This window comes from Mytilus galloprovincialis, chromosome 14 (genome assembly GCF_965363235.1).
Source record: "Mytilus galloprovincialis chromosome 14, xbMytGall1.hap1.1, whole genome shotgun sequence".
In the NCBI taxonomy this organism is placed as follows: Eukaryota; Metazoa; Mollusca; class Bivalvia; order Mytilida; family Mytilidae; genus Mytilus; species Mytilus galloprovincialis.
Genome location: NC_134851.1, coordinates 36,966,162 through 37,096,135, shown reverse-complemented (window position 1 = coordinate 37,096,135; position 129,974 = coordinate 36,966,162). Strand labels below are relative to the sequence as shown.

Sequence of the window (129,974 nt, the reverse complement as noted above, 5' to 3'; positions counted from 1 at the left end):
GCAATTTGCTCTGTGACATGATCTTTGGAATTGTTACAACTAGCAAGGTCTTTCTTATTTGAAGAGAGCGCGACAATCCCCCTACAGAAGATATTGGACTGACCACATCCCCCAACCCATTTCGAGCAGATGTGGATATATACGAATAAAAATGATGTTCCAAAAAGGCATACAGACAGAAAAAAAATTGAAGTTGGTACTCCAGGAATTTATTCACATATTAGCATTTAAAACTAAATTTACGTTAAGCAGCTATAGCCTGCTGTACTCGAGGTTTGATACTAAAGGAGGAAAATGATCAGATTGGGTGGAGTTTGTATTTTATTTCAATGTATATCCATTTTTATTACCGTCCTTGCTAAAATGAGACAAACATTGAGAAGATCTAGTTTTCAGTGTTTACAGGGAAGGTAATATTTTCTCACTAGATTTTTTACTGTACATGTACTTTGTTGGGACTAGTATCAAATAACTGGTCAGCATCCATTGAACCAGTTATTTCAGCAGATTTTAAAAAAAAATATGTAATTATCTTTAAAGATTTACATTTGAAGTCCTTAAAATTATAAGCACTAATACAAATTTCTCTCACAGTATGCAAAATACTTTGAGTGGAATGTATAGCGAATGCCATTCAAGTGAGAGGTTTAGCTAGCTATCAAAATCAGGTTAAACCGTGGGAAAAGCCTGTACCAAGTCAGAAATATAATAGTTGTTATCCATTCGTTTAGTGTGTTTAGGCTTTGCTTTTGCCATTTGCCTGGGAACTTTTCGGTTAGAATTCTCCTTGGATTTTGGTATTTTGTTATTTTAATTTTGATAATGATTTTTGATTTCACTCGTAGTATTTTATACATACAAACAACATACAATTTCTGTACACACATTATCTGAATGAAAGAAGTCGAAAGTGCAAAAGTTATCTTAAATCCTTTACTTGTCGGGGAATGTTAGTTGACAATGTCGAACATTTGTCATGCACTTTGGATATAGTATTTTCTTATTTGGCAAAATAAGTATAAACAACCAATTATTAATTCAGAATGATATAATATATTGTATGTGGGTCTTATTCCGGCCATTGATATTTTTTTTAATTTAACATACATTTGGAACTTGCAAATAGTATAATCTTAATTTCTTATTGATATTATTTAGTTGACACAATCAATCTTCCGTGTTTAAAAGTTAAAGTCATAAGAAACGAGTGACCGATGAAAAATACTGTTCTTCCAATTCTTGAACTAATGCATACAAACATCATAAACTTAGTCTTCAGTGCACGAATTTATCATTTTGTTCGTGTAAATTTCGTATAATCGTTAATTTTTTTTTTCAATCGGTCAGTTTTGTTGTGAAAATATGGCAGGTAATTAAAGCTCGTGTTTTGAAGCCGAAGTTTAACGATTGTCACCTGTTTGTCAACAATCGACAAAAAATCAACAAAAAGCATGGAAATTGAGCACGTGTTTAACATGTAAATTCAGATAATAGTTTATTTTAAGGACATCCATGCGTATTGTGATCACCAGATTTTTACGAGATGGGTCACACTGAGATCACTTTGCATACGGAAAATTTGTCCGGGGAATTTTATCTTTTTTATCCCTATGATAACTTCCTTGTGCATCTAACTGCACTAAAAAGTGAATGTGGCCTTTTTAAATTTACAGCCTGAAGAAGATTTATAAAATACAATTAGAAGCAAATAGTTCGCTCTAGAATATACAAAGTAGGTAAATATCTTTATGCATGAACAGATTGTGCCATTTACTTTCCTTCTTTTACATTCACTTTCATATCAATTAATAACCACTTGGTCGATGCCATTGCTGGTTAATGTTTCGTCCACTTGTTATCAACAACTCAGTAGAATGCACATTGTTTTGACATGAAATATCATCGATATGGTAATTTTCTAAAACTCATCTTAAATACCAGTTTTATATATTTTGTTAATAAAATTTGAATTATTCGAAAAACTATGGTTTTCAATCACTAAGCATAGACGGCCTTATCCCTATTTTCATAACTTTTCAGAATTTTCAGCATCAAATGATCTATAACTTCTTGTTTGTTTGATAGGGCGTTCCAACTTTTTAATTAGAGTGGACGAAATGAACGTCTGGAGTAAAGAGGTTCTAGCCTTGTATCTATGATAATGTATTTGTTTCATATTGCCGTATCCAATCTTTATTTTATTTTCTATAGAACTATTGTCTTCCGTGTTAAACAGTTAGTGTTTTATTTCATTAATATAAAAAGAAATACAATTGAATTGATACTGTGTATCTTAACTTTGATATTTCATTAATTGTTTGATCTTTGTATTAAGGATATATTTTTTGGTCAAAATATTGAAATGAAACAAAAGTTTTTTTTATTGCTTTCAGGACTAAACTCTAGTATGATAATCCAAGATTAATATTATCAATCATGTGCTAGATGATATAAATAACCAGCAAACAATATATTTTAGTTTTAAATACACAATATATTGAGTTAGATAAGAAGTGAAACACCAGCCTGAGGGTACATTTTTTCTTTTCGATTTCGAAGAAAAATCCAACAATTTTTATAACAAAGAAATTTGATCAGTTTTTTGTAAGATTTTATCAACCTTGTAAGTATAATGCACATATATAGAAACATTTTGCGTAATTTTCACAGTTTTCAAATTTTAGAGTCGAGTGTTTAAAAAACCCTATATTGCAGTTCTCCAAAAAATATATATGTACATTGGAGTGTAAATTTATAAATAATGTGTTCATCTTGCAAAGGTTATTAAAAAGTGACACGAAACTGGAAAAAAATGTATAAAGACAAAACTGTTTGCGAAGCAACGCGTAGCCAAGTGTTTGAGGGACCATTATCTGTTACTATAATGATTTTGACACTTTTCGGTTCAGAGTGATATTATCTAGAAAGAAGACCATTTTTGGTTTCAAAAAACAATTAGTCATAAAATTGTATAATTCGGGATTTACACCTCACTTAATAGCTTATTTTTAAATGTTATTATCTTCTTAATACGTTTCTGACAAATATCAATGTTTCGCGATTTTTTTTATTTTTTTTTTTTTTCATTTGGGGGAGGGGGGTATGTTTAAGCTCTCAAGTATGTAGACTTAGGCCGTGTTCACACCAAACGCCGTGTACAGTAAACATGTTTACATTTGGTTTAATGTAATGTACACGTTTATCACATTAAATTTGTTCACATCGATACACCTTGTTTAGTTACCTGTACATAAGATGTGTTCACACTTGTAAACTATATGTCATTAAAATGTTCATTACGTAGAACCGAATTCAAATTTTCGGACAACTTTTCTAGCAGTTAGGGAACGACCATTTGATTTTTAAAAAAAAGGGGGGTGGGATTTTTCCACAATTGATAAAAAAAAAATCCGGTCATACAGATGTTTAGAATGAAAAAATATTCTGAATCCAATATTGATTGGTAACATCGAGAAAAAAAAACTAAATATTAACTTCCGCGCAAGAAAAAATCTGACTCAGAACCATACCACCCTTCCCCACTTTTAAAAGTAAAGTGGTTGCTCCTTTAAGAAAGTCATTTTGGATGATTTGCAGTAGTTTAAAGATGTCTCGATTACGGAATAACAACGTAGGCTGCATCAGCGTGCTTACAGACGAAGAAAAAGAATTGCAATGTTAAGGACCACTACATTTGTATCTTTTTGTTTGTTTCAAATGGTATTTTTTTCTCCAAGGAGTATTTGGCAAAGGGAGGGGGTATTTTTTTTTAAATTTCTATTTGTATTTTTACGGATCTGAGATACTACACAAACAAACAATTAACCTCACCCTTTTTCAGTAATGCATTTATGAGTGAATCGTTGTTTGAGTAAAGACCAGTAGCAAGTATTTCTGTCAGTGTGTACGTCCAGTCGATTCGGAAAGACTTTTTCAAATGAATTATGTGTTCGGCAATGATGATGGATGAGTCGTAATAAGGGGTTATAAGGCTACGTAAAGGGTTTTTATAACAAATAAATATATCAAGTTTAGACAAATATTTCTGTCAAGAACTTTATTAATAAGTGTTATGAGTATCAATTTTATATACAAATCGTTTCTTTATTAAATATACATGGAAAAAGTAAAGTTCAGAACGTCTAGTTTTGTGTATACTTAACCTTAACTTAAACAGGAAAAAGTTAATCGAATATTAAAAAGTAATGATATATTCTCAATGTATTGCAATTGGGGATCAAATTTACAATGTCGAAAACTTATCATGCACTTACGAAGAATAAATCTTATTTATTTGTCAACATGAGGATAAATTACAGATTATAAAATTCAGAACAATATTTTTTATCGCTATATAGGTCTCATTCCGTCAATTAATAGTTTTGATAGTATTATATAAACTTGAGCATGCTAATATAATCTCGCCGCATTTATTATTTATTTCATATAATCTTCCTGTCATGTTTAATTATGATGTTCTTATGGATTTTTAATCTTTAATCCGTAAGTCAACTTCCTTGAGCATGATTAAGTGTCTGATATACAATTAGTTAATGCGTACATTTGTACTTACTAGTCTACTAGACTAGCAGTAAATACCAATTTTCAATCTTTGGTTTGATTCGGTTGGGGAACGTCCAAACGACTTCCAGCAGTAGAAACAAACACGCCACCACGAGACCTCAAACGAGAGTAAAGTAATTAATATGATTAAAATGAATGGATAGAGCAATCTTCAGAAGTGAAGTGTTTAATATTGGATTTTCACCTTTTAGATACCCTAGCATAAGGGCCAGGTGTGCTTTTGTCATCATTAGGCGTCCAACATCGACGTCCGTCCATCCGTTGATCAATGTAGTTTCAAAACGTTATATGGTGTAAAAAAAATGTCCCAATAGACAGATGAATAGAAAAAACTCCGTTTTACTTTTCGACCTCATATGCACTAGCTGTATGTCAAAAGATTTCGCTCCGTGCACCTTTTTTTCCAATATATTTTGGAGCTCTTCGACACCTCTCCATACGGAATTTTGCGCATGAATGACGATTGGTTTTTTTTTTCATTCAATGCCTTTGTCCTGTTCCTTAAGGTTTAGAGTGGAAGGCAATTTTTTCCTCCGTTAAAACTCAACAATCAAGATATCAAAATTTCATGATTTTATTGTAAAGCATCGCCCAGACACATGAATTTGTAACATGGGGTAAATATACAATAATAAACACGAATTATAATACAATAAACAGTCAATAGAAAATATATACAAAACATTATATATATATCACAATAAATTATTTAAGTTTCTAATAAAAAAAAAAGCCACCTGTGTGTCTATATAAGATAAAATTATGACTGCTGACATCTGTTTACTTGGATCAATCAAAACATTCTTTTATTTCTTGTTTGCTTCAATAGCGTTCTAAATTGACATTTTGATTGTTTAGAATTTTCGAATTCACTTACTGACTATGCATTTTAAATCCTGAACACGTATTACAAACTTCAAACTGTAAGTAAAGAAGGTTCCGATAGCATCCGTACTAACGGCTTCTTTAGTGAATTGCAAACCTCAGTCATGTTGTGCTTATGATTTAAAATAAATCTTAAATCAGAAAATCCGTTGTGCAATGTCTGTATAAAAAGCACTATAGTAAAGTTTGATATTCACATCCTTTTTACAGGCTATCGGTATAGCTGATGCAATAGGAAATGTTTTCCTTATTACTATTTAACCAATTGTTTTTCTATCGTGTATAGCAGATTCTTATCTTCAATTCCGTTTGCCATTACAATACAATGGATAACGCAAATCTGCAGAGTATATGTTTATCGGTGTTAACTATTGAATTATACTTTACGATGGCCGATAGAAGAGTGTGTTGTGCGCTAATTATTTTTTCTTCTAAATTTTCATCATTCAGTTATATAAACAAGGTTATTTGAAGTAATGTATAATTATAAAGCAGATATCGTAAAAGTTATGATTTTTATAGGTAGTCATATATATTTAATATGGTGTGTGTCTTAAGCAATTATAGGTATTTTAGATTTATATGTATAGAAATTATGGTTTATTTGTATAAAAGACCAATAGACAACTTTCGAGTTCGTTGCATTTCGTCAAAAACTTTGATAAAGTGAACATCATTTGTGCGTTTAGGGGCGTTGTCACTTCCGTTCCTATGTTGAGCGATTAGTTGAAAAAATGATAATGCTATATTGCACGAATAATTCTGCAAATTAAAGTCTGATAATTGATAATCAGCACTGCTGTCATTAGGGAATTGTGATTAAGCACTTACGGAACAAACATTATTTCTAGTTTATCCTTCATAATGACGATCACAAAGACGCTTGATGAACTTTAAAAGAGCAGGGATACAGGCGATCCTCTCTATCCGGTATATGACGTCACACAAGCGCACAAAATTGACGAACTTTTCCGTTGAAAGACATAACTCAAAAGTGATCTATTGAGTTAAAAAATAGTTTAACAGTAAGTATATTCAAAACAACCGAGCGCATATGTGTTGATTCTCGCCTTGACTGATGCTTGAAAGCTGATTACAACTACCAAAGGGGCTATTAAGCAGTTTGAAATTACTGTACCCTATCCTTAACCGGCACTCAGTGATAGTCAGCACAATAATCATGTTTAAACAGAGTTTTGAATATTGAATACAGCAATTACAACATGAGTTCTTCAAAATAAATTTCTGAAATAGCACATCTCCTTCAATTGATAAAAATAATTTTGAAATAAAGACACCATACAACTTTCAGTAGACGACATAAAAGTAGTCAGTTATGGATGTTCTTTTCTTGAAATTATTAATCCAGGAATAAAATGAAAAATGTGAAAGTGAAAATATTCTTGACTGTCGAGAAAGCTTTAAAACTGTTATTCAATTGAATGCAATGAACATATATCTGGACACAGGGGAACACTTTATTGACGATACGAATTTTAAACTAATATATTTAAAAATTCAAACTTTGTAAGTTTGGATAACTATTTGGAATTTGAAAAGTCTGTTTTCGCCGATCCTGTTGAGTCAGTTTTCGACGATCCCGTTGAGTCTGTTTTCGCTGATCCTTTTGTGTCTGTTTTCTCTAATCCTGTGGAGTCTGTTTCCTTTGTTTTCCAACAACAGTATATTCTGTAAAGTTCCTTACGGAACGAACTTGACATGAAGATAAAAATAGCTGAGCTGATTCCATGCGTTATATCGCCTACATATTGTACAACGTTGAAAACGAATAGACCTAACACTGAACCTTCGTCATCTTTAGCAGTAAACGTGAATCCCTTACTCATCACAAATATTAGGCAGGGGTACGTTGTTATAAGTTTAATAGCAATGAGTACACTGAAAATCCTTGTCAGGCGTCGTGTTGTTCTTTCCTTTGACCTTTGTATTTTATCACTTACTGGAGCACGTTTACGAGATTTTACAAGTGCAGCAATGGTTAATAGATAGAAAACTGTTGTAAGAATGATCGGAATCATCGTTAGTAAAACTGTAGTGAAGAAGCCGTACAGATCAAATAGTTTTTTGTGTTGATTTCCGAGGTCAGTATAAACAGGTATATAATTAACCCCTGTAATTTCGTCTTGTGTAACCATGACTGTTTGCCTCGGAACGTTTAGAAGGCCAAACAGTAAACAGATGGTAAGCAAAACTATTGTTACTCTTTTAGGATTCTGCGCCAAAGGAAATCTTCTTACATGAAATGGAAACGCAGTTGAGACAAAGCTATTAATTGCAACCGTTGCATATTGAGAAAAAACCATCCAATTTATTACTTTTCCTAAATGATAATAGCTTATCAGTACTGTCCAACGACCAATATTTAACCAGACACTTGTCTGGAAAAAAACGGAAATGTTATAAACAATGTATTTTACCATGGATAATACAAGACTTACGCTGATCGTTAAAAGAAAATATGTCATGCTAAATGACGCTTTATTTTTCTTGTTTTCCTTTAGATATATACGCAGCCCTGTGATTCCTAATGTTAAACCAGGAATGTATATAAATGGTAAAATATACATAAAAACTTTGTTGGTAGCCGCTATCGTTTTCTTTAATGATGTTAATCTGTCTTTGGTATCATTGGAATCGAGTATGTTGCTATTCATTGAACAGTTTTCTGCTACCTCTATATACGAAGTATTACTCTGTTCGCAGGTCGTATTCTTTCTACCCGAAAGCATTCGCGTAGTATCATTATTTAATGAGAAGCTATTGTTTTGTAAGACACTCTTAAGTTGCATAACCTCTGATTCGTTGTATCTACTAGAGATAATCGCATTGTCATCATCATCACCACTCCGTTGTGGTATTTCCGGATATACAGTGACATTTGGAACATCAAAATCATTGTCGGATGTAAGTAAATCAGAGTTGTTGGTAGTAAAAAAGATACTTGTACTTGCATATGGAAGAAGCAAAAACCATACAAGGAATATATAACAACCACACATATTTGGTTCCTGGAAATATAATATATATGATTTATATTTGATAATTGTCTAAACAAATCCAAACTTTAATTACAGAAGCTTAACTGGCATATTCGACCTTGCAACTAGCATATTTGTTATATCCATAGTTTTTGATTTTCAAACTATCGTATTTTCTTCTATTTTAGTTTTTATGCATTTGTTATAAGCCAAAGGTATAACAAATCGAGAAGAAAATGTATAATTGATATCGGAAGTAGCATTCTATTTTTTTGAAACCATTGTTTGCCGAGGTAGCCAATTACAAGGAGAGATCAACCTTTCTAAAGCCTCGGTCACACCTTAACGGATAGCTCGAACGGATGCCTAACGGATAACTTTTTTTCAATCCGTTCATGTCCGTTAGACGTCCGTTCTTATCCGTTAGACGTCCGTCCATATCCGTTGCATGTCCGTTTAGCGTACGTTTTATCCGTCGACGTCCGTTCTGTCCGGTGGAACATTTTGATCATGTTCAAAACTTTGAACGGACGTCCAACGGATGAAATGTCCGTTGAACGTCCGGTAGACGTCCGTTTTGTAGGTACTCGTCTGTTTCGTTTCCGTTTTGTATCCGTTACGTGTCCGTTATACATCCGTTGGAGGTTTGGCAGATGAATTCACCAACGGACTTTTAACGGACGTCTAACGGATAAAACGGATGTTGAACGAATGTGAAACGGACTTCTACCGGACGTATAACGGATAAAATGGATGATGAACGGATCTGAAACGGATAAATGCCAATTGAAAATTTCGCGTTATAATTGCCAATTAGACTTCGTAAGGTTCATGAATTCTTATTAATTCAAAAAAACCAAAGACACTAAGAAACCTCTGCAATTTTGTAAGATGTTTACAATAGCAAGCTCACTCCTTCTTAACAACCATAATTTATTTACCATACTTATACTTATAGAAAGTATTTCGTTATACAATTTTAACTTTTATATTTGACTGTATAAGTATATATATATTCTTTTATACGTTATCTCATCCGAAATTTTGAATTTTATGCATTTTTAATTCATTTTTATTCTTATGTATATATTTTTTTACTTCTCTGTAACCTTTGTACTTGTATGGTTTAATGAGAATAAAATATCTATCATTATTATTCATAATCGACCATAGAGTAAGAGCACGTCTTCGCAATCTTGAAGCTCTTATTCAGGTAAGACACTGCCCTTTGGCGGCATTTTGAAGAACAAACCAAAACCAGTTACACAGAAACATTTTGAATATTTATGCGATTTACATGTATTATTATTGTCGCCTTTAATTTTTCTGTATATCTTGTTCATCCGTTTTATCCGGTACGCTTCCGTTAGGTGTCCGTTTTATGCGGTACTCGTCCGTTGGATGTACGTTCGACATCCGTTCTGTCCGTTACGTTTCCGTTTCTCGTACGTTGCATATCCGTTACGTGTCCGTTTTATTTGGTCAGAACATCAACGGACTCCCAACGGATAACAAATTTGTCAAAGGACAAATCCGTTAGACGTCCGTTGGTGCTATTCGGTAAGGTGTGGCCGAGGTTTAAGTATATAAATGTCGTTAAAGGTGGGTCAGTAGAAATCACAAACTGTAAGTTGAAAACGACTTAGACATTTCCATATTACTTATTGTACACGCTCTCCTTATCTTGGCCAGTCATGTTACAGCACATTATAAGTACAAACTATAAAAATCAGTTGGGAAAGGCTTGACTCATCTGATCGGTATTAAGTACACCAAAAACTCGTACAAAAATATAAAAAAACACGTTGCGCACGATGTTGGTACGAATTCCATTTTACTATAAATTATCATAAAATATATGCGTAGACTGGTCAGCTCGATAGAAAAAAATAGTGATTTTGGTTGAATTGAGTTAAATAGGCTTGAATATAAAGAAAGATAGGAATCGAAATTTAAAATGCCAAAAATTATAGCACTTAATGATCCCAAATTAACGAAAAAACGTAATGTCCAACGTTACATTGTGTGTGCAAAAGATCAGAGTTCCGTGTCTTTCATATCGTTTTTTTTTTCTTTGATCATCGTAAAACATGCCAAGAATGTTGCTTTTGTTATAGTTATGTGAATGTAAAAGCAAAATCAATATCACTGAAACTGTAAATCGGAAAATGTCAAATTTGAAAACGGTCTGAATTCTTTTTGTCTTCACACTCTTTAAGAGCCAATTTTCCCAGACTAAAATTTCAATCAGTACACGTGAAAAGACGTCATAAACTGCCAAATGAAAGAATGACCTTGTGACATTTAACGGCATTTATTTAAAATTTATTAAAAAAAATCAATGTGAGTTCGGATTAAATACTTGTGTTTATAATAATGGTCTGAATGTTTTTTTAATTGGCTTACATGACCTTCTACGTAGTAAAGGGACGAAACAAACTGTATATTTTATTAAGTTTTCAATATCAACGCTTACGCCAGTTGCACGAGCGAACGTCAGCGCATTTCATCTTTCTATTCCAACTTTACCATGTTTACAGACGCTCGAAATATTCCATTTATCTTAAACGCTGGTATTCATTCCAAACAAACAAACAAAAATATCCCGGAAATTTAATAAAACGGGAACAAAAAGTTTTATACAGAATTATAGATTTTATTTAATAAAAAAATTCACAAAGCATCAATGCATTCCTGTAGTTTGGCTTTCATAGCAACCACAAAGATGATTAAATGTATATCTATGTGATTTATAAGAAAAAATAAAAGCTTCAAAATCCAGCAGCCTTTTTCCGAAAAAGAACTTATATTCAAGCATTTAAAGTGAACGAAACTTTATTGAAAGCAAAACAACAGTCATGTTATTATTTTATTGAAGATCAAGCGCTAGTAAACCTTTAATAAATATTAAGACTCTTACAAAAAACATTCCCTGAAATTGTAGAAAAGCAGCAAAACCATTATATTTAGTGTTGAGGTCAACAAGCAATAGGGATGCGTGGATGATTTATCTCAATTATTAACGTGAAATTAAGGTAAATAACTAAAAATCTTAAATAAAAACTTACGTCGAAAATATCAATGTATTTGTTCAATTCTGTGGTAAAATAGAGTCCAAGCTAGTTAGATTTCAATTTATCCTCTTTTTCAGAGTATGTTAATTATCTGCTTCTCACGTGACCGAAAGCTAAGGATGGGCGTAAACATATGTAAGTTCCAGTACGACTATTCCCTGGGAAGATAAATATTACATTAATGCAGGATAATATATATTGTTAAATACACTGTTCCCAGATTAATGAAAACAATAGACATTAGTATGCATTGGGTGTTATTATATATTATATGGCGTCCAAAATTTGAATCCTGTTATCTATGACGAGTTTATTTATAAGCTTTGGCTGTTCCTTCTCAAAGTAATTCAAAAACACATTGCCGGGCTTAATACATTTTATTCACTTTTGTCTTGTTTCTATATAAATTGAATAACTGTTCAGAAAATAATAACATGGTAGACACCATTCTTTTTTAATTTGCCTGGGTTAAGTGAAGTCTGTGATAAGATGCACGGATAATTTGGGAGCAAATAGTTCACGAAAAAGTCATAATAATTTTATTTTCACTTTTATTTTCGGAATTTGTATAAGTTCCAAGAAATTTCGACACACACCAGTTTCATGCATTGTTTAAGAGGCGGATCCAAGGGGGACAAGGGGCACTTACCCCCCGAAATCTGGTGACATTCCAATTTGCGAAATCCTAAATTGTTGATTCCCAGGATGCCGCGTCTACTTAGCCAACTCCAATATTATCGAATTTTTTTTTCTAATTTTATTTGATTAATTTCGAATCTCGACTTACATCTAGAAATTGAAAAATGATGGTCCAAACAAACTTTTTACGATAAAAAAAGATGATTTTTGCTTCTCAATTGAGAACTTTCTATTTCTATGATGTAGCAACATTTCAGCAGCGCTTGCATACGGAGGTTATATCTCACAATTGGTACGATATTCCAGCGTTTGTATTTTCTATCATGATTTCTTTGATTGAGGGTTGCTGCTCACAAGAAAGATTTTAAACCAAGAGTTTCAAGTGGTGAATTTGAAACCATTACTTATAATTAGTAGATTTTTGCGGACGCAAACACGAGTTGGTTAACATTTATGGAGTATTCGTTTGACAGATGACAACAGATATGTTCCAATTGTCGTAACTACAATTTCGGCCCCTTTTCCCCGAATTTGACCTACCGAGATAGACTCACACCGGGTTTGTACTAACATGAGTAACATTACGGACGCTACACGTGGAGATTGATACATGTATGCTCTACCCTTCCGGAGCACCTGAGATTGCAAAGCAAAATTCTATCCGGATGAAATATCATCCGTCGGAAAAAAATAGCAGATAATGTTTTAAGATATTTTCCAGAGGAAATTATTTCACTGTAAGATATTTTCCATTACCATGAAATTTTGTTCAGGAAAGTTGTACAGATAGTAGAAGGTGTGAAGTTGTTGTTTTCAGTTTAAGTAGTCAGTTTTAGCGATTAAGATATTAAAAAGTTAAAATAAAAAGCTAAATCTTTGCAAATATTATGAACTAATAATGGAGTAATTAAATAAAACCTAAGTTAGAGATTAAAAACCCCAAATAATTGAATTGTACTCGGAAATAATATCACAGATGTCCTGAAATACTTTTTCAGTAAGGTATCGTTCGTTTGAAAGACATTTTTTTTTTATTTCATAATCACAATATAAAAATGAAAACAATAATTATGAAACATATGTAACAAAACCAGAAATAGTTTCACAGATCTTAATTGTGAAATAATATCCTGATCATTAAGAAAATAAAGCATTACTAATTGAAATACAGGTTCAAGAAGTTAAGACAATTGGATTGCAGTTCACAAGTTTATGTGAAATTTGGACCGGAAAGGATTTACTGTTAAATAATTTCTATATTAGATGGAAAGAATTCAATTTACCGAAATAAATTTACACGTGAAATTGGTACCATGTCTGTAAAAAAATATTTACTGTGTCAAATCTTCCACCGGAAAAATAATCGCAGAAGAATTAAACCCTTACAAGATCACCCAAGTTTTTATTTCGGTTAGTGTTGCTAAGTCATTGGTTTGCTATGTTATTTTTTGTGTACTGATGTTTGTTTGTTTGTCTTTTTCTCTTTTAGCCATGGCATTTTCAGTTTATTTTCGACTTATGAGTTTGAATGTCCCTTTTATAAAAAGTTTTATATTTTAGCGAGAGAAATTTATGTATTACTGAAAAATGATTACATCAGGGTTTTTTGATATCACAAACTAGTCAAAACATTTATTTAATTTCCTCATCGGTATAAGGACATCATTCGTAAATATAAATCAACATGCAGAAATCTTGTACGTTCAGGTATTTCACATTCATTTTTTTATGGTAATATTATTTACAAAGCACACAAATGTCGGCATTCACCTCAAAAGCTAACAAAACCTTTAAACAGACTTATAAAGAAGGGATATAGTTACGATACTGTTGTTAGGTCATGTCCTGTTGTCAAGATGGCATATTTTGGCTTTAATGTTGATTCACTTATAGGGTCTTTGCACTTATTTTGAATAATATTAAATTGTTAAAGTTAATGTATTAACATGGTTAAAGTCCAGGAATATTACAAAATTCTTGGATATGTTTTGACCATTTAATACCAGATAGATATATAGTTCTTTGAGAAAATATGAGCCCTTTTGTACAAACAAATATATTATAACTTATATTGATCCCTCATAAAACATGTAAAAGGGATATTTATAACATTTAGAGGTTGCCCCCAAACTGATTATGACTTGGATGGAGAATTGTCTCATTGGCAGTAACATATACATAGACCAGATTTATATATTTCTTGATGAATAGGGAAACAATACTTCAGAAATTAAAGAAATGTCAAAGTAAAAGTGATAAATCAAGTTTTAATATTGTCAAAACCTACTATTTTATGTTTTCAAAAAAAATATATAATCGCTCGCCTTTACTTTTCAAGCTTCTCCTCAAAAATTTGCAAATTGAATATTTTTTTATTAAAATTTTCAAATCGCTCGCTCGCCCCAAATTTTGGAGTCCAAAAATCCGTAGAACAAGAAATTAAATTGGTGTGGCCTAGGCAATAAAATACCGCGAAAATAATTTTGAAGCGGGAAAACCTAACGCCCTCTATGATACATATGATGAAAACACCAAGGAGAAATAATTTCATGCTAATGCACTGCCCGTTTAAACGAATGAAATTGCAAATATTTTCTTTCGTTTAACACTTTAATGACTACATTAAATCACAAATGACATGGGTAAAATTTCTTTGTTCTTACTGTGTTTTAATCTGGATAATGCACAGCTAAGGTATGCATTAACTACCTCAGATATACTACACAGTTCAAAAGTATTCTTACCTTATGGGGCGGACCCTGGATTTTAAAAGGAGTGTGATTCAATGAAATTAGAAAATTTTAAAAAATAAAATAAAAAAATGTCACCGAGTGTAGCGAGAATAAAAACATTTTTTTGACAATTTTATGCTTAAACATGATATGTTTTCAAATCAAAGGATGGGACATAAAATATTTTACAGTGTTTCATAGTCAAACCAGATAGTAATTTCTCCAAAAAAGAAATGTACTTTAGAATATCAAAATAAATAAAATCTGTTTTTGATTAGTTTTTTTCTCAATAGAATTTATTACGATTATCAAGTTTAGATATGTATGCTTTATTAGAGACTATTTGGAATCGAATTTAATGAGGATCATATTTAAGTTTGTACTAAAACAGCGGGGGTTGGGGTGATAAGCTGCAGATCAATAACCCTTTTTTTTTTTGGATGCGACATTTCTTCAAAAGTTAATACAATAGAACAAAATTTGGAGGGAGTGAAACATTTATTTTTCTTCTGTTTACTGAATATTATGAATTAAGATCTCTTTCCGGTTCATCTTCCTCTAAGCATATTATTGAGGAAAAGAAAGGCAATTAATCTTTACTAAATAACCTTCTCAGTTATGAATTTTATAAACCGATTTAAAAGTACACCATACTGAACTAAAACTGTAGGTGATGTAGACTATACGTCAAAAAAAAAAACAGCAATAAAAGGGCAAAAACAAACTGGGGGCATCTAGAGGGTAACATATAGTAGTTTCCAACAATAAATAGGTGTCTACACAATATGTAAATTTCTAAATCGTCACTAATTTCTGTAAAAATTGTAAATAAATTTAACAGAAACGATAAATAAAAATCTATCATTTAATCACAATTCTCCAAATAATGTAACAATTTAGGAAGAAGCCTAAATATAAAAAAAAGTTGATAATTAAATACTTATACTAAGTACCTTTAACTACATACGTCGTTCGGGTTAATTAGGGTCACCTGAGCCGTGCAGATTAAATGATATATACCGACTTGCTTGGTCAATAACTATAACTTATATTTTTCCTTTTTCAGTTCATTTTTATATAAGTTTACGACTATCTTTTTTAATTAGATGTTAGAAGCAGTATTAGTAGTTACACTTACTGACTATTCAGGAGATAACTGTATTGTATGTTAAGCTCCGATGGCATCAATTTGAGATTTGATGGTCGCAAATTAAGTTTACTGGCGACGCGTTAGTCAATTGATGCCATGTAAGGAAGTGACGTTATCCAATCAAAATGAACGTTACAAACGATGTTGCATTAGAATTAGGAATTTATTATTTATATAATTGCTTCATCTTTTATTAGTTGTGCGTTGAAGTTATTCACTAAGCATGTATAAATTCAAAAGGTTGAGAGCTTTCATATGCACATGGTAGGGCGCTTCTCTGTTTATGAAGACTCTAATGCGCCGTATAGATGTTTATATTAATTGATTAAGGTGGTACCCAACACTTTGACTAAAATTAATTTGGCTCGTTTAATTTTCATAAAATTTTGACAAAGTATTTACTTTGACTCTTTAACAAGTATATAAAAATTTCAAAAATTTTGAACCAACCGTTTTGTCAGAAAAATTACACTGGTTATATAGCAGTTTGACAAACAACAATTTTGATCATTGAGAAGCTTAATATTCCCTTTACAACACAACGTAATTAAAACGTTTAACTGATTTTACAGAGTTATCTCCCTGTAGTGTTAGGTACCACCTTAACATCGTTCTGTTCAAATACTACATGTAGTTAGTAGGTAGTTAACCTTTACTAATTAGTTGATGTTTTATATCATATTTTATCTCCGTTTAATTATATTGATAAAGAAAGGGATTCGTAAACAACGGAACATCTCCATTCATACACCGGCAATGATGTCTATCTCAAAAGATATCGTTTTTAATCATATTGAATATAATATGTTTACGCTTTTGTTTGAAATACACAAAGTTGAAAAGTTCAAAATTTTACGTCTTCTTGTTAATATTGTAGTCATAAAAATACAGCGATTTGTAGAATAATCTAAATAAAAAAATATTAAATTTTGCTTGGCAGTTTTTAATCATGAACTATATTCTTTCATACATGTATATTGTATTTACATCAGAACATTCCTATGACGGTCTAAGAGATCGTGTATAGGATTGTGTTTAACGTCCTGTGAAGCTATGTTCATGTAATATGCAAATAAACTCTTCTTTGTTCTAGACTGATCCAATGAGCCGATTGCGTAAAGTACTATACAAAAAATGAGGTATGCTTTCCAATGAGACAACTCTTCACCAGAGAACAAATGTCGTAGAAGTTAGCAACAAATATAGATCACTGTACCGGATTCTAGTTTACAAGTTAACAGTCCGCAGTTTGATATTGTATCCTACTCAGACTGCAAGCCCTCTATAACTGATTTGCCCTAATTCCCCAATTCAATTTTTTTAAGCCCAGGGTTTGAACCACACTCTTGCAAACACGCATCCATGAGACGGTTGAAATCTTTGGAATTTGAGGTATCAAATTAGTACGGTTATATCACCTTAGTCTTTGCCAATTAATTTTAGGCTACTGTTTACTTAAATCAATTTCTCTCAATCCATTAACGTAAAAATTTGCTTTCTATAGGAGAAGGAAGTATAAGGCCCTGATCTGGCTCACAGAATTAGAAAAGAATAGAATAGAATATTTTTATTTCCCAAATTACAGGGCCCATAAAGGGCATAAAATCAGATACAATTAATTTTTATAATTGGTAACAACAATAATAATAGAGGCGTATACATATATATTTGGAATATAAGCATTGGTCAGAATCAAGCTACAAACCACATATATATTGTGAATAAAAGAATAATACAATTACATTACATATGTATGTATTCTCAAATTATTTACTTGACTTAGTGTCAGTGTTCATACCTGATCTCCTTAATTCAAAACAGTTACAAATATAACAGCCCAGTTTTTCCATATGAGTAACATTTTCTTGGGTCAAGAGCCATAAATATTTAGAGGATTTATTTAAATTTATAAGATTATAACAATTGTTAGAAATGTCTTTAAAAAAATTGTCCCTTTGAATATCATAAAGAGGGCATTCTAATAAAAAATGAAGCTCATCTTCAACTTGACCAAGTGAGCAATTAGAACAAAGACGCTCAGATCTTTCTATATGTTTTTTTGAATATCTGTCTGTCTCAAGTTTTAAAGAGTGAACGCTTATTCTTAATTTACAAATTGACTGTCTTTTTTTGAAGTCCTGTAATTCTAAATATTTTTCTTTTTTAAAACAATTTTTTATAGAAAAATAAGTACCAAGCTTCCCTTTTTTGGAGTTAATTGTTTGATACTTCAATTTATTCCAAAATGTGAAATAACTTTTACATAGTTTATTTTTAACATACTGACATAAAGAACCAATTGATCGGTCAAGATTTGGTAATTCAATCTCTCTCTGAATATAATCTATACTAGAATACCATGTATTTACAGTAGAACTATGTAACTGTTTACAACATATAAATGCATCAAATATTAATCCTTCTTTCAAACGTTCCAGTCTAGCTATGACAATATTTTAACATTAATAAAATTATAGTAAAATACATACTAGGAAATCTACCAAGCTCTGACATTACAGCTATTTTACTTGACTTTCTGTTTACACCAATAATATATTTCATAAATTTGTTATGAGCTTTTCAGAAGAATCCTGACCTAAAACTTTTTCTAATATATACTCATTATCTTTTTTACATAATTTATTCTCAAGTCCTTCTCAAATTGTGTTTTTTTTTTACCATTTGATTTTTATGGGGGGGGGGGGGGGGCTAGGATGAAATTTGAAAAAAATAGGCAGGACAGGAGTTTTGAGTAAAAAAAAAAGGCAGGATGTGACACTTGCAAATAAAAGTCAGGACGACAATTTAGGTAAAAAAAAGTCAGGATAAACTAAAAAAAAAAAGGCAGGACCGATTAGAGTGAAAAATAATAAGGCAGGACAGAGATTACAGCTGAAAAAAAATGCAGGACAAAATTTTTCATCCTAGCCCCCCTATAAAAATCAAATGGTAGCTCCCTTAAATAAATAGGACGACAAATTCATTGTAGTACAATAAAAGAACAGAGTTACAATGTCCCCCGCGTTGCACATATTTTATCTATCCAGGGTCAAAAACTAAAAAAAAATGTTGGTTCTTTAAAACAATTTACTTGTGATGTCACTCTGAGTGAGTCTGACGTTAAAAACGTGTAATAATGGAAAAACGTGATCATTTATCTATTGAGCTACATTCTTTTACCAAGTACACTAATTTACATGTATCTGTATCTTTGTGCAGAGACGTCATGTTGGAAATAGTGTGCAAGTAAACTCATCATAGATACCAGGAATGAAATTTTGTATTTACGCCAGACGCGCGTTTCGTCTACTAAAGACTCATCAGTGACGCTCAAATAAAAGAAAAATTAAAAGACCAAACAAAGAACGAAGTTGAAAAGCATTGAGGACCAAACATTCCCAAAAGTTTTGCCAAATACAGCTAAGGTAATCTATTCCTGAAGATAGAATCGCCTTAGTAATTCCAAAATTCAAAGTTGTGTAAGGTTAATATATTGTTACATGCAGGAAGGCCTAAATCGAGCAAATTTGGCAGTTTTTCCAAAACCAGTACTTTATCATATTAAGGTGGCTCGTGGGTACAAAAATTTCAGCAAAAATTGAAACCTTTATTTTTTCATTACAAATTTTATTCATTACACTATAAGTTATTACTTTATGATATGGCACAAAAATCAACCCAAGAAATCGATTCGGTTTGGCCCCAGATGACTTTTAAAATGTTTATAACATTGAAAAAGCTCCAAATTATCTCCCTTTGGTGCAAAAAATACCATTTTTTGGCATTAAATTTGAAATATCTTTTTTAACTCATCGGTGACCTATATTTTTTATTATTGTTTTCAAATAAGCTGTACATAAACTTAATAATTGTAAAATTTAAGCGATTTCTGTAATTAGATTATTTTTTTATTTCGATATTACCTCTATTTCTCCTATTAGTTCAACAGAAAAAAAGGACATTAACAAAAATATATGCTTTTTCCGGAGGCAGATTGTGAGCTTAAATGAACGGTGACCCCATTTTTTTACTTCATTTTTCTTTTAAGTATATGATAAAGTTCATTTAAAAAAAAAATATAGCGAAATCCTATATTAGAAAAAAAATATTGATTTATACCCAGGAGCCCCCTCAGTTTTTATGTTAAAGCTCAAATATTTGTTTTTTGCTGGGTTTTATTTTTGTTTTTGGTGGTGTTTTATTTCTTTAAATAATTAATTCGTAAATAAAACATTTTGCGTTTCATTTTGTTGCATGTCACGTTAAACAAGATAATTAAAAGTCAAATTAAAAGTCAAAGGAAGAGAAAACAATGTGACGTCAAAAATCTTTTTATTATTCAAAATAGAATCTCAAAATACTTTAATTTCCTCGGTCATTGAAAATTAAATCTATTAATCAATCTTTTAATATGTTGTCATTAAGGTTCAAACACTTCATTTAATCACAAAATTAATGAACACTCAACACGCGTTTTTTTCTTTCTTTTTTTTTTTCTTTTTTTATATTTCAAACAAAACCAAATCATATAACATCAAAAGAGTTCACCGAGTCTTTCTATAAAACTGAAGCACAAACTTTCTGTAAGAAGATAGTTTTAATTATTTCATTATGCAGAACTATTTTTGAAAGCCTTAAAAATTTAAGAGGCTGTGTTTTGCCTTTGAAGTCATGTTTCATCGTGATTTGAAACCAATTGGTAAAGGAAAGGCTCGTTTTTTTACAAAATTTATTAATACTTTTACGCGTTGTAAAAGAATATTAAGGCAGCCATCTTTGACATAAAATTTTGATCTAAACTAGGTGTTTCACTCATAGGCACTTGTTTCTATCAATATGGGGTTTACTATCCATACCCGTACAAAAAAACACAAGGTAGCTAACGGAAATTTTCAATGTGTTCGCTTCAACCAATATTTTATTACTTTCACTTGCCCCTCTCACGACTACACATACACCAGTCTTTCGCCGGTAATTGATTTATCTTTACCCTTAAACAACTTTCACGTACGTTGAGAATCTCCCAAACAGTATAACACACTTGAGATGAGAATTATTGACCCTTTTTTTTCAGACCATTGAATTTGTAAGTACTTAACTTCCGGTTAACTTAGGAAGTAAATATAACAGTGCAATCTGATTGGTCAACTTTATCTGGTTACCTGTTTATTTATACTAGTTACCAGAAAACAAAAAAATTTGACCAATGGGATTATGTTGAGTTTCCAAGTGAATTGTCAATATCTGATTCATTTATCAAGCAGTCTAGTTAACACAAAAAAAGATGTTGGTTGGGGCTTAATCTGTGGGGACAATAAATATTTGTCATGGAAGTAGGACAAGTGTTTTGTAACATTTGGGTTTTTAAAGAAAGATGTAGCTTAGGTATTAATAGACCAAATCAGTTTCTTAATTTTGATTTGTATTTAAGATTCACAGCCTTTAAATCCATTCAAAAAGAGTATCCGCGTCTTATTTCTCACGTTTAGCCCATTGCCTGGCATAATTCTTGACTGAATCCATTAGTATTTTGAAGTTGTGTTTCCAATTCAATTGATGAATTTAGTCAGGAGGTTAAGGGCATACGAAACTGTTACAGGGGAGGTAATGACGTTGCTAACGTAAAATGTTATTTTCGCGACGTCAAACTATGACATATCGGGAAAAGATGCATTTTCGACTGATTTTTATCATTCAAAGTGATTTAATTTGAAAACAAGTGCATGGACCCCTAATTTTGAAAACGACATTTTGTTTAATCTTGCAGGGAGATTGTGTAGAACAAATTTTATAAAACTGTAAATAGTGCATTTTTTTTTTTTTTAATTTTGATAAATATACAGCAAAAAATACATTTTTTTCTCAATTCATGACCATTTGATAAACATGAGTTATTTCTGAATAAAAGATGTATAAATTTTTAGGATACTTATAAAATACAGCAATTACAAATCATTTAACAAAAAACAATTTGTGTTTATCTTTTAAAACAATAAAGTTATGGCTTTCTTTCGAAAGGGAAAATACGGTCACAAATCCGAATTTTGAGAAAATATACAAAATTTTGACCTCATTTAACTCAAAAAGTAGCACATGAAGGTATATATTTGATTACATATTTGATTTAATCAGGGAAAAAATAGCCTAGTATATGGAAATTTTCATCAAACTGTAAATACGGGATCAAAACTGTATCGTATGCCCTTAAGACGTAAAGTCGTCAATACTGAGATCCTACAACGTGTGTTAGTAATTACAAATTCTAGTTACAATTGCTTTGGTATAGGTATAAAAATGATAGGTATAGTCTGAACTTTAAAATAGTGAGGTACTAGACCATATCTGCGACATAGCAGGTCGTGGCTGAATCTAAGAAGCTTTGCCTTCTTTTTAGCCAGTATTTTTAGTCAAACCGATTACAAGGTGCAAATTTATTTCCTGTATAATGACGAAGTTCAGGTGTGATTATTACATGTGTTTAAAGCAAATCCTGAATACACTGTTTGGTTGTGAGCCTGACAGAGGCGGAACGTACAGATTAGGTAACAAGGATCAGGAAATTTGTTACAAGACTAAGATCGATAACGGTCTCTGGATTTGGATATTTCTCAAAAATTTTCGTTGTATGTGGAAAAAGATTTTAAAAAATTTTAGAAAGTACAAAACACTACATTTATACGTCATCTCACAAATATGTCTGACTTTGAAAGGAGTTGCGGCTCAATCAAATCGGTATCTTCCTTTAGTAATATAGATTTTCGAGTAAACTTACTTATGATGAAGGATATTGCCCAAGTTGATGGAGTCGAGACTTTTGTTGGAAAAGGAATTTAAGAAAGGGTCTGTTCTCCTTTTCATCTTTTCCAAAGCGATTTGGACTGAAAAGTATGCGACTAGCAATATCCGAAATGATAGCTATAAGTTTGTATTGGTTTGAATGAGGATTAGTAACAGTGTTCTCCAAATATAAATTGTACAGATAATGAAGTTTTGAAATGGTTAATGAATAAAACTTCTTGCAAATGTGATGAATAACTTATGGCTTTTGCATAAATGGCAGTAGATCATTAATAGAGATATCATGGAGAGTAGGTGGTGTATAATGATCATTACATGTACTGCGTCTACGTCGTGGAATAGGGTTAAAAACTTCATCACATTCACCGAGCGACAGGAAATATCCAAGCTATGTTATTAGCTCACCTGGCCTAAAAGGCCATGTGAGCTTTTCTCATCACTTGGCGTCCGTCGTCGTCGTCGTCGTCGACGTCGTCGTCGTCGTCGTTAACAATTTTTCAAACATCTTCTCCTCTGAAACTACTGAATGGATTTGAATGAAACTTAAAAGGATTGTTCCTTAGATTATCCTGCACAAAGTGTGTGCTTCGATTTTTGATCCGTCAAAAAACATGGCCGCCGTTACTTAAAATAGAACATAGGGGTCAAATGCAGTTTTTGGCTTATATCTCAAAAACGGAAGCATTTAGAGCAAATCTGACATGGGGGTAAAACTGTTCATTAGGTCAAGATCTATCAGCCCTGAAATTTTCAGATGAATCAAACAGACCATTGTTGGGTTGCTGCCACTTAATTGGTAATTTTAAGGAAATTTTGCAGTTTTTGGTCATTATCTTGAATATTATTATAGATGAAGATAAACTGTAAACAGCAAAAATGATCAGCAAAGTAAGATCTACAAATAGGTTAATATGACCAAAATTTTCAATTGACCCCTTAAGGGGTAAATGTCCTTTAATGACAATTTTTCACAATTTGTTCATCATATTTGCTAACTTTAAAAAATCTTCTCCTCTGAAACTACTGAATGGATTTGGATGAAACTTAGCATGATAGTTCCTTAGATTATCCTGCACAAAATGTGTGCTTCGATTTTTGATCCGTCAAAAAACATGGCCACCCTTACTTTAAATAGAACATAGGGGTCAAATGCAGTTTTTGGCTTATATCTCAAAAACGAAAGCATTTAGAGCAAATCTGACATGGGGGTAAAAATGTTCATTAGGTCAAGATCTATCAGCCCTGAAATTTTCAGACGAATCAAACAAACCATTGTTGGGTTGCTGCCACTTAATTGGTAATTTTAAGGAAATTTTGCAGTTTTTGGTCATTATCTTGAATATCATTATAGATAAAGATAAACTGTAGACAGCAAAAATGATCAGCAAAGTAAGATCTACAAATAAGTTAAATATGACCAAAATTGTCAATTGACCCCTTAAGGGGTTATTGTCCTTTAATGACAATTTTTTCACAATTTGTTCATCATATTTGCTAACTTTAAAAAATCTTCTCCTCTAAAACTACTCAACCAAATTCAACCAAACTTCAACTGAATGATCAGTAGGGTGTATAAAATAAAGTTTGTGTTTTATTTTCTATTTTGTCTAAAAACATGGCCGTCATGGCTAAAAATAGAACACAGGGTAAAATGCAGTTTTTGGCTTATATCTAAAAAAACTCCAGCATTTAGAGCAAATAAGACTAGAAGTTTAAATATTTATTAGGTCAAGGTCTACCTGTCCTGAAATTTTCAATTTGCAATTTGCAAAAAAAATAATTTGTTGTGCTACTTCCAAAAAATAGAAAATATTCTGACCAGAAAAAAAACCATGTCCCCCTACAAGTTAAATGGTCCATGCCTAACTGTTATTAATGAAATCATTTAACTGTTTTGCTGTTATTGGAGCCCCTTGCCCCTTCTCAGCAGTGGACTCGAAAAATCAATATGGGAGGGGATGAGAATTGAGGATTTTTTATTGTGGCCATATTTTAACACACTAATACTATGGTACTGAGGTAATCTTCATAGTCAATGTTTCTTTCAAAGTTTAACAATGTCCAACATAATCTACCTACCTATTCTCTACCTAGCAGGGTAAAATTTTATTTTAGAAAAAGATGTATAGTAAGTACATGTATGCAAGTTTTTTCTCTTAATAAATGATTAGTTAAAAAAATTGTCTTGATCATTTTTGTCGAGCCTGCAACTTTTGTTGCAGTTAGCTTGATATAGGGATAGTGATCCGGCGGCAGAATTGAATAACTATATTTGGTACGTGCGTTCCTTGCAAGGTCCTCATGCCTGTCGGACAGTTTTCACTTGACCTCGACCTCATTTCATGGATCAGTGAACAACGTTAAATTTTCGTGGTCAAGTCCATATCTCAGATACTATAAGCAATAAGTCTAGTAGATTTGGTGTATAGAAGAACTGTAAAGTGTACATGTCCAACTGGCAGGTGTCATCTCACCTTGACCTCATTTTCATGGTTCAGTGGTTATAGTTAAGTTTTTGTGTTTTGGTCAGTTTTTCTTATACTATATGCAATAGGTCTACTAAAATTGGTGTATAGAATGATTGTAAGGTGTACATGTCTAGCTGACAGGTGTCATCTAACCTTGACCTCATTTTCATAATTCAGTGGTCAAAGTTAACTTTTTTAGTTTTGGTCTATTTTTTTAATACTTTATGCATTAGGTCAACTATATTTGGTGTATGAAAATATTTTATGATCTATATGTCGGTTACGCAGGTTTTATTTGAACTTGACCTCATTTTCACAGTCCATTGCTAAGTTTTAAGTGTTTGTGTTTTGGTCTCATTTTCTTTATTTATAAACAGTAAGTCATATATATTTGTAATATTGAAGAATTGTTAGCTGTACATGTTTGCCTGGCATGGTTCAATATGTTCAATAAGGCATTGTTTACCAGGTGAGCGATTCAGGCTCTTGAGAGCCTCTTGTATAGTTATAATGCATAAATAAATAATTGGTAGGAATCAAACATGATATGAAATATTTTTAAACGATTGTACTTAGCAACCCCCTTCAGTAGAAAATTGAACTTCCCATACCCCTATAGACCACAGATATTCAAATTATCATAACTATTCCAGGAATGTTATGTAGTAAAATGCATTGAAAGTACTAAGTAGGAATTAAACATGTTAGAAAATATTTTTAAACAGTTTCACTCAGCCATGGAAAATTGAACTCCCTACCATGGAGAACTGATGTCCCCCTATAAACTTTAGATTTTTAATTGTTATACCTTTTTCAGCCATGTTATTAAGTTATAATGCATTAAAAGAACTTGGTAGTAATTAAACATGTTAGAAAACATTTTCACTCAGCCATGGATAATTGAAAAACCCTTCAATGGAAAACTGAACTTCCCATCCCCCTACAGACCTCAGATTGGCATAACTATTCCAGTAATGTTATGTAGTTATAATGCATTGAAAGTACTTCGTAGGAATTAAACATGTTAGAAAATACTTTTAAACATTTTCACTCAGCCATGGAAAATTGATCCCCCTACCATGGAAAACTGAACTTGCCTTTAGACATCAGATTTTAAATTGTCATAACTATTCAAGCAATGTTATATAGTTATATAATGTACTGGATCGATCTGGTTGAGTTTTTATTCCCCGAGGGTATGACCAGCCCAGTACTCAGCATTTCTGTTTTGACATGAATTATCATTGATATGGTCATAATTATAGATTAACTGTTTACAAAACTTTCAACTTTGGAAATACTAACTTAAAGGCTTGTCTGTCCCAGGAATAAATTACCTTAGCTGTATTTGGCAAAACTTTTAGGCATGTTTGGTCCCAAATACTGTGCAACTTCGTATTTTATTTGGCCTTTTCAACTGTTGTTTTTATTCGAGCGTAACTGATGAGTCTTTTGTAACGCGCGTCTGGAGCATAAACAAAATTTCAATCCTGGTATCTATGATGAGTTTATTGATAAGTACCTGGTAGGAATTAAACACGAGAAAGCATTTTTATACATTTTTACTCAGGCATGGAAAATTTAACCCACTACTATGCAAAACGGAACCCCCCTAAAGTATGCTAACTATAGACCTCATATTTTCAAATTATCATAGCTATTCCAAGTCTGTCATATATTTATAAGTAATTGGTAGGAATAAAACATGTTAGAAAATATTTCTAAACACATGTACTTTGCCATAGAAAATTGAACCCCCTATTGACCTCTGATTTTCAAAATGTCATAGCTATCCCAGCTATGTTATACAGTAATTATGCATTAAAAAAATGGTTTGAACAAAACGTGTTTTGTTTTTACCTAGCAATGGAAAATGGAACCCACCTCTATAATTCTTCTTTATATAGTTATAATATTTAACCTAATGTACACTTGGCATTCGTTTATTAATAAAGGACAAACAGGGGGTCAATTTTCTAGGAGGAGGGTCAATTTCCCGCTATGTAAAAAATTGATCGCGGTTTCAAATTTCAGGTTGTTCAATTTGCCATATGACAGTCTGTGTTGGGACCAATACAAATAGTATTTGAAAATAATTTTACACTTTATGGGCAGTTTATTTGCAGACAATGACCATTTTAATAATATTGTATGTTTAAAACAGGGAATAAATTACTGCGGAAATATGAGCTTAATAAATATCCCAATGAGATATTATAGGTTTCACTTCTGTATATATGGAAAATGCATTTTCCCATAGTTACTCCTTTAACGGGCTGAAACTGTGCCACTTTTACTATGAAAAAATACATGTCCTAGAAGGGAAAGATGACATGAACTACTATTTTTATAAAGGTCAAAACATATGGTTGTACAGCATATTTTCAACATGTACATGTATGTGCCTTGAACTTGTAAGTATTTAAACGTACACTAAAATTATGTACTACCCCTCCCTCTACTTTAAGTTTTCCTCAGAATTTAATTTTACCATTATCTAACTGCATTTATCCTGGTAAAATTCCCAAGTTGCGTCTCTATGAGATGAAACATGGAGATCAAATCTGGGAGCAAGTAGGTAAACAAAACAAAATATATATGGATATTAATCATCTCACAAAAGAGGCGTAATTGGAGAAGCAGCTGTGTTTATAAAATGCAATATGTAGGTGTTAACTTTCAGGTTGCAATGTCGCTCTATCAAATACTAGTCCTAATAGCATTCCCAAATTGAAGGCAGTCATTGCTAAACAAATACACATGTTCGTAAAACGGTATCAATATCTTTAAAAGGAAAAAACAAACAGAGTTAATCGTGAATTTTTAATCGAGGACAGTACTGTCAGTCAATTTAGTAAGCATGGTTACTTTTTCTTTGCCTGTATCCATTTTAATCCATTTCCTGCAGATTCTTAGGACAATTTATTTCTACGTGGACCTTGTTTAATATCATAATGTTCCTAATGAAATATTGCACCAAAGATATATCAATGAGCATTGTTGACGTTCTGTATTATGATACGTTGATTATGTTTAATTGTTACAAGATCCAATTTGTCCATTAACGTTCATTAAATTCCACATCTTAGTTTGGTTAGTGACATGTACGTTTTATCCTCTTTTGTCAATCTGGAAGAATTAGTAAAATAAAGATACATGAAAGGGTTGTTCGGTCGTAAGACGATTTCTTTAGTTTTATACATATGATTATGAAGTAGAATTCTGTTAACATGGTTAACGAAAAGAAAGAAAAATGAATTAATAAGAACAATATCGACTAATCTCAAAGAATCGATGATGTGTACACCGTATGGGTAGTTTTTTTTTAATAAAAGATAAAGATAGCGAAGAAAAGTGTTATTACCACAATAAAAGTGAAGTTCGTCGCTGCCCTTGACATTTTTTGATGATACATCTATAGTATTTAAATATGAGAAGACCTCATTTTTGTGTGTCGCTTCTCGTCCTTCCACAATAAATTTATCATCATGCGTTTGTATCCTAAAGGTACCATGCAAAATCGCATTTGTCATCCTCGCTCATTATTATTCTGTTTTGGTTATATTGGGAGAAAAACGAAAATAAAGCCGTCCGGATATTGTTTCCTTCATCGGGCTGAATTTAAGTCATAGACAAGACTTCCGTTTAGGACTGTTTAAAATTACACATATTAAGTACTTGGGGACAGGAAATAAATTTCGCGTTTTCTGTATACTATGAACATACATATACTATTTATACTGTGTATGTTCTTTTTAAATACAAGTTTACTATTCACGGCGGTCACTGATATATCATATACAGAGTCTCTATCTGAGACGACTATATGCTATAGTAGTCCCAGGTCTCTATATAATATATCAGTGACCGCCGTGGATAGTAAACTTGGAATTGGTATTAAATATCAAATACTTTATTCATAGTATATGTATGTTCATAGTATAAAAAAAAACAAAAAAAAAACAAAAGAAAACAAAAAAATACTTAAAAATAGAAAAAAAAATAACGGATTTTGGAAAAAAGGGGGAGGGCTGGGATCTCTCGGAAGAAGGCAAAAAGAAACTTGAAGTGCACTATCAGAACTTTGATAAGCACGTCCGCCCTAAATCAAACAAGATCTATTCACGATACAAATTTTAAAGCCGTGTACAAAATGACATTGACACTTTCGAAGAATACCTCACCGACCTTAAAATATTGGTAAAAGATTGTGGTTATGCAACGCCAGAAGAAATGGTCCGTGATGCCGTTGTTTTTGGAACTAAAGATCACAAAGTTCGTGAACAATGCATCACCGAAGGGTCCGAACTATCGTTAGAAAAAGCTATCAATTTCGCAAGAACGTATGAACTTTCTAAAGCACAATTAAAAGCTATGGAAAGCGAAGATAAAATCATCAACCTGTTGAACAAACAAGGATCAAGATCAAACAAATTAACATCAGGTAAAAAGGATGGCAAGCAATACACACCACAAATGGGACCACCTCAAAATAACAAGGGGCAATCACCCAATTTCGCAAACAAATGTAAAAACTGTGGAGGTAAACATGAGCGTAGAAAATGTCCTGCATTTGGGAAACAGTGCAACAAGTGCCAGAAATATAACCACTTTGCGTCCGTAGCTTTCAGCTAGACAGAGGTGCGAAGTGTAAAGTGCTTTCCCTGCACAAACTGAAAACCATTTGTTCGCATCCTATCATCACAAAACAAGTATCACCAATCCGTACATACTCCGGACACATCATTGACACTATTGGAGTAATCAATCTTAGTTGTAGCTATAAATGCCAGGAACATGCCGTGAAATTTCATATTGTAGATCGTAATGTACAATCCGTCATAGGTGACAAAACATGCGAAGCGATGAAACTCCTAAAGCGCATACATGTAATCACTCATACAAGCACGCCGCAAGAAACGACAAAAACATTTTTACAAGAAAAACTTGAACAACAATATGGAGATTTGTTCACAGGCCTATGATGTCTACCAGGACCACATAAGATACGCATCAAAAAACTATAGCACCAGTTTTACACGCACCGCGTAAGATATCAATAGCTATCAAAAGCAAAGTTTAACCTACACTTGACCGTATGGAGGACATTAGTGTAATCTTCAAACAGCAAGTAGCTACACAATAGGTTAACTGAATGGTAACTGTCATTAAACCAAACGGCAAAATTCGAATCTGCATTGATCCACGTGAATTAAACAAGGCCATATTACGTGAACATTATCCGTTAAAAACCGTAGAAGTAATATCGCAAATGCCGAATGCTAAGGTCTTTAGTAAACTGGATGCCACCACAAGGATTTTGGCATATTCAACTAGACGAACCTAGCTCAAAGCTATGCACATTTAATACACCATTTGGACGCTATGGATTTGCTCGTTTACCTTTTGGAATAAATTCAGCATCGGAAGTATTCCAGAAAATTGTGTCTGAAATGGTATCCGACATAGAAGCAGCAGAAGCAATACTCGACGACATTCTTATCTGGGGATCAGACCAAAAAGAATATGATATGCGTCTTAATCATGTTCTTGATCTAGACAGAGCGCGATAATACAACTTGAAATCAAGTGCTGGAAAATGCGAAATCACCAAACCGGAAGTAACATACGTTGGACACCGTCTAACTAGTGAAGGCGTGAAACCAGACCCAGAAAAATGCGAGCAGTCAATTAAATGTCCAAACCGGAGTGCGTCAAGGATCTTCAAACCTTCAGGAGTTTTATTCAATATCTTGGCAAGTTTATGCCAAATATGTCAACACTCAGTGCACCGTTAAGAACACTCCTAGGATGGGATGAAATACAAGAAACTAGCTTTCAAAGGTTGAAAGAAATGGCAACAAATGCACCACTGCTTCAATTCTACGCTCCGAACAAACCGCTTACACTCAGTGTTGATGCTAGTTCAAAAGGACTTGGAGCTGTATTGATACAAAATCAGAAACCAGTTGCGTATGCATCACGTCTTACTCAAACACAACAACGATATCCACAGATCGAGAAAGAAACTCTTGCAATTGTTTATGGATGTAATAAATTCTACGAGTATGTATATGGACGCCGAGTTCAAATGGAGACAGATCATAAACAGCTCCAATCAATCTTCCTGAAACCGCTTCACCACCTAGATTACAGAGACTTTTAATAGCATTAGAAAAGTATTATCAACAGTACGGTTGTATATAAATATCGGTCCTTTGGGTCATGGTCATTACCAAATCTACAATGAGTTGTGACTGATATTATATGTCTCGCTTTCACTAGTGCTGTGTGTACAGAGAACAAGCAGACCATAGTGGAGGAAAGATTTAATTTCGTTGTGATAACAACAGCATCACATGAACTGGGACACTGGTAAGCCCTATATAGTATTGTTTTGTGATGGGCTAAGAGTCTTTCATTTTCAATACATTTGCTCCTGTTTTAATTGGAATACTTGCATAGTTACGATTACTAACTTAGGTAAGTATTCTTATCAAATTCTGTAATGCTTATTTATAAACCAGATTTATCTGTTATCGTCTGTTTATATTGTACATAGAGTATTACAGGCACGTATCGAAATAAACCACGTCCTCTAACCCAAAATGAAATATACATAGTCTCCACGCGGTTGCTTTTAACCAATCACATTCCTAGAAGGGTATACAAAATTAAATTAAGAGTAATACAAGCACGTAATATTGTTTAAACTAATGTAATATACTGGTATTGATTGATCTGAGTGGATAATCATCAGGGTAAAATGCTTACTTCAGATGTACCTAACTGTACAGCTAAGAGATCATGCTGCCATTCCGAATTTATTAGTAATTCAAGAAAATCACATTACTCACTAGAGGGACCATGAGGCTGATGGTCTAAGCAGTTCATTTACAGAATATAGAGGCTGGGAATTAGAACCCCGCACGTGGCAGATGCATTCGATTCATCTTTTCCTGCAGAAGTTCCGTGGTTCTCTCCTTGCACCGGCTTCCTTCATTAATAAAACTGATTGCCAAGTTATAACTAACAATAAATGACATTTCTATCCTTAAAATCGAATGTTTGTAAAATTTTATTCCCATCTGAAGCGTTCACAAAGCCCAAAACGTCTTTGCCCTTTTGCTCATATATTGTTTAAATATTACATTGGAATTGAATTTTATATGCTATGTTGGTTGTTTCTTTTTTGCAATCGAAGCATTTGCCAATGGTTGAACTTTCAACCCAATGCATTGTGAAAATTTCAGATTTTCGTTTAGGACTAAGGATTGCTGTTTGTAGACGAAAAAAAGATAACCCACTTATTTTAAAAAAAAATATTAATTTTTCAGTAAACATACACGTAACACTTGACAATGTATGTAAATGAAAACGTATACATATATTAGGTGTATAAACATCCAGAAAATATATTTTTACAATGCTTAAATAATTATTTTTTGTAGTTTGAGCGCAAATCATGACGTGTCTGGAAACCTGTGTAGTCCATCTGACGCATATATAATTGCACCATCTAGCTAGTATGCCACAACAAGGAGCCATTGCAGCTCATCCTTGGATATTCTCTACGTGTTCTTCACAATATTTTACCTCATACATCGATCAACTGGATTCGTAAATTTTAATAAGTATTAGATGCGAAATAAACTGCAGCGACAGATTACTATAACCGGACATCATATTTGTTAACTTGTCATGATTCAAGCTTGAAATTGTTAGTTTCGTATGTTAAAACTTGATCGTGAATAGAATATGTCAATAAGAAATATTCCGAAAAATACACACACAAAAGGACATATAATGGTCAATGTACGTCCCTTGCCCAGTATAATTTTAATAGTTATGTATGTTTCATAGTGCAGAACATTTCTGAAATATGGTCAATGTATTGTTTTCGAATATGTGAAAAATAAGGGAAAATATATTTAGAAAAATTGAATGATATTCAAAATGAATATGGCAATCTTCATATTTATAGGGCTAATAACAATTGTTTGAAGACTTTAAGTCCAAGTTTTGACCCGACAGCAAAGTCTCTTTATGACCAGTTTCGGGCAGGACAAGTATATAATGCAGATAGTCAATGTGTACAGCTGCACGGAGATGGATCATACTTGTGCAGGGTAAATAATAATACAATTAGGAAACGACCATTTAACTTCAAGCGGGATTTTGGTTTTTTTTTTCTAAAACAATGTTCTGATCCCTAATGTGATGAGACATTTTGTTTGTGGTCAAGCAGATGACAAAAAATGTTCTGAACCCAGATGTTCACCATACCTTATAATGTTAGATTTAATTGAAAGTGTCAATAAAAATGTTCGAGCCTCGCCCCCCCCCCCCCCCCCAAAAAAATCGGATTCGGACAAAAACCATAAACCCCCTCCTCTTGAAATTAAATGGTTGCTCCCTTACTTGATACACAACAGTTAGTTATTTTCGCAATATTCATGCGACTAAAATGTATTGCAAATTGTTCTGATTGATGTTCATTTGTGAAATGAGTTGCAATTGCAGTTTAATTGAATTCCTCGTCGTTCTGCCCAAATTGAATTATTGAAATTAGTATCGAACATTTATAGACCATTTAAGCTAAAACTTAAATCGAAAAAATAGCAAAACCAACTTAACAAATACCCGTTTCACAAATGATATCGGATATGTTCCTTACGTCGTAATTACAATCCCCTTCCCCTTCATGAATGTGACCTACCGAATAAGACTATTTACCGGATTTGTTATCACATAAGCAACACGACGTGTGCCACATGTGGAGCAGGATCTGCTTACCCTTCCGGAGTGCCTGCGATCACCCCTAGTTTTTTGTCGGGGTTCGTGTTGTTTATTCTTTAGTTTTCTATGTTGTGTCATTTGTGCTGTTGTTTGTTTGTCTTTTTCATTTTAGCCATGGCGTTGTCAGTTTGTTTTAGATTTATGAGTTTGACTGTCCCTTTGGTATCTTTCGTCCCTCTTTTTTAACAAAACCTTCACGTTTAACGGATTACAGAAAACTTTGATTGATTCTTATTCACTTAACGTAATATTAGCGCAAAACGATACACCTTTTTAACACACAAGATTTTAAGTTACCTTAATTAAGAATGCTCAAAACCGTATATCTTAAATTGTTTTACGTATTTTATAAAATTATCAATAGCTTTATGAATACGTTTACAAAGTCCGTAAAAAATGTATTAAACTGAAAAGTGTAAAACAATTTAAAAACAGGAAGACCAATGGTCTAATCTATATAAAAAAATAGAAACAAAAAATGCTTATAAACCGCATCAACAAACGACAGCCACAGAACAACAGGTGCCTGAAGTTTATGTTGGCGTTCTCAGTATGTCGTATATCTCTACAAACAAATCCACATCTTGTTAAAAAGAAGGGACAAACAAATTGCTAGTTCATTTAAAACAGACAACACACAAGAATACGACGTAAAGACAAACTACAATAACAAAACATGGACAGAAAGTACTTACTACGATTGAGAAACAAGAATACATACAAAAACCGATGATGAACTCGGATTTTCCAGAAGGGTATAATAAGCAGTCCCTATTCCACTAGTATAAGTATTAAAAAACATCTTTTCAAAACACCATATAAAACTAATGGTTGAGTAGCAAACAATCACTTAATACATTGTATTAATATGGATGTTACGGGAGAGTAAACATGTCATGCTACAATTAGTCTATTAAAATCCTCGTGTTGCGTATGGAAATGAAAATCCTAATGATAAATCGTATTGATTTTGATGATTGCATTTGAGGGAACTTGACATTGAATTTCTACATACTTTTAAAGTGTTTCTTATCGAAGGTCACATTCTTAGTCTTAATTTTGACGATTGTGTTCCAGAATTTGTAAAACAAAACCAGTACTCGAACAATCAGTACGATATAAATTTATGATGTGATATTTTTAAAAACTAAATCACAGTCCGGTATTGTTTATCGCTCATCTGAGTGCGTGTTGTAATACATAGTAATGATTACAAAATGTGGTTTAAATTTCTGTAAAATTATTAGAATTGAAAATGGAAATTGGAATGTATCAAAGAGACCACAACCCGATCGAAGAGAAAAAAACAGTTTAAGGTGGTACCTAACACTACAGGGAGATAACTCTTTAAAATCATCTAAACGTTTTAATTACGTTGTGTTGTTAAGGGAATATTAAGCTTCTCAATGATCAAAATGAGTGTTTGTCAAATTGCTATATTACCAGTGTAATTTTTCTGATAAAATGGTTTGTTCAAATTTTAGAATTTTTTACATTTTTGTCAAAGGATCAAAGTAAATACTTTATCAAAATTTTATGAAAATTAAACGAAATTTAGTGAAAGTGTTGGGTACCACCTTAATAGTTTGTTTACTAGAACTGAAAAAAACTAAGGTTGTTTAACCTCCGGGAAAAGATTGCTTTTTACCGTATTTTGCATAATCGTTTGGAATTTTCGATTTTGAATGTCCAACTTTTTATTTGATGAAGCCTTTTGATTCTTTTGATTTGAGCGCCACTGATGAGTGTCGAGTAGACGAAACACACATCTGGCAAACTAAATCTTAAGCCTTGTATCTTTGATGGGTTATAAATATAATTCCAGCAAAAGAACAAATAAACATGCATCCGAAAGTGAAATTACTATCTTTCATTTACTAGTAGTCATTCCCTAGATATCAATTTCAATGTCTGTTATGTTGATAGCTGATTTTTGAAAAAATAAATTAAAGACTATCCTTTACGGAATAAACATTTTAGTCTTACAAGCATAACTATCAATTTAATCGTCGAAAAGCTGTAAAAGTGAACAATGTTTTTTAACTAGAATTATACTATAATAATAGTGATTTTGTAATAAAAATGAACTCTATTGCAGACAACTGTTCATATGGTGACAGGAACGGTATTTTATTCAGTAACCTTGGTTGGACATGCGCAGATGCGTATGCTAACAATCCAGGCCTCAATCCATACAACAATGGCAGACACTACAACACCTCAAGAAATAACGACCAACACTTCAACAACTTCAAATGTTGCAACAACACCAAGATCATCAACAACTGAACAGGACGACACTACATCGGCTACAACTCCGACAACAAAACCTGAAATGCCAACACATTATGTAACAACTAAAGGTGTGATTACAACAACGGAATTAACAACGACACCTGAAGAAACATCAATATTAAAAACAGAACATGTTAAAACTACTACAACTGTTCCAATCACAACGGCCCAAAAGTTTTGACAACCAAAGCTGTGACTTTAACAACAGATTCAACACCGACAGACAAAGTTTCATTAGTGTCAACAGACCCAATCAGCAGCCAGAGACATCTTCCGTCAATGTAACTGATGTTGAAGATAATATTTTTGATATTATAGGTATGTTAACAATGTTAATTTGATTACTTCATGATAAAAGTCCTGATATTTTAAACGTTGCTTTATATCACAACTCTGATTTTGGAGATTTTTATTTGAGAGGGCCCTCATGGGGTTTTTGATTATGTGATTACTTGGCCGTTTTTTTAATGATTATTTGATTATTAAGCCAAATATTTCATGATTATTTGATTACCTAGGACTGTATTTTTAGTTTATGATTATTTGATTACTAAAGATAAGCAAATATTTAATGATTATGTGATTATATTGGCAAAAAAATGGTGCTTATGTGATTACTAGGACCCCCCCATGAGGGGCCTCATTTGATTTTTGTACGACTGAACATCGCTGATTTGCATTACTTTTGAATAACAGCAATGTTTGGTTTTTTACTGTTGACAGGCTTTTGTTAGCTCTTGGACGTTTGTTTTAGGTTTGATTTACAATTATTTTTGTATCATTTATTGAAGAGACAATAATTGTTAAAATGTGAATCTGGTGCAGTATTATTTAACAGTAAATAGAATCATTATAACTTGTCGCCTTTTTTAGGGATGGCATCAAAAGATCGATGTAGGATAAAAAACTTAAATCAAATAGTTTGGGGGGGGGGGGGTAAAATTCTGCAAGTTTTGTATATCTAAAATCGATTTTTACATATATCTCTATTGGTAAATCAATTTTTCCCAAATTAAGTTAAGAGGGGGGTGGGTCAGTGAAAAAACTATGTGAATTAAGTTTGTTATCCTACATTGAACTTTTGATGTCGTCCCTTATGTTATACAGCTAACAATATATTGAACTAATACATCAAATAAGAAAACTTTTCGGTCATATTGCAGACCCAGTCGTGATAGGAGTAGGAATTGCAGTGATTAGTTTGCAGAGGCGGATTTAGGGGGGGGGGCAGGGGGCCCGGGCCCCCCCCCCTTTTTGGGAAAAATTTTGGTTACTTATATAGGGAATCATTGAAGCGTGACTGGAGCGGGCCCCCTCTTAGGTCAGTCAGTGGGCCCCCACTTATGTAAATTTCTGGATCCGCCACTGGTTTGACCATCCTTGGCATTGTTATAGGTTGTCTAACAGTGTACCATAGAAGACAGGGAAAACCCTCTAAATACCACAGTCGGAATTCAAAGGATTTTAAAAGGTCTTCAGAGGTATGAATTGGATTCATTTTACACAGATGCATGACTTTTGTCATAGTAGTCACATTTTGAACAACGGGAATGTTTAACACATTGTTATTTTCGAAGAGCATCCTATGTTACTATGTTACTAGACTAACTAAAGTATAATTTGGATTGATAATTGTGACCGACACACTAAAACATGAAATATGTCGATATAAACCTAGGAGGCACATCTTGTTAATTAACAAACACGTTGATTAAGCTGTAAAAACTCTATCATAATTAAGATCTTTAATGCTCATCGACTTTGAACTTGGTTTAACTTTTTTTATGCGTCACTAATGAGTCTTTTGTAGACGAAACGCGCGTATGTCATGCTAATTTGTACTTTTTTTTTACTTATTTAAAAATCGATAAGCTTTCAAATTCTTGCTTTCTCCCTAGAAATGTTCACATGGTTACTGACTCGAAGAAGGTAAAGCATATACAAACGTACAAATATTTCCTTATATGCATACATAAAAATTCAGAATATCGTTCACTGTAGGTTCATCGGTTTGACACTACAGTTCGTCGCAAGCGAAATCTGGAAATATTGCAAAGCATCAAAATAAAATCATTGCCGTGATTGAAATCACTTTTGATATTACTTTACGCTAATTTGATGAATGTCTTTTGTTTCAGCCCGATTATTTTGCATACGACAAAATACGACCGGTATTAAATGTGAAAAACTAATTAAATTTTCTTATTTGTACAAATTCATTCAAGTACACATATTATAAAACACTACAGACTGTATACAAATATGGACATACAATTGAGAATTGAAATGGGGAATGTGTCAAAGAGACAATAACCCGGCCGATGGGCAGAAAACAGCAGAAGGCCACCAATGGATCTTCAACACAGCGAGAAAATCCCAACCCAGAGGCGGGCTTCAACAGGCACCAAAACAAGTTGTTTACAGTTAAAATAAAATGGACATCACACTAAACTCCAAAACATATAAATAAACGAAATATAAAAAAACCATACAAGACTTAACGAAGGCCAGAGGCTCCTGACTTGGGACAGGCGCAAAAATATGTACTACTGCGTATACATTTTAGCGCATAACATATCATCGTATGATATTCATTGTCAACAGGAAGCTATAGTAAAAATGTACCGAGCGCATGGGTGAGAAGAAAACAAGACATAAAATTAAAAGTTCAAATATAGGACGATTTTGTATAATTGCCAAAACAACAACTATCTACCAAAGACCAAATGACGTAGAAGTAAGCAATTATCTATATAATTTCTTATGGTGTTCTTTCATTTTTAGCGATTGGCATTCTGCACATTCTTTAACAAGATTTATAAAGACAAAATCTTTCTTTTTTTTATTGTCATTTGCCTCGATCGTGTTCAGAGGTAAATATATCATGCAGATTCAAGACAAGAATATTGTATCAATTATAAATCACAGTAATGGGTAGGTTTTGCAAAGTGAAGGCACAAGCTAAAGGGAGAGAAATGTGTGATGCCACTGTATAAGAAGGTTGGTCCCCTTTCCCCCGGCGGGTATCTATCTTAAACAGTATTTTTGCTTTGCAGCAAACAAAGAACTCCTGCAAGTTTCCTCAAATTTAACACTTTTATTTCAAACGGACGTGGATGCGTCTCTATGCATCCAACACAATCAAACTATGCAAGAACGTACCGCCTGAGCAAGGATTTTGTTGCAGGATGCTATCTTCTAGAATCCCATGTGACAAGTATTCTACACACAGTCAAATATGCAAATCAATTATTTATATAAAGTAATGCCAAGAAATGATTCTTTATGTGGTCTAAGACAATTACAAATATACCTGGTATCTTCATATTATATAGTAGCTGTCTTGCTAATCTGAATTTTTCAAGAAAATTAATGTAGCACTCGTATAATGTGGTTGTTCATGTAGTACTACATGCATTGAAAAAGATGCTGCTCATTCGATAAAGTTGGTCTCGTTCCGGTTTTGTACGATTTCAACTATTTCAGGGCTGTACAACATGTATATACCTTAGAACAAACGGATGCTATATGAATAGAAATCAATATACTGTCTTCTGTGTATGAAATAAAGTCATTATAGGAGTTTGACATTGAAAAAAAATAGAAATGATGACGAAATGTTTTTCGTTTAAAATGTTCTTAATTTGAATACCACATGGCCGCCATTTTAAATGTGAAAACACGCTAAATAATGTTTAACTATGTTTGTCATGTAAACGTTTTCCTTGTCATATAAAACAAATATCTTCTGTCAGTAATTTCATTTTGAGAATTATTGTTAACGTTATTTGTCCTTCAAACAAATGAATATAACTAGCTTTTCCAGGAAGCAAAGGTGTTAAGTGTCAAGTTAATTTTTAAAACCTAACTGACAGTCAGAAAAAAACCCACACATATAAATAAACAGCGAACCCATAAATAACATTCTAATATAGCTTGCTAATTTTTTCAATGTAAAAATCCTTCATTCTTGTTTTAACGTTTATCAAGCAACTTAAGACATCAAACAACATTCTAATATAGCTTGCTAAATTTTTTAATGTAAAAATCCTTCATTCTTGTTTTAACGTTTATCGAGCAACTTAAGACATCAAACAACTTTTGAAAGTTCTAAGATTTCCAATTGCAGTACACATTTATCGTAAGACACGTAGAAAAGTCCTTTTGTTCGGAACAAATCTCAACTTAGGTAGCTTTATGCATACGGGCCAAGACTTATAACTTATGTTCAAATACTCTTTTTGAAAATCTATTTTTTTTACTGTCTGAAGATTTTAAATTATAATTTCAGACCAACTTTTTTTTGCACTCATTCCAAAAAGAAGCAGAAAAACGCACAGTTTAATATATATCATCGAATACGTATGTCCTAAATTTGTCACCTCACCGAATGCGTGTTTTTTGTTCGTCCTTAAAATAGTTTGACGTTAATTGCAGATCTCTGGTAGTCTGTGTTTCACTTATTTTTAGCTTGTTAAAAATCTGGAAATGTACCCCTTTGTTTACCTATACAAACTTTTTATTTAATGCGCATTTGTTAGTTTGTCAGCGTTAAGGAATACGTTATGTTTTCTGGAAACTTAACAGATAAGCTGTATTTATGGGTTTCGCTGCTCGTAGGAAAACTACGTTTGTCGAAGCAATTTTGAAAGTCAACATCTTTTAAGCTGTCTATTCGTTAGAAATCAATCTGTTACTAAATTCATAGCGTAGAAGTCGGTCCCCCTCATCTTTCCTCTGCCTTACTAGCAGTGGTATGATCAACGTCTCTTTGATTCTAATGTTGTGTTATCAAAAGAAGCTTAATTCACTATAAGTATAAAAAAATGAACGAATTTATACACAAAATTTGTATATATAATTACATGCATATATATGAGGGAAACATTGGATTTTTTTGGCGAAAAAAGAGGGTCGCCTCTCCCCCTGGATCCGCCTTCTTCTGCTTCTGTTCTTTTATGTGTCTAGTTACGTCGCTAGGTGTCCCTCATCAATATGACTCAAGATTGACCAGTGTAATAAATCGTATTTTATTTCTTGTCACACCTTTTTTATTTATCGTTTTGTGTATACGTAAAGTGACGAAATAAAGAACAACTTAATATAACAAGACATACAATTCTGTATTCTAAACAATTACGTTTTTGACATACATACATCCATTGATGCATTGCCAGCTTACGGTTGTCATATGTTAGAGTGACAGGGAGGACTATTAAGATATATTTTTTTTTGTCAGTTGGAATTTTGTTTGTTTTGAAAAAGAGGCTTTGAACAGAATTGCAGAAACAGGTACGAATTTCAGCATCTTATTTAATTGTGTTCGAATAGTTAAATCAGCACTAATCGAATTTAGATATTTTATTTAATTGTGTGTTGGAACTGTGTTAGTTTTGAAAAAAGTGGCCTGGAAATTGCGGAAATAGGTACAATTTAAATATTATATTTAAAAGTGTGCTGTAATTGTGTTTGTTTTGAAAAAAAGGAGGTAAATTAATAGTATTGTAGAATGATATATTAATTCAAATATTTTATTTTGTGTATATATGTTACTGTTTGCATAACATTACATATATATAGTACTGCAACCAATAGTATATCGCATACACATGTACATCTTTTAGTATTTTTTTTCACGGTGATACAGGTGCGCTTAATTAGTGCAGTCACCACTAGGTCTAAGCAAAAATCTAATTGCATGCTTATGAACATTTTTATTCGATTGCAATGCAAGCTTTCAATACCGTATATTTTGTTGGAGAACAGTTTCCGATGATAAAAATAACCTAGGAAAATATCAAAATTTTAAGATTGACACAAATAACAAAAAGTTTGAAAACATCTATGAATTTATTAGACCACTAACTTGACAGATAAATACATTAAGGTCTCAACAACACAATACAACAAGAACATAGGACAATATCTAACCCGTTATTAAAGAGTATGTCTTCAAATATTTGTGGAAACTGTCGAATGAAGCATACATGTACTCTATTGGCTGGTGTGTTATTTCTTTCTTAAATCTTTTATTTTAGGTGTATGTTTTATTGTAATTGTAATGAGTCAAAACTTCTATCTTACCAGTGAATAAGTCAAATAAAGTTTATCTATTATGCACATGTTTGTCAAAAACTCAATTTTTCAAACATTTTTCTATTTTGTAAGTAAACCAAACCTGTTATCGTACGTTTGGTAGCGGTGGGACCAGGATTTTTAAAAGAGGGTCAGTCAGGACTCACAGAAATATGATGTAGACAACTGTCAAAAGTAAAATAAAAACTACAACTGTCAAAAGTAAAATAAAAACTACAACTGTCAAAAGTAAAATAAAAACTGTCATTAAAGGGGGGACCTACAAAACATTTGGGAACATCCCATGATGCAGTATACTTAGGAATTTGGAAACAAGCACACAGACCCTTTCTTTTTTTTTCTGCATTTTCACTTCCTTTATTTGTATGCAATAATTCTAAAACTGTTTTTCATAAGACTTACTATTTTTTGTCATAGAAATAGAAATAATACCCAAACTGAGACGATGTAATAAAGGCTGGCACGTAGATGACATTTATGACATTTGTCCATAAATAGTTGATAGATATGTTACACCTATTCTTGTGTCGTTTTTCACTTATCCGACACAAAACATCATAAATTTGTTTGGCCCGGACATTATTTTTACCACTTGTCAAATTAATACGTCATACCGGGGGACATCACATCCATGTTTTTATTTTATTTCTTAATTTTTCCTAAAAATGGAAACCACTCCCATTGTTAATGATTTCCTTAATTCGTTCTTATCCTTTTCTCGTTTCGTTTCTTTCTAATTTCATTCAACTTCATATATGTGGTACTCCTTTAACTATTTTATTATGTATGCATGTTTCTCTCTTCGAGTATCTTACGATTTGCTGTTATTATATTGTACATACAATGTAGCATGTTTACAAATGACATGTGGGTTCAATTTTTTTTAAAAGTCAAAGTTGACAGTTATTTTTTAATGCAGTCATTTCAAAATTGACAGTTACAAGTTCGGAGCTTACATTTCTAGCATCCAAGTTGGAAACTTAGAAACGAGAAATTTCAAACAGAGAATGTCCCTAAATAGTATATTGATTACAAATGTAAATTAGGATAGCGTTAGGGATGTTTGCTCCTCCATCTTTTATTTTTTGCCAGATTTTCGGAATCTTCTGGTTTTATCCATGTATTGTCATTAACAAAAGTTGCCCACTATCCCCTATTTTCGTTTCATAATTTTATTACATAAAGTTTAAAAAGCCATATTTCAAAATTTTATAACATTCTTGTTATTTTTTCATAGTTTTTGAAGCAAATAAGGTGTCAATGTTAAATATAAGAAAAATCTAGCGAGAATTATTTCTCGCCAAATTTTCAATGGCTTATACAATGTATTTCGAAAACGAGCACACGGGCCCTCCATTTTTTCTACTTTTTTAGTTTCTTTATTTATATACTATCAATTCGTAATAGTTTTTTAAAAAGCTTGTTATTTTTTAACAGAGTAGCGAACATCTTTAACAGCTACAATTAAAATTGCCAATACATGCCATTAAAGAGAACTGAACAGCATCAGCTAAAGGAGACTAAATTTTGGACCTTTGCACGTGTTATCTATGCTAAACATGTTTTATTTTTCATCCTATCCACACCTTATTTTATCCACACCTTATTTTACCGGATTTGTAATCACATAAGCAACACGACGGGTGCCACATGTGGAGCAGGATCTGCTTACCCTTCCGGAGCACCTGAGATCACCCCTAGTTTTTGGTGGGGTTCGTGTTGTTTATTCTTTAGTTTTCTATGTTGTGTCATGTGTACTATTGTTTTTCTGTTTGTCTTTTTCATTTTTAGCCATGGCGTTGTCAGTTTATATTAGATTTATGAGTTTGACTGTCCCTTTGGTATCTTTCGTCCCTCTTTTATTGCTTATTATCGGTACGACAGCACGGGTCAAAATCTGCTATACAAGATTGCTAAAACATTTTTTAATAGCAACCAGGAATACTGGTTCTGTTGTGTCTGACGTACCTGACGTGTTCTTTATTTCAGAAATTATCTAACTCTGTAGACTATCAAATGAAATGTGTGTAGAAAAAAGAAAGAAGAATTGCTTTATATGTTTAAAATCGATCTATAAAGAAATTTGCTATAAAATGTTACTCATTATCATTTGAAATAAACTGCTCTTAAAAGACATATAGTTTAATGAAAATGAAAAAAAAAAAGTTTATAGCAAACGGAAAAAGAGCTAGTTCTGTTTGGACTTATAGAGAAATCTTTGACATATTAAATGTCTTGTACTGATAAATGTTTTCTATAACTTATTATTTAATTATTGTCTCAATAGTATCCTTTCCCTCTTTCCTCTGTTTGATTACACATCACGATTTTTTGCAACTTTTTAACCAAAAAAATATATCTAGAGCAAACAGGTTTATAAAAGTAGATTAAACAATTCTTCCTAAGAATTTACATCATTAACAATTTACAAAACACACACCAAAAGGCATGTTGTGGTCATGCTGTACATAGTCATTGTGTACCATCAAATGAAGGAGGTCTAAAAGTCACGTGTAATTTTAATGTCACTTCATGCCATCGTGCCTTAGGACAGTACATGTTGTAGTGTTTTAACCTTGTAAGAGACAAAAACTACAGATAATTAATATTTTAAACATGCATTATTAACGAAAAGATATGTTACATAAGTAATTATAATAACTTTTACAACTTTATAATTTTCATTAATAAAACTTACTAAAATAATCCCTGTATCTCCGACCTCGGTAATCTGTAATATTATGTTATTTGACTAGTATGTGTTGTTTAATTATTTGTATTAATTTTTGTACAGCATTCTAGTGGTTGAATTATTTAAATCAGGAAATACCACAGGCATTCAAAACTTAGTACATGTATATTTTGACCTACTATGTGTTTTTTTTAAACTATATCCAAATTTAGTCAGAATGAGATTAATTGCTACCTCTTTGTTCATTCGTTTTTTTCTACATCTTTTTTATTGTTGTCTTTCTGCTGTCTCATTGACTCTATCCCCTTAATCTTCGTGCGCGCGACACAAATCGAAGTACTGTTCTTTGATGAGGTCGTTAATGCGTGCATTTATAAGGGATCTGAAAATATATATTTTCGAAATCAAATTACCCAAAATTTAAAAACAAACTATTTTTTTTTAGTCAACTGATATTAATTTTATTTGAACAGGTTCAGATAACAGAATTTATCCCGAAAAAAGTAAATTCACTAATATCAATAGACCAAGGTTGTCTCACTAAAGATGCCATTATAATATTTTCTTCTTCGATAGAAAAGAAAGAATACAGAGTTTATTCATTCGTGACACACAAATAAATACATTCACAGCAAAACACAACGCAAAGGAACAGACGTTTGTATTGTCAGGCATAGATTACCGCAGTCGTATTTAACAAAACTTTTTAGAACTTTGGGTCCTCATTGCTATTCAAATTTTTACTTGTTTGGCTTTATAACTTTTTTGACCTGAGTGTCACTGATGGGTCTTATGAAGACGAAACGTGCGTCTGACTTATCAAATTATAAGCCTGTAACATTTGATAACTATTATTGCGGTTATTCATCTCAAAGTATTATTGACAACATGGAACAAAAACTCTCATTCATCTGTCAGGTTTTATACGACCCCTAGCACCGGTTACGTTTATGTGGCTTAGTTTTAAAAAAGGGGGGTGAAGGAGAAAATACAAAGAAGGGTATCACAAACTATATGATGAAAAAAGACGACTTGGCCAAAAGAAAAAAATGCGAACAGACACAATTACCAGTTCACAAACACCTAACAGAAATATAAATGTTTAGCAAAACTATCTTTAAAAAAATACTGCAAGTGAAACCAGGTCTTCCGAAAGTGAAAGTAATTCCAGCTCCGCTTGTGGCACTCGTCAGAAATTAAATTAAATTTAAATAAACATAAACTACTGGATAATAAGTATCATGCATGTTACATTGTATATGATGTTACATAACTTCGACTGTTTAAAGTTTAGTATGTTGACCCGTATAAACTTTTATCCAATATTACGGTGAATATCAAATTTGGACGTGCGTACTAATGGAGGATAATAAACCTTATCAGGTCAAGCAAGATTTTTTTTTATCTCATTGGAGACAGAAAAAATGTTAATTTTAAAAGAATTAAGGAATAAAACTTGCAAGGTGTTACAACGGGTAAGTTAGTTGTATATCTCAAATAAAATTGATGAAATTAGAATTTGTTTTGCAGACTAAACACATTTTATAGAACTCGTATACATAGTGCGAACTTCTTTTTAATTCCAAAAGGGTGGTTTTGCTTTAAAGAGATGTCTGTTCAAGTCAGGAGCCTGTAGTTTAGTAGTTGTCGTTGTTTCATGTCTGTCATGTAATTTGGTTTGACAAATTGTAAAAATGAAGCTGTTAGTTTTTTTTATATTTTTCCTGCCTTTTAAAAGCGACTATAAGATATGTTTTCTTTATTGTTGAAGGGCGTACGGTTTCCTATAATTGCTTACATTCACTTCAATTGAGCTTTGGTGGATAATTGTCCTATTGGCAACCATACCGACTCTTCTTAGTTTTATATTAATCAGAAATCAATTTAGAAAATCCTCGATAAATATACTTGCGTCCAAATACTTCCAATGGTCTGTAATTTAAAGACACCATAAATGATCAACTTCCGAAGCAAGGTTGTCGCCTCTCCGGACATTCCCGAAGTCCTGCGTTTGATTGCCGAGTTTATGAGCTTCGGTCCTTGCTTGGAAGTTGCATAAATGATGTCCAAGAAACCACACTAGATCATTAGTTCGAAATTGTTCAATATTGATTAAGAAAAACTTGAAAGGACTAAGTTCGACATTTATTGTACATAAAAAGAAGAAAACTAACTAAGTCAGACGGAAAACTAAAAAGAATTCTAGATAAATACAAGAAGTTGGAGTATTTCCGCACAGAGGTGACTTTCATTTCGTTTGCTTACATAGTTTCTTTTACAAAATAAAAATTCTCCAAATTTGCGCAATAGGTTTCTTTGTATTTCAAAACTTATGGCGCAATAAGGTGTGGTCCTAAAGGACGCACGAACGCACAAGACTATGACAAAATTAAACCAGTGCGCTTTATCTTTTGTATGTGTTGACATTATATGTTTTACAAACAACAATATGCCTCGAGGTATATTTTCATTGTACAGGTCATATACACTTATGTTTTTGAAAAAAAATTCAAGCATTCATTGTATATGTATACTATATTTTTAGTGATTGACGGTCGGCGATGTCCTATAAATAATGTCAATACCCACAAAAACATTAAATTGTAACGTCACACAGAAATTGGGGGGATTTTTATTTTTTCCACAATGAGGTCTTCAAAAGATTGACAAATGACCAATACTTGTTAACTAATTCGTCCGGTCCGTGTTTGAGTGACAAGGTAGCAAGTGACCGACATTTGTTATCAAATTGATCCAAACCGATTTAGATTTTGGTATTGACCGACACAAGTGAACATTTTGGTCCAGTCCGTTTTAGATTGACAAGTGACCAATTATACTTGTTAACAATTGGTTTTACATAAAATATTATAAAATATTTTTCTATTTCTTTGATGTTTAGAATATTTATTTCAACGAATTATGAAAGATTACCATTTCTGTCAAAACAGTGTTCCAAATTAGAGGGCACATGAAAGACTCCTCCCGAGCAACAAATAGTTGTTTCCTCAATACGTTACACTAGAGACATATACTATAATATATTATACATATGTCTCTATTAATAAATATACATTAAAAGAGACCTATAATATACATTGTACATTAAAAGAGACCTAATAATATACATTGTACATTAAAAGAGACCTAATAATATACATTGTACATTAAAAGAGACCTATAATATACATTGTACATTGCATTGTACATTAAAAGAGGCCTATAATATGCATTGTACATTAAAAGAGGCTTATAATATGCATTGTACATTAGAAGAGGCCTATAATATGCATTGTACATTAAAAGAGGCCTATAATATGCATTGTACATTAAAAGAGGCCTATAATATGCATTGTACATTAAAAGAGGCCTATAATATACATTGTACATTAAAAGAGGCCTATAATATACACTGTACATTAAAAGAGACCTATAATATACATTGTACATTAAAAGAGACCTATAATATACATTGTACATTAAAAGAGACCTATCTTACTAAAATGACTAAAATTAAAACATACTGTGGTTGTACAATTTAAAAATAACATATGATGATGACTTCTAGTTTTATATTGCATGTATTGTTTTCGGCTGTTTATGTCAAAAACGAATACCCATACATGGCATATGATGTTAAAGTCTGGATATGGTCTACAGAATAGGGAATACTAATTTGCAAAACGTGCAGAGTATAGCGGGGTGACCAAAATAAAGAATTGAGGAAAATTGGAAACAAATGAAGAATAGAGAATAAAAGTTCCCTGAAATATAAAGACAGGTCAAAATGAATAAAGAATAGAGAAAAATGATAAAAGAAATTATAGAATAAATAAATAAATAAATGAAGGAATCCCTATCCAGATCCTCATGTGTAATTTATCATACTGATAAATATATGTATGCCAATACAGCGTATGACTAAAATATGATCTTTACCCATATATTTGTTTTTCAGAACTAATTGCAATAAAATGAATGGAAAATCTGAAATACGTCAACGTGACATAAACCATGGTGCCGGAAACGGAAAGATTCCAAACGGAAATAAAGATGAAGATGAAGATAACAAAAAAGACAACGAATCAAATAAAACACCAAGTAAAATAGATCAGATACAAGATACATGTACCACGTGTTGTATACCATGTCTTACGAGTCACAACCCCCTTCCGGAGTATCCATCACGAATACAGCGGCTCGGGCATGCCTTCATGTTGCCTCTTCACGAAAATGTTGCCACCTATCTCCAGTTTACTGTCGTCTGCGTCCAGTTATGGATTATTATCTATTCGTTAACTCACGGACAAGCACTTCCGGGAGGAAATTTGTTTTCTTTGCTAATACTGTTTATTGGCTGTGCTATTGGAGGCTATCTGATTTCTCTTATTAGACTACCTCCCTTGTTAGGTGAGATAATTAAAGAGAATTTTGCATATTTTTTTTTTTTTTTTTTCGTTCATTTCCATTCATTTCACACGATAAACTTTTATCCTTGGTGAACCTTTAAAAATTAACATATTGAACACGAAAAAAGGAAAATGATAAATGTAAGAGAACAAAACATGGTTACATGTTATTGGCACGCATACATATGGTACTTATAGAAATGAAACTAGACATTAGTAATTCAAAAACGAGGTATGAGTACAGATTATCTAAAGAAATATATGCCCCAACCTCTTAAAAGTGTAACGGTTGTTGCGCTTTACACTTCAGCACAGACGAAAACCATTCCAGCACCAAATAAAATGTGTCAAAAAAGTATGCAAATTGTTTTTGGTAGAAACACTCTGTCCTTCCTCGCAAATATACTTGCAGTATAGTTTTGCTGATAATGAATTGATGGTATTGTGTTTTAGGTATGTTAATTGTCGGAGTATTACTTAGAAATATACCTGGTGTCGACACAGTTGGCGAAAGTATCGACTCTAAATGGTCAGGTGCACTCAGGCAAGTTTAAATAAACAAGAAAATGTTCTAAGTCTAGCATGCATTCATTCTGATAGATGATTATTTCTTATAAATATGCTTCTTCCGTGTAATATTCTATTTTGAAGGACAATAATAAGCTCATGTAATCTATTATACCGCTATTCCAGAGTAAAGTGCTTTTCCTAGAGGCCGAATATCATTTTGTTTTAAACTATCATGTCCAGCATACAGATATCTGCGAATCGATTTTCATAATTTTTACTATCCATGGTCATATCGTTACAAGTTAAATGATTTATTACAAGTGTAATGTAAATTTCCGACAGAATAACTCCGCTACTACTGTTCTCTGCTGTTTTTTGTTTGTTTGACATGTATTGTGTATGTCTTCGTTTGACATGTATTGTGTATGTCTTCGTTTGACATGTATTGTGTATGTCTTCGTTTGACATGTATTGTGTATGTCTTCGTTTGTCTTAGCATGTGTGTATGCTTCTTTCAAATAAAGTATTTATTCATATCAAGATTTTGTTTGTTAGTGCTATTTGTATATAAGCATATTTGTAATTGATAAACACCAACAATAAGCTAAATAATTTCTTACATACTTTTCAATTTCATTTCCACATAGTTGTTTTCATTCCACGAGCCAACCAAATATGAATGTTTTCTTGTATCTTTGTAGGAAAATAGCCCTAACTGTCATACTAACCAGAGCAGGTCTTGGTTTGGATATCGTGAAGTTACGGAAGTTATCATGGGCTGTTCTACGATTGGCACTCTTACCCTGTACCTGTGAGATTATAACAGTGGGAATAGCATCACACTTTATCCTCGGGTTTCCATGGATATGGAGCCTTATGTTAGGGTTAGTCATTATGAACAGTTTTGGTTTCGAATCTAACTCTGAAACCGTAGCACAAAAAAAAAAAGATACTGCTTTTTCAAAAAAAATCCCCGAAAGTGTGTGGTTGTAGGTTTTATGAGTCTTAATAATTTCTTACTATTCTACCTTCACTGCAATAACTCTCGAATTAGGAACAGATCCAGCCGCTTTAAAAAGGGGGCCCCAACCCTGAGTAAAAGGGGGTTCCATTCAAATGCATTGATCGTCAAAAAAGGGGTCTAACCCCCGGGACCCCCGCCACTGCGAATTATATCTAGAAAGCATATCTTGCCTTTGATTTGAAATGAATAAGAATTGTAACAGTTGTAATTTCGTATTCAACAACTATTAATTTTAGATGCATTCTGGGAGCTTTGTCACCGGCTGTAACAGTACCCTCCCTCGTAAATTTACAAGATCGTCAGTACGGAGTGGAGAAGGGAATTCCAACGATGTTATTGGCTGCTGGAGGACTTGACAATGTTCTGTGTGTCACGGGGTTTTCTGTCTTCATGGGAATCATATTTTCTGAAGGTATGAACTACAACTGTCAAAGTAATAATTTTATGATTATTAGAAAGTATATATCAATGATGTTTTTTTTCTGAATCGTTAGAAACATTTAAGATCATTAAATGCCATTCATGTGTAAAGGTAAACATGCTTCATATAGGTCTGGCAAATGGTATATGTAAATTAAACAAACATTTGTAAAACCAGATACAGTAACAGTCCATTCAGATTGTTTTCTAGCTAAGGAATGAACTGTAGTCCGTTTTAAGATACTATAGAAAAGAGACAGGATTCCGACTCTTAGCTCGCTTGTCTCCTCTACAATCACACTCATAAGGAGGTAGACGACTGAAAAACTTTCGCAAGCTTAATAAAGGCAACAGCAGTATACCGCTGTTCGAAATTGATAAATCGATTGAGAAAAAAAAATCCGGGTTACAAACTAAAACTGAGGGAATCTTTAACAAAGCTAATACATGAGGCAATCGAACATTCCAGCAAATGTATTAAGAAATTAACTAGTCGGATGGCTTTCGTTATCATAATTAGTAGGAATAAAGGAGACATGGGGTGTACATCTATAAAACATCAACCCAACAACCCAAATAACCAAAAGATATCTAGAAAAAAACACACAGTCTCAAAGATAAAACAATTATTTCTTCTTTTTTGTCCTAGGTAATCTTGCTGTGACTATTGTGAAGGGTCCTTTAGGGGTATTTGTAGGCATAATCTACGGATTTGTAGCAGGGATATTTCTATGGTACATTCCTTCGAAAGACAGCGTAAGTAATGATTGCTAGTATTCAAGATGCATGTTATAACACGTAACATGTGTGCTTGACAGTGGCACACATTGTTTCACGAAACCTGGACAATTGCAGGATGACAACCCCAAACATAATTTCTTCAGGAAATTCACCACATTGGCAGTTATTTAAACAAACAGATCTTCAACGATAATACAACAATACTGTATTTAAGAAGTTTATGAGTGCTTTTATCATTGCGATTGCTGAACTACGAAACTATTTCTGAAAATGCTGCCTACAAAAAAAGAATCAGAATTTAAAATGCATGTTATGCAAAACCTATACCATCACACTAGTAAAATCATATCATATGTTTCTTAATTTCCATTAGATAGGACAATCGGATGTTATACGCAGTTAAAAGATGAAGTGGGGTCATGTTTATTTGTATGTACTTTTTGTTATCTGAAAATACTAAACAAAACTAAATTTGTAAAGATCACAAAACTAGATTCAACTGGATACCAGTGAAAAGTCTGTATCTATTTATCTTTGTAATGTTTACATACATGTTTGATTTACAGATATAATCAACAATTTATATTTGTAGGCAAATAAAGTGTTTTATCGTTCTTTGTTATTATTTGGATTCGGTATGATAGCCATATTTGGAAGTTCCGAAATTGGACTTTCAGGAGCTGGTCCCCTTGGGTGTCTAACGACTGCGACTGTTGCAGGTTACAAATGGCGCTTACGACGTAAACCAGGTGAACAGGTAAATAACTACCATATGCTTGGTATGAAGTTGTGGATGGCGGGAATCATAAATGGTTTCTGCTCTTTGTTTTGCCCAATATTAATATCTTTATTCAAAAATAGCTCCTTTTATTTTTTTCTGTTTTCTTTATGTTTTGGCCTATTTTTCTAAAATTGTAGGGAAATGGATTTTTTACTTTCTATTATGTAAACGCTAGCCAGACCCTCTGATATCAGTTCAGCGATAAGTAAATTGTCCATTTTTCTGTATTGCATCCATTTAAAAAAAAATTAATGTATTATAATTATTTACATTTTTTACCATTTAGGACGAAGTATCTGGTGTCATGGCTTTGGTATGGTTGATTGCTCAACATTTTCTATTCGGATTGATTGGTGCAGCAGTTGATATTGGGAAAATACAGTCAAGTACAGCTGGTGGGTATTAATTCGACTTGATCATTCAATGCTCTAACATTGACCATTTTTCAAACTTGAATGCTCTAATTGACCATCAATGACGGTTTTTAAGTTTGGAATTTTATAATTGATTTATTTCCAAAAATGTGACGAATTCGTGTTTGTTGTATTTAAGACAACACAATTATTTGTTTTATTTGTCGTAATGTATGTTGTCTATTATTTTTTTGTCTATTGCATTCTCACAATTTCTAGAAATGTTTTGCTATCCGTCATAGTCCGTCATATTGGAGGGAAAAAGAGGCAGAGAGTATGAAAAATTCATTCTACCGTCGAGATGAACTGACAACGCTTTGTCAAAAACTAACAAAATTCACGAAAGACTACATGAAAAACTCAATACTGAGCAACAAGACCCCCCTCTTTATAAAACAACAGGAATGTAGAACAATTGTGGATTTTTTGGTTATTAAATGTGTAGAAATTTAAGTTCTATTTAGTGCTATATATTTTACATTAAAATTTGATTATAGATTGATTATAGAACAGTTTTTCTCGGTCAATCAATATTTTATAATTTTTATATGCATTACCAATTTGGATTTTGCATTTGACGTAGTGAGGCAGCATATGACATTTGAATGAAAACAAAACAAACAATGAAACTAGTGCTGTTTTACTTATATAAATTGTTAAACCTTTGATGACGGCCACCTCTATTACCAAAACATCCTTGTTGTCAGTTTACTCTTCTTTCCCTGCTGCAGTCATACATATCTATTTTGAATCTAAGTTCACAGATTGCTCCTCTGATATGATACTTTTACCCTGGTCTAAGTGATTTAACTGAATTTTCACCTTTATGTTGATATTTCATTGTACTTTCTTCTTAATTACAGGTTTAGGAATACTTACACTAGCAATTGGTCTAGTAGTGAGAAGTGGGGTTGATTTTACAGTTACACTGCGTACTGGATTTAATATCAAAGAAAGAATTTTTATAACTCTAACCTGGTTGTCTAAAGCCACTGTGCAGGTAATATCATAACGCTTCAATATAATATAACTTTATCCAACCCCTTTTTTTATTATAACCACTAAATATTAAGCATCCAACAATCAGCCAATCTATTTTCTGGTAAACTGCATTGAAACAAAATGACTTAAATAAACGTCTTGTAGACATCTTTTATTTAATATTTTATTTTGAAAAAAACAGTTAATATAATGAAATTTACAAACAAACAAACAAGACATTGTTTCGGGGCCAACGACAATTGTTTTCATAGAAGTAGAAAAACGTGTTGACAAGAATGGAGTCTTTGAACTATTGAAGAAGGTTGGATAACAATGTTAAAAGTCACAAGTTATAACGTGGTCTGTCAAATGGTATATGAAAAGGGAACCTGTACAAGTGTTGTTAGATGTATAAGATAAAAAAAAATCACAATAGATACCATTATAAAATTGTGAACATCATACGCGCGCCGTTTAGTTTACAAAAGACTCATTATGTGACGCACTAATAAAAAAAGTTCAAAAGACCGAATAACGTTCGAAGTTAAAGAGCACAGAAGTCCAAAAATTCCGAAGTTGAAGAATCCAAAAGGTTTTGCCAAATAATTGAAGTAGTCAAGGTGGAGATCATGCAACGAATGTTTGCAAATGCATAACACACCTTCTTCACTAAGTTAAACAAAAATGTTTTCAATCTCATAACATGGTTTTTGTAATATTTTCACAAATAGAAGGGAGGAGCGTGGTAATGTTTACAAAATTAAAAAAATTGTTATTTTTAGGCTGCTATTGGAGGACTTGCATTAGATAAAGTAAGGGAAATGTCAAATCCGGACCAAGAAATGTTGAATTATGCCACAGATATTTTAACATTGTCAGTCCTTGCAATTATAATATGTGCACCAATAGGAGCAACCCTTATGGCAGTTGTAGGTCCAAAATTTCTACAAAAAGGTAATCTATTTATTTATAAGATACAAAAACTGATATGAAAATGACTGGTTACGATTTTCGAATGTTTTGAATTATCTTGAATTAAGCACTTCCATTATCAAATATAATGTAGAAACGTTAAAAATACAAATGTGTTTTCCTCCTTATTTCAATTGAAAGGTGAACTTTCGGGGTTTGTTGTTCGTGGCGTTTTGATCTAGTAGACGTTTCCCGTTTTTGTGGTATATGCCCTTTATTTTACAATTATTTTTATTTTTTTATTTTTTTTTTTTGGCTACAGAGAAAGCTGGCTATACGATATTACATTGTATTGACCTTTAATTGAAGGCAGTCAGCTTATCTGTAACTGCTAATACATTGTTGTGTCTAAAGCAATTCCATCGTGTTTCTTTTTATTTATATATGGAGGGCGAGAAAGAAAGTCTGAATTCATAGTGTTATTATATGACTATGCTTCACCTAATTCAGATTGTCATTATTTCGCTCCAAAAAAAATTAATTGAAAAATTGGGTATATAATTACACACGTGCAACACGTTTGTTATGAGAATAAGCTTAAATAGAATAGCCACAATTGTCTTAATTCAACTTTCTTGGCGGGAAATGTTAATATTTGAAAACACACAGAGAAATTATAATTGTTTACCATCTTTGTCAAATGAAAACGTATCCTACAAATGCCAAACTATTTTGCTTTTGATTTCCTAGTATATTAATTTTATTGATTTGGTCATGATGTTGAACGATCAATATATGTCCAACATTGAACCCCAATTATAAAAACCTGTTTCTTTCGTAGGATACTTAGAGGAAGAAGTCATCGAAGTTTGCACAACTAACCCGGATGTTAATAATAAACATATCCAGATGATTGATATGACAAAAGTGAAAGGTGAACCAATCGAATTAATTGAAAAGCCTGAAATGACTGAGATTGTAATAGAACCACTTGAAAACACGAATCTGGAGATTTCAAAACCATCATATGATACCAAAGATACAACGACAGAAGCCGAATCACAAAAGCCGTCACATGATGCCAAAGTTACAACGACAGTGACAAACACCGAATCTCAGAAAGGCTCGGATGTAATTGAAGTTCCTGTGCATAATGAAGAAAAATTAAGTCAAGTTAATGATGAAAATATACCTTTAGAATCAGGTATGTAAGCAAAGCTTTATTATTTTTCTATTAACTTATTGTAGGAAGAAAAATATGCTTGTGGGCAAATGGTCATAACAGCATAGCTTTGAACAAATAGAAAATTGATATTGCTTTATACAAATGTTTATAAAGAAATATAGGGTATTGCATTTGAAATTGTCTTCATTTTAGTATATAATTTTATTTATCATTTTTTTCTATTTATCCTTATGCTTCTAGTATCATGTGAATAAACTTTGCGTTTATTTGGCAGACGTTAGAATAGTTGAAGAGTCCGTCTTGTATATTTATATGAATGCAGGAGATACAAATAGGGAAATCAAAACTCATAAGCCCAGGATAAAATCCGACAATATCATGGCAAAAAATATCATAAACAAGTATACGAACACTTAAAAAAAAATGAGCAACACAAATCCCCTCCAAAACTTTCGATGTTCTCAGATGCTACAGAATGGTTTTCAGATGCTGATCAACATGTGACATTCGTCGTGTTACTTCTATATCAATTGATTTCGCAATAATAGCCCTGTAATTTACTCTAATCTTACCCTAAATTGTCACAGAATTATTAAACCATTTGTTAAACCCTAAAACTGTATGCTTGTTTTGTTTTGCAGATGACTTTGACGATACGATAGACATAAATCATCCAGACTATCCAGAAGTCTACAAATCTCATTTGAAAGTGACTCTGTCAGATTCTAAAATAAAAGACACTGTATCAATAGTTCAAGTTGAAAACCCAAAAGTAAAAGACACTGATTCAATTGTTGAAGCTGAAGACCCCAAAATAAAAGACACTGAATCAATAGTTCCAGCTGAAAACCCAAAAGTAAAAGACACTGATTCAATTGTTGAAGCTGAAGACCCAAAAATAAAAGACACTGAATCAATAGTTCCAGCTGAAAACCCAAAAGTAAAAGACACTGAATCAATAGTTCAAGCTGGAGACCAAAATGTTAAAGACATTAATTCAATAGTTCCAGCTGAAGACCCGAAAGTAAAAGACACTGAATTGATTGTCCAAGCTGAGGACACATCAAACACAAATGAACACAAAGGGCTGGATAATCCAGGCTTTCAAAATACAGACAGTGGAGACGAATCTCTGGACAAGAATATTGATGAAAAAACAATACAAACTTGAAGATTGAGATGGCGTGCTATTATTGGCTAGCAAAGAATGAACACGGAAAGATGTTCGCCCCGCTTCGTTGAGCTCGAAAACAAACGTTTATTCTAGGTGTGGTATCAGAGGTGTGTGGTTATTGAAAAGTAATAATATGACCAGATCGACCTTCAACGTATGTTGTGTATGCATTTGAAACTGTACTAAAGTCTGTTTTTTTTCTGTTAATTGTTATTGTATTGTTTTTAAATCATTAATAATAAAACCTTTTGTAAATTCATAATTTTGATGATTTATGCGTATTCTATTTCAACTGAGATCTGAGACGAATTTAAGATTGAATTATATTTTATGAGAATAGCAGTACTATGTCAACTAGGCAAATGAATGTCATTTTAATTCACGTCAGTGGTCTAGAAATATTCCAAATATAAAATAATTCGCTCTAAAAAGGCGATTAGGGGAAACATGTGACAAGACATCGACGAACTGTTTTTGTGGCTAGTAAGTTATAGTAGGTATAAATATCATTTAGATGTTCTAAATTTGCAAATATAAACAATCAGAAATAAATATTCGTATGACTTCTGGTGTACATGAGTCACTCGTGCGATTTGTGGCTCGGTCAAATATTGCTGACACAATCAGTAAAAGTTAAAAATAAAGGATTGTCTTATTAAATACTACATTTCAATCCTGATATCTATGATGAGTTTATTTACTGATATTTGAATGTATAAGATTGCAACAAACATTTCTCCCGTAAGTTGAGGCACAGATCCATCGTATGCATCATCTAATGTGTGATAACTACTGTAGAACTAGTGTTATGTTTATTTCAGTCGATTTTCAGCATAATGATGTTTGCAAGATTTTATTCTTTTTTTTTATAATTTTGGGCTATATAAATTAAGGCAACAGTAATAAACCGATATTCACGTATAAGGCAAACTGACAAACACCAGTACACAAAAATACAACATAGAAACTAAAGACTGAGCAACACGAACACCACCTTAAACTGGGATTTATCTTAGGTGTTTGAAGGGTAAGCTTCTGATGTGGCACTCGTCTTGTTGTTCATGTAAGTACAAACACGGTGATAAATATAATTCGGTAGGTGACATTCGGGGAAAAGGCGACGGGATTGTAGTTATAAAAATTGGAACTTATACTTTGTCATCTGTGAAACACATATTCCATAACGGTCAACCAATACGTACGTAATGGCGTCTGTAAAATGCGCGATGGGGTAATTTCATCTTCATCATTTTGTACTTTTGATCTAGTGAGCTCTATAAAAGAAATCATCATAGGAAATACAAGCCCTGAAATATGGTGTCGTAACTTGGAGATATATTATACTTCGTATAAAGGCTCTGCTTGAATGTTGCTATATAGAAATGGAACGTTTACAATTGGGTGGCTGAAATCAACACTGTTGTCGTCAGATTTGTTTTCAACCGACCTTCCTTGTATAAGAGGGACGAAAGATAACAAAGGGACAGTCAAACTCATAAATCTAAAACAAACTGACAACTCCATGGCTAAGAATAAAAAAGGCAAACAAACAACAGCCCACATAACACAACATAGAAAACTAAAGAATAAACAACACGAACTCCACCAAAAAACTAGGGGTGATCTCAGGTGCTCCGGAAGGGTACTAAGCAGATCCTGCTCCACATGTGGTACCCGTCGTGTTGCTTATGTGATGACAAATCCGGTAAATAGTCTAAATCGGTAGGTCACATGCATAAAAGGGAAGGGGGTTGTAGTTACGACGTGAGGGGCATATCCGATTTCATTTGTCAAACGGTTATTCCATAACGGTCAACCAACTCGTGATGGCGTCCGTAAAATTTACGAAGGGATGATTTCAACTTCAACATTTGGAACTCTTGGTTTAATAGCTTCCTTGTGAGCAGCAAGCCTCTATCAAGAAAATCATGATAAGAAATGCAAGCACGGGAATATCGTATCAATTGGGAGATATATACCCCGTACGCAGTTGCAGTTGGAATGTTGCTACTTAGAAATGGAAAGTTCACAATTGGAAAGCTGAAATCATCTCTTTTGTCGTAAAGTTTTGTTTTCAACCGACCCTCATTGTCAATTTCTAGATGTAAGTCAAGATATGAGACCGACTTAACTGTATCTGTAGTATCCTTTATCTCTAGTTCGATGGGATAGATGCGTTCAACATAGTCACCAAAATTTTGAATTATTTAGTGAAAGAACATCATCTATATAGCGGAAAGTAGAGTTAAAGGATATTGCTAACTTCTTATCTTTTATCGTAAAAAGTTCCTGTATAATGTCAGCCTCATAATAATAAAGAAACAAGTCGGCAAGAAGAGGTCACAATTTGTTCTCATTAAAAACACGTCCTCCGAACGTAACAAATATGTTGTCAATCAAGAAATCAAGCATCTTGATAATGTCAGTTTCAGAGAATTTTTTGTTTGAATCAGAGTGATTCTTTACAAAGTAGGATTTATCCCTCCCTAAGACGAGATACTTGTATCTACGTTGGCCATTCTTTTTTATGAAACAAAGCAATACCAACTCTTTCAATTTGTCTTTTAGTTTTGACATAACACTCAACCAACTCGTGATGGCGTACGTACAATTTTCAAAGGGATGATTTAATCTCCACCACCTATTACTCTAGGTTTAATCGATTCATCTCATTGTAAGCAGCAATCTATAGATCTCTTTCCTCTTACAATTTAAAAAAAAAACATTTGCCAGTCTCTACCCATTTTCTTGGTATTCATCATTTTAAACTTTAAGACAAGTCCAACTTTGTTAAAAAAAAATAAGACAAATGTAAATACACAATTATACAAAATCCTGTTTTATAAAAGTTTAAATCCTTCTTTGTGAAGATCCTACCTGATTCAAACATACAATTATTTCTAAATGACATCATCCAGATGCTTGATTTGTTTTATTGACAACATATTTGTTAGTTTTTAGATCGTGTTTAAAAAAAAATCGACAATCAAATGTGCTCCTTTTCTCGACGACCTTTTCCTTGATTCATATGAGTCAGATATCATGTGTCGACATACGGTTTCTTGCATTAATGGTGTTTGGTCTCTGGTGAAAAGTTATCTAATTAGTTATCTTCTCAAATATTTTTATTTTCATACAGGGGCAAGACATAAAGAATTATAAGAAATGTTCATGTTAACTTCACGTTAATGTTCCGTTATACTCACGTATATCAGTGGCGGATCCAGAACTTTTCCTAAAAGGGGGGTGCTGACTGACCTAAGGGGGCCCGCTCTGGTCATGCTTCAATGATTCCCTTTATAATCAACCAAATTTTTCCCACAAAAGGGGGGCCCAGGCCCCTCAGCCCCCCCCCTTTGGATCCGCCTATGATATCATCTCTCTAAATAATTCTGTGTTTGTCATGCATGTTGGACGTATCGATGTATCCCACATGGAAGATAAATGTTAGTCTGTCTCATATCTTGACTTATACTAAAAAATATTTAAAAACTGTAATGAAAATCGGTTGACAACGTATCTTTACGAAAAAGTGACTTGTCGATTTCTATGAAGGAAAAATAAAGCAGTGCCTTCATATGATACAAAGCTTCCGTTTACATTCATGACATTTTCTCGACAGTGGGTTGCTGTTTACAACGTAGCTAACTTTTTAAGGAACCGCGTACGGGTTCCAAATGGTCCATTAGAAGTCATTCCCGAAAAAGATTAAAAACTTAGTCTCAAGTATAAGGAACAGATGACCAAGGGTATTTCCCCATTGTCGTAACAGAAAATCTGATATTTTTCCTTCAATTGAGACATCTGCCAAATAAGACTTAATCATCGTACTTGTTCTTACCATTAGCGACACGAAGGGAGTTACATGTGGGACAACATCTGTCTACTCTTTCAATGCAAATAAGATAAAATCCGGTTTTACGGTGGTACCCAACACCTTCACTAAAAAGAATTTGGCTCGTTTAATTTTTATAAAATTATAACAAAGTATTTACTATAAACCGTTTGACAAAAATATAAAATTTCAAAAAATTTGAACCAACCAATTATTCAGAAAAATTACACTGGTTATATAGCAGTTTGACAAACATTCGTTTTGATCATTGAGGAGCTTATATATAATATTCCCATAACAACACAACGTAATTAAACGTTTAGCTGATTTTACAGAGTTATCTCCCTGTAGTGTTATGTACCCGTCCACCTTAATTTAGTTCGTGTTGCTCAATCTGTAGTTGTTTTATGTAGGGTTGTGTGGATCTTCTCGTTGTTTATCGTTTCCTGTCATACTACGTTGTCTGTTTCTTTTTTACTTTTGAATGGTTCTGTGTATTATTTGCTCAATTATTTGTCTCTAAGACTTTTTCTAATTTTTTCCATTTAAAAGATTTTAAAAACAATGATTTGATCAATGAAAATCACGTTTAAATTGATTGTAAACGAACGCTTTATTATATTTTAATGACAACTCGGATCAAGATGTTGCATCTAGAAAATGTACAAGATGTTACATGTCATGGTGAGAATCTTTCATGTGTTATTTTTGATTTGTAAGTATCTAAAACCCTTAGCAAGCTTATGTATAGATATGTGTTGCTTTTATATTTTTGTTGACATAGCTATAAATTGTTCAGAAATAGTAAATGTATCAATTGCACTTTATTAGCAGCTGATCATCTTAAAAAAAGTATTGTTGACAGTAAATCACAACAACTAACTAGTTGTGTGTAACAAATAGGAGTATATATAAAGGATTATTTTAGCACTTGGATATACCGTAACGTTACCGCTGTACGATACAATTAACTAAGTAAACCATTATTTAACGACAACAAAAACCCATCATGGTTTCATCATCCGAATTATAACCGTCCATTGCTATAAAGCTACCATTCCAACAAAACCTGCATAAGGAATATCTATCTACCAGTTGATACGACTATTTCCTTGATAGAGGATTACTACTTATACATGCTGAGGAAGATTTCAACTCACTTATTCCAATTGGTAAGATGAAATCATCCATTCGAAATTTTTACGGACGCGCCATTACGAGGTTGTTGACCGTTTTGGAATATCTGTTTCATAAATGACTTCGTTTATGTTCCAACTGTCGTATTAACCAAGTGCACAATTCCGTCCTCTGTTCCTCGAAAGTGATCTATGGAATAAGCCGAACAAATGTATCACCAGTTATGTACCTTCTTGAGTACCTTATGCCACATTTGGAGCAGGATCTACTTTTGCAACCGGGGCACCTGACAGCACCCCGATTTTTACCGTGACAATGTCAGTACGATTTTGACTTTAGGGTTTGATTATCCCTTTTTTTTTGCCTTTTTTAATTAACTACAGGCAAATTATATATATTGATGTTAACATTGTTATATATATATGATCCTCACCCATAGAAAAACATTTACACAATACAGATAAAACAATAAATATCCTCAAGTCTAGTTTAATATATGAAAATTTCAGAAATGTACAAATTAACTAAAATCATAAATCATACAAGACTAACAAAGATAAGAGGCTCCTGAAATGGGAGTGGCACAAAACTGCGGCGGGGTTATAAACATGCTTGGTGAGATCACAATTTTAACCCTCCCCTATATAGCCATGTAGAAAAACAAGCACAGGGCAATACGCACAGTAAAACTCAAAATATGTGTTACTCAGGTGACGATGCATATGTTCCAAAAAATGTCGTGATTAAAATCCGGTTCCCTTTTCGCTTAGGGGACGACCATTTGATATTCTGTATTCTAGGGGGGGGGGGAGAGATTTGTTTTTGATCGGTTATTTATTTTTTTAAACTAAGAGGACAGACTATTCATTTTCTGCACTATTGAAGTAATATATTATGAATAATACATATAGTATAGTCAAGTCATTATGTACCATTTAATTAGATTAAACACCCCCCCCCCCTCTGCAGAAATGAATCGCTTAAAATTCCCAACTGAATATACATGCAGGCGCGTAGCTACGTTTACGTCAAAACGCCCGGGCGTACACTTGAATTTTGGTAAAAAGAATATTTTCATCTCAATACATTTAGAAGAACTGGTTAAAATCATATTATAAGCCTTGCATATCTTTCTTCAATGGCTTGAATAATTGCAAACAAGAGGCTGTCACAACGACAGCAAACCGGATTTATTAACATTTATTTGTGTCCTGGCAATATCACAAGAACCGTTACTGATGAATGCTGAAAGTGAAAATCATCAATATCAAATTTGACCTCCATTTTGTAGTCAGTATCAACATATTAAAATTTGAAAAGCTTAGATTGAATGGTTCATGAGTAAATGCAACAATGTGAATGGAAACGCCATTTTACGATCTTTCAAGAACCATAACTCCTGAACGGTAAAAGTCAAAATCGTCATTATTGAACTTGACCTCTATTTTGTCATCAGTAACAACATATAAAAATTTCAAAAGCTTTGGTTGAATGGTTCATGAGAAAATGCGCGGACACGACTGGAAACACCATTTTTCAATCTTTCAAGAACCATAACTCCCGAACGGTATAAGTCAAAATCGTCATTATTGAATTTGACCTCAGTCCATTTTGTCATCAGTAACAATATATAAAAATTTGGGAAGCTTTGGTAGAACAGTTCATGCGTAAATGCACGGACACGACTGGAAACTCCATTTTTCATTCTTTCAAGAACCATAACTCCTGAACGGTAAAAGTCATAATCGTCATTATTGAACTTGACCTCCATTTTGTCATCAGTAACAACATATTAAAATTTGGGAAGCTTTGGTAGAACAGTTCATGCGTAAATGCACGGACACGACTGGAAACTCCATTTTTCAATCTTTCAAGAAACCATAACTCCTGAACGGTAAAAGTCAAAATCGCCATTATTGAACTTGACCTTCATTTAGTTGTCAGTAACAACATATTAAAATTTTAAAAGCTTTGGTTGAACGGTTCATGAGTTAATGCACGGACAACATTTGATTGCCGCCCGAGCCCGCCCGCCCGCCCGCCCGCCGTACATCCCCAAATCAATAACCGACATTTTTGTCACAAAAATCCGGTTAATAAAAGTGACGAAATTTACTTTTCAATCAAAAGGTATCGTATTATACATTTGTTGATTTTCTGCCAAAGTCTGAATCTAATGTGAATTCTGATTACTTTCCCTTTGTTCAATGACTGTCAACTATTCATGAAAATTTACGAAAGTTGGATATATATTTAATTTTACCGTATTTACTGATGAAAGGAACTTCTTTTTGCAGTTAACAAGTAGATACAGTCTAGGGTTTTTTGTAACACATCAATTACATTGTCTGACCTTCATCGAATTTTATGAAACTTAGCAGATGCTTTTTTTATGATTAATTGTCTGAACCAAAATTTTAAAAGTATTTTTGTTTTAATTTTTCAGTTTACGGACTTATCTTTTCGCAACTAACAGACGGTCTGTTTAATACTTTAAATGATAAGTTTTTAAACCTTCATAGATTGCCATGAAACTTTGGCAGAAGAAGATCATGAAAAAATATCTAAAGAAAATGTTTGATATTCTTCAATCCTGGAATGGACTGATAAATGGATTATTTTTTGCGGAAGCAATCATAGGCCCAGGCGAGATCTAGGGTTCTACGGAAACCGTTACGAATTTTCATAAGACACCCGAAAACTATCAAAATTAATTATTTCATGTCCATTAACGAAATTTGCACATGAAAAGGGGACTTGATTGAGTGATTGCTTTACCCCATGGCTCCTTTTAAACATATTTAGAGTAACTGATTTGGACATTTTCTCTAAAACCAAATCAACACAATGAATAAATTAAACATAAAAGATAAACAAAATAGTCTCTAAAATATGTTGCTATTGGTGAGTTTTTATTGACAGAAATGGAATCTCATTCTTGATAACTCGTTCACTTCAGAGGGGCTTTGCCCCTCGAACCAACTACCAACAGGTGCTATGACCTGGACACGATGGGGCCCTCAGACCCCTTGTCGAGGTTCGGGCGTACACTTAAAAATGGCCTAGCTACGCCACTGACATGTATTGCATACATACATAGTATTAAAGCTTTGTTATAACTAGGCACTTTTAAATGTATTGGCAAACATACTACGCCGAGCGGAGCGAGTCAAACATTTTTTTGAAGGGTTTTAGAGCCACTGAAGGCCCAAGAAGCTATAGAACAAATGATGCAAAATCATACTTTCTGGGTGTTCCGAAGACCCTTTCATAATCTGAAAATGAAGTTTTGTTTTAATAATGTTTTGACAATATTTATTTTGGTCTCAAAGCAAAAATGTATAAATTCAGTGTAAGACTGAAGTTTCTAGGGACAACATCAAAAGACCAATGTGCATGATAAAGCAAAAATGGAATTCAAATAGTTCAGTCTGTGGCTGCTGTTTTTTTTTTTTTTTTATTAAACTCATGATCAAGTTTATAGGGCAGCAACCATTTGATTTTCTGGGGGGGGGGGGGGGCTATTATTATTTTTTTTCTGGGCAAAATTTTTTTTTCGACAAGTCGAAAACAATTTTTTTCTTTCAATTTTAGCATTACATATAGTGGCAGCTGAGGGTGAAACAAACAATTTTTTGGGGGAAAAAAGATGAATTTATGAAGAATTTGGTGCCATCTCATACTTTAGATTAGACCTGCTGAGTTATTTATTTTCAATACATTGCAAGTCAGGTAATTTATTTTCAAACTACCACAGAACAAACCATTTATTTTTGTGATTATCAAGGCTGAGTTATTTATTTTCAAAATCCTCCTGCCCCCCCCCCCCCCCCCCCCCCCAAGAATATCAAATGGTCGTCCCCTTAATGTGACCTATGTAATTAGAATTACCATCGGATGAGTACGCATACATTTATATTCAGGATCCTTTGGTTTAATCCATGTAGTGCTAAAAAGAATGCTTGCTAAACCCTACTTTGTTTTCATAATTTTATTTCATATAGTTTAAAATTCCATATTTGAAAATCTTAAAAAAAAATCCATATTGTGTTTTCATAGTTTTTAATCAGTTCCTGCCGATTTATTAATGGCTTGTATCTCAAAACTAAGCATATATATCGGACCCCTTATTTTTTTCTGCCTTTTTAATTACTTTATTTTTCTACTTTTAATCTATGAACCCCCCCCCCCCCCCCCCCACCATCTATAGGGCCTAGACTTCTAAAAAGCTTGTTATCAGTTTGAAACTTTAAATAGTAGCGAACATCCTTGACATACAATTCGTTGCTGCTTTTGAGTACTATACAGGATTTCAGATTTTTTACATGTCAACATTTGTTACTATTTGACTGACACTTTAGATAAACCATAGTACTGGCTTGTATGAGGTATATATTAACATGTAGAATTTTACATGTGTAGAAGAATCTGCTTACCCTTCCGGGGCACATGAGGTCGCCTCAAGTTTTTTTTAAATGGTTCGATCTCAGTGTTTTGTTATCTATGTTGTGTTTTGTACTGTTGTTTGTCTCTTTGTCTTTTTCCTTTTTTAGGCATGGCGTTGTAGTTTTATCAGTTTTCGACTTATGATTTTAAATGTCCCTTTGGTATCTTTCGACTCTTCTTCTGTCATTCTGTCGGTTTTTTTTTTTATTATTAAAACTATTTATGCAACATGCTATTCTTGATAGTCCAAAAACTTGAACACCTTTAAACTCTTTAAATAATGATCGCCAACAGACGATAAGCTTGTTGGAAAAGCTACTATTTGTTGTAAACGTTGGTGCTCCAAACACTTTACTTACTTTACTTTAGTCTGTACTGTTCGCCTATATCAGACGACCCACTTTTCAGTGTGAATATCATATATATATATTGTCAGTTAATCCAATACACTAATATTGATTGTTTATACACATTAACCACCACCTCTATTAAACTTTAGAGTGCTCCAAACAACGGAGGAATTTACGTACTACATACAATACAATTGTTTCGGATAATTATTTTAATGCACATGCATTCTTTAAAATACAGAAAAGTTTAATTTTAAACCGGTAATAGATAAGAATAAATACATTTGAACAAAATATAATAGCAAACGGGGAGTATTAAAAAAAAAACCAAAGTTAACCTTGTACGAAAGTACGGTCCTCCTGACCAAAACATTGGAAAATCCGTAAAAAACGTTACAAGCATAAAATGAAGTGACATCATACATGTATCTATAAGCTAAAACAGCAATATCGTTCTATGTAATCCGTTGGAAAAGGTAACTTAATCACAAATGTTGAAAATGAAAATAGCCTTTGCAGACTTAATGATGTGTTGTTATGTATAAATAGAAATTAAAACGCATATGTGTTTCGAAAATAATTTGTGAAACATTTTCAGGTAGGAAAGATTTAGAGCTGCCTTTTGGAAAACTGGGGTCAATTATGGTCCACCTTTCCTCTGAATCAGCTTTATAGACGGAGATAGTATACAGATTTTCTCTAAATATATAATCATGATAATCTGATAGCCTTACCGGACGCAATACACCTTATCGCTATTCCCGGCTGACCCGTCCGCTTGAACTTTTGACGTCAACAACAATCACTTTTCCATTGTGGCGTCAGACATTTTGTTTTATGACGTCAAAATTTTACGGGAACCTGTGTGATTTCCAGCAATGGCGGACAAATAGCGATAAGGTGTATTATGACTGGACACAATTAAGAACGATTTTTAATGTTTGCCCCCTTATATTATATTTATGAATGATAATTAATAAATGTTTCTATTAATTAAAAACCCACTACATTACTTGTGTTTTCACGAAAAAAAAAGTTCATGCGCACTTAGTTAATGTTGCAGATGACGAAAAATTAAGTTTCGTAAATGTCAAAATAATGACTCCCTCTCTTGGAAATTACATGAATAAAGCACACAAGGTAGTGCAAATTGCCTTCTTTTGTCATTATATAGATGGGAAAATATCTCCTGAATCTGTTCATATGTGTGATACCCTTTATCTTGCCAAAATAATCCAAAAATGAACGTTTTCTAAGACTCGGGTGACCCTGAGCATTGTCAGAAGAAAATAGTATTTTTATTGAAAAGTCCCGAGAACTCCGAAAGTAAAGGTTAGATATAAATTAAAATCATTGGTTCACTAACTAAAAAGAGAATTCAGTGCTTCTTAGACGAAAGAACTTGCAGAAAAACAAAAAAATCTGAATTATTTCCTTTTCAAAGAAATTTTTTTGTCGCTAATTTAGTCTTCAACTACTGCTGAAGAATTTGAAGTAAAATACCATATTACACTTATTTTTTTAGGAAATGTGTTTAAGATAAGATTAATGTATGTTTCATAAATTTAGATCATTGTCATTGATTTTTTCTGCCAGATATATAAATATAGTGCCGTTCGTAATTGCGTCCATATTGGGCTTGCTAGACCCATAAAACCAGGTCATGAAAATCTTACCAAAGTATCCCAACGTAAATAGAAAATTATGTGTGTTATGATTCAAAATGAAAAGCATTCATACATCTTTAATTCTATGGTACAAACAATTCAAGAAAAGTATTCTACAAACATGACAAAGAAAAAAAATAATTAAAGTTCAAAAATCGTTCGTAATTGTGTCCAGTGAGGCTACTCTTTATCATGTTTATGCAATTCATTTTAGTGTTTGTTTGTCATTTAAGCTCAATATAATAATTTAATAACAACATGTTTTTATTTACAGAACATGATGGCAGAAAACTATACAAAAGAGCTAAACCAGAAGAATGTTAGAGAAAAGTTAAATTATGAGAAGATTAAGCTGTGGCTACCACCTTATACAACAGAAAGTGATGAAAAAGGAGACATACCTAAAGTATGTTCATGTAACAACAACACAACCACTTGCAGCAGAACCATAGCTCTAAGATCCTTATGATATTTTTTGACTATTTGCTAACCATCTATCTAGTTGAGAGGAGCATTTACTGTACTCTAAACATGTTAATGACTGTTAAATTAAATGAACATGATGAATAGAAATTGGGTTTTAAAGGATGATTATCAAAAAGACACTTACTCACTCTGCAACCAAACAACAAAATTAAAAGCTTAATGAAAATAGAAATATTCAATAGTAAGAACAAACAGTGATATGGGGTATACATGTGCATCAATGAAACTAACTCATCAACAAAATCAGTTTGCACAAAAATGAAAGAAAAAAAACTATGCATGTTTCAAATTTATTTTACTTCTCTGTTTTTAGAAATATATTAATACAATTTGAACCTGTTAAACTACATGTATGTATACTTAAACTGTAAAACAAGCATATTTTTTATTATTATTTAGGATTTAGTTGATAGATTTAGTAAAGATTTAAAATTACCAGAAGATGAAATCACAGAAATATTTGAATCTTTGAGAGTTCATGCTATACAGAAACTTCAGGAAAGAAACAAGTTCCAGGAATCTGGACTAGCCACAATCAAAGTCAAAATATCTGGACAAAAGTCAAAGGTATATAGTTACAGTTAATAACATAAAATGAGGGGAACCTAGCTTTTATAAATTTTATTTTTGCCCATGAATGGTCTTCATTATAAGTACCAAGATGTCACTGATGTGAATATTGTAGATAGGAATGAAACATATTCTACAGCAATGTAAAGGGTATACAGTCAAGGTAATTCCATTAAATTCCTTCTTGATGGTGAATTTTCAAGGACAGTTAATCTTAGGGAATTTGTGTGTCTCTATTTAAAAAATCTCCATATTAGAGAATATTAAGGGGATGCAGAATTATTACCAATGAGAGAAGTATCCAGCACAGTTCAAATGATGAAGGTATAAGCAATTATAGGTCAAAGTACATCCTTCAACAATTAGAAAAACCCATATATAATTTATATGAATGGAAGATTGGAAGAACAGAAGTTATTGATTTTCTTAATACCGTAGAATCAAAGTAGTTCACTTATGCTTGTTGTAAAAGAATTCGTAATTTTACAAGTGCCTAGCTACAAATTTTAATATCAAAATGGCTGTCCATAACATGTCTTAAAGGTCTGCTTTGAAGTATAATTTTTTTTTATTTTTATATTACAAATGTATTAGAATGAAAATTATTATTTCAGGTCTTGCCTTATGCTCATTTTAACTTATTAAGCATATATATTTGTTTCTTTTTAATTTGATTTTTTCAATTTATTGCATTGGTATTTATGTGTTTCAGGAAGAAACTAAACATAGTCTTACATCTGTAGAGATTTCATTAGACAGTAAAGGACAGGACTTTAGAAAGATGATTTCAGATAGAATAGGCATCCCACAAGATCAGCTGAAAATCATTTGTCAGGGAAAAGTTGTCGGGAATGATACAACATTGAAGGAACAAAATGTCAAAGTATGAAGTTTGATATATAATTATATAAGGGGCTCTAGAACTTATGTACCAATAGGAGTAAAGTTGTAGTTTATTTTAAGGCTTTTTTATCATCATGAATGTACGTGGATACATCGAGAGATTTTATTTTTGAACATGGGTCCTTGGCAATTAATTGTTGTATATACAAAGAAGATGTGATATGAATTTCAATGAAACAACTCTCCACTAGAAACCAAATGGTGTATATCAATGTAGCATTAAACAACCAAAGGCCATTTTAAAGCCTTGAACAATGAGCAAAACCTATAGTGTATAGTCAGCTATAAAAGGCTTCAGAATGATGTAAAGCAATCTAAATGAAAAAAAAAATTGCTGATTAATATATAAAACAGTGTCAAATTTCCAGGTAATGTCTTGAATAAAAACTCATTTAAAGTATGTTGATTGCTATTTATTAGTCATTTATGTATATTTTAGATGTTTAGATAGCATACAGTTGTAATATTAGTTTTATCGTCCTCCTAACGTACCAACAAATATATCTTCATTTGTTCTTTGTACACACTGTAGTTTATGTTCAGACAATAACAAGGAATAAAAAAGTATATCTATAATGTTGATCACTATATTGAAATATAGCTTTTTCATCAATTAACCACTGGACAATAAGTAAGCAACAATTAATTAATCATTTTGAAATAGGGGAAACTTTATTTACAATGTAAGTGAGAAATAAGATTCATTTTAGAAGTATGCAAATGCAAGACATATATCCTACTTTATTTTAAAGAGTAGCTCACAAGTTTCAGTCCTACATTTACCCCAGTGTCAGAATCAGAGGCTGCTAAACAACAAGGGGAGATAACAAATTTCATGTCTTTTTTAACTTATTTATTAGAATAGTTCACAAGTTTTGGTCCTGTGTTTATCTGTGTCAGATTCAGAGGCCCATAAACAACAAGGGGAGTTAACCAAGTTCATGTCCTTTTTATTTATGTTTCAGAATAGTTCTCAAGTTTAGTCCAGTGTTTATCTGTGTCAGAATCAAGGGCTGTTGAACAACAAGGGGAGATAACAAAGTTCATGTCTTTTTTATTTATTTTTCAGAATAGTTCACAAGTTTTCATCCTGTGTTTATCTGTGTCAGGATCAGAGGCTGCTAAACAACAAGAGGAGATAAGAAAGGTCGAGGTTTAAACTTATTTTTCAGAATGGTTCACAAGTTTTAGTCCTGTGTTTATCTGTCTCAGGATCAGAGGCTGCTAAACAACAAGAGGAGATAAGAAAGGTTGTGTTTTTAACTTATTTTTCAGAATGGTTCACAAGTTTTAGTCCTGTGTTTATCTGTCTCTGGATCAGAGGCTGCTAGACAACAAGGGGAGATAATAAAGTTCATGTTTTTAACTTATTTTTCAGAATATTTCTCAAGTTTCAGCCCTGTGTTTATCTGTATCAGAATCAGAGGCCCATAGACAACAAGGGAGATAACAAAGTTCATGTCCTTTTTTTCATTTTTCAGAATAGTTCACAAGTTTTAGTCCTGTGTTTATCTGTGTCAGAATCAGAGGCTGCTAAACAACAATTGGAGATAACAAAGTTTATGTCAACAAAGAAAGCTGCTGAACTCTTGTCAACACAGGCAGGGAAAGGTTGAACATATAATTTTAGTTATTTATTTTCATGGGTACTAATTTCAAGGATTGAGGAAAACTTGCATTTTTTGTTGATTTTTTATTTCATGATTTAGTCAATATGTGCTAATTACAAGCCCGTAGAAAATTTGTAATATTAACTTTAAAATTGTTGTTCAACTCATAAAATCCAAGAAAATAAGTTTCCCACAAAAAAAGAATCCACACATTAATATATATAATTTGTATTGAAAAATTAATGTAACCCCTGCACTGCACTTTTTTTTATTATGAGACTTTATAAAAAAATTCTTGCATTTTTGATTACATGCTTATTTAATATTTGTGGATTATTAACACTCCTGGTTAGTTGGGTCCAACCCTATTCTTTTATATTGCAGGTAGATAGGGTGTCTTCCTCCATCTTGGATTTTGAAATACATGTACCAGAAACGGGCCGCCAGAAACAATTGGTCTAGATCTATAATAAAATGTGTAAATTTTGAGAGTAGTAATTTATGTGAAAGAATTTTATAGAAAATGACATGCATGTCGTATATATAATATGGTTTTATTTTACAAAATAACAGAATACTTTTGTTTGAATCAATTTTTTCCAACTTTTCCACATATGGGGAGGCAACTCAAATGTAAGGGCAGATAATTCAGATAAAGTTACTTTTACAACATAATGTTTTAGGAATTTACCTATTTTTAATGTAGCAAGAAAATGGGTTCTGTGACCCCATTTTTTCTTTTTCTTATCTGAAAGCATAATATTAAAGCTATCTTCTCATATTTTATCACAAAATTCTATGGTGTAATTTTTGTTTTTATGGCAGAAAATTGGGTTTTCCATGCAGAATCTTACAAAATATGTCAAGTAGCGTGAAAATAAGCCCTTTGACCCATTCTTTGAATTTGTATTGTAAAAAGAGCATGATATAACCTACAATTTGGCAGATGTATTAAAAAATTCTATGGATTATCATATAGACACCCCTTCTACCTTAATGTATATAAACTTGCATTGTATATTGCAATATGTTCGAGGGATAAAATCATAAAAGGAGATGTGAGTATACATCACAACAACAGAATATCATTGAGAGAGAAACATGCAGTCTATTTTGCTCCCTTGTACCTTTTAACGCCTCCTAGAAAATTATAGAATTTCAATTTGATTATTTTGTAAGAAAAACAAACAAATGTATACAGTATTAGACAGTATGATATTATATAAGACAGTGATATTTTTGAAATTGAAATTAGCTAAATTTTATTTTTCAGTTAAACATGTTAAATGCGCTGTTAACGCCATGAAACTTGAGGAAAATTTAACACAGAAATAATCAACTGAATCATCTTAGGCTGTTAAACTCAATCTTGGAACAAACCATGACTAAAATAAAACATTGATATATGTATCTATGTCTTACATTCCATATGACATGTATGATGCAAAATTTTAAATGTATTTTGGTGATTAATTAAGTGATTTTCCCAACAGATGATGACGATTTTGAAATACAGATAGCTGACCAATCAGGCAGACCCCTGCAGTTACCAGCAGAAGAAAAGAAGGTATTGTGTATCTACTTAAAAGTTACTCTACCTTAATCTGAATTGACTCCAGGGATTACCAGTTATCCTGCTGAAGGTCTATAATTCACTTGAACACTCAAGTTTCCTTGATCATTACAAACTGACTGAAAAATATAACCCAAAGTATTGAATGTATTGTAAAAGACAATTCAGTATTCAATGTATTAAAGAACCTGATTTCCATTTGTTGCAAAAAAAAACCCACAGAAGGTTAAAATTTCAGATATCAAGATTTAATTAACACCGTTTCTGCATAAAATCTAATGAATATAATAATTGAAAATTATATAGGATATTAAGATAAGTTTTACACCACACTTTAGTTCCTAATACTGCAAATCTAGCTTGCCTTAAAGTCACAACATTTAATTTTGTAGTAAGATTAAGAATTGTTTATGGTAAGAGTTGTTTCTCTTTGCATGTACAGTTTTTGTTAATGATACAAATCTACCTGGATATTGAATAAGTTACATTACTGTTAGAAAAAGTCTACAAAACTTAAACTCAATTGTCACGTACTTTACATCGCATTTATAAATGATTTGTATGGAAAACTTTGGCGATATTACTGCCAAATATTCTCCACTTTACAGGCTTTTTGCACCTTTGGTTCATGTCAGATATAAATAATATAGCAATGCTGGTCGAAGGCATCCCATCCCTACATAAAATACAACGTCCGTTTACACAAAATAGTTTGTACACACGTTAATAATTTTGTATTAAACAAACTTTTTTGTAAATAAACCCTGCTCTTCAAGTATAAAGATGCAGAGTTAACGTACGTCATATCATTATTTCAAAGCGTTTAACATCGATTTCAAACAAATGCTTTGAAACTCTATGCATGCTATATGCAAGTGTTCATGTCAAACGCTCACGTGATACCAAAGGGACTAGACCTTATACGATGAAGATAAAACCCGAGGATTCTGGTAAAAAAGTTTTGAGCGGGAAATAGTAATACAAATATAAAATTTTTGGTAGGACAAAAAAATAAAATAAAATAAAATCTTGCTGGTAAATACAAATAAAAGATTTTCAGGCGGAACAAATTTATAGGGTCGGTCGGTAAAGGGCAAACAAACAATATTTTAATTTAAGCCTTAATGAGAAATAGATCTGTGAAACAATGACTTATTTATTTATATATGTGTCATATTTGTTTTAGGCTCTAACTTTAGCCATGACTTTACATGAGAAATAGATCTGTGAAACAATGACTTATTTATTTATATATGTGTCATATGTGTTTTAGGCTCTGACTTTAGCCATGACTTTACATGAGAAAGGGAGAGTTGCTCTAAAGAAGAAAGAAATAGCACAAGCATTGTTACTGTTATTAGAAGCAGATAAAGAGTTTAGGTAAATGTGGTTCATATAAGACATATTGAATAGTGGATACTAAAGGAGTAGGTTCAGTAAGACCCCTTTTTGGCCCAAAAATATAGCAGTTTTAGAAAAATGTGAAAATGTAATCTTTAAGCTATATTTTGGAAAGTAAAATGCCTCTGCTACATAAATATGAGCTGTTTTTTGACAATACAATGCCCAATTATCGCATTCTAGCATCATTAAGTCATGCTAAATTACTGAAATCTTCAAAATTTTACAATTTTGGTTAATTTTTAGTGGCATATTTGATAGATTTTTCATATTTAAGCTTGAATCAGAGCGTTTTTAATGACTAAATCAGTTAAAATCTTTCACATTAACTAATAGTATCAATTGAAATAGACACTTAAGTGTTTAAAAAGTGTCTAAAAACTTTTGTTAGATGAACCTGAAATTTGAGGCCAAAATCGGCTCTTACCGGACCTTCTCCTTTATCAGTATGAATATCAAGCAAGCCTGCTATGGCGAGCTGATATTTGAGCTGATGAAGTCAGTTTTGAAAAATTGAATGCCATTATTCTTTTTATCAGCAATCTGTCTTTACTCTATGTTTTTTGTAAAGAATATGAAGTAAAACAAAAAAATAAGTAAAACTACTTTTACTAATACAAAAATGTAGTTCGGCTGTGTCAATGAAGTCGCATCACGACATGCATTTCATTGATAAATTGAAGCAGATGCACTGTTCACAAAAACCAGAACATTTCCCTATTTAGTCTTTGTAAAAGATAATTTCTTTAAACTATCTACCTTAATCATTTTTTTCTGTCAACAAATTAATGTATATTTCATTTTTGGCATAAGACAACACACCGTAAACTACTGAAAGAGCAACTGCACCTTTGATGGGTTAGATTTTTTTCTTTGCATAAGATTATTTCTGCAGATAGTGTCTATTTGCTCCTGATAAAAAACTATTTAAAATAAGCAATTTTCCTCAATAAAATTTGACAATTAGAATTAGATTTCACATTATTGCCTAATTGCCAGAGTTCAAGGATTGGCAATAATGAATGTGTAATACCCAAATTAACATAAGTTTGAAGGATAATTGATAGGGCATTTAGATATTTGACTTTGCAAACATCATAGTAACATGTTACATGTATATAAAGACATATTATTTTATACAGTAAGTGCCGAGCTGATATTTTGAATGCAATAGACAATTATGCTGTTTTATGTTTGGACATTGTATGGTGTTATTTATGTATATAATGTCATATTATTTTACAGTAAGTGCCGAGCTGATATTTTGAATGCAATAGACAATTATGCTGTTTTATGTTTGGACATTGTATGGTGTTATTTATGTATATAATGTCATATTATTTTACAGTAAGTGCCGAGCTGATATTTTGAATGCAATAGACAATTATGCTGTTTTATGTTTGGACATTGTGTGGTGTTATTTATGTATATAATGTCATATTATTTTACAGTAAGTGCCGAGCTGATATTTTGAATGCAATAGACAATTATGCTGTTTTATGTTTGGACATTGTATGGTGTTATTTATGTATATAATGTCATATTATTTTACAGTAAGTGCCGAGCTGATATTTTGAATGCAATAGACAATTATGCTGTTTTATGTTTGGACATTGTATGGTGTTATTTATGTATATAATGTCATATTATTTTACAGTAAGTGCTGAGCTGATATTTTAAATGCTGTAGACAATTATGCTGTTTTATGTTTGGACATTGTATGGTGTTATTTATGTATATAATGTCATATTATTTTACAGTAAGTGCCGAGCTGACATTTTGAATGCTGTAGACAATTATGCTGTTTTATGTTTGGACATTGTATGGTGTTATTTATGTCTAAAGAATGTCGAAGATTTACCTGATGCAGGTTAGTATACTGTGGATTCATTATTATTCGTTGGATAACAATTTTTGTGGATTTTGTGGGCACAGAAGAACCACAAATCTAAATGTTCAAACAGTTGCAATTTTTCGATAGGGTTGTGTGCAGATTTTGGCAAAACTAAAAAATCAAATATCCACGAAAACTAGAGGTTTTCCTCCATCCACGAAAAAAAAAGAATCCACAGTAGATCTTCATAATGAAGCACTGTTAAGGGCCTCGGTGGCCGAGTGGTCAAAGTAGTCAAACTACCGGTAATTCATCCACAGTAGATCTTCATAATGAAGCACTGTTAAGGGCCTCGGTGGCCGAGTGGTTAAAGTAGTCAAACTACCGGTACTTCATCCACAGTAGATCTTCATAATGAAGCACTGTTAAGGGCCTCGGTGGCCGAGTGGTCAAAGTAGTCAAACTACCGGTACTTCATCCACAGTAGATCTTCATAATGAAGCACTGTTAAGGGCCTCGGTGGCCGAGTGGTTAAAGTAGTCAAACTACCGGTACTTCATCCACAGTAGATCTTCATAATGAAGCACTGTTAAGGGCCTCGGTGGCCGAGTGGTCAAAGTAGTCAAACTACCGGTACTTCATCCACAGTAGATCTTTATTATGAAGCACTGTTAAGGGCCTCGGTGGCCGAGTGGTCAAAGTAGTCAAACTACCTGTACTTCATCCACAGTAGATCTTCATAATGAAGCACTGTTAAGGGCCTCGGTGGCCGAGTGGTTAAAGTAGTCAAACTACCGGTACTTCATCCACAGTAGATCTTTATTATGAAGCACTGTTTAGGGCCTCGGTGGCCGAGTGGTCAAAGTAGTCAAACTACCGGTACTTCATCCACAGTAGATCTTTATTATGAAGCACTGTTAAGGGCCTCGGTGGCCGAGTGGTCAAAGTAGTCAAACTACCTGTACTTCATCCACAGTAGATCTTCATAATGAAGCACTGTTAAGGGCCTTGGTGGCCGAGTGGTTAAAGTAGTCAAACTACCGGTACTTCATCCACAGTAGATCTTTATTATGAAGCACTGTTAAGGGCCTCGGTGGCCGAGTGGTCAAAGTAGTCAAACTACCGGTACTTCATCCACAGTAGATCTTTATTATGAAGCACTGTTAAGGGCCTCGGTGGCCGAGTGGTCAAAGTAGTCAAACTACCGGTACTTCATCCACAGTAGATCTTTATTATGAAGCACTGTTAAGGGCCTCGGTGGCCGAGTGGTCAAAGTAGTCAAACTACCGGTACTTCATCCACAGTAGATCTTTATTATGAAGCACTGTTTAGGGCCTTGGTGGCCGAGTGGTCAAAGTAGTCAAACTACCTGTACTTCATCCACAGTAGATCTTTATTATGAAGCACTGTTTAGGGCCTTGGTGGCCGAGTGGTCAAAGTAGTCAAACTACCTGTACTTCATCCACAGTAGATCTTTATTATGAAGCACTGTTTAGGGCCTCGGTGGCCGAGTGGTCAAAGTAGTCAAACTACCTGTACTTCATCCACAGTAGATCTTTATTATGAAGCACTGTTAAGGGCCTTGGTGGCCGAGTGGTCACAGTAGATCTTTATTATGAAGCACTGTTAAGGGTCTCGGTGGCCGAGTGGTCACAGTAGATCTTTATTATGAAGCACTGTTAAGGGCCTCGGTGGCCGAGTGGTCAAAGTAGTCAAACTACCGGTACTTCATCCACAGTAGATCTTTATTATGAAGCACTGTTAAGGGCCTCGGTGGCCGAGTGGTTAAAGTAGTCAAACTACCTGTACTTCATCCACAGTAGATCTTTATTATGAAGCACTGTTAAGGGCCTCGGTGGCCGAGTGGTCAAAGTAGTCAAACTACCGGTACTTCATCCACAGTAGATCTTCATAATGAAGCACTGTTAAGGGCCTCGGTGGCCGAGTGGTCAAAGTAGTCAAACTACCGGTACTTCATCCACAGTAGATCTTTATTATGAAGCACTGTTAAGGGCCTCGGTGGCCGAGTGGTCAAAGTAGTCAAACTACCGGTACTTCATCCACAGTAGATCTTTGTTATGAAGCACTGTTAAGGGCCTCGGTGGCCGAGTGGTCAAAGTAGTCAAACTACCGGTACTTCATCCACAGTAGATCTTTATTATGAAGCACTGTTAAGGGCCTCGGTGGCCGAGTGGTCAAAGTAGTCAAACTACTGGTACTTCATCCACAGTAGATCTTTATTATGAAGCACTGTTAAGGGCCTCGGTGGCCGAGTGGTCAAAGTAGTCAAACTACCGGTACTTCATCCACAGTAGATCTTTATTATGAAGCACTGTTAAGGGCCTCGGTGGCCGAGTGGTCAAAGTAGTCAAACTACCGGTACTTCATCCACAGTAGATCTTTATTATGAAGCACTGTTAAGGGCCTCGGTGGCCGAGTGGTTAAAGTAGTCAAACTACCGGTACTTCATCCACAGTAGATCTTTATTATGAAGCACTGTTTAGGGCCTCGGTGGCCGAGTGGTTAAAGTAGTCAAACTACCTGTACTTCATCCACAGTAGATCTTTATTATGAAGCACTGTTTAGGGCCTCGGTGGCCTAGTGGTTAAAGTAGTCAAACTACCTGTACTTCATCCACAGTAGATCTTTATTATGAAGCACTGTTTAGGGCCTCGGTGGCCGAGTGGTCAAAGTAGTCAAACTACCGGTACTTCATCCACAGTAGATCTTTATTATGAAGCACTGTTAAGGGCCTCGGTGGCCGAGTGGTCAAAGTAGTCAAACTACTGGTACTTCATCCACAGTAGATCTTTATTATGAAGCACTGTTAAGGGCCTCGGTGGCCGAGTGGTCAAAGTAGTCAAACTACCGGTACTTCATCCACAGTAGATCTTTATTATGAAGCACTGTTAAGGGCCTCGGTGGCCGAGTGGTCAAAGTAGTCAAACTACCGGTACTTCATCCACAGTAGATCTTTATTATGAAGCACTGTTAAGGGCCTCGGTGGCCGAGTGGTTAAAGTAGTCAAACTACCGGTACTTCATCCACAGTAGATCTTTATTATGAAGCACTGTTTAGGGCCTCGGTGGCCGAGTGGTTAAAGTAGTCAAACTACCTGTACTTCATCCACAGTAGATCTTTATTATGAAGCACTGTTTAGGGCCTCGGTGGCCTAGTGGTTAAAGTAGTCAAACTACCTGTACTTCATCCACAGTAGATCTTTATTATGAAGCACTGTTTAGGGCCTCGGTGGCCGAGTGGTCAAAGTAGTCAAACTACCGGTACTTCATCCACAGTAGATCTTTATTATGAAGCACTGTTAAGGGCCTCGGTGGCCGAGTGGTCAAAGTAGTCAAACTACCTGTACTTCATCCACAGTAGATCTTTATTATGAAGCACTGTTTAGGGCCTCGGTGGCCGAGTGGTTAAAGTAGTCAAACTACCGGTACTTCATCCACAGTAGATCTTTATTATGAAGCACTGTTAAGGGCCTCGGTGGCCGAGTGGTCAAAGTAGTCAAACTACCGGTACTTCATCCACAGTAGATCTTTATTATGAATCACTGTTTAGGGCCTTGGTGGCCGAGTGGTCAAAGTAGTCAAACTACCGGTACTTCATCCACAGTAGATCTTTATTATGAAGCACTGTTAAGGGCCTCGGTGGCCGAGTGGTCAAAGTAGTCAAACTACCTGTACTTCATCCACAGTAGATCTTTATTATGAAGCACTGTTAAGGGCCTCGGTGGCCGAGTGGTCAAAGTAGTCAAACTACCGGTACTTCATCCACAGTAGATCTTTATTATGAAGCACTGTTAAGGGCCTCGGTGGCCGAGTGGTCAAAGTAGTCAAACTACCGGTACTTCATCCACAGTAGATCTTTATTATGAAGCACTGTTAAGGGCCTCGGTGGCCGAGTGGTCAAAGTAGTCAAACTACCTGTACTTCATCCACAGTAGATCTTTATTATGAAGCACTGTTAAGGGCCTCGGTGGCCGAGTGGTCAAAGCAGGGCTTTCAATAGAAGGCGGTAGGCGGCGATTTTCGTCGTCTACTTGAAGGAAATCCGCCGCCTACTTTGCTCAAAATTGTAAAATTAAAAAATCAATAAAAATGACTGAAGGGGAAATTTACGCTGTTGACACAACCAGGGGATTTCCGATAAAGTGTGGTTGATATTTATAAACTTTCCCTATCTACGTGAAGTGACCCGAGTAGTCACGAACGCCTAGGCTGGGATCGCTATCAACAAGGAGAGTAAGGCGAAAACTACTGAAAGTAGAAACCAGCAGAAGGCACCCGAACACCGTCCGTAAACAGACTCCTGATTGGTCGATTTACAACCGGTTTTCTTAAACGACCTACGATTGGTGTAATTAATAGGCGTGTACGAAAATGAGTAAATGAAAACAAACTGACATCAGTCAATGGATTAGAAAAATACAAAAACAAGGTGCTTTATAAATATTGAATGGAAATACAACTTATTCAAAGGAGAACACTGTATATTTTCACAATGTTAAAATAAAATAAAAAAACAAACAAACTCCAATATAAACAACGTACAGCCACTGACCCACGTGTTCGCAAGGACACCGATCACAAGTTTGTTTTAGATTCAAATCCTATTACATAGAGTGAACTACATGGACATGTTCCTTTATAACTATGTTGGCTTTGTATTAGAAATTAAATAAATTGGTGTCGCAATCTTCTTTTCTTTGTATCTGTAAAGCATCACTGTCAAATTTGGGGCCACTTTAGGGTCTTCTGACTTCAATGCACAATACAACGATGTACCCACACTCAATGCCCATGTCAAGGATCATATAATTTATTATCCTGTTAAGGATTTGTCTGCCTCTGTTGTATCTACTGAACTGAATGTTAACTGCCGTAGCAATACTCAGGATGTCGGATGATAGCAACTTTGACTTTTAGAAACAACAATGTTAAGCCAATTAAAAATACAAGATTTTAATCAATATCAATTATATTTTTCTTTAATTAAGCAGATCCATCATCTGACATAATCATTATCACCATGGGCTTTGCTCATTGTTGAAGGCTGTACAGTGACCTATAGTTGTTAATGTCTGTGTCATTTTGGTCTCTTGTGGATAGTTGTTTCATTGGCAATCATGCCACATCTTCTTTTTTTTATATGTTTACCTTGACTTGTCTGTGAATGTTCATAATTGATCATAGACTAGTTCAAATTACAAATTTACATAAAGTCTTGGGATAATTTATAATTTACCTTCCAAGTAAAAAGTATTTAGAGTACGTCAAATTTTACTCATTATATATAATTTACTAGAGTTGAATTCATACAGTTTTGGTAATATTAGGCAGTAAAACATAAGATGAAGAATTGATACTTTTCAGTTTTTCACTCTTTATACCTGAAATGAAAATCAATACAAATCAACTCAAGAAGTTCAAGCATAATATCAAGTATAATAAAATTTTATTAATGAATAAATATGATCTTTCCCTATATTATCACCATGTCATTGCTATTCTCAAACAACTTCAAATACAAGCTTTAAGTTGAAGTCTGGATCAAATGCAAAGATAAATGTAATCTGTATTTACAGAAAATCCAACCATGCTACAAATTTTAATCAAACATTTACATTATCTTCATTAAAAAAATGATGTTTTGAGAGGACTGAAACAGGGTCCAGGAGACTCCCAGAATGCAGGATTTTGCACCATTTTAAAAAAAAATTCCGGGGCCCTTGAGCGGGCCCCAGACCCCCGGCCATAGGTTCGACGAGCAAGCTCGTCGCCGCGGCCGGCTTCGCCGTCCGCATTCATGGGACTCCTATTTTTTGGTTTTATCCTCCTACTTCTAAACTTATTGAAAGCCCTGTCAAAGTAGTCAAACTACCTGTACTTCATCCACAGTAGATCTTTATTATGAAGCACTGTTAAGGGCCTCGGTGGCCGAGTGGTCAAAGTAGTCAAACTACCGGTACTTCATCCACAGTAGATCTTTATTATGAAGCACTGTTAAGGGCCTCGGTGGCCGAGTGGTTAAAGTAGTCAAACTACCGGTACTTCATCCACAGTAGATCTTTATTATGAAGCACTGTTAAGGGCCTCGGTGGCCGAGTGGTCAAAGTAGTCAAACTACCGGTACTTCATCCACAGTAGATCTTTATTATGAAGCACTGTTAAGGGCCTCGGTGGCCGAGTGGTCAAAGTAGTCAAACTACCGGTACTTCATCCACAGTAGATCTTTATTATGAAGCACTGTTAAGGGCCTCGGTGGCCGAGTGGTCAAAGTAGTCAAACTACCGGTACTTCATCCACAGTAGATCTTCATAATGAAGCACTGTTAAGGGCCTCGGTGGCCGAGTGGTCAAAGTAGTCAAACTACCGGTACTTCATCCACAGTAGATCTTTATTATGAAGCACTGTTTAGGGCCTCGGTGGCCGAGTGGTCAAAGTAAACAAACTACCGGTACTTCATCCACAGTAGATCTTTATTATGAAGCACTGTTTAGGGCCTTGGTGGCCGAGTGGTCAAAGTAGTCAAACTACCTGTACTTCATCCACAGTAGATCTTTATTATGAAGCACTGTTTAGGGCCTTGGTGGCCGAGTGGTCAAAGTAAACAAACTACCGGTACTTCATCCACAGTAGATCTTTATTATGAAGCACTGTTAAGGGCCTCGGTGGCCGAGTGGTCAAAGTAGTCAAACTACCTGTACTTCATCCACAGTAGATCTTTATTATGAAGCACTGTTTAGGGCCTTGGTGGCCGAGTGGTCAAAGTAAACAAACTACCGGTACTTCATCCACAGTAGATCTTTATTATGAAGCACTGTTAAGGGCCTCGGTGGCCGAGTGGTCAAAGTAGTCAAACTACCGGTACTTCATCCACAGTAGATCTTTATTATGAAGCACTGTTTAGGGCCTTGGTGGCCGAGTGGTCAAAGTAGTCAAACTACCGGTACTTCATCCACAGTAGATCTTTATTATGAAGCACTGTTTAGGGCCTTGGTGGCCGAGTGGTCAAAGTAGTCAAACTACCGGTACTTCATCCACAGTAGATCTTTATTATGAAGCACTGTTAAGGGCCTCGGTGGCCGAGTGGTCAAAGTAGTCAAACTACCGGTACTTCATCCACAGTAGATCTTTATTATGAAGCACTGTTAAGGGCCTCGGTGGCCGAGTGGTCAAAGTAGTCAAACTACCTGTACTTCATCCACAGTAGATCTTTATTATGAAGCACTGTTAAGGGCCTCGGTGGCCGAGTGGTCAAAGTAGTCAAACTACCGGTACTTCATCCACAGTAGATCTTTATTATGAAGCACTGTTAAGGGCCTCGGTGGCCGAGTGGTCAAAGTAGTCAAACTACCGGTACTTCATCCACAGTAGATCTTTGTTATGAAGCACTGTTAAGGGCCTCGGTGGCCGAGTGGTCAAAGTAGTCAAACTACCGGTACTTCATCCACAGTAGATCTTTATTATGAAGCACTGTTAAGGGCCTCGGTGGCCGAGTGGTCAAAGTAGTCAAACTACCGGTACTTCATCCACAGTAGATCTTTATTATGAAGCACTGTTAAGGGCCTCGGTGGCCGAGTGGTTAAAGTAGTCAAACTACCGGTACTTCATCCACAGTAGATCTTTATTATGAAGCACTGTTTAGGGCCTTGGTGGCCGAGTGGTTAAAGTAGTCAAACTACCTGTACTTCATCCACAGTAGATCTTTATTATGAAGCACTGTTAAGGGCCTCGGTGGCCGAGTGGTCAAAGTAGTCAAACTACCGGTACTTCATCCACAGTAGATCTTTATTATGAAGCACTGTTAAGGGCCTCGGTGGCCGAGTGGTCAAAGTAGTCAAACTACCGGTACTTCATCCACAGTAGATCTTTATTATGAAGCACTGTTAAGGGCCTCGGTGGCCGAGTGGTCAAAGTAGTCAAACTACCGGTACTTCATCCACAGTAGATCTTTATTATGAAGCACTGTTAAGGGCCTCGGTGGCCGAGTGGTTAAAGTAGTCAAACTACCGGTACTTCATCCACAGTAGATCTTTATTATGAAGCACTGTTTAGGGCCTCGGTGGCCGAGTGGTTAAAGTAGTCAAACTACCTGTACTTCATCCACAGTAGATCTTTATTATGAAGCACTGTTTAGGGCCTCGGTGGCCTAGTGGTTAAAGTAGTCAAACTACCGGTACTTCATCCACAGTAGATCTTTATTATGAAGCACTGTTTAGGGCCTCGGTGGCCGAGTGGTTAAAGTAGTCAAACTACCTGTACTTCATCCACAGTAGATCTTTATTATGAAGCACTGTTTAGGGCCTCGGTGGCCTAGTGGTTAAAGTAGTCAAACTACCTGTACTTCATCCACAGTAGATCTTTATTATGAAGCACTGTTAAGGGCCTCGGTGGCCGAGTGGTCAAACTACCCGTACTTTATCACTATCCAATCAACACTGAGGTTGCAAGTTTCCAATCCTGCACGGGGTAGGTGCACGTGACTCAAATCTGAATTGACCAGGATTGTCAATTTTCCTACCAAGGTTCACTGGATATTTTACCTCCCTCTAAAAATAAAAACTGACTGCAGAAAAATAGCACAATAGTGGCCCAAGACCACAATTAATGACCCCGCTTTTCGTTGTTCACGAATATAGTTCCCTTTAATTATAGTGTATTTTTTCTTTATTTTTTTTCTTTCCCTTTCTCATTCATTTCTTAGCTTTTCTTGGGTGGAAATGAAAGAAGAGACCTGAAATAAACTTTTGGATGTTTTATTTTAACTGATTTTAATAAGGAAAGAGTGATTAGGCCAGGTGCATAAAGGTTATATTTACACTTTTCGGAACATCTCTTGACTTGCCTATAGGGGTATGGATGTGTATTGGCTAAATTTGTAAAATCTACACCAGCAATTTTTCTGAAACTTGGATATATTTTTGGACTTGTACAGTACATTACACTCACAAAAGATCTGACAAAAAACACAGGTAGATTTTTTTTAATGAGACAAAACGTTATAAAGAACTAATAGAAGAATTAATTGTGGTCTCGGGCCTAGTGTTGAAAGTGGCTTTAAACAATCAATCAATGAATTACTGTTACATAATGTTCCAAGTTAGGCAAGAGTCAGGTGCTAACAAAGAATTGTTTCACAGTTTGTCTTTTGAATTGTTTCATATTTTGTCATGCCAGGCTATTTTAAAGCTAGCTTGATATACAAAATAGGATTTGCTTATGTTGTTTGCATTCACTTTATTAATCTAACATATGCCATAAATGGCTTTTAACTTATTTGTAAGCTCTAAATATACCACAAAGTTTAATGTCATCTGAACAGGTTTAGTTGTTATCAAAAATGAAATGTTTAAAAATTTCGATTATATGTGATATTTGAAATATTTGATATTTTTTGTTTATTTGTATGTTCGTTTGTCTGTCTGTCCTGCCTTAGTTAAAGTTTTTGATCAAGGTAGTTTTTGATGAAGACGAAGTCCAATCAACTTGAAACTTAGTACACATGTTCCTTATGATATGATCTTTCTAATTTTATTGCCAAGTTAGAGTCTTCGCCCCCATTTCACGGTCCACTAAACATAGAAAATGATAGTGTGAGTAGGGCTGTTTTGAAATAGCTTGATATTTTTCATTGTAATAATACATATTTTTTCAGAAAAAAGACTGAATATGAGTGAAGATTGTTTTATCAGAAGTTATGGATCAAACTTTGAAAGACTAAATGCAGTTAAAGTAAGTTATAAATGAACACTTTCTTGTCTTCTCAAAGTCAAAATCTAGAGAGTTGTGGTGAATTCATAACAAGAATATATATACCAAACTTTGTGGAAAATTATAAAAGGAAAGTCCCTAAGCAAATGCCAAAATCAAAAGCTCAAACACATCAAACTAATGGACAACAAATGTTATATTCCTGACTTGGTACATGCAATTTCTTATGTAGACAATGGTGGATTAAATATGGTTTTATAGCTAGCTAAACCTTTAACTTATTGACAGTCATATAAAATTCCATTATATTAACAGCAATGTGTGACAAAATAAACAGACAATAGAATTAGCATGGAACAATTTACTCGTTTAATCAGGTTATTTGGTTGTGCACCTGATGTTGTAATTCATTGACTTTGAATATTTTACATAGCCTAAATGCTTAAGTATTGTCTTTTTAATTTCAAATTCGTATACAGATAAGATATAATTGTTTACATTTTAAACCAGATTTTGAAAAAAATTGTGTTATTTTGGATTCTAGTGTCATTGTCATGTTGGTAGTACTTCTATATAAAGCACAATTGATACAGATTTATTTATTTATTTTAAGTTTTTTTAATTTCCCCTTTTGTGTTGATGAAAAAGCATGTTTTTTTGTGCATATATCAACACACACAATTTATTTATGTGTTCTACTAATGATAGATATAAGAAGATATGGTATGAATGCCATTGAGACAACTCTCCATCCAAGTCACAATTTGTCAAAGTAAACCATTATAGGTCAAAGTACAGCCTTCAACATGGAGCCTTGACTCACACAAAACAGCAAGCTATAAAGGTCCCCAAAAATGACTATTGTAAAACCAATCAAACAGGAAAACCAAAATATTTAAATTTCTTTTCGTTGAGACTTGGGTTTTCCCCTGTGGTATAGTTATACTATTTATAAGTTCAAAACTGGTTAGTAAGAGCAGTTGTATAACGAGTTCTTGTTTTGGTTATAAATATAGATGGGTAAAATATGCACGTGAAATACTTTGGCGATTTAAAAGGTGGGGTCCCGTTATATTATATAAAGAAATGTGTGGGTGTCATTTCATCGAAAGTGCTCACAGTAACTACGACAGTTTTCAGTTTATTGTGTCATAAGAATGTATATGATTATAATACCTAGTTTTATTTCAGTCCATTTAAATGTATTGGACAAATGTGTTTGTACTTATAATATGTTGGTTTATAATGTTATTAAACATTACTTACTAGAAAAGAAAAAGTTACTGCAAGCAACTAAACCTAAATCTAGAGTTTTGTTTTGTTTATTATACCAAGGATTTAGTAAAGAAATGTTTTAAATTCGGACGAGCATGGCGAGGGAGAATTTAGACATACAATAAAAAATTAAAAAATGACCTATAATGGTTTACTTTTTTTGAATTGTAATTTGGATGGAGAGTTGTCTCATTGGCACTCACACCACATCTTCCTATATCTAATAAGTATATATACTAAAATAATCATGTTGTCATCCTGAAAATGCATGTTATATTTGACACTGTACATTTAGCAGTCAATCTTTTTTATAGGGTGGAAGTGGAACTGAGCTAGCATTGTTTATGAGACTACATTTACTACAAGGAATTGTAGCCTTTCATCAACACAGGCTCCAGGATGCCAGAAGACTATTATCAAAGGTTAGTGATAATATTTCTGTGTATATGGAGTTAGTATGATTACCAATGTGGTGTAGTATTAAGAGCATATGACTACAAACACAAAGGTTCCTGGTTTGATAATCGTTCCGGTGAGAAAATTTCAGAGATTAAATTTACGGCTCTCCTTTGACACCTTTTGTGAGTATGGTCTTGAGAAACACTGATAGTCCATTGGAAAGTGACGGTACCTGACTGACCCCTGTTAAGAGAGAGAGAGCAATATCTCTTGCACCTTACAGAAACCCTTGTAGATTTTAAAAGAGCAGGGTAATGCTGCTACAAGGCAATACTGGTACCAGCAAAGTGGAAAGGGATTAATATAAGTTATAATAGCTTGTTTCCTAATCCACTATAAATAAATATGTTTAAACTATTGCCAATGTGACAACTATCAGCTACACTTCTATAGCAATTATAGGTCACTGTATGGCCTTTAACAATGAGAAAGACCAATACTGTACACAAACACATAGCAAGCTGTTAAAGGCCCTGACATGAGAAATGTGAAACAATTCAACTGAGAAAATTAACAGCCTTAATGGTGTTTATGAACTTTTCACATAGTTAAAGGAGTAGGTCCGGTAAGGACTCATTTTGGCCTGAAATTTCAGTTTCATCTGACAAAGATTTTGACCATGTTTTAAACACTTAAGTGTCTATTTCACTCAATTTAATTAGTTTATGTGAAAGATTTTAACTGATTAAGTCATTAAAAACGATCCGATTGAAAAAAATCTCTCAAATATGCCAAAAAACGTCACTTTTCAGATGATTTTTGTCAAAAATGAAAGTGGCCGCATCCGTGTTCATCCACAACCTTTATATATGTTATGTATTATCATAAAATACAACTTACATTGCAATATTAAGGATCGGATGAACACGAATGCGGCCACTTTCGTTTTACACGGAAACCGTCTAAAATTTAACTAAAATGATAGAATTTTGAAGATTTCAGTAATTTAGCATGACTTAATGGTGCTACAACCCTATATATGCAGGGTTGGCAAAGTATTACCCGCCCAGGAATTCCCAGGTGGGAAAACCCGGGTTTTCCCGGGCTGGGCAATACTCCCAGAAATGGTAATAGTGGGCATTACTGGGCAATATGATTTTTTAAGCTTTTTTAACACAATATAGTAAAGACTAATAATATTACAGCTACATGTAAATACATTCTTTTTATACAGATAACCATTGAGTCATTTCTAGAAGAATGAATATTCAATTTCACTTGTTTTTCATTAATTCTATATGTAGGCAGAATACCAGATTAGCACATTTAAGGATAGTTTGTTAATTACCAAGCATTGTTTCAATAATCCAAACTTTGATAAAATTGCTTTTTTTTAAGTGAATTGTCATTTTAACATTCATATTGAAATTAATGATATTGCTAAATAAACACCCTAAGGGGTCATGCAATTAACCTTTAAAGAATTGAAAGGGCTGATTATTGTTACATAAACAAATCTGTATTCTAATCTGAATAATTACTTATTAATTAGTCACAGTACATATACATTATTTAAATGTATTTTTTGAAAACCATTAATTCTTAATCATGTTAATAGGAGTTATACTTATTTGAAAAAAAAATATTTTTTTGCTTTATATTTACAGTTAGACCAATCTAGACACACAAAACCAGTTATAAATATCTTAACTGTATTACATCTGTGTTTATTCACTAAATCCTCTATAAAATTTAGACCAGTATTTTATATTACCCAGTATTGCCCAGTGTTACCCACTAAAACCCAGTAAAACCCGGGTTTTCCCAGTATTTCCCACTGGGCTGGGCAATACTCATAAAACCCGGGTTTTTGCCAACCCTGTATATATGTGCATTGTATTGTCAAAAACAGCCCATATTTATGTAGCAGAAGCATTCAACTGTCCAAAAATTCACTTAAAGTTTACATTTTAACAATTTTGTAAAACTGTTATATTTTTGGACCTAAAAGGGGCCTTACCGAACCTACTCCTTTTAAATTCTTTTAAGCAGAGATCTCATAAAGATCTGATGTTGATGCCAACCTTAGCTTCTTGACTGATGTCAAACATTTGGAAATTAATGTTAAATTTGTTTTCCGTATGGGACATTAAACCTCTGATAATCTAGGAAAAATCATTGAATCCGTGCTCAAAAAGCAAAAATTAATAGCAGAGTATTTTATGAGAGCTTCAGATCACAGTTCAACCTGTTTATCATCAACTCAGTTAACTGAAATACCCAAACAAGTTTTGGTATTGCTTTCATTTTCATTCCATTTCTATGACTGTCTTGTACATAAATATTTGAACAAATTGGAATACAACTTAATTTACTTAACCACCATAATCATTAAGACATGAACTTAAAAAAGTTGATAAAAAAACATCTTGACAAAAATTAATTTGGCTCGTTTAATTTTCATAAAATGTTTACAAAATCAGTGTTCTCCCCAGATATTTTATATAGCATCCTGGTAAACAAGGAAATTTGAAATACCATCATGTTTCTAAAAATTATAGCATCACATCCATAACACAACCTTAATAAAATTAATTCAGATAGCATCACATTCAGAAATATAGCATCACATTACCATGATGCTAAAAGGTCCTGGGGAGAACACTGAAAATATTAAGTTAAACCCTTTGACAAATTATTTCAAAAAAGTTGAATGTCACACTTTATTGGAAAACATTCATCAGGGCCATAAAAAAGTTTGAAATAAAACCAAATTGTAGTCTATTTGGTACTTTGTCCTTATGATATAAAGTTAAAACTCAAGGCCATATTGGCCTAATTGGTGAACCTTATCATTTGCCCAATTCTGTTTTGGTGAAAACTGCTAAAATATCCTGATGCCAAAATTACCTGATTTACAATATTCAAACAAGAAGCTGAAGAAACATCAAATGTTATTCACATTTTAATGTATTGACTTTTGAAATAAAGGTCATTTGATGCTGTGTTAGCCCAGAAAAAATAAATTGCTTTGCATAAATATTTAGATCAAGGTTACTCCATCCAGTTTCATCCTGTATAAGAGGATCCTCATGGGGCTTTTGATTACGTGATTACTTGGCCATTTTTACAGTGATAATTATTTGTTAATCTTGGCATGTTTTTTTATTATTTTATTATCTTGTTTTAAAAATAATTAATGATTAATAAAAATAAAAATGTAGGGGCGCCAAAATTCAATCATTCAGTCAATGTATTAGCTATAATTTATTGTGATATTGGTCAATAAATCCGAATTTGAAATTTACGCTAAAAAAGGGCGCCATTTTAGGACCTTATCGAACATACTCCTTTAACCCGTTTTAACTAACTCGGGTTGATCCCTGTTTAAAAAGGCATAGTGTGAAAGGGTTATTGGACAACCCCTTGAGGGGCCTCATTTAAGCTGAGGACATCATTGAAAGGCTATTGATCTTATAATATTATTGTCATTTCATTTTAAGGTTATTTTATTAACAGTCTAGAAATTTTTAATCGCAGCAGGTGTTTTGGGGCAGTTTTGTGAACAGTTTGAGAACAAGATATTTATTATACCCCCGCTTTAAAAAAGGGGGGTATACTGTTTTACCTCTGTCCGTCCGTCCGTCAGTCCGTCCATCAGTCCGTCAGTCCGTCAGTCCGTCAGTCCGTCAGTCAGTCAGTCCGTCCCATGAAACTTTCGTCACATTTTTCTCAGGAACTGCACATCCACCCTTTCTGTAATTTGGTATCAACATTTATATATGTCAGCCATACCGTGTGATGCGTTTTCAGATTCATCACTTGACAACTTCCTGTTTACCGAACACTTGTCTGATTTTACACATGATAGCCAAGTTGAAAATTTTCGTCACATTTTTCTCAGGAACTACAATACAAGGATTTCTGAAATTTGGTTTCAGGATTTATATAAGTCAGCTATACCGTGTGATGCGTTTTCAGATTCATCACTCGACAACTTCCTGTTTACCGAACACTTGTATGATTTTACACATGATAGCCAAGTTGAAAATTTTCGTCACATTTTTCTCAGGAACTACAATACAAGGATTTCTGAAATTTGGTTTCAGGATTTATATAAGTCAGCTATACCGTGTGATGCATTTTCAGATTCATCACTCGACAACTTCCTGTTTACCGAACACTTGTATGATTTTACACATGATAGCCAAGTTGAAAATTTTCGTCACATTTTTCTCAGGAACTACAATACAAGGATTTCTGAAATTTGGTTTCAGGATTTATATAAGTCAGCTATACCGTGTGATGCGTTTTCAGATTCATCACTCGACAACTTCCTGTTTACCGAACACTTGTATGATTTTACACATGATAGCCAAGTTGAAAATTTTCGTCACATTTTTCTCAGGAACTACAATACAAGGATTTCTGAAATTTGGTTTCAGGATTTATATAAGTCAGCTATACCGTGTGATGCGTTTTCAGATTCATCACTCGACAACTTCCTGTTTACCGAACACTTGTATGATTTTACACATGATAGCCAAGTTGAAAATTTTCGTCACATTTTTCTCAGGAACTACAATACAAGGATTTCTGAAATTTGGTTTCAGGATTTATATAAGTCAGCTATACCGTGTGATGCGTTTTCAGATTCATCACTCGACAACTTCCTGTTTACCGAACACTTGCATATTTTTACACTATTAATATTATCCACTTGCGGCGGGGGTATCATCAGTGAGCAGTAGCTCGCAGTTTCACTTGTTTTTGTTGTTTTATTAGGCATGTCAATCAGGAGAATAAGAGTGTTAATTTTAATAGCCATTGTGTAAATTTTTAACCTGGTTTTGATAACTATTGTGTAAGTTTTTAGTCTGCTATTGATAGTTTTAGATAAGAAAAGAGCATTGTTATAGATTTATCCACACAGAGGCGGATTTAGGGGGGGGGCCCAGGGGGCCCGGGCCCCCCCTTTTTGGGAAAAAATTTGGTTGCTTATATAGGGAGTGACTGGAGCGGGCCCCCTCTTAGGTCAGTCAGTGGGCCCCCACTTATGAAAATTTCTGGATCCGCCATTGCCACACATTTCAGAGTCAGATATTACAATGACAGGATATATATAATGCCAAAAATAAAATAACTTAATATGGCCTTCATTTTCTTTGTTAATTTTAGATAATTATTCTGTCCTTTGTATTGTGTTGATTAGAATCACCAAAACAAAACATCTTGACAATAATTACAGTCAAACATTTATTTTGAAATTGTGACAAAAACTTACATAAATAATTTGTGTTATTTTGTTAGATTTTGTGTAAAATATTATTGATTCAATATCTAATTCATCATGTTATTGAAAAGCAAAAATATTTTATATAAATTATCTAACTCAACTGTCAAACACAGTTCATTACTTTTGAAAAAAAATGAGTTGAAGAATCACCAAAACAAAACACCTTTATGATACATATATAGTCTTATATTGTTGTGATGAAAAAACTTTTATATATGATTTAACATGTTGTGTAAGTCCCAGGAAATTCCTTTTAGTTCAATGCAATTATTCAAAATTGGTGGATCAGATTGGTTTAGCTAAATTTAAGTCCTGGAGTGGTCAACAAAAAGGAAAAATATAATTCTAATGCAACAACGTTTGTGACGTTTATTTTGATTGGATAACGTCACTTTTTTACATGGCATCAATTGACAATTGATGTTATGGGACGTACGCGCAAGCGCAGACGACATATTGCAGATTTTAATTACATGTTTTAACGTTGTTTTCTGTCAGTTTCATTAGAATGGAGATAACAATAATGTATTTTAAGCTCCGACGGCATCAATTGGAGATTTGATGGTCGCAAATACCCGTTTACTGTCTCCGCTAACGCGTCGCCAGTAAACTTAATTTGCGACCATCAAATCCCCAATTGATGCCGTCGGAGCTTAAAATACAATACAGTTATCTCCTAATCATCGAATCCAGCCATTTAAGAAAAGGGAGGGTTCTCAACCCAGGATAAAAGGGGGGGAGGGTTTCCAATCATGTGTCCCAAAAAAAGGGGGTTCCAATCCCCGGAACCACCCTTCTGGATCCCCCACTGATAATCTATCCTCAAGTTTGAACATGTTGAAGGGAATGCAACTTCTGAAAGAAACTTAGTTTGATTGAAAAATTCTAAAAGACTCAATTGAACTTCACAAGAAGGTCTCATCTTCACTATGTGTGAAATATTTTCGACCAGAACAAACAGAAACCTATCAATCAAAAGGCGGGAGCTAAATTAAAAGTTGAATTCCTATATGTCCCCATAACAAGTTTGTTTTGTTAGGACTTCCATACTTTATATCATGACTCAACCATTTTTTAACATAATTGTATTAGTACTGTTTTTGACAGTTTGATTTTATGTAAAATAATTTTGACTTGATATCTAGTTCATTTACATGTTATTTATGTTATTGAAAATGAAAATTATTTTATATAATATTAAACGGTTAAAAACAGTACCTTACTTTTGAAAAAAATTGTAAGGGTTCCATGTGTCTCGCCTACTTTTGTTGTTAATCGCAAGCTCAACAAAAACAAACAAAATTTACTTCTGATACTATCTTATGATCATAAACAAGCTTCTGTCCAAGTTTGGTAGAAATCCAGGATAGTTTAAGAAAGTTAATAAAATTTCAAAAACTTTAACCACAGAGTGAATATTTGTGGACGCCCGAAGAATACGACAACGACGATGATGACGACGGAATGTTGGATTGCTATGTCTCGCTTTTTCTATTAAAGTTGAATGCTCGACAGAAATGAGTCCTGCCTATGTGTTCTTTTCATCATCATGATCATGTAGTTCCAAATTTGGCTATTATATCAGGTCTTTAGCATTTGTTGAAATTAACATGCAACTTTTCAATAAATTCTTAAGATATAAGGATTGCCATAATTATTTTAGTTCTTAAACATTGTTTAAGACCATAGAGTGACTGTTAAATGTCTATTTCTTATGAAATTTGTATCATGTTGTTGTCCAATTTATATTAACCCGGCTGCATTTCCTTTTATTTATCAAAGGATTCAATAACTAATAAAGTCACTCATTTAGAAGATCAATAAAAAGGCAAATTACTTTAAAAGCCCCAGCTAGGGGAATTATGTTTTCCTGTCTGTGCATCTGTTCATTCGTCAGTTCGTTCCCCTGTCCGTTCCTCCATCTGTCCCTCTTCAGCTTAACATTTTTGGTCAAGGTAGTTTTTGATGAAGTTGAAGTTCAATCAACTCACAAAATTCCATCATGTTTGATGGAAGATCTAGGGAAGGGTAAGTACACATATTTTCTACGAAATGAACTTTTCATGGTCCACTTAACATAGAAAATGATAGTGCCAGTACGTGTGACAGCCGTGTGCTATGGACGCATTCTTGTTTATACATGTAATATTATCATGGTTGTAAATTACGATATATTTTTCTTTCAGGCTGAATTTGAATTACAGCATTTAGTTGTTGACTCAGAGAAGTTGACTGAAGGTAAAGTATTCATTTGAAAGAATCCCACCTGTGACCTGGGAGGGTGGTCTGTGAGCTGACATTCCCCCCCCCCCTCCTATATGTTCAAAACTGGGAATCAGATTAGTTTAAAACTGCATACAGTTAGCTCAAAAGTGACAGGGTAAACTGCAGTGTTACATTTTGTGTTCTAAAATTATAGGCAACCGATCAGCTTTCAACATGATAAAAACCCATACCTTAAAGTCGGCCATAAAAGGCTACGACATGAATAATGTAAACAATTCAAATAAGAAACAAACGATCTTATTCATAAGACTTACCCTTGCTTAGCATTCTGGAGCACACATGAGATCTTGAATGTCCGTCTGGTATCTTTCACCCTTCTTTTATAACAAAGCAATTCCGAGAAACAAATAATACCCTCTAAATGTTGTTTGAGTTTCTTTGTTGTTGGATTGTTTTCTCATTTACTTACACTTACATGCATGTCATTTATTAATATGAATGTGAAGACACACTACTATGTAGATCGATTGGACTTATTTTTATCAAGATAAATTAATATACATATTACCTATTTCGGGTTGAAAAAGAAATATATGAAAAGTATGTATAAATGTTTGAAAATTTACTTGCCATTAACTTGAACCCTATAAAACATGTACATGTAAAAGAGTAAGTCCAGTTATCAATCAGATGCGTTTTATCAATACATGAAGTAAACATTTAAATTGGACGTCGATTAGGGTATCAGAATATTGTACGTTGATTTGTGAACGTGACGTTCAATTTGGACGTCGATTTTAGGAACAGACGTTGATTAGAGGCCTGACGTCGATCTGAGTCTAACATATATATATGTTACATGATATAAAATATCTTGGTTTGACAGCTCAAGAAAAGGATATTGTTTTCATCACTTCAAACTGTCAATATTATTCACACAATGAGGTTCCCTTTTAAAAAGTAATATTAACACTCTTCAGTGCCCTTTTATATGTTTAACGTCCAGTTTACTTGCTTAAACATTGTTAAATGCCCATTTTGACATTGACATTCTGCCCTTTTCAAATCTTAACTGGAACATTGATACCTATATTTGCTATATAGAGTTATTTCAGTATACATGGTATATATACATATCTTTCATTTAAGGAATGACTGTAATATTTTTTCTGTCTATGAAGAAATAACATAAAAAATTTGGTGCACACTGAATAAGGCACGTAGCGGGTTATTTAACTGTGTGCACCACATTTTTTATGTTATTTCGAATTGACAGAAACAATATTACAGTCATTTCTTATAATTTAATTCTAAATTTCATTTTAAACCATAGAAAACAATGAAAAAACGTTGTTGACGTCACGGTCACATGACTACATTATGTCTATGGGCTGATAACAAAATAACGTCAGCCAATCAGAAGACGCGTTACATCTAAAATTAAATTATTAAAGGATAACCTGACCTTTACTGCATTTCATGGTTCAGGAATTAAAGTTCAGTTTTTGTGTCTGTTTTTTATAATTAGATAAGATAAGATAAGATAAGAATTTTTTAATCTAATCAAGAACCCATAAAGTGTTAATCTAATGTCATTTGGACTATACAAAGAGAGATAACTCAATATTATGTTTGAACACTAACTGGTTTCCTGTTGAAGTTATCCTCTTCCTGTTAATTGGTGAATTGTGTAACATGTGCTAATAGTTATTAAAGTATTAAAACTTATTGATGTCCTTCTGAGTGCATTAACAAATGGTAGCAGAGCGTGGTTGAAAAGAAAAGACATCAGAGTGTATAATAAAAGAGTTTAAAGTGGAGAGAAAATTCAAAGGTGGACAAAATGTCAACAAAAATAAACCCCCCCAATTACAATGCAAAACTGAAATCATACGAACTTTACAAGCAAGAACTTTTGGCCTGGAAAGAAATAACTGATTTAGATAAGAAAAAACAGGGTGTTGTAATTGCCTTATCCCTACCTGAAGATGATGAATCAAAAATAAGAGAAAAAGTGTTTGATCAGATAAGTTTAGATGATTTAAAGGAAGACACAGGTTTGACCACACTAATTACTTTTATGGACAAGCATCTTGCAAAAGATGATTTAGCTGACAGTCTTGCAAAATTCGAAGATTTTGAAGATTTTCAAAGGGGTTCTAATCAATCAATTCAAGATTATGTAGAAACATTTGATGCTAAATATCGAAAAATCGAAAAGAAAAACATGAAGTTGCCCTCTGAAATATTGGCATTTAAATTACTGAGAAGAGCAAAAATTACAAAAGAAGAAAAAATGTTAGTCCTTACAGGCATGAATTATGAAAACAAACCAACATTGTATGATGAAGCAAAGAGATCTCTAAAGAAATTTAAGGGTGAAATGTGTGATTCGGACAAAATTTCTGCCTCAATAAGTAGCATTAAACTTGAACCTGCTTTTTTGGCTGAGAATGAAAAAGCCCTCATGGCAGCAGGATATTCTAGAAATAGACAAAAACCATTTCATTATAATGGTAAGGGGGATTTTTCAAGAGGTAGTGGCAATTTTTATAGAGGATTTAATAAAAGTCAACGGGGTGGACAAACAAATTGGACAAAAGGAGGCAGCTCTACAGTAAAGAAGAGTATAAATCCAAAAGGTTCTGACGGCACATTATTGACATGTAGTTCTTGTGGATCTTTTCGACATATGATGGCAAACTGTCCACATAGCTGGGAGAATATGCAGGAGAGAGTAAATATAACAGAGGAAGAAGAAGTAGTCATGTTTACAGGGAATGTGTGTGAGGATATCACTCGTCTTGGGATAGATGCACGAAACTGTGCTGTTCTTGATAGTGCATGTAGTAGCACGGTTTGTGGACAATTATGGATGAGAAGTTATGTTGACTCTTTAAATGAAACAGATAAAGCGAAGATTTTTAAGGAGGATGGCAACAAGGTATTTAAATTTGGAGGTGGAACACGGTTAAAATCAATTGGAGAGTAGTCTGCCAGCAGTTATCGCAGGTAAAGATGTCACAATAAGAACTGATGTTGTAGATTCGGACATACCACTTTTATTGTCTCGAACAGCTATGAAAAAGGCAGGTGTGAAAATGGACCTGGAAAATGATACTGCAGAGATATTTGGTCAACATATATCATTGAATTTAACTTCATCAGGCCACTACTGCATTCCAATAGATAAAACTGAAGAAATTCCAGTCGCAGATGTATGTGCTGTGAGACTTGAAGAGTTAGACTCGAAAAAGAGATATGCAACCTTACTGAAGTTGCACAGACAATTTGCACACCCACCAATGAAGCGTTTAATTGCCCTTTTGAAAGATGCTGGGGTATGGAAAGAGGAATATGAACAAGAATTGTTGACTATAGAGGAACAATGTGAAATTTGTAAGCGATATGCAAAAACCCCACCAAGACCAGTAGTGTCCCTACCTATGGCATCTCAATTTAATGAAAAAGTGGCAATGGACCTAAAACAATGGAATGGACGGTGGATTTTGCACATGATCGACATGTGGTCACGGTACACTGTATCTGTTTTGATTGATAGGAAAAAGACAACAGGTGTTATTGAGAAAATGATGACTAATTGGATCGGAATATTTGGTGTTATGGGAACTATATTAACAGATAATGGCGGTGAGTTCAGCTCAGATGAAATGAGAGAGGTTGCATCAATACTAAATGTTAAAGTTTATACCACAGCTGGTGAAAGTCCTTTCCAAAATGGACTATGTGAGAGAGTCCATGCAATTACTGATACTATGCTTATGAAGCTAGAAGCAGATTATAGACAGGTGAATAATCAGAGCCTTCTTTGTTGGGCAAATATGGCAAGAAATTCTTTACAGATGTGGAATGGTTTCAGTAGTCATCAACTTGTTTTTGGACTTAATCCTAACCTTCCGAACATTTTGAAAGACACTTTGCCCGCTTTAGAAGGAAGAACTTCAAGTGAAGAATTTGCAAAACATTTGAATATTTACATGATTCTCGAAAAGCTTACATTCAATCAGAATCTGATGAACGCATTAGACGAGCACTACGTGGCAAAATAAGAGCATCAGAGCAGATATTTGATCACGGTGACAGCGTTTTTTATAAGCTAGAGGGAAAAGATCGCTGGCTAGGACCGGGAAAAGTAGTTTTCCAGGATGGAAAAGTAATTTTTGTTCGACATGGAGGAGTATTTGTGAGGGTTTCACCAAACAGATTAACTAAAACTAAAGATATTAATTTTCGAGAACAAAATGACAATATTGAAACACCTGATACAAATGAAACAGGCATTCATGAAACTAGATATACCAATAAAAATAATGAAGTTTCCCGTAAAGAAAAGAAGAATTGTTTTTCTGAGTTATTATCAACATCAAAAGAAACAATTCCTCAGATGGAGAACATTCAGGCTAAAATAATCCCTAATCTAAAAGAAAATGACAAAATTCAGTACAAACTGCCTAATTCGAACACATGGACTAAAGCTACTGTACTAAGTAAAGCAGGAAAAACAACTGGAAAAAATAAACATTGGTATAATGTTCAAGATGATGTTGATGAAGATAAGAAAAGTGTAGATTTAGATAAAGTTGAGTGGGAAAAGGTCACAGGTGACAGTGATGAGAATGAAATTGGTGTAAATATGACAAAGAGTTCCTTTTTAAATGATGAGGAAATTGCTAAACAAACAGAACTTTCAAAACTCCATAATTTTGACACTTATGAAGAATGTGATGACATAGGTCAGAATGTTCTTTCTACAAGATGGGTTATTACAACGAAAGATAATCAAACAAAAGCAAGACTTGTTGTGCGAGGTTTTGAAGAAGAATTTTCTATGCAAAGAGACAGTCCAACAGTAGGAAAAGGAATGATTAAAATATTCCTTTCAATTACTGCTAGCATGAATTGGATCATTAAAACAACGGATATAAAGTCAGCTTTTCTTCAAGGGAAGTTATTAGATAGAGATGTTTTTCTGAAGCCCCCAAAAGAAAGCAATTCTGAGAAAGGAAACATATGGAGATTAAAGCACTGTTTGTATGGACTTAAAGATGGAGCTAGACAATTCTATTTAAGTGTAAGGGAAGAGCTTTTAAGTTTGGGATGTAAACAATGTAATCTGGACCCTGCAGTGTTTGTCAAACATACTGACCAACGTTTAAGTGGAATAATTTGTTGTCATGTAGATGACTTTCTTCATTCTGGGGATGAAAATTTTGAGGAAGTTGTGAGAAAACTGCGGACAAGATTTGTTGCTGGAAAAATTGAAGAGAAAACATTTTCATATGTAGGATTTCAAATTCATCAGGACAAAAAAGGCATAATTCTGGATCATTCTGCATATATGGAGAAAATAGATAATACAACTATAGAACCATCAAGAGCTGCTATGAAACAGGATGTACTTAATACAAGTGAGCAAACCTTGTACAGGAAGTTAATTGGCCAAATAAATTGGGCTGTTCAAGTTTCAAGACCTGATATGGCTTTTGAAATGATAGACATGAGTACTAAACTTAAAGAAGGGACAGTGGCACATTTGATAAGAGCAATCAAAGCAAGTAATAGACTTAAGGAAATTAAATCAATAATTTCATTTCCAAAAATGAATAAAGATATAAAAGAATGGAAAATTATCGTTTTAACAGACGCCTCTCTGGGAAATATTAGTAATGGAACTGGAAGTACAGAGTCTCATGTAATTTGGATAGTTGATAATGACAGTAATAGCTGTCTGATAAGTTGGCAAGCAAACAAAATCAAACGTGTAGTAAGATCAACAATTGCAGCAGAAGCCTTAAGCTTACAAGGTGGGTTAGAGTCTAGTTTTTATCACCGTCGAATAATTGAAGACATTTTAGGATTAAAACATAAGACTATACCAATTGAAGCTTACATTGACAATAAAAGTGTAGTTGAAGCTGTTTATTCGACTAAACTTGTAGATGACAAGCGTTTAAGAATTGACATTGCAGCAATAGCTGAATCATTGGCATCAAAAGAAGTAGATAATATTAAATGGTGTCCAGGAGACAAACAATTAGCAAACTTCATGACAAAGTTTGGAGCTTCATCTTATGAACTTTTGCAAGTTATTCAAACAGGAAAAATGTTGAAGGACTTTGCTTAAAATTGTGAAATAACTCATAACATTTTATCATTTTATGTTTGTCACATGGGGCAGAATAATCCCCTAGATCTGAGGGTAGTCTAAACCCTGTGACGATCTTGTAATTTTAATTTAGCAACTTTTATGTTTTCTAACGGGGCAGAATAATCCCCTAAGATCTGAGGGTAGTCTAAACCCTGTGAAGATCTTGTAATTGTATAAAACAAAAGAAAGTAGAGGGAATGTTAATCTAATGTCATTTGGACTATACAAAGAGAGATAACTCAATATTATGTTTGAACACTAACTGGTTTCCTGTTGAAGTTATCCTCTTCCTGTTAATGGTGAATTGTGTAACATGTGCTAATAGTTATTAAAGTATTAAAACTTATTGATGTCCTTCTGAGTGCATTAACATAAAGGGCATCATTTTACAACAATATTATGCACAATATGATTGGGAAAACAATAAATAAACAGAAACCTTATACCATACTAAAACGTTATGGACCGGATCAGAGCCTTACACAACATGTGTCTTACATAACTATTATATCAAATCTCATAATAATAAAAATATTTTATATATTTTGTTTACATCTGGATCTTATTTCTAAACCTCTAATAATGTAACTTCATTGGCACATGAGAGATGGTAAATAGATATACAAATGTAGGTCAATTATATGAAGGTAATCATTTGGCAAGAATTTTTACTGTTATAAAACATGAAGGTACCTCCATTACCACCTTGTTATATTATGTGTATGGAATGATTATAGGAGGTAAATATTCATCTGACAGAGTTCATTTGTCCTTTACCTCCATTCATGGTTCAGTCAAAGTTAAAGGTCAATTTATATTATAGTCAGTTGATAAAGATCAGTATGTGTATAGGTCTGTCTAATAGTTTTCATCTGACCTTGACCTCTTGTTCATAGTTCAATTGTTGATGTTAACATTTTATATAGGTTTTATTTCTTAGATACTACAAGTAATAAGCAATAAGTAAAAATATTATGGTTAAAAATAGTATTGCAGTCATTTTTAGCTCACCTGGCCTAAAAGGCCATGTGAGCTTTTCTCATCACTTGGCGTCCGTCGTCGTCGTCGTCGTCGTCGACGTCGTCGTCGTCGTCTGTCGTCGTTAACAATTTTTCAAACATCTTCTCCTCTGAAACTACTGAATGGATTTGAATGAAACTTAACATGATTGTTCCTTAGTATATCCTGCACAAAATGTGCGCTTCAATTTTTGATCCGTCAAAAAACATGGCCGCCGTTACTTAAAATAGAACATAGGGGTCAAATGCAGTTTTTGGCTTGTATCTCAAAAACGAAAGCATTTAGAGCAAATCTGACATGGGGTAAAAATGTTCATTAGGTCAATATCTATCAGCCCTGAAATTTTCAGATGAATCAAACAAACCATTGTTGGGTTGCTGCCACTTAATTGGTAATTTTAAGGAAATTTTGCAGTTTTTGGTCATTATCTTGAATATTATTATAGATAAAGATAAACTGTAAACAGCAAAAAAGATCAGCAAAGTAAGATCTACAAATAAGTTAATATGACCAAAATTGTCAATTGACCCCTTAAGGGGTTATTGTCCTTTAATGACAATTTTTCACAATTTGTTCATCATATTTGCTAACTTTAAAAAATCTTCTCTTCTGAAACTACTGAATGGATTTGGTTAAAACTTAGCATGGTTGTTCCTTAGATTATCCTGCACAAAGTGTGTGCTTTGATTTTTGATCCTTCAAAAAACATGGCCGCCGTTACTTAAAATAGAACATAGGGGTCAAATGCAGTTTTTGGCTTATATCTCAAAAACGAAAGCATTAAGAGCAAATCTGACATGGAGTAAAAATGTTCATTAGGTCAATATCTATCAGCCCTGAAATTTTCAGATGAATCAAACATCCAATTGTTGGGTTGCTGCCACTTAATTGGTAATTTTAAGGAAATTTTGCAGTTTTTGGTCATTATCTTGAATATTATTATAGATAAAGATAAACTGTAAACAGCAAAAAAGATCAGCAAAGTAAGATCTACAAATAAGTTAATATGACCAAAATTGTCAATTGACCCCTTAAGGGGTTATTGTCCTTTAATGACAATTTTTCACAATTTGTTCATCATATTTGCTAACTTTAAAAAATCTTCTCCTCTGAAACTACTGAATGGATTTGGTTAAAACTTAGCATGGTTGTTCCTTAGATTATCCTGCACAAAGTGTGTGCTTTGATTTTTGATCCGTCAAAAAATATGGCCGCCGTTACTTAAAATAGAACATAGGGGTCAAATGCAGTTTTTGGCTTATATCTCAAAAACGAAAGCATTCAGAGCAAATCTGACATGGAGTAAAAATGTTCATTAGGTCAATATCTATCAGCCCTGAAATTTTCAGATGAATCAAACAAACCATTGTTGGGTTGCTGCCACTTAATTGGTAATTTTAAGGAAATTTTGCAGTTTTTGGTCATTATCTTGAATATTATTATAGATAAAGATAAACTGTAAACAGCAAAAAAGATCAGCAAAGTAAGATCTACAAATAAGTTAATATGACCAAAATTGTCAATTGACCCCTTAAGGGGTTATTGTCCTTTAATGACAATTTTTCACAATTTGTTCATCATATTTGCTAACTTTAAAAAATCTTCTCCTCTGAAACTACTGAATGGATTTGGTTAAAACTTAGCATGGTTGTTCCTTAGATTATCCTGCACAAAGTGTGTGCTTTGATTTTTGATCCGTCAAAAAACATGGCCGCCGTTACTTAAAATAGAACATAGGGGTCAAATGCAGTTTTTGGCTTATATCTCAAAAACGAAAGCATTAAGTGCAAATCTGACATGGAGTAAAAATGTTCATTAGGTCAATATCTATCAGCCCTGAAATTTTCAGATGAATCAAACATCCAATTGTTGGGTTGCTGCCACCCAATTGGTAATTTTAAGGAAATTTTGCAGTTTTTGGTCATTATCTTGAATATTATTATAGATAAAGATAAACTGTAAACAGCAAATATGATCAGCAAAGTAAGATCTACAAATAAGTCAATTTGACCAAAATTGTCAATTGACCTCTTTAGGAGTTATTGCCCTTTAAAGACTTTTTTCACAATTTGTTCATCATGTTGACTTACTTTAAAAAATCTTCTCTTATGAAACTGCTGTATCAATTTCAGCCAAACTTAGGCTAAATGAGTTTCAGAGTTTCAGAGTATCTAGTATAAATTTTATATTTCATTTCCTTGTATGTCAAGAAACATAGCTCCTATGGCTAAAATAGAACATAGGAGAAAATGATTTTTTTTTGCTTTTGAAGAAAATAGGACGATTCAAAGAACATTTAAATAAATTGAAAAGCCAAAATAATCATTGATGAGAGATTAAACCAAAAAAATTCAGGTGAGCGATTCAGGCTCTTGAGAGCCTCTTGTTTCTTTGTTATTTTAGTGATGACAATGGGATTTAATGAAAGAGAGGCTCGTCTTGGTCTGCGGGCATCAGCTGGACATATAGAACAAGCTGTGCAACATATAATGCAGAGAAAAGAGGTATTGAAACTTATTATATAATCATCCCCATTTACTTAAATTTTGCTTTTGTCTTCTCCATCGGAAGCAACTAAACTGAGACTTGATTATAAATATATCAGTCTTACAAAAAGAGTGAGAAATCTCATAGCAATGCCATTGACATTGCATAGAACAACAGTGATATACAAATTATCTTTTGTCTTACAGCTCCTGTAATTTTCTCTGCTACATCTTAAGGCTATTGGATTTTTGTCGAGCCTTCGACTTTAGTCGAAAAAGCGAGACTAAGCGATCCTACATTCCGTCGTCGTCGGTGTCGTCGTGGTGGCGTCCACAAATATTCACTCTGTGGTTAAAGTTTTTAAAATTTTAATAACTTTCTTAAATTATCCTGGATTTCTACCAAACTTGGACAGAAGCTTGTTTATGATCATTAGATAGTATCCAGAAGTAAATTTTGTAAAAATAAAATTCCATTTTTTCCGTATTTTACTTATAAATGGACTTAGTTTTTCTGCGGGAAAACATTACATTCACTCTGTGGTTAAAGTTTTTAAAATTTTAATAACTTTCTTAAACAATCCTTGGTTTGTACCAAACTTGAACAGAAGCTTGTTTATGATCATTAGATAGTATCAAGAAGTAAATTTTGTAAAACGATAAATCCATTTTTTCCGTATTTTACTTTAAATGGACTTAGATTTTCTGACAGGAAACAACACATTCACTCTGTGGTTAAATTTTTAAAAATTTTGATAACTTTCTTATACTATTTTTAATTTGTACCAAACTTGGACAGAAGCTTGTTTATGATCAAAAGCTAGTATCTAGAAGGAAATTTTGTGAATATTTTGTACCTGTGTATCTATATTTTACTTATAAATGGACTTAGTTTTTCTTCCAGTTAACATTACATCCATATAGTTAAAGTTTTTAAAACATTTATTAGATTCATAAGCTATCCTGGATTTTTTCCAAACTTGGACAGAAGCTTCTTACAATCAAAAGATAGTATCAAGCGGAATATTTTTATTGATTTTTTCCCTCATTTTTGTTGAGCCTGCAATTTACAGCAATAGTAGGCGAGACACTGGGTTCCGCGGAACCCTTACAAATTTTTTAATGAAATAGTAGACGAGAAAGTCCCTCTAGTTTTAAACTAAAGTTATATACTGATGGCTTGTGTAGATCATGGGTTCAATAAACAAGCAGAACAAGGACTATTATCAACACAGAGCAAAACTCTTCACTGAAAACTCCCCCAAGCCATAGGTTGTGTGACGTTCTTTGTAAGATGACATATCAGGTTACATCTATGCATCTTTTATTTTTACAGGAGAAAAAGGGAATATCAAAGAAAATTAAAGAAGAAAGAAGGAAAAAGAGAATCCAGAAAAGTTTGGGATTAACAGCTAATAAAGACAAGTATAAATCTATTGATATCTTTAGAAATTACCACAAAAAATCTGTTTAAATAAGTAGTTTAATTGTTAGGTATGAGAGATGGATGGTGTCATTGATGTTTTTAAGTCAAAAATTAAAACTAGTTTCTTAAGAATGAGAACTGTATATTTTGTATAAATATTATTGTATTTCTTATGTCAGTATTATTTAATATTTTTTATTTTAGTATTCTCAAAGATTATGAAAAATTCCAAATAGTTGTCAACTGATTTATGGGAATAAAGCCTGATAAAAAATATGAATACTTGTAAATCAGTTACTTTCATTGAAACAAATTTTTGTGGAAAGAGGACAAATTGATTTTTTTGTGGTTATGTGATTTCATAAGAGGGCTTTGTCCCCTATTACAGTAGAAAAATCAATAAAAAAAAAAAAAAAAAAAAAATCGGGAAAATTTCACGAATTTTTTCATTGTACTTATGAACTCAAAATCGTTAACTCTTTTTTTGTCACTTTTTAGCTCACCTGGCCCAAAGTGCCAAGTGAGCTTTTCTCATCACTTTGCGTCCGACGTCCGGCGTCCTGCGTCCGTAAACTTTTACAAAAATCTTCTCCTCTGAAACTACTGGGCCAAATCAAACCAAACTTGGCCACAATCATCATTAGGGTATCTAATTTAAAAAATGTGTACGGTGACAAGGCCAACAAACCAAGATGGCCACCATGGCTAAAAATTGAACATAGGGGTTAAATGTAGATTTTGGCTTATATCTCTGAAACCAAAGCATTTAGAGCAAATCTGACATGGGGGTAAAATTGTTTATCAGGTCAAGATCTATCTGCTCTGAAATTTTCAGATGAATCAGAGAACGCGTTGTTGGGTTGCTGCCCCATAATTGGTAATTTTAAGAACATTTTGCCGTTTTTATACGACCGCAAAAATTTTAATTTTTTGGTCGTATATTGCTATCACGTTGGCGTCGTCGTCGTCGTCGTCGTCGTCCGAATACTTTTAGTTTTCGCACTCTAACTTTAGTAAAAGTGAATAGAAATCAATGAAATTTTAACACAAGGTTTATGACCACAAAAGGAAGGTTGGGATTGATTTTGGGAGTTTTGGTCCCAACATTTTAGGAATTAGGGGCCAAAAAGGGCCCAAATAAGCATTTTCTTGGTTTTCGCACTATAACTTTAGTTTAAGTGAATAGAAATCTATGAAATTTTGACACAAGGTTTATGACCACAAAAGGAAGGTTGGGATTGATTTTGGGGGTTTTGGTTCCAACAGTTTAGGAATTAAGGGCCAAAAAAGGGCCCAAATAAGCATTATTTTTGGTTTTCGCACAATAACTTTAGTATAAGTAAATAGAAATCAATGAAATTTTAGCACAAGGTTTATGACCACAAAAGGAAGGTTGGGATTGATTTTTGGAGTTGAGGTCACAACAGTTTATGAATTAAGGGCCAAAAAGGGGCCCAAATAAGCATTATTTTTGGTTTTTGCACCATAACTTTAGTATAAGTAAATAGAAATCTATGAAATTTAAACACAAGGTTTATGACCATAAAAGGAAGGTTGGGTTTGATTTTGGGAGTTTTGGTCCTAACAGTTTAGGAATAAGGGGCCCAAAGGGTCCAAAATTGAACTTTGTGTGATTTCATCAAAAATTGAATAATTGGGGTTCTTTGATATGCCAAATCTAACTATGTATGTAGATTCTTAATTTTTGGTCCCGTTTTCAAATTGGTCTACATTAAGGTCCAAAGGGTCCAAAATTAAACTTAGTTTGATTTTAACAAAAATTGAATCCTTGGGGTTCTTTGATATGCTGAATTTAAAAATGTACTTAGATTTTTAATTATTGGCCTAGTTTTCAAGTTGGTCCAAATGGGGGTCCAAAATTAAACTTTGTTTGATTTCATCAAAAATTGAATAAATGGGTTCTTTGATATGCCAAATCTAACTGTGTATGTAGATTCTTAATTTTTGGTCCAGTTTTCAAATTGGTCTACATTAAGGTCCAAAGGGTCCAAAATTAAACTAAGTTTGATTTTAACAAAAATTAAATTCTTGGGCTTATTTGATATGCTTTATCTAAATATGTACTTTGATTTTTGATTATGGGCCCAGTTTTCAAGTTGGTCCAAATCAGGATTCCATATCAAGTATTGTGCAATAGCAAGAAATTTTCAATTGCACAGTATTGCACAATAGCAAGAAATATCTAATTGCACAATGTTGTGCAATAGCAATTAATTTTCAATTGGAGTTATCTTTCTTTGTATAGAATAGTAGTTGATAATATATGTTGGAAATTTGCCAGACATGACTATGATGTCATTTTCTATTTTTATTTGCCAATAACTTTATGTAAATAACTTCATTGGAAATTTGCCAATATAAAATGTGGCTGATGAAGTTTTTTTTATTGTTTTATACAATAAACAATGTATATTCACTTTTACTACCAACCAATCTTTACCATTCAGTGATAACAAGCACTTTATTTTACATTTTAATATTTTATGATGTATTTAAAAGAGTAGTTATTGTTGCAAACTCCATTAGAAATTTGAATTGATATCAGTTTTGGAAAAAGGGAAACAGGGATGTGAAAAAAGGGGGGGGGGTTAAATTTTTCTCATTTCAGATTTCATAAATAAAAAGAAAATTTCTTCAAACATTTTTTTGAGAGTATTAATATTCAACAGCATAGTGAATTGCTCAAAGGCAAAAAAAAACTTTTAAGTTCATTAGACCACATTCATTCTGTGTCAGAAACCTATGCTGTGTCAACTATTTAATTTTAGATTTAAATAAGTTTGAAGAAGAAATCTTTAATTGATTTGGAAAATCTTGACATTTGTTTTGTGTAAAAAAACCCATGTAATGTCAAAAATTTGATCACAATCCAAATTCAGAGCTGTATCACGCTTGAATGTTTTGTCCATACTTGCCCCAACTGTTCAGGGTTCGACCTCTGCGGTCGTATAAAGCTGCGCCCTGCGGAGCACCTGGTTGGTTATTATCTTGGTTATTATTATAGATAGAGGTAAACTATAAACAGCAATAATGTTCAGCAAAGTAAGATCTACAAATAAGTCAACATGACCAAAATGGTCAGTTGACCCCTTAAGGAGTAATTGCCCTTTATAGTCAATTTTTAACAATTTTCATTAATTTGGTAAATCTTGGTAAGTTTTTACAAAATATTTTCCTTCGTATCTAAAGGGCCAAGTTCAATACAGATAGAGAAAATTGTAGGTAGCAAGAATGTTCAGCAAAGTAAGATCTACAAACACATCACCATCACCAAAACACAGTTTTGTCATGAATCCATCTGTGTCCTTAGTTAAGTATGCACATAGACCAAGGTGAGCAACACAGGCTCTTAAGAGCCTCTAGTTTTAATTCCCACATTTGCGCAGAGTGCAGAAATCTACTTCCTTCTACCAGTCTCGTTGTCATGAGACTTTTAGTAGTCTAGTAAAATATAGGAACTCAAGGAGCACAATACCAATTTCATTTTTAATAATTCTTTGTCTTTGATATGAATAAACGTTACCTGATGATCACGTTTCTTAGTTTACGTTGAACATGACGTCATAACCTAAATAACGTCACAAGTTAAATCCCTAACAGAACCAAAATCAGAAACGTTACAGTATTTCCCTTTCTTTTTTAACAGATTTTGAATTTGCAAAAAAAATAATTCATACAGACTTCGTCCCACTTTACAGGTAATGCCTGCCTCATATTAGTTTTGAGTACAGCCTTCAGAAATTTTTTACTTTATTTATTATTTAAACTTGTGATTTCCCATAACAAGAAATTAATGAAAATTGGTACCCAACGAAAAATAATGAATGCACAGTATTCAATAAGGTCATTTAAACAAAAATGTAGGTAGTCTGTTAACTTCAGGTTGGATCTCAATTTTCAAGTCATATAATGTCAGAGAAATATGCAGTGTTGAGACAAATAAAACATTGTCTGCATGAAATATCAACATATGAGTAATATGGTTAATGTCTTAACATAGTTTTTTGCCTGGGTAATAGGGTCAAGATTGAAAAGTTGGATTAAATATTATTGTGAAAATTTGTAAAACTCATTCCAGTTGCTCAGTTTACCTGTGAGAAAGATTAAGGTGATTCATCAAATCATGTCACATGGTACAACTTTTTCAATAGATATAAGAAAATGTGATATAAGTGCCAATGAGACAGCTCTCCATCCAAGTCACAGTGTGTCAAAAGTAATCAATTATAGGTCATAGTAGTTTGAAGTACGGCCTTAACACAGATCTAGAGCTTTGGCTTACACCGAACAGCAAGCTATAAAGTGCCCCAAAAATGACTTGTGTAAAACCATTCAAACAGGAAAACCATAGTTTTAATCTATATAAAAAATGAGAAACGAGAAACTCTTATGAACCCCATCAACAAATGACAACCACTGAACAATATGTTCCTGATTTAGGACAGGTGCAAAAAATGCAGCGGGGTTTAGACATTATAACAGGCACCAACCTTCACCCTAACCTGAAATGATAGTGTAACATCAATGTCTACTCTGAAACAGAAACAATGTTGGAACACTTGAAAGAACTGCCATTGTTTCTGTATTCCCGAATTTTATTTTTAAAAGTTGTTCTTTTTACTGTAATTCAGAAATTATTGCCTGCATTTATTATTGCGATTTTGTTATTTTAGACTAAAATGCGATTTCAATTTTTGTGATATAAAGAAAAATCCTGTTTAAATTATATAAAATATTTAAAAATGGGAGTTTAAATTATTGCGATTATAACAATGTCGCATTTTTCGCAATAATAAAAACATCGCTATAATTTCTGAATTTACAGTATCTTTTACAATAAAATATAAAATAACTGTATGATATATATTTTATAGAGTGAATGTTGACAGTTATGAAATGTTGACTAATATGGGATTTGGAGGAGGAGCTGCAGCAGAGGCCTTAAGACAGGCAAACAATGATGTCGGTCAAGCATTAGAGGTAAAGATTAGAGAAGTAGTAGATTATTTGCCAGTTTCAAATTCGGGTTCTTTATTTTGTATATTCAATTTCATGTGTTGGTAATGTACTGTTGCTGACTTATATGAATTTGTTATTAATTTGAAAGATTTGTTTAAGTGACTTGTAAAACCTTTAGCTAAGAATTACAAATAGGCAATTTCTCAAGTTTTTTTGGTCATCAAATAAAGAGAAAGTGTCATTTTATATGAAATATTTAATGTGTCAAAGAGACAACAACATGACCTAATACCTAATTAGCTGATAATTTTTTACGCATACATCGTGGTGATGTAACTGATAAAAACACTCCATCAATCCTCCAGCCCTTTCACATATTAAGCAATTGTCAGGGTTAGTAACATCTCAGGATTAGATCTACTTATAATGAAAGAATATTTAATGAATATACATTCATCGTCTAATTGAATATATCGGGTAATCAGATTTTTTAGCTGACATTTTGGGTGTCCGATTGGCCGGAGTGTACTGTAGCAGAAACAGCCAAAGGTCACTAATGGGATGTCAACACAACTGTTCAAGTCTTGACAGTGGTCATTGCTGTAAATGCTTTAAAATCTTTGATTTCTTTTAAGGTACTAGAAAAGCATCCAGAGTTTCTTTCCTTACCTGACCCCGAGCACAAGGATATTACAATTACAGATGAAATGTTAGCTCAGGTAAATACAGAGATTTCCAATCAGATTATGATTTCCCTTTTAGAATTTAAAGTGTACAGGTAATTTGATTGTTTATTCAAGATGAAATTAATATTCAAGTAAAGTCTTACATCAATCAATTCATTTTACTGTTAACCAACTATTGCAATCAGTTAATGTTTGAAATATTCCCTAGTTAAAAAAAATGAATACAGACAAGCTTAAACATGTTAAATTATCTCAAAAGGTCAAAAGTAAATTGCTGCTAAGTTGGCTAGGAAGTGCTGAGTGTTAAAAAAGTATCAGCCAAATTAAGCTGTTTTACCGTACTTGAATATACCTGAGATCAAGGAAAATTAGTAACAAGACCAATACAGTAAAACCTGGCTAAACTGAATCCTGCGTAAACCGAAAACCTGTATAAACAAAACTTGTTCTTAAGCACCGTCATATCAAATTGTATGCGTTGTCAACCTGATTAAACTGAACATCGGTCAAAACCGAACAAAATCATAAGTCCCGAAGAGGTTCTGTTTAAACAGGTTTCACTGTATAATGAATCTACTGAATTAGAATGTTTATCTTAAAGGTGTACAGTTTGGGATTTGATCCAGAAATGGCCAGAGAAGCATTAAAGTTGCATGCTGGGAGTATTCAGAAGGCAATAGATGAGTTAATACGCAGTGGTGGTATTCTAGCTAGAAGTAGTTCAGAAGGCAGTTCTGATGGTTCAAGTGCTGGTAAGTAAGCTTAAAGAGTCGATTTGAGCTAAATGTATTTTGTTTAAGAGTTGTTTTTAATACCATATGTAAATGTTTAGATGCTAAAAATATTTATGCTTTCATAACCCAACTGGCTTAATAGCTACCAATTTTCCAGACTGAATCAATACTTTTGAGATAAAAAAAATATATACATCGTAGTCATCAACTTTTCAAGAATTTTATGAAATATATCAACAGATGTTCAAGTTACAAAATGTTGTATACTTGTTTAAAAAATCATATATCATTTAATATATATTTAAAATTGGAGTTATCTTCCTTTGTCCTAACTCATTACAATTATTGACAATGGAAAATTTCCCCAATTAAAAGTATTGCCTTCCATTCCCAGGCGCGTAGCTCCCTATACGCTAACACGCAGTTGCGTGCACATCGATTCGGCATGCAAAAAAAAAAATGGCAAAATAAAAATTTATAGATTGAATGTTAAAGGTAACACCTATGTTGTCACTTTTTTAATTGATGAAATATCATTAAATAACAGCATTTGGTTTCAAAATAAAAGTGTTATTGGAGATTATGACAAAATCCGACAGTAACTTGTATCTTTTACAAGATTTGAATTTGTAATACTCAGTCTAAGACATGTAGTTTTTGGAGCACATTTTACAGTGTACGGTTCATCAGTTTGGAATGAGATATACCAATCGGCATTAGAATTATCAGAACCCTTCGATATCGTTGAAAATATGCCGAGGCGATGTGGTCGATAGGCTACCAGAGCCAATCACCCTGCAAAAACGCCAAAACAGTATTGGAAAGTCTCATTAATTTTTGCGTATGTTGAAAACAAATGTACGATCAACAATGAACGACGACAGTTACTAGCATTACTGCATATTCATCGGCATTTCAGTGTGAATATTGACAATTAAAGTAATAGAGAAGTTTGTTTTTAGCCTAGACCCGAAGAGCAGATTTTGGACAATTTTGAGTAAATTTTGTATCACAAATATGTGAGGTTTATGTATTACTCTATTCAGAAGATTTATTAATAGTTTGACATTCATAATTTTTTTATTAGACCTATTTACATACATATAACTTCTCTTTCAACCGTCCTATGACCGAAAACCAGAAAAGAAAAAAAATTTCTGCATAAAAGGGTCCCAAAATTTTTTCGCCTCGCTCCGCAGTAGTTGCTTGCACATTGTTTCTTTCTAGCTACGCCCCTGATTCCTTCCGATACTTGTACATTGCATTTGTTATTTTAAGGAAATTTGCTGCTCACTTTCAACATGAAAAACTTTTCATAACATTAGTATATATTGATATGGGATTAATTGAGGAATCAAAAAAGGCAAACAAAATATAGGGGTCAATGTGCTTGTTTTCGAGATATTAACCATTGGAATTTTGGCGGGAAAATATTCTCTCTTGATTTTTCTTAGCTTTATCATTGACCAGTTAAAGTTCTCAAAAACTATTAAAAAATAAATAAGATTTTATAAGACTTTTACAAATGGCTTATAATTATACATGTAAAAGATTTATAAAAAGAAAAATGGGCTAAATTTTTTAAGGCATTCAAATGGATAAAACCACAAGATTTCGAAAATCGGACAAAAATTCCAAAACATGACAAGCGAACATCCTAATGCTCCAACTACAAAGTGGTTTACCCCTTTAGTATTAAAAGCTTGATATGATTGGTTTTGTTAAAGCTAAGTATGCCAGGCTTATTTAATAATAAAATATTGACCTTTGTTTGATGATAAAATTTGTATTCTTTTGCAGACAGTTCACCAGAAGCAGGGCCTTCTAATATCAATAAAACTGAGGAGAAAAAAAGAAAGAAAGAAGAAAAGGAAGCTTTACAAGATTTTATGTCTGATCTCCCTGAAGATGAAGAAGACTACTTAGATTTAACATTGACTGAGGAGGAACAGTTTCTTAAGGAATATAAATCATTGGTTGATAGTCTTGGAGATACATAAATAGTTAAAGCAATATAAATCGTTGGACGATAGTTTTGAAGATAGATAAATAGGTTGTCAAAATCAGAAAAAAATGATGAACGATCACTGCTTAGAAGACAAAACACTAATGTATTATCTCCCTTTTACAAGGATAAATGTTATGAGGTCTGAATGGGAGTCCTTGGTTTCTGTATTTAATTTTTAGGTAATTTGTTGTACTCTACATTTTTTAACCAATTATTCTCTATTCTTTATATTAAAGCATCCCATAATCCTCTATTCTAAATTTATACCCATTTTCCCAAGATTTTTTTTGGCACACAATTTCTTAATCTGTAATCCCCATCCAGACCCTCATTTATTAATGATCGGAAAATATTTGAATTATAAATTGATTTTATAAAGGCAACTGTGGGTTTACATATGTTTACATGAGGTCTTTATGACCAGTTCAGGCTTCTGGAAGAAAGCCTCTGGTTCAATTTTGTGGGTTTACATTCCTATATTTATATAGATCATGAGCAATTCTGGCTTCTGGTGGCATCTGGTTCAATTGTGTGGGTTGAAATATGGATATTTTTTTTTAATACAGGAGATATACCAATCTAACTGAGCAATTCAGGATTTTGCCTTCTAAAAGTCTCAAGTTTAAAATCATATTTCATCCTGCTTATCATATGATATAGTATAGTCCTAATAGCTGCCAAATTCAAAATGAAGTGATTCAAAAATTACCCGTTTTATGATATATTTTGGTTGATCCAAGCTGTCATCAGATATGACTTATTTATAAATAAATTTGGACATTTGACAAATTATTGAACTAGTAAGAAGTCAATCTCTACACAATTGTTGGGAAATGAGAATGATGGTTGATATTTCCATAGATGAAAGCCACCATTTAAAAGCAGTGAACAAGCTTATATAAAAAGAAAATTCTGAACTTTGAAAAAACGTCGTATTAGTGAATCTCCAAAAAAAAAAAAAAGGTTGAAAAGTCTCCAACAATCATTAGCTACTACCATTCCTGAAAAAGAAACAGAGTAGGGGCAATTAGACCAGATATTAGTGAAATTTTAAAACTGAAGTAAAAGATATATAAATAATAAAACCAATATTCATATACATGTATAACCATGTCAAGAAAACCATTGTTTATTTTGTTAACTTTTTTTTGGAACAGCAAGTATATTCTGCTTTATAAAGTATGTGTCTTCCCAAGAAACAACTTAAAATTTGACGAGACTCTGTAAATTGGTACAATTAAGCTTCTTAAAAATTATTTTATTATTTCTTGGCTGTGCTAAAAGAAAACAAGGGCTGAAAACTTTGTTAAATCAGCTTTTTCTGCATTTATGTAAAAAAAGGCGACATTGATAATATAAAAAATCTTGTGTAATTTATTTATGTTTATTGATCATATGCATTGCTATACATAAGGTACCGGTGCATCGATGAAAGAAATCTAAAAAAAAAATAACTTTTTCGCGGGTTAGAAATTGGCCTCAAACAAGTAAATGTAACCAACTTTAGAAAATAATGCATTCACAATACCCATTTAGAGCTTGAATTATAACCAAAATATCATGAAACCTTGCCATCACAGTTCACCTTTTGTTTACTCATTAAACAGCTGATCACTGCAACAAAACCAGAAAATGTATATGTTTTATGATTTGTTTTGACATAAGACGTTGATGTTCAATGAGGTAAGCCTTTATTACAGAACCTACCTATTGTATTTAATGTTAATTCCTTCTAGTCCTAAATATGCATGAAATATTTGCCACTGGATGCTTAACATCCAACAATCAATCAGTGTGGTATGGATGTTGGTTGTGTCCTTTTTTTATGTACTTTGAATTAATTTGTTAATTATTTTATTTATTATTGTGGATATTAATTTTCTTAGGTTAATGTAAAATTGTACTTTTTATGGATATTTGATTTTGAGGTGTTGTTAATGTCTGAATACAAGCTTATAGAAAATCTATACATAAACCACAAAAATCAACAAAAAAATGTATCTTATGAATAATAATAAAGCGACTTTATTTCTTCAAACAAAGATAACAACATCTTACTGTATGGGAGAAGATTATTTGACTAAGTATTCCTTTTACCCATTTGTATTTGGACTTATATATGCATATTAGTAATTAAGGTGTCTTGTTAGAGGTAATAGTTTCTGGGAGAAAATTTGATAATTGATATTTTTAATTTGTTTTTAAACTTGACTGTTAATTTGTAATAAATTTTAATTTGTTGACAATAATAAAAAATGAATAATTATTTATTTTGTCCTTATTTATTTCATTTATGAAATTTCTTATACTATTATATGGTCTAATACATGCAACTATAAATCAGAGCTTTCTAAAATTTGTCTTCATATAAACATGCTTCTTCTGTCCTCTTTATCTTCCTCCAGTAGATCGATGGAGTACACCAACCTTACTATATGTACTATAAAGTTTGACAAATTTTCAATGAAAAACATTATATACAGCTAAATCCCTGTGGAATAAATTCTATGTACATTAATATCTGGGTTTATCTTATGCAATACTGTGTGATGTGGTTTCTGATTCATAGATCTTAAATACTGGTTAACCTTCTTACACAACATGGCTATACATGAAATTTTCTTTGTATTTTTCTTACTACAAATAAGAAATTCCTGAAATTTGTTGTCAGGTTCATGTAGAGATGATTTATCATGTGCTATTTTTTTTAGATTTATCAAGCTTCAAATTCCTGTCAACCAAAATCTTAATGCAGGGATATCATTAGAGAGCTGAAGCTCACAATGTTACATGTTTTTTTTCAATGAAGAATTTTGAACACAGCCAAAAACATGTGACTTAAAGAAAGAAATCATAATTCCTTAACATATATGCTATTTATAACATATATATTTACACTTTCTCATAATATGCATAATTGAATTTCGAAAATGTCAATAACTTTAAGTAGTATTTTTTTTACCAAACATCTGTTCTGTTCTTCAATTTAGAATGTTGTAAATTTGTTGTATATGATGATGTATGATGATGGAAGTTTTTAACGATCTCGACTGGCTATACAGTTTTATATGATGTACACCTTCGGCTGTTGTCTGCTCTATGGTCGGGTTGTTGTCGCTTTGACACATTCCCCCATTTCCTTTCTCAATTTTACTTGAAAGATCAATTTATATATTCAATATCTGGATAACAGATATGATGTGTGCAAATAAAGGATTAAGGTCGACATATAAGACACTAAATGGCCCTGATTTATAGCTAAAATTTCAAATGAGAAATTTTCTTATAAGCGAGTAAAAATTGTCTGTACCAAGTCAGGAATATTACAGTTGATATTCATTCGTTTGCTATGTTTGAACTTTTAATTTTGCCATTTGAATACGGACTTTCCTTTTTTGAATTTTCCTCGAAGTTTGGTATTTTTGTTATTTTACTTTTTCATGACGACACAAATAGTACATTTTTCACATTTCATGAAGGCATATACATTTTCATTCACTTTTGGAATCAAAAGAAATAGTGCATTCACCGACAAGAATAATCTTTAAACATAATGTACGCTATAACATGCTACATATCTGGTTTGAATATTTATTTTGTGGAAGTCTGCTTTTTATGTTTCCTAGGTATAAATCATGAAGAATTTTTCAAATTTCTTCAAAAATCAATACGTGTGGCCTATTTGGGCTGTGCAGTATGGGAAAAGCTGCAGAAAACTAGTTTCTCTTTCATTTGCTTACATATCTTGGTTAGGGACTTTCCGTTTTAATTGAATTTTCCTCGGCGTTCAGTATTTTTTCGATTTTACTTTTTCATCAATTTTTAACATTTTGTTTTGTCTTTAAACTATTGACTTAATATTGGGGGCCAAGTATTCCCCAAACCCAACTTAACACTTTTAAATGTAAAACCCTTATTTTAAAAGAGGGACGACAGATACCAAAGGGACAGTCAAACTCATAAATCTAAAACAAACTGACAAGGCCATGGCTAAAAATGAAAAAGACAATCAAACAACAGCACACATGACACAACATAGAAAACTAAAGAATAAACATGATAAACAACACGAACCCCACCAAAAACCTAGGGGTGATCTCAGGTGCTCCGGAAGGGTAAGCAGATCCTGCTCCACATGTGGCACCCGTCTTGTTGCTTATGTGGTAGGTCACTTTCATGAAAGGGAAGGGGATTGTAGTTACGACGTAAGGAACATATCCGATATCATTTGTGAAACGGTTATTCCATAACAGTCAACCAACTCGTGATGGCGTCCGTAAAATTTACGAAGGGATGATTTCAGCTTCACCATTTGGAACTCTTGGTTTAAATAGCTTCCTTGTGAGCAGCAACCCTCTATCAAGAAAATCATGATAGGAAATGCACGCACGGGAATATCGTATCAATTGGGAGATATATACCCCGTATGCAGGTGCTGCTGGAATGTTGCTACTTAAAAATGGAAAGTTCACAATTGGAAAGCTGAAATCATCTCTTGTTGTAAAGTTTTGTTTTCAACCGACCCTCATTGTCCTTTTTCTAGATGTAAGTCAAGATATGAGGCCGACTTAACTGTATCTGTAGTATCCTTTATCTCTAGCTCGATGGAATAGATGCGTTCCACATAGTCACCAAATTTTGAATTATTTAGTGAAAGAACATCATCTATATAGCGGAAAGTAGAGTTAAAGGATATTGCTCACTTCTTATCTTTCTTCCTAAGAAGTTCCTGCATAAAGTCAGCCTCATAATAATAATAAAGAAACAAGTCGGCAAGTAGAGGGGCACAGTTTGTTCCCATTGGAATGCCGACAGTCTGTTGAAAAACACGTTCTCCGAAAGTAACAAATATGTTGTCAATCAAGAAATCAAGCATCTTGATAATATCAGTTTCAGAGAATTTTTTGTTTGAATCAGAGTGGTCCTTTACAAAGTAGGATTTATCCCTCCCTAAGATAAGATACTTGTATGTAAGTTGGCCATTCTTTTTTATGAAGCAAAGCAATACCAACTCTTTCAATTTGTCTCTTAGTTTGGAATGTGGAATACTTGTGTAAAGAGTAGAAAAGTCAAATGTTTTAAGATATAAAGTCAACTTTTGACTCGTTATAAAAGATGATTAAAATGCCGAGTGGTCTTAATAGTTGTTCTACGGTACCTTTAGCCTGTCAACACTGAGATTGTGAATTCGAATCCGGCACTTGGCAAGGTGCATTCCACTCCAATCTTTATTGACTAGGATTGTCAGTTTTTAAAGCAATTGCTTTTATGCCGTCGCGTATGGCCATCTTTGTGACCCAGATCAGAGACTCCGCCCAGATCAAGCCATAGTATTTTGTTAAACAGGCTCCTGGTCAGTCATTCTTTAACACCTATGTATGTTTTCTAATGCAATACATAGCTTGAAACTTTAAAAAAAAGTTAGTGGATTTAAGAAGTTTCAGAATATGTTCTTGTAGATGTATTTTTGTATTTAAAGGGTCAACCGTTTGACTATCAAATAACATAGAAGTCCGAGTGAAAAAAAGTACATTTTTATAAATGCGATTCCGTTTTCCGCCGTTCGTACGATGTTTCAACAAAATATGGATTCATTTCAGTTGTTGATTTAGTATTGAAAATTTAACTGAATTATCTCCTAATAAATACGGTTTTTTATGTTTAATTTGTGTTTCTTTAAGAGGTCAGGTGCTCTTGTTCATTCATAAAATTATCGTTCATTCATACATTTATCGTAAAATCAAAATCACTACACAGGTTAATGCGTAGTGTCAAATTATTACCTGTAATCTAAAAATAGACAAACTTTATTTGCGCAAATAATTTAGCGGAACGAAACCCTTGTTGAAAACACATAACAATAAGTTCGTTTTCCTTTTCTGTCACAACTCCATAATATTTATCGATCACCTTACTAATGAAATGGACCCGTCCAAACGTAGTAGATGCCAAGTTGGTCCAGATGAAGAGATATTTACAATTTGGAATTTTCCTGTTTATTAATACATAGATTGAAAAAAGTACGTCTTTTTAAATATCATGATCAAAACTGGGTTTGCATAACAAATGTCAGATGAAACCATTATCCTCGTCTTTTCAGTGAACAAGTCTACTACGTTTGTTGACACTCGACGGTCCACCGTGTTAGCAATTTTATTTCACATGTTTTCGAAATATTGAAGATCATTTTTCGCAATGTTTCCTGAAAATTGATAAATATCAAAGCAACGTAGAGCTGTTTGTTCTTGTTCGTATAATAAAATTGAGAATGGAAATGGGGAATTTGTCAAAGAGACAACAACCCGACCATAGAAAAACATACAACAGCAGAATTAAGGTCACCAACAGGTCTTCAATGCAGCGAAAAATTCCCGCACCCGGAGGCGTCCTTTAGCTGGCCCCTATACAATATATATACTAGTTCAGTGATAACGATTTAATGTCATGTTTGTCTGTGATGACCCCCCTTTTAGGGATTGCATGAGAATTGTAGTTATCTCGTACCCACATGCACTTGTTTCTATCCATAGGAAGGTCGACTATCCATATAAAACTATTTATATGGATAATCGACCTTCCTATGGATAGAAACAAGTGCCTGTGCTCGTACCGCATCAGAAGGACACATATCAACTGAGCAATAATGTTTGGAACTTAGTTTTAAAAATGATGACAAAGTAACATTATGAAAATAATAAAAAGCTGAAATATACATTTATTCTTTACATGTTTATGTCTTGTAAGATATTTTATTTCTTTCCCGTTTTTTAACATTTGCGTCTGGAAAGTTGAAATGTTTTAACTTAATCATTTGTGTTAATGGTTAAATATAAATTAATAATGAAAATTGTTAAAATTAAATCAATAAAGGAAATTATTGCCAAGGAAGTTACAAACACTACCAGGGGATAATCCATGATGATTTCTTTTTGAGTTATATGTTTCAGCACATGTATATTTGACCCCAACTTTAGCCTGGTAAACGTGTTGTCTCCTTGTGAAATATAAAACATATTAAAAATGACTTTCTGCTAAAGTCTTTTATTTATATAAAGTTAAAACCTTCTTACTTTTAACTAGACAACACTCATGTCAGGTTTAATTCTTGTATATATGTGGATGAAAAATAAAAGTCCCCAAACATTAACATGGCAGCAATTGCTTTTACAGCCTTTAAGGCTTTGATTCCTACTGAAGGTCGGTCTGTCTCTGTGGGAACTCTGGGTTCGTTTACCAATAATTAAAATGACCGCCAGGATTAAGGACAATAGTGATGAAAGAGGCGTGAAACACCAACAAATCAATCTTAAAGTAAAGCTATTTTCTTTATTCCTATTTATTTTTTTATTCTGTTGATTAAAGTTGTCTTTCGTTCGATGCAATATTTGAGAAAGTCATTAATTTTTATAATATAAAGTGTTTCATTTCAGATTGTAATTACAGGTTATAATACGCTGTTTTCATAACATGATGTTTTTTAAGTATGGTTCCAACTTTTTTTGCTTGATACAATTATTACAAGGTAAACATGGTTAACATCCTAGACAATGTTTACATGATCTCGGCGTCATATCGTGGTTTAGTTATTAACGTTAAGTTTCTGTGATTTGTTCAGATTTCCTGATATGGGATAACTTTATTTGGTGTATATGTCGTGTACATTTTATTATTTTGTACAGGTTATTACTTGTACAAAATTTTTATACAAGTAATAACTCGTATGATGCCATCATACAGGTTATTACTTGTATAAATATAATTGTACAAGTAATAACCTGTACAAAGTTTGTGGAGAAAAAGATAATAACTTGTACAACTCACTATCTTTCGTATTTTTTGAAATTTATATTGTGTTTGTTTTTCTGTTCTTATTTTCAAGTGTTTATCAGTAATATTTTTGAAATGTTAGAAGTTTACAGATGAACGAAGGACGCAAAGTAATAATATAAGCTAAAAGAGGGACGAAAGATACCAAAGAGACAGTCAAACTCATAAATCTAAAACAAACTGACAACGCCATGGCTAAAAATGAAAAACAATAGTAAACATGACACAACATAGAAAACTAAAGAATAAACAACACGAACCCCACCAAAAACTAGGGATGATCTCAGGTGCTCCGGAAGTGTAAGCAGATCCTGCTCCACATGTGGCACCCGTCGTGTTGCTTATGTGATTACAAATCCGGTAAATAGTCTAATTCGGTAGGTCACATTCATGAAAGGGAAGGGGATTGTAGTTACGACGTAAGGAACATATCCGATATCATTTGTGAAACGGTTATTCCATAACGGTCAACCAACTAACGTGACACCTTGTGCAAATTTAGCTAAAGAGCTAGATGCCACGTAAATGCGGACTTCTGGTACAAAGTGACATGGTCGTTAAAAGCAAAAATAAATTGGTACCCTCCATTCATTTATTTTCAAACATACATCATGACGAAAAATTGCATACATAATATCATACATCGGAAATATAAGTCAAACCTAATGGATTAAAAAACCTATTTGTTTGCACAAGACAAGGAAGCATGGCATCTTGAATTACACAATAAGTTCATTTTTTTGCATTTACATTTGCCTGTTTTACAGCCACCCCGACAGCTGCAGTGAACAAGACCTTGGCCACCACTTAAAGAAAGCAATTGTACTGCTTTTCTGACGTTAACCTCTGTATTCTCTGGTATGTCCAATATTGTCAATTCCTTTCTCTGAATCTTTTCAATTTGATTTCGACTCATGAAACCGATCATGATTCCAACTTTTGTACCTATTTTATATCCATTTTCTGCAATATCAAGCACAAGACCTTTGATGTTTTTACAGTCCATCGGCCCACGGTCTACTCTTTGTACTGGTATTATGACATTGTCTCCAATTTCTAAATCTTTTAATCTTTTTTTGGAAGAAGACAACATCTCATCGGCCTGTCTTTGTTCGCCTGACAAGGCTCGTTTTCTCGCACGTATTATTTTGAAATTTGTGTCTGTGTCAACATCAGTTTCAGTGCTCGTACTAGTTAACACATTAATTTCAGTGTTATTGTCCAGATTAATTTCGGTTTCAGTGTTTGTGTCCAGATTGGTTTCAGTTTCAGTGTTTGTGTCCATATCGGTTTCCATTTCAGTGTTTATCTCCAGATCTGTTTCCGTTTCAGTGTTTGTGTCAAGATCTGTTTCCGTTTCAGTGTTTGTGTCAAGATCAGTTTCTGTTTCAGTGTTTGTGTCAAGATCAGTTTCTGTCTCAATGTTTGTTCTGACATTGTCGTCACTAGTAGCTGTTGTCAATGAAATTAAATCTTCTTCATTTTCTAGAGTGACAAGTAATTCTTTTGAAAGGGCTGATGATGACAAGCCAATTTTAGGGTCACTTCCGAATAAAGCTTTATACATTTTTAATCATTTCTTTTAAAAAATATATACCTGTTTTTATGGAATTGCACAAATCCTAATCCCTCCGACCAGTGTGTGTTGTTGATTTCGTGTGTCCAAGAAATCATCATACTCTTTATGTCAGCGTTTGCTCTTTCGACAGACCCCTGACTTTGAGGATGATATGGTCTACCATGCACTAATTTAAGCTCTGGTCAAAGGAGTTTAAGTTCTGTAATTACATTAGCCGTAAATTCCCTTCCATTATCACTTTGCAGTATATGTGGAGCTCCCAAAAGCAGAAAAATGTCAGTGAGTTGGTAAGCCACTTCAGCTGCTCTTTTTGTCTTTAAAGGGCGCAGTACACTGAATTTAATTAAGTGGTCCTGGTAGTGCATGATCCACTTGTATTCTCCATCTGGACATGACTGATAGTCAACAAGGTCTACTTGACCTCGGGAATTAAAGTCTGTAGAAGTGATAGGACGAACAACTAATTTTGTGGTTTCAGTACGACTTTTCTTCAAAATACACTGTTCACACATCTGAATGAAAATTCTGATAATTTCTCTGCTGATATTGGCAAATTGTTTTTTTAACTCCTTATATGTCTTGTGGATGCCCCCATGGCCAACTCCAGAATGTGCAGTTCTATTAAATCAACGGATAAAGTTCATCTACTGTACGATAGTAAAAAATTTCATCACCTTTGCGAATGAGTTTTACAATACCTGCTACACTCAAAACATCATATTGCCTTAAGAAATATCTTTGAAGAGCAGTCTTTTTGGAACTTAATTTTGCTTCCTTTACATTCCCAATAGTCTCTCTGTATCTTTCACGTGTAAATATTGAAATATTAGAAGATTTATTGTAATCACACAATTTAATTATTTCATCATGCAATTTCTTTTCTATACTGTTTTCCATCTTAACACTTTAGTTTTGACTACTTAAATGAACAGTTTTGTTCATATATTTGATATATCAAATGTACTCACATATTGAGAGTTTATATTCCTTTAGGCAAAGTAATGAATTATATGTTAAAAGAGAAACAATTTGTTGTGAACTTCAAATAGGCCAAGGTAAAATAATGATTTGTACAAGTTATTATCTTTTTCTCCACAAAATTTGTACAGGTTATTACTTGTACAATTATATTTATACAAGTAATAACCTGTATGATGGCATCATACAAGTAATTACTTGTATGAAAATTTTGTACACGTAATAACCTGTACAAAATAATAACATGTACACGACATATACAACTTGCTGTAGTTTATCTTATAAGATTCTCCTGACTTTGAGCTCAATTTTACCGTTTGCTAGTTTTTGGTAAAGGATCGCATGATATGCAATCACAAACCTATGGTTCTGACTAGATGTCGAAATCTTCAAAGATGCACAAAATATGTTGCAATGATATAACCAAACTAAACATCTTATCCATGAACATTTCCAGAAATTTGTTAATGAAGAACATGCTCAGATATTCAAGTAACCAAATACTTTTATACTTGTCAAGAAAATTACTTAACTTGTTCAAATTGCAGGAATCTTAATATCTGTTCTAAAAGTGTCATGATTTCATTGTTAAAGTCATAAGAAACCTCAATTTAAAAAAAAAAATGTATAAAAAAAATTATGTTTTTTTTATAACTCAATGGATAGTTTTCATTATAAAACTTATGTACATATACCTTTTTCTGAAGAATATTCTTTAATTTGTTCATATTTAGAAGAAGTTTACTTTATTTTCATTGCTTTCTAACATACTTTCCGCATGCAAAGTGACATCAGTGTGACCCATCTCGTAAAAATCCGGTGATCGCAATACGCATGGATGTCCTTAAAATAAACTATTATCTGATTGTGCATGTTAAACACGTGCTCAATATCCATGTTTTTTTTATTGTTAACAAACAGGTGACAATCGTTAAACTTCGGCTTCAAAACACGAACTTTGATTACCTGTCATATTTTAACAACAACACTGACCGATTGAAAAAAAGATGACTAAGTTTATGATGTTTGTATGCATTGATTCAAGAATTGAAATAACATTATTTTTCACCGTTCACTCGTTTACTATGACTTAAAATTGGAGACCTTTCCCTCATGTTTATGGTAATCAAGCCAACAGTAAAATAATATGATTTTAATCAATCTATCATTTGCAGATATCTATAAAGTATACAGTATTGATTTTTTTATTCGTTCTTTAATTAAGAAGTCAGCTTTGATGTATGGAATGATTTTAAGGTGTACATGAGTGCATACTAGGGGTTTTCTTACCATGACCTCACTCCATGATTCACTAGGAGAAAACAATCAAAAATTGTATAAAATGTACGGCAACAGGTGGGCAGCGTTTATTTTTATCAAGTTAGTTTCTAAGAAATAAGTAAATAATCTTCGGAATGTAATGTGAAGAGTGATTGGAAAAGAAGATGGGCGAAAATACCAGATGAACAGTCAAACTCATAAAACGAAAATAAACTGACGACGCCATGGCTAAAAATAAAAAAGACAAAGAGACAAATAATAGTACACAAGAAACAACATAGAAATCTAAAGACTGAGCAACACGAACCCCATCAACAATTTTGGCTGCTTTTAGGTGCTCTGGAAGGGTAAGCAGATCCTTCTCCACATATGGTAACCGTTGTGTTGTTCATGTTAATACAAAGCCAGTAAATAGTCTTATTCGAAAGGTCACATTGAATATGAACGTTTGGTATGGTTCATCTGACCTAGCTTGACGACCTTATTTTCATAAGTCATTAATGTTATTTTTTACTACAATAGATAAAAATAATGAAGTGACTTTTGAAAAAAACACAAAGAGAATGTGGTATGAGTGCCTATGAGACAACTGTCCATCATAATTTGTAATTTAAAGTAAACCATAGATAAAACAAAAATAGTGTATGTTTAAAGTACAAACCTGTATGACATTCGGCAATCCTCGGTAGAATCCACTACTCTCCTTCTAGATGAGGGTACGGAATCGGCCGAGTTGAGACGAATGGTCTATATGAGTGTACTCTTTGGATAGAATTATTCTAACGGCATTGTTATGTAAGCATTGACGCAATATATATATATATATATATATATATATATATATATATATATATATATATATATATATATATATATATATATATATATATATATATATATATATATATATATATATATATATATATATTAGTTCCGTTTCTTGTATATTCCTCTATTAATTGTGGAACACTACCCATAGGGTATTATTTTAGTAACTATTTACACCTTAAAACATAAGGAAACATTTAATTTTGTACAGATGACTGAATTAAGGTTATAATAGTTACCAAAGAATTAATATCATAATTAATTCATAGGATTGTCATCATCAAGTCTTAAAAAAACCAATTATTTATAATTGGGTGAGGTGTAAGGAAAAATTAAGTAAGAACTGGATATATTTACAAATAAGAATTCAGAATTTTAGTGGTGTCAATTAAACTTTCTTATAATTGGTAGTTAAAAGTGCTATACATACATCAGAATTTATAATGAAAAGATTATTTTATAAGACATGTGTAAAAAGGGTTGGGGTTAAGACTATGCGAGAGAGAAAAAAAAATGATAATTTCGTTACATTAACACAAACAAGAATTTGAACACATGTCATCGTTAAATGACGCTTGTGCAACCCGATATTGGTCTTAGGTATTATATCCCAATCGTCATAGTTGGCCTATATTATAGCAAATGTTTCATAATTGCAATAACAATGTCTTTTGATCATTAAAATTTCTTTGAAAAGCCGTACCAACAGAAACATCATATTACCAATAAAAGAGGTTATACAAAATTCTGTTCTTTTAAACAGAAATACGTCAAGCAACTAATATGACTCATATAAGTTACAAATTACATCATACAAAAAAAATGATTTTGGGGGGAAAAAGATGAGAGAAACCTATTTAAGTACAGTTCAAGTATTTGATAATTAATAAGTGGCCGTGAAAGAGACCAATATCACTGGGAGTTTGAAATTTCAGATTAATAGATAAAGAAATAGCCTTTTTTTTAATACGCTTCTTGCTTTATCATGTGACCAACATACCAATCCAATGTTAGCTCCCTCATATCGAATCCATGGACAATGTCTTACCATATAGCAGGTTATTTTTGCGGAGAAAAAAATTTTCGCTTATTTTCGCGGACATAACAAAATTGCAAAAATGAATTTAAAATTTAAAACGGCACATGCAAAGGTATTGATAAAAGTTTTGAATACGTCATAATAATAACCGCCAACATATTTCGTATTCCTTATTCAATGAAAATCTCGAAATTTTACACTCGCGTAGATAACCCGCTATTCGGTAATCTATATTGCCATTCTACGGGAAAAAGTACAATGAGAGTTAGCCGCCTCCTTTTTCCCACTGAATGTCTGCTGTGTTGTATGTTAGGCTACATTTCGACTCTCATCTCTACTACATCAAATTTTAATCTATCTGATGAATATATTTTTTTTATGCCCCACCTACGATAGTAGAGGGGCATTATGTTTTCTGGTCTGTGGCTCCGTTCGTCG

The 129,974-nt window shown here is 33.2% G+C and overlaps 3 protein-coding genes across 3 annotated transcripts; all 3 read left to right on the top strand.

The window, feature by feature from the left end:
* Positions 1-30,076: 30,076 nt before the first annotated feature.
* Positions 30,077-36,637, top strand: LOC143058668 (uncharacterized). Its single transcript, XM_076232131.1, has 4 exons — positions 30,077-31,704; positions 32,781-32,949; positions 33,314-33,458; positions 36,227-36,637. Exons 2-4 carry the CDS (start codon positions 32,858-32,860, stop codon positions 36,602-36,604), a joined length of 615 nt encoding a protein of 204 aa, XP_076088246.1. The 5' UTR covers positions 30,077-31,704; positions 32,781-32,857; the 3' UTR covers positions 36,605-36,637.
* A 5,188-nt stretch (positions 36,638-41,825) lies between these two features.
* LOC143058025 (sodium/hydrogen exchanger 9B2-like) lies at positions 41,826-58,024 on the top strand. The gene is made up of 12 exons (XM_076231486.1): positions 41,826-41,849; positions 49,170-49,621; positions 50,074-50,164; positions 50,832-51,014; positions 51,391-51,566; positions 52,224-52,330; positions 52,908-53,072; positions 53,383-53,491; positions 54,373-54,509; positions 55,273-55,444; positions 56,244-56,606; positions 57,230-58,024. The coding sequence occupies exons 2-12, from the start codon at positions 49,186-49,188 to the stop codon at positions 57,757-57,759; spliced, it is 2,469 nt and encodes an 822-aa protein (XP_076087601.1). The 5' UTR covers positions 41,826-41,849; positions 49,170-49,185; the 3' UTR covers positions 57,760-58,024.
* A 9,872-nt stretch (positions 58,025-67,896) lies between these two features.
* LOC143059053 (NEDD8 ultimate buster 1-like) lies at positions 67,897-116,129 on the top strand. The gene is made up of 17 exons (XM_076232522.1): positions 67,897-68,006; positions 69,472-69,603; positions 70,083-70,250; positions 70,966-71,136; positions 72,638-72,767; positions 74,260-74,333; positions 75,613-75,719; positions 77,501-77,610; positions 87,244-87,320; positions 88,889-88,996; positions 96,456-96,507; positions 106,088-106,188; positions 107,507-107,595; positions 112,492-112,597; positions 113,212-113,295; positions 113,864-114,014; positions 115,797-116,129. The coding sequence occupies exons 2-17, from the start codon at positions 69,475-69,477 to the stop codon at positions 115,994-115,996; spliced, it is 1,857 nt and encodes a 618-aa protein (XP_076088637.1). The 5' UTR covers positions 67,897-68,006; positions 69,472-69,474; the 3' UTR covers positions 115,997-116,129.
* Positions 116,130-129,974: the final 13,845 nt, after the last annotated feature.

Excerpts from the sequence above, each read along its gene's own strand:
- LOC143058668 (XM_076232131.1), top strand. The coding sequence starts at position 32,858 with ATGCCACAACAAGGAGCCATTGCAGCTCATCCTTGGATATTCTCTACG. Across the intron at positions 32,950-33,313 it reads TACATCGATCAACTGGATTC|GGCTAATAACAATTGTTTGA; the intron begins GTAAATTTTAAT and ends TCATATTTATAG. Across the intron at positions 33,459-36,226 it reads ATGGATCATACTTGTGCAGG|ACAACTGTTCATATGGTGAC; the intron begins GTAAATAATAAT and ends ACTCTATTGCAG.
- LOC143059053 (XM_076232522.1), top strand. The coding sequence starts at position 69,475 with ATGATGGCAGAAAACTATACAAAAGAGCTAAACCAGAAGAATGTTAGA. Across the intron at positions 72,768-74,259 it reads GTCAACACAGGCAGGGAAAG|ATGATGACGATTTTGAAATA; the intron begins GTTGAACATATA and ends TTTTCCCAACAG. Across the intron at positions 114,015-115,796 it reads TTCTGATGGTTCAAGTGCTG|ACAGTTCACCAGAAGCAGGG; the intron begins GTAAGTAAGCTT and ends ATTCTTTTGCAG.
- LOC143058025 (XM_076231486.1), top strand. The coding sequence starts at position 49,186 with ATGAATGGAAAATCTGAAATACGTCAACGTGACATAAACCATGGTGCC. Across the intron at positions 55,445-56,243 it reads TCCAAAATTTCTACAAAAAG|GATACTTAGAGGAAGAAGTC; the intron begins GTAATCTATTTA and ends TTTCTTTCGTAG. Across the intron at positions 56,607-57,229 it reads AAATATACCTTTAGAATCAG|ATGACTTTGACGATACGATA; the intron begins GTATGTAAGCAA and ends TTTGTTTTGCAG.